Raw genomic sequence first — 130386 nt, 5'->3', positions numbered from 1 at the left:
TGCAAGCAGGATGAAATCTTTGACAATTTCAATCTTTTCTCCATGTATCATGAATAGAGTAGGGGTGGCAGAGAAAAGTATTGTCTCATTGACATAACTTGGAGCTTGGCATGTTGAAATGAAAAGCAGACAAGTTGGGTGTATTCTGTTTTAAGATGTTTGCCCAGCCCTCTTGGTGTCATCATTTGGGGTGGACTGCTCTCGGCTTCAGCTCACTTCCTTGGCATATGAATGCAAGGAATTTCCTTTGAGGAGGCAGCTCTTCCCTAGTGCTATTTTGAGGGCCTTCCAACCTGAGGGACTCATCTTCCGGCACTCTATCAGACAGCGTTCTGCTGTTCCTAAGATTTTCAGTGGCTAGCCCCTCAAATGTGGACTTCTTTCTTCCAGTCTGTTCTTAGTCTGTGAGTTCCGCGGAAACTTGTCCACTGTAGGTGACAACTTGTGTGTTTGTTTTCAATGAAAAACTTGCTCTTGAAACAAGGTCATTCCTTGAGCAACTTGAAAGCAACTTATATTCTATTTTCCACTGAATTCTTATCATTTTTAAGTTACTCCACTGTTAGTCTTTAGTACAACTTAACAACTATAAGCAGGCAATTCACTGAAAATAAGAGCCCCTGCTCGACAATTTTCAGTGGAGCTTACAGACCAAGAAGAGGCTAGGAAGAAGGAAGAAGTGGTCCACTTTTGAAAAATTAACCACTCAAACTTTAAGGTTAGAAGCTAAACATCATCTGATATAGTGCCAGAAAATGAGCTCCTTGGGTTGGAAAGTACGCAAAATACTACATGCTGCCACCTCTAAGTAGAGTCAACCTTGATGATGTACATCAGTGTTTCCCAAGTGGACAACACCACCCCCTGGGGGTGTGCAGGAGCGACCTAGAGGGGCTGCAAAAGCAGATAGTACACGTCGTCATAGATTATGGACTACAAACGTGTTTAATTGCCAAATGGGCACCAGTGCTGCCTAAACTCATCCAAAAGCTAGACATAGAAGGAATGTTATTTATTTAATGAAGCAAACATTAATATCCAAATTAGACAAAGGTACCAAAAGAAATTTACAAATCAATATTTTTTATTAATTTAGATGCAAAAATTCACAACAAATTTATTCCTGGAATACAGAGATAGATCGTTCCTTAATTAGAAAATCAATGCAACACTTGAGGATAAACGGGAAAAAATTACATGATAATCTTGATGGATGCAGAAAAAGCATTTGATAAAATCCCATGCCCTTTCTTGAAAACCACAATGAATATTGGAATAGAAGGCAACATAACTGAATGGAGAAAGCTTTCCCTTTGAAATCAGTCTGGGTTGACTAGAGAAATTCATAGACACATATAAGAAAGAGCTTTCTATAAAAGAGCAATTGTATTTTGAGAAAACATCCCAGTCCTGATCAATTCCATAAGTTTGAGATTAACCCATATGTCTGATACTAGTCCATTGTCTAACACAAGCCCATAAATTCCTCTTTAGACTCATGCAGCACATGAAATTGCACCAAATGCAGAAAGATCTCAGGCGAGTGAGTAGAGGTCTTGTGGATCCAGTGGCAATGAAGCATCTCAATGCTGGCATAGGTCTCCACTTGTCTCCTCTAGCTCTGTCTAAACAGCAGGAAGGGGAAGGCAGAAGTTGGTCTGGCCTCTGGTGAGCTACTCATCAACATCATGACTGCAAATGATGTCATCAAGCTGTGACCTGATTGACAGGCTAGCTTCCACCCCTTCAATCCAAGTTGACAGGAAATTATATAACTGCCAGTCTCTCATCACATCTTTACTATATTGTATTAAAATTCCCATACTGATCACTAGGACAAGAACAAGAAATAACAGGTGCTTGCTTACATTGGAAAAAGCAAAACCATGATCTCTGCTTGTGAAATATGCACACTGAAGCACTGTTGGCATAGTGATTATGCATTAGATTGTGATCCACAAGGTCAGCAGTTCAAAACCACCATCCTCTCCTTTGAACAAAGACAGGGTGTCTACTCCCATAAACAACTACAATCTCAGACACATGTAAGGGCAGTTATACCATGTCCTATAGGGTCACTATGAGTTGGCATACAAGCGATGGCAGTGAGTTTGATTTTTTTGTTACATACAGATGATGTAAGTAAAAGTATCCCAAAAAGTTTACAAGAAAACTTTTGGAACTAAATAGAGGAATTTAACAAAGTTGCAGTGTACAAGATAAACAAAAGCATGGGTTTCTATACACCAAAAATGAGAAATTTGACAAAGAAATTAGAGAAACTATTCTATTTTAAATGATACCTAAAAAATAAAAATAAAATGATACCTAATGCCCCCCCCATTATTACCCAATTCTACCTTACAAATCCTGCTAGACCAGAGATTGTACACTGATACAGATCAGAGTTGGAAACAGGGGATCCAGGACCAATAATGAGAATAGCTATACCAAGAGAGTACGGGGAAGGGGGAACGAATCACATTGATCTACGTATAACCTCCTCCCTGGGGCACAGACAACAGAAAAGTGAGTGAAAGGAGACATTGGACTGTGTAAGACATGGAAAAATAATAATTTACAAATTATCAAGGGTTCGGGAGGGAGGAGAGTGGAGGAAGGAGGGAAAAAATGAGCTGATACCAAGGGCTCAAGTAGAAAATATTTTGAGAATGATGAGGGCAACAAATGTACAAATGTGCTTGACACAATGGAAATATGTATGGATTATGATAACAGTGGTATGAGCCCCCAATAAAATGATTTATAAAAAAACATACCTAAAATATATTAGATACCCTGGGAATAAATATAACCAGGCATGTGAAGAACTCATACAATGAAAACTATAAAATATTGCTGAAAGAGTTTTATTTTTATTTATTTGTTTTTACTCATTTTATTTGGGGCTCATGCAACTCGTAAGATTTGTAAGAATTGGGATAATGATGGTGGGGGCAGGAAGCATTTAGGAACTAGAGGAAAGTTGTGTGTTTCATTGTTGCTACACTGCACCCTAACTGGCTCATCTCTTCCCCGTGAACCTTCCTTAAGGGGATGTCCACTTGCCTACAGATGGGCTTTGGGTCTCTACTCCGCACTCCCCCTCATTCACAATGATATTATTTTTTGTTCTTTGATGCCTAAAAGCTGATCCCTTTGACACCTCGTGATCACACAGGCTGGTGTACTTCATCCATGTGGGCTTTGTTGCTTCTGAGCTAGATGGCCACTTGTTTACCTTAAAGCTTTTATGACCCCAGATGGCTATATCTTTTTATAGCCGGGCAACATCAGCTTTCTTCACCACATTTGCTTATGCACCCATTTGTCTTCAGTGATTGTATTGGGAAGGTGAGCATCATGGAATGCCAGTTTAATATAATCAAATGTTCTTGCATTGAGGGAGTACTTGAGTGGAGGCCCAATGTCCATCTGCTACCCTTAATACTAACCCTATAAATATATGCACATATATCTATTTCCTCATCATAATATATATTTACATACATGCCTATATTTAGGCCTCTATAAATGCCCTTTGCCTCCTAGCTCTTTCCTCTACTTCCTTTCCCTTTCCTCTTGTCTCACTATCATGTTCAGCCTTCATTTGGGTTTCAGTAATTCCTCTCAGTTGCATTACCCTTGGTCACGCCCTACCAGGCCTCCTACACCCTCCTCACCACCGATTTGGATCACTTGTTCCCTTGTCCCTGGGTTTGTTAACACCACTTCTTTCCCCCACACATCCCCCTCTTCTGTGTTCCCCCGCAACCGTCGGCTCCATTGATTTCTCCTCCTTATTTAGACAGACCTGAGGAGATAATAACATGCACAAAAAACAAGACAGCAAAACAAAGCAACACAAGAAAAAACAACACTCCAATAACAAAACAACAACAAAAGAAAAGCTTGTAGTTAGTTCAAGGTCTGTTTTTTGGCCTTTAGGAGTGTTTTCCAGTTGAGTCTCTGGAGTGCCAAGCCATGGCCCCAAAGTCTATTTTTGGTATTCCCTGGGGACTTCCCCTTGCTGTTCTGTTCCACGCTCTTAGTGTTTTGTCTCGGTATGGTGGGATGAGATGGAGCAGAATTCCCACACTGTGTTGTCCCCCGTAGGGCTATTTGTCAGTGAGGGATGTTGTGTCTCATAGTGGTGCCAGCCATATGGTCTTCTCTGTGGATTGACTGCTCTGAGGGGGTATATCATCCTCAAGGCTTAGTGGGCCAGAATGTGCTCCACTCTCTGTTCCTCCTCCTTCAGTTGCTACCATGTGCTCTGATCAGACATGTCCGTCTCCTGGAGCTGCAGATTCAGTGCTGTCCTCTGAAATAAATTCTTCTGGGGGGATGGGCAGGTGTCCACATAGTTGGGATTGGGGCTGGCCCCTCAGACCTCTCCACTGGTTCCTTGCTTCATGCCGGCATGTTGCATTCACATCTTGGGGCACTAGGTTGAAGTCTGGGCCCTCTTTCCCTGCGGAGATATTAACAATACCCTTCCCGGGTGGGTTAGTGCCCTGTTCCCCTGCTACCCATTTCTCTTTTTTTCCCTATCCCCATCCTTTTTAGTTGGCTAACATATGTATTCCTGGATTTGGTCTGGTCCCGGCCATACTACCTGGGCCTCACCCCAGGAATGTTTGTATACAGTAGCTTTTTTCCAATGCCCCTTTTGCATTTTTTTTAAACTTACCTCAGCGGACTCATGTTATACTTGTCTTTTTATCATGTTTTCCTCCAGTTCTTCCCATGCGGCGGTGTGCTTCATAAGTTCATCACTGCTTTTTAGTGATGCGTAGTACTCCATTGTATGTATGTACCATAGTTTTTTAATCTACTCATCCATTGATGGAAATTTGGGTTGTTTCCAACTCCTTGCAATTATGAACTGTGCTGCAATGAACATTGGAGCACAGATGTCTGGCCCTGGTTTGTTCCTTGCCTCTTCTGGGTATATGCCCAGTAGGGGGATTGCTGGGTCATATGGTAATTCAATTTCCATGTGTTTTAGATATCACCAGATCGATTTCCATAGTGGTCGTACATACTTACAGGTCTACCAGCAGTGGATGAGAGTTCCTGTCTCCCCACAGCCCCTCCAACACTTGTTGCTTTCTGATTTTTTTGAATTGGGCTACTTTTGAGGGTGTCAGGTGGTAGGTACCTCATTGTTGTTTTAATTCGCATTTTTTTTCTTTTTTAAACATTTTATTAGGGACTCATACAACTCTTATCACAATCCATACATATACATACATCAATTGTATAAAGCACATCTGTACATTCTTTGCCCTAATCATTTTCAAAGCATTTGCTCTCCACCTAAGCCCTTTGCATCAGGACCTCTTTTTTCCCCTCCCTCCCCACTCTCCCCTCCCTCATGAGCCCTTGATAATTTATAAATTATTATTTTGTCATATCTTGCCCTATCTGGTGTCTCCCTTCATGCCCTTTTCTGTTGTCTGTCCCCCAGGGAGGAGGTCACATGTAGATCCTTGTAATCGGTTCCTTCTTTCCAACCCACTCATCCTCTACCCTCCCAGTATCGCCCTTCACAAGACTTTTTTAAAAATAATTTTAACAATTTATTAGGGGATCATACAATTCTTATCACAGTCCATACATATACATACATCAATTGTATAAAGCACATCTGTACAGTCTTTGCCCTAATCATTTTTTTCTCCTCTTTTCTTTTTTTTACATTTTATTAGGGACTCATACAACTCTTATCACCATCCATACATATACATACATCAATTGTATAAAGCACATCCATACATTCCCTGCCCCAATCATTCTCAAGGCATTTGCTCTCCACTTAAGCCCCTTACATCAGGTCCTCTTTTTTTCCCCCCTCCCTCCCCTTTCCCCCCCTCCCTCATGTGCCCTTGGTAATTTATACATCGTTATTTTGTCATATCTTGCCCTATCCAGAGTCTCCCTTCCCCCCCTTCTCTGCCATCCATCTACCAGGGAGGAGGTCACATGTGGACCCTTGTAATCAGTTCCCCCTTTCCAACCCACTCACCCTCCACTCTCCCAGCATTGCCCCTAACACCCTTGGTCCTGAAGGTATCGTCCACCCTGGATTCCCTGTGCCTCCAGCCCCCATATGCACCAGTGTACAACCTCTGCCCTATCCAGTCCTGCAAGGTAGAATTCGGGTCATGATAGTTGGGAGGAGCAAGCATCCAGGATCTGGGGGAAAGCTGTGTTCTTCATCGGTACTACCTCACACCCTGACTGACCCATCTCCTCTCCTAAACCCCTCTATGAGGGGATCTCCAGTGGCCGACACTTGGGCCTTGGGTCTCCACTCTGCACTTCCCCCTTCATTCAATATGATATATATATATATACATATACACATATATATAATCTTTTTTTTTTTGCATGATGCCTTATACCCTTTGGCACCTCATGATCGCACTGGCCGGTGTGCTTTTTCCATGTGGGCTTTTTTTGCTTCTGAGCTAGATGGCCGCTTGTTCACCTTCAAGCCTTTTAGACCCCAGACACTATCTCTTTTGATAGCCGGGCACCATCAGCTTTCTTCGCCACATTTGCTTATGCACCCGTTTGTCTTCAGCGATCCTATCATGGAGGTGTGCACTAATGATATGATTTTTTTGTTCTTTGATGCCTGATAACTGATCCTTTCAGGACCACTCGATCACACAGGCTGGTGTGTTCTTCCATGTGGGCTTTGTTGCTTCTGAGCTAGATGGCCGCTTGTTTATCTTCAAACCTTTAAGACCCCAGTCACTATCTCTTTTGATAGCCGGGCACCATCAGCTTTCTTCACCACATTTACTTATTCACCCACTTTGGCTTGAGCAGTTGTGTCGGGAGAGTGAGCATCATAGAGTTCCAATTTAATAAAAGAAAGTATTCATGCATTGAGGGAGTGTTTGAGTAGAGGCCCAAGGTCCTTCTGCCACCTTAATACTTAACCTATAAATATAGACACATAGATCTATTTCCCCATCCTCCTATATATATTTGCATGTACATGTCTTTGTCTAGACCTCCATAAATGCCCTTTGACTCCTAGCTCTTTCCTCCATCTCCCTTGACTTTCCTCCTGCTCTACTACCATGCTCAGTCACCACCTGATCTTTTGTATTATTAAAGCTATTATATATTATTTTCATTAGCCAATCATCCCATGACAATGGATTGTGTACAGAAAAATGTTATGAAAATAAAATATAGTGAGGATTTTTTACAGTATGGTTTTACCTCAATTATTCCAGCAGGAATTAAGAAACCATAATGTGTTATTTGTTGTGAAGTTCTATCAGCCAAATCTATGAAGCTGAACAAACTAAATCTCCATGTTGATAGCAAGCATCTGAACTTTGCTGGCAAGGATACCAACTAGCCAGATTCTGTGGCCAGGAGCATGGCCAGCAGCACGGGCAGCTCAGTGAGGGTTACCATGGTGGTGTTGGTGCTGCGGCCGTAACTAGGAGTGCGGCCTCTGGAGCTGTCCCTGCCACCACCACTGCCATATTTCCCAACGACTGATCCTTCCTTTTTGTTTTGCAACTTCTGCATTACAATCAGCAATAATTATCAATGCATCTTGCTTACCTGTTTGATCAATTTCAGACTGAAGACATGGGTAGAGTTCCTCAATTTCTGCATCACTAGCTTCAATGGATGGTGTTTTGGTGGTATAGTGGTTGCACATTGGGCTATTAGCCACAAGGTCAGCAATTCAAACCCACTGCCCCCCCACCCCCCCCACACACATTCACTGTGAGAAAGATGGGGCTTTCTACTCCCATAAAGAGTTCCAGACTTGGAAACTCATAAGGGCAGTTCTACCCTAACCTATAGGGTTGCTTTGCATTGGCATAGACTTGATGGCAATGATTTAAGAGTTTAGCTTCAGTGGTTGATGTGTACATTTCAATAATAATTGTATTGACTGGATTTCCTTGTTCCAAATAGACATTCTCCTATATCAAACAGCATTGCACTTCAAGATACATCTTCAAATGTCCTTTTGATGATGAATGCGATGCCATTCCTCCTGATTTTCATTCCCAGCATAGTAAACCATATGATTTTCAAAATGGCCAACATCAGTTCATTTCAACTCATTAATGCCTAGAATATTGATCGTTATGCATTCATTTCATTTTTTAATGACTTCCAATTTTCCTAGATTCATACATTCAATTCCAATTATTTATTAATGTTTGTAGCTGTTCCTTCTTATTTTGAGTCATATGCTATCAGTAAATGAAGGTCCAACGGCTTTACTCTCACAGGCTTTAGTCCAACCTTGTCATTATAGTTGACTCTACTTTGAGAAGGCAGCTATTCCTCAGTCATATGTTGAGTGCCTTCTGACCCAAAGGGCTCACCTTTGGGCACAATGTCTGACTCTGTCCTGCTTTTCTTCATTAGGTTTTCAGTAAGTGACGATCCTTCATTGCTGTCCTTAGCGTTTTCAGTGGCTAATTCCTCTGAAACAGGCAGCCTATGTCAGAAAACTCTGCTGAAAACTAGTCACTTTGGGTGACCGAATGGCATTTGAAATACCACTGACATAGCCTTTAGCATCACACGAGCATACAAGCCAGCACAGCACAACAAACTGACAAATTATATATATATAAATGTATATATTATAAAGGATATGTAACCTCATCATATATTCTCATATATATGCATATATATGAGAGAGGATCTTTTTATATATGTATTTACCTATGTTGCAAATATTCTATGAACATGATGGAGCATACAAGGGGCAACCTTATGAAAGCTTTTTAGAGAGAAACAAAAATCTTGAGAGAATGACTCAATGGGTCTGGTGTCCTAGAACCAGGTCTCTGAGACATCGTCAATTGGCATACCATAATCCACAAAGATGATGTTCTACATCTTACTTTGGTGCATAGTGATTGGGGGATTAAAAACCTCATTGGTAGCCATCTAAAGTACAACAATTGGTCTCTCCTTGTGTGGAGGAAAGAAGAGTGATGAAAATATTCGACACATGGAAGCAATTGATCCTAAGTATGAATGGACTGCCAATCCTTAGGCTTGGTGACCCTGAGACCAGAGAATGAAATAGTTCCCAGCTAGCACTACCTACTACACTAGACCAGGGGAAAAGGAAGAGTGGGATCAAAATGTGAAACTCAAATCATTTCATTATATGTATTTATCAGGTTTACTGATCAGACAGGAACTGGTAAAAGCTCCCAAGACTTCAGGTCTCAAATTCACCTTTATTTTTCAACTTTTAGCCAAAAACCAGACAAGTCTATAGCAGGAACAATAACACAAGGAAGACACATGCACTCTAGCATGATCAGCCATTTCAGATTAAATAGGCAGCATTTGCCAAAGGATGAAGTTCAGAAGGGTGAGGGAAGAACGGGGAATGGGGAGAGGAAGCCCAGGGAATTAGTGGGATAAGCAATGTTTCATTATGAGGATTGAAACCAGTGAAAAGAATGTGTGTAGGCTGGTGCATATGGGAGCTGGAGGCACAGGGAATCCAGGGTGGATGATACCTTCAGGACCAGGGATGTGAGTGGCGATGCTGGGAGAGTGGAGGGTGAGTGGGTTGGAAAAGGGGAACTGATTAAAAGGATCCACATGTGACCTCCTCCCTGGGAGGTGGACGGCAGAGAAGGGGGGGGGGGAGACTCCAGATAGGGCAAGATATGGCAAAATAATAATCTGTGGTTTATCAAGGCCTCATGAGGGAGGGGGAAAAAAAGAGGACCTGATGCAGAGGGCTTAAGTGGAATGCAAATGCTTTAAGAGTGATTAGGGCAAAGAATGTACGGATGTGCTTTATACAATTGATGTATGTATATGTGTGTATTGTGATAAGAGTTGTATGAGCCCCTAATAAAATGTAAAAAAGAAAAAAAAGAACTTGTGTAGGAATTTGTTCAATGGAAAATTGATGACTCTGAAAATCTTCCCCCAATTCACAACCACATAAAATTTTGAAAAAAAGGAAATGACAAAATAAATAAATAAAATGATGAGGTGTTTTACTGGTTGGATAGAGAGTGGTAGAATCAGCCAATCTTCTGGTCAGTCCTGTTGCCCAATTTTCAGCCAAAAAAACCCAGACAGGACTATGGGGAACAACCGTATGTTTGTCATACTGTTACGTTGCGTGTTGTTGTTATGCTGGAAGCTGTATACCTGGTCTTTCAAATACTAGCAGAGTCACCTCAAGTGAGCAGGTTTTAGCAGAGCTTCCAGATTAAGAACAGACTAAGAAGGAGGAACAAACTGTCCACTTCTGAAGTATTAGCCACTGAAAACCGTATGAGTGGCAGCAGTTCATTGTCAGAGTGCTCGAAGATGAAACCATCTTCCAAGCAGGTTGGAAGGCATTCAGAATATGACTGAGCTATAATCCTCTTGGTCTCTTGATGTATGTACAGATTCCGAAGGAGCGCAATCAGTGTTCTGGAATTCCCATTCTTTTCAGTGTTATCCATAATTTGTTATGAATCACACATTGGCTAGATCTGGACAGTACAATTAAATATATTTCTGATTTTTTTCTGCTTTCAGCCAGGATCCATCTGACATCAGCCATGAGATCCCTTATTCCATCCATGTCCTCTTTTGTATCTGGCTTGAGTTTCTAGCAGTTCCCAATCAGTGTACTGCTACAAGAGTTTGCTTGCATGTGATATTAATAATTGACAGGATAGCAGAGTTTTGGCTTTTGTTAACAGTGAGATAATTATAAAGCAAAAAGAAACAATTATAAAGACAATCTAAGAAAGCGTATGGCAGTGCTTTGGCAGCTATGTCATGATGAAACTTGTAAACTTGTAGTTACATGACTTGGGAGTCATGTAATTACATAGTCATCCTCCAAGTTATGGTATGATGTGGTTATCCTCCCTTTTTCCACATTGATGATTTTTGCATAATGACTTGGTCTTAGAACCTTTTCTAAGCAAGGACTATTCTAGGTGGTTCAAAGTGTGTAACTGACTGCTAATAAAAAAGCTTAGTGTTTGCCGTTCTCCCAGACCTGCCTGGAAAAAAGGACCAATATTCTACATCTGAGAAAACCATTTACTATAAACCCCAAGGTTCACTGTTCTACTCTGACACACATTGGATTGCCACATGTCACCAATTTCACCACAATTGGGTTATTGAAAGTACAAAAGCTGGGGTTAAGGTTTGTAACAGAAATTTAGAAAAGAGAATCCTTGAAGCAAACTTTGAACATTTTTTTACAAGTATTTATTCAATCCATACTGTATGGAGAAAAACTAAAGTTAGCCAGTATTTCCTGGTAGTAACTGACTGAAGAACAAATTCTGTGACATCTTTTTGCTTTAATGAAAATGGTAAATAATTTCAAAAGTTCATGAGAAAGTGGACTTTAAAAATGGGATTTTCCCATGCTCCTTGTATATATAAGATTAGACAGGATTATCTATAGCAGCACTCAAGAAGAGATGATTTTCCCTTGGGGGAATTCTACTCTAAAAATATATGAAAATAGGCACTTAAAATCATTTTATTGGGGCTTATACAACTCTTATCACAATCCATACATACATCAATTGTGTAAAGCACCCTTATTCATTCATTGCCCTCAACATTCTCAAAATTTCGCCTTCTGCTTGGGTTCCTGGAATCAGCTCATTTTCCTTTTTTTCCTCCCCCTCCCTCCCTGTTCCCCCCTCCCTCATGAACCCTTAATAATTTATAAATTATTATTTTATCTTATCTTACACTGCCTGGCAGCTCCCTTCACCCACTTTCCTGTTGCCCATCCACCAGACATGAGGTTGTATATTGATCCCCGAGATTGGTTCCCCCTTTCTACACCCCCTTCCATCCCAGTATCGCCACTCTCACCCTTGGTCCTGAGGGGTTCATCTGTCCTAGATTCCCTGTGTTTCCAGATTCTATTTGTACCGCTGTGCATCCTCTGGTCTAACAAGGTTTGCAAGGTAGAATTGGGGTCATGATCATTGGGGGGAGGAAGCGTTTACGAACTAGAGGAAGGTTGTGAGTTTCATTATTGCTACACTGAATCTTGAGTGACTCATCTCCTCCCCACTACCCCTCTGCAAGGGATGTCCAGTTTTCTACAGATGGGCATTGGGTCCCCATCACGTGCTCCCCTCAATCACAATGATATGATTTCCCCCCCTGCCTTTGGTGCTTGAAACTTGGTCACACATGTTGTTGTGATGCTTCCATGTGGACTTTATTGCTTCTGGGCTAGATGGCCGCTTGTTTACTTTCAAGCTTTTAGTCCCCAGATGCTATATCTTTTGATAGCCGGGCACCATCAGCTTTCTTCACCACGTTTGCTTATGCACCCATCTGTCTTCAGCAATCATGTCGGGAAGGTGGGTATCATGGAATGACCATTTAGCTGAGCAAGGTGCTCTTGTATTGAGGGAATGTGCTTGAGGAGGCCCAATGTCCACCTGCTATCCTACTACTGAACCTATAAATATATGCACATAGGTTTATTTCCCCCATAATCATACATATATTTACATATGACATGTCTGTATTTAGGCTTCTCTATGTGCCCTTTGCCTCCTACTCCTTTCCTCTATTTCCATACGCTTTCCTCCCGTCCCACTACCATGTTCAGTGTTCATTCTGGTTTCAGTAATTCCTCTCAGTTACCTTGCCCTTGGTCACTCCCTACCAGTCCTTCCATCCGGGCTTCTCCACTGGTTTTGAACCACTCCTTATCCCTGTGTTGGCCAGCACCTCCTCCCTTCCCCTACCTCCCACACTCTCATGTCCCTCCGGGCCATTGGCCCCGTTATTTTCCCCTCACATTGCTTGCCCAGCCTGAAAATCGGCACTTTCTGCAGCCTATAAAATAAAACACTATGCTTAAACACTTCAGTCACTTAACGTTTGTGCCCTCCGAAAAGCAATGACAGGTTAACGTACTGACGACCTTCCCCCAAACAGTCCTCCGCCTCTTTTCCCTAAGAAGAACAGGCCCGGCGAAAGTACAGTCCCAATTTTTGACGGGCCACCTATCCAGCGACCCTCCTAAGCCGCGCAGCTCGGACGCCTGCCGCAGTTTCTAGTCGCACGGAGCCCCGCCCACGTGCTCGGATGTTTGGCAACTCGCCCCTCCTCCTGCCCCGTTCCGGGGAAGGTTCTAACGCCCCCCGGAGCCGTCCGGTGACGTCACGAGCGCGATTCCTCGCCCTGGCCAATCAGAGGGCCAGGGTCCGGGATAGCCCGAGGCGGAGTCGGCCGCCGGCGCGCGTGCGCGAGGTCTCCTCGTGGCTATATAAACATGGCTGGCGGAGTCGCGGGCAAGAGCCGGACGGAGCTTCCGTGAGGCGCTCGCGGCTCTTCACTCGTGAAGTTTCTGGCGCGGGAGCTCGAGGGCAGAGTTAGGCTCGGCGGGGGGAGACCAAGGGACGGCCTTCCGGGAGCCGCGCGGGGGCGCCGAGCCGCCGCGCGAGCCGGAGCTGAGGCGCCGGAGCGGAGCCGGCGCACGTGTGAGCTCCCCGGGAACCCGCGAGCGTCCGGGCGGGTGGTGCCTCCCGCGAGTCCGCGCGAGTGCCGAGCCGCGGGCGCTCCGTGAGGAAGCTCCGGCACGCGCGGCCCCGGCGCCTCTCCCTACGATGCTGGGGAGCCGGTCCTGCCCTGGAGTCGGCGGCCGCTTGCCGAGCGTCTCCGCGCCCCTGCTTCCGAGTCGGCAGCCGCCCTGCTGCCGCTGAGGCACCCGTGGGGATGCCCGCGGGCCTCTCGGAGCCGGCCGGCGCCGCTGCCCCAGCTGCTGTGAACGCGGCCGGCGCCGGCACCGGCACCGTGGCCCCTGCCGGGGTTCTGCCGGTGCGCGTGGAGAACGCCCCGGTGGCCCTGGGCGCCGTGACTAAGGCTTCTGTCACCGTCAGCGTGGGGTCCACGGCGTCCCAGCCCCTGCTGCAGGCGGCCCCCGTGGGGACCCTGGGGACCGAAGTTGTCACGGTCAGTGCCGTGCCTAAACTCAGCTGCAGCCCCCGGGTGCCCGCTCCCCAGATGGTCGCCGCCGCCAAAGCCCCGAGCACGACCATCCTGTTGCCTGCTAATTTCCAGCTTCCTCCAGGTACGTAGGTGGAGCCGCCCTGCCAGCCTAGCCCCGGGGTCCGGCTACCTGTGATCCGGGGACAGTGCAACTCTGGATCGCTCATATTGGCTGGTCGCCCCCCCACCCCAACTCAGAAAACCTTGACTGCAGGAACCGTAGGAGAAGTAACCTCTTGGGCGGTGGCTAGGTTTTACAGTTAGAACCGGTATAAATTCTTGCTCTCGCTGTGTATGTGTGTGTGTGCCAAAACTAAACCAAACTCACTGCCGCGGGTGATGCGGACTCCTAGTGGTCCGATAGGAGAGGGTAGGACTGTCCTCGTGCGTCTCCGAGTCTAGCTCTTTACAGCAGTAGAAAGTCCCGTGTTTTTCTCTCATACACGTGTATGTGTGTATGTATATACACATATATATCCCTTACCCAAGCCCCATAAGTTGTTTCTTTTCACCCAAGCGACCCAGTAAAAGCTGGAGCGGTATGCCCAGGAGAGCCTTAGAGATGCTTGTGAAGTTTGTTGGCTTCCAGTAGCAGAAAGACCCGGCTTATATTGTCATACGTTTTGATTATTTTTGTTAAAAAGTTCTACTTTCCCGCCCCAGAAAGGAATGATGGGGTTTTGTGGACAGTCTTCGGATGTTTAATGATGTTTAACTCTCCCTGTTCTCAGGAACAAGTGCGAGTGGACAGGTGGGTACAGGTGGTGTGATTGGATTGTTATAGGTGAAGGAATTGTATTTGACTTGATTGTGACAGTTAACAAACGTCTAATAGACTTTTAAATTCCGTTTTCCATGTAGCACCATGGTTTTACCCCATTTAGAGACTTATTTTCATGTTAATTGTGTGCTCCGGCCATCTGGTGTTTTTTTTTACTTTCCTCACCTGGTTTCTTGGAATTTCAATGGATAGAGGAGTACAGTATTGCCTCCTATTAATTTTTGTTGAGCTGTAGTTGCAACCCGCCTCTGCAAAGCTGTTAAAGAAGTGGAAGTAACGATGTAAAAGATTAGGTATTCCCCTAACTTGGTGACAAGGGCTCTTGTGTTGCAAATGTGTTTGGTCAGGAATAATTATAGGAAGATTATGTTCTTTGTGTTCCCTTTTAGGAGACTTAATTTGTTTTGTACAGAGAGGGTGCATGCATACATAATGTAATATTCTCACTAAGGCTTTGCCCATCACTGGGTGGGTGCATGATTTGCCAGTTCTAAATTGTCATACTGCATATATAAAGTAGTTATAATATGAGTATGTTTGGATAAGATGACCTGCAAATTTCAGAAAATTCCTGTTTAGATCAAACCCATTTAGAATTGACAGTAGTCGAAAACTTATTGATAGTGGTAACTGATCATTTTTTGAGGGCTTATCCTTTTGGACAGTTTTTATGCATTTACATTTCCTTCATTGATTGCCATAGTTAGGAAGCTGTAGGAATGGTGTGGTAGGGAAGGTGTCTGACCTCTCTAGTTTTACATGGTTGAAGGAGAATTAAGATTAGTTCAAGGCTGATTCTTATTGGGGCAGAGGTCACACTTGAGTCCATTCTCAGACTTTTTTTTTTAACCAATTCTGAAATCACAACTGTTCTGTCCGAAGGACAGTTCTCTGTTGAGTGGGATAATGTGTTGCACTGGCCATACTGAGTTGGTTAGTTTTATAAGGAAGTAACAGGTAAATTCTGTCCAGGAATGCTCAGAATGCAGTTCCTCAATCAGGACATCTCAGCAATGTCTTCTTAGGCAGGCCTAAGGTCTCTGGCCCTCAGACCTGGCCTCTGTCTTGCTCTGATATATGTTACAAAGCTCTCCTTGTTCTGCTCAAAAGTGCCCAGAGACCCCGTCATTCTGTTTGCCCAAAGATGCTTGAATCTGTTGCTCTGCTACCTGCTGGCTGGTCTCCTGTTCTGCTGCTGCTATTTTTCTGCCACTCACTGCTTTCTCACAATCTGTTGTGGGCTTCTCAGCACGGAGACCCTGGATCCAGAGAGCACATATTTCTCTCCTGGCTCCTCTCTTTTGGTAATTATGAGGCTCCCCCCTAGTTTGGAATTGGCTCGCTTTTAAATCTAGCAGTATGGCAAAACTGACTAGTTCCTTTGCTAGGGTTTCATGTCCCTGCTGCTACTCCCACTAGGGTGCCAGATTTACATTATTAGCAAGCTATCCGATTTCCTTAGGATGCCAACACTCCTAGTTAGAGGAGCCCTGGTGGCATAGTGGGTTACATGTTGGGCTGCTAACCGAAAGGTCCGCAGTTTGAAGCCAACAACCACCATGGGATTAAGATGAGGTTTTCTCCTGCTGCCTTGGAAACCCCAGGGAGCAGTTCTACTCTTTCCCAAAGGGTTGCTATGAATCATAATTGACTTTATGGCAGTGAGTTTGGTTTAAAAAAGATTTTGCTGGGGTGGGAGGTGGTGGTTAACCAGTGTTAGTTTAGCTCAAAGAGTATGGTGGTGATGGTTCGGTGCCTTCCAATTGGTCCCAGGTCATAGCGATCCTGAGTACAATAGAAAAAGACTGCCCGGTCCTGCACCATCCTCACAATTGCTAGTTTGAGCCCATTGCTAACCCACTGTGTCAGTCTTATCTCCTTGGCAGTCTTTCTCTTTTTTGCTATCACTCGCCTTTCCCAAGCATGATGTCTTTTTCCAGTTCTACTCTGCCCCATAGGGCTGCTATGAGCTGGAATTGAATTGACAGCAGTGAGTTTCATTACTTTTGGTCTCTTGATACATGTCCAAAGTCTCACCACCCTTGTCACTTCTAAGGAACATTCTGACTACTTCTTCCAAGGCAGATTTGTGTGTTCTTCTGGCAGTCCCTGGTACTTTCAATATACTTTGCCAGCACCAAATTCAGAAAGGCTATCTTAAGTAAATCACTGCACCACAGTGGCAAATAAGGTCTTTAAGGGTAAGGAACTTGTTCAGTGCCAGGCAACTCACAGGTATCAGAGGAGATTTGAAGCTATCTCTACTTAATTCCCATCTCAAATCTTAACACTATGTATAGTGTAAGGATTTCTGGTGGTGTTACTGGGTAACTTACTGTTGGATTGCTAACTGCAGGGTTGGCTGTTAAAGTAAGTTGACCAGATTTTAACATTGGTAAAGCGGGACACCATTGATAAAACTCATATCCTGGTGAAATAGCCGCATGGCAGCTGAAAACCGTATATCCTACTTGTCGTGCATTCTTTCCAAAATTCGGGACTTTTTAAAAACACTGTGAGACATGGGAAAAATTGTTCAACATCGGGAAGTCTGGTCACCTTATGTTAAAGCCATTCCTTGAAGAAAGATGAGGCTTTCTGCTCCCTCAAGATTTACCATCTTGAAAACCCTATCTTGGGTCGCTATGAATCAATCAACTTTATGACAGTGGGTGGGTTATGCTTGGTGTATGTTTGTGTCATATACCTCATTGAGTATCATTACTGAAAGGTGATTTAAAAAATTTTAGACTGTAATCTTTCATATGTGAGGAAACCCAAACTCAAATCTTTCTGAGCTAAAAGAGCAGCAAATGAGGCCCACAACCTAAATATGTTCATAACTACTGTCACTGCTGATTCTGATTCAGAGCTTCTGACTCGCTCTGTGATTCTGGTTCAGAGAGAGCCTGTGTAGCTGGCTTCCAAAGCCGTAACTCTGCACAGGAGCAGACCACCTCCTCTTTCTCCCGCAGAGCCGCTTGTGGTTTTGAACTGCTAAGTCTGCTATTAGCAAGAAATGCTTACTTGAACTCTCACCAGGACTCATAGTGCTAAGGTAAATTCTCTGTAGGAATAGTTGTTTATTGAGGAGGTGATGCAATACTTGGAAGAGTTGCTTTTGGGAATTTCTGCTGATGGGTGACAGAGTAGCATATAAAACGTTTGTGCAGTCAGTGGGTGCAGGGCAAGATAGCCCATGTACCTTTGTGGCAATGAAATGGAAGTGCTGATTAAAGTAACTTGAATCATAATGTCCCCTTTCTTTTATGTACTAAAGATTAGCAGTTTATTCAGAGATGCTCAGTGCTTATGTATAAGTCAACTTTGATTTTCCAAGGTAAGGAATAGTTTTATTTCTCCTTCAGAATTTCCCCTATGAGCAGAACTTGTTTTTAAAAATATACATGTATAAATAAAAATAAATAAATATATATGACCTATATTTTAGGGTACAATAGAGACCCCAAGTTTCAAGTATAATTTAAGGAGAATATTGACTAAATCTTAAAGAGGTAAAGACAAAAAAATAAAAAAGGAGGTAAAGACAAAGACACATCATCTGCATGAGGGAGGCCATCACCAGAGGTCAAAATGTTGTTCAACGGTTTGTAGAAAATTGGAGTAAAGTAGGACAAGCATAGTGCTTACGTGTTTGCTGCTAACCACAAGGTCAGCAGTTTGAAACTACCAGCCATTCCCAGAGAGATAGATGAGGTTTTTGATGCCTGTAAACAATTGTAGTCTTAGAAACTGTGGTAGTTCTTTCTACCCTATCTTATAAGGCACAATGAGTCACAGTTAACTCCATGACAGTAAGTAGGGCATGAAGAATGTGGCATCAGGACCAGAGGAAGACTTATTTTATTAACATCCTTAGATCTACCTTTGATATATAACTTTAGTTGCTTAAAACGAGGACTTGAAGCACTTGCTGATGAAGATCAAGGATTGTAGCCTTCAGCATGGATTAAAACTCAATGTAATGAAAATAAAAATCCTCACAAGTGAAGCAGTAGGCAACAGTATGATAAAAGTATAAAATATTTAAGTTGTCAAGGATTTCTTCTTGTTAGGACCCACAATCAGTTTCCATTGAAGCAACCATCAAGAAATCAAATGATATTGAATGATGGATTGTTAAAAGATTTGTAAGAGACCCCAATAAGATGATTAATTAAAAATATACATATTTAAAAAAAATCAAATAGGCATTGTATTGGGTAAATCTCTTGCACAAAAACTCTTTGAAGTGTTGAAAAGCCAGTGTGTCATTTTGAGGACTATTGTGCATTTGTCTCAAGCTATGGTATTTTCAGTTGCCTCATATATAAATCGAAGTTGGACACTGCACAAGGAAGACTGGAGAAGAATCGCTGCATTTGCGTTGTGGTGCTGGAGAAGACCCTGGAAAGGACCATGAACTGCCAAAAGAACAAACAACCCTGCCTTGGAGGAAGTACAGCCCGAGTGCTCCTTGGAAGTGAGGATGGTGAGACTTTAGCTCATGTACTTAGGACACATTATCAGGAGAGATCAGCCCCTCCGGAAAAGGACAGCATGCCTGGCAAAGTGAAAAAGATGCAAAAAAGAGGAAGATCCTCCACAAGATGGATTGACATAGTCTCTGTCGCTGCTACAGTGGGCTGAAGCATAATTGTGAGGAAGACCACACTGGGCAGTGTTTTGTTCTGATTCTGAGTCAGAACTGACTGGATGGCACCTCCCAACAAGAAGAGGGCATGGGAGGACAAAAGAAACTATCAGAGAACCATGACTGGGGGCAGATCAGTACATCAGTGTGGCAGAAATGGAAATGGGGTCTTGATTGGAAAATGCACCGAAGGGATCAGTTATCAGGCATCAAAGAACAAAAAATCATATCATTGGGTGCACACCTCCATGATATGATCACTGAGGACAAATGTGTACATAAGCAAATGTGGCGAAGAAAGCTGATGGTGCTCAGCTATCAAAAGGTATAGCGTCTGGGGTCTTATAGGCTTAAAGGTAAACATGGGGCCATCTAGCTCAGAAGCAACAAAGCCCATATGGAAGAAGCACACCAGCCTGTGCTATCATGAGGTGTCGAAGAGATCAGGTATCAGGCATCATCAGAACAAAATATCTTACCATTGTGAATGAGGCGGGGGGTAAAAGTGGAGACCCAAAGCCCATTTGTAGGCCACTGGAGATCCCCTTGCAGAAGGGTCTCAGGGAGGAGACGAGCCAGTCAAGGTGTGATGTAGCACAGATGAAAAATAAACTTTCCTCTAGTTCCTAAATACTTCTCCCCCACCCCCACTCTCATGATCTGAATTCTACCTTGCAAGTCTGGCTAGACCAGAGGATGTACACTGGTACCGATAGGAAGTCTGGCTAGAGCAGAGGATGTACACTGGTACCGATAGGAACTGGAAACACAGGGACTCCAGGGTGGATGATCCCTTCAGGACCAGTGGTGTGAGTGGTGATTCTAGGAGGGTAGAGGGAGAGTGGATTGGAAAGAGGGAACCAGTTACAAGGATCTACATGTGACCTCCTCCCTGGGGGATGGAAAACAGAAAAGGGGGTGAAGGGAGACCTTGGACAGGGAAAGATATGACAAAATAATAATTTATAAGTTATCATGGGCTCATGGAGTAGGAAGCGGGGAGGGAGGGGAATAAAGAGGACCTGATGCCAAGGGCTTAGGTGGAGAGCAAATGCTTTGAGAATGATGAGGGCAATGAATGTACAGATGTACTTTACACAACTGATGTATGTATGGATTTTGATAAGAGTTGTATGAGCCCCTAATAAAACGATTAAAAAAAAGAAAGAAAGAAAATGTACATTAATTACACTGGCAGAAGCGCTACAATTAGTCTAGGACCTTCTGACCAAGGCAGTCTAGCCATAACACTTGACTGTGTGACCCTAGTGCCCCAGTCTTCATCACTGACACATCCAAGCACTCCTCCCTAAGGGAGACTTTGGGCTGACTGCAGCGTAGTGGTAATCAACTTTTTGATGCTCTCTGAGGGCAGAACCGTTCCCATTCTTGGTTAATGCTCTAAAGGATCTCAAGGTAGGCTTTAATCTACATGGGAAATCTGCAAATGGATTCTGTGCTTTCACTGTTATCTATAGCTCTTCTGCTGCTTTCTGGAATTTAAGCTCACATATGCCCTCATCTTTTTCTAGGTTTGGGGTTGAAAATACAAAGGCTTTAGAAAGCATTGTGAGGAAGTGAGAACGACTACAGGGAAGCTCTGAAAATTATTCTTCTGTGGCATATTTGTCGTAATCTCCTCAGTTATCTGCTGTGTTTTGTTTGTGGTATTTGTCTCTTTTTGTAGGGTGATGATGAGCAAGGACGTGACTACATTTTTGTCATAAACTAACTGTAAGAAAAAAAATAAAAAATAAACTGTAAGAAACTGCTTGGCAGTCTTACTGTACAAAAGTGTGTGAAAGTTTACTTGTGAATTGATCTGTTCTACTAACTCCTCATGATGACACTCGGAAAACCTCACTACTGTTGAGTTATTACTGATTAATAGGCCCAGAGGACAAGTTAGAACTGCTCCTGCAATTTTTCTGAGGCTGTAGCTGTGAACAGGAAGAGAAAGCTGCATCTTTCTCCCGAGGAACACCTCCTAGTGGTTTTGAACTGCAGACCTTGCAGTTGTGTAACCACTGCACCAACAGCGCTCCTCATAAAGAGGAGGGCGAATTCGAGACAACCAACCAATGGCTGATCGTAATTCCCCTAGTTTAGATCGGTGGATGGAGTAGTGATTGTGTGTTGGACTGCTTACCATCAGTTTGTCAGTTTGAAACCACCAGTCACAATCTCGGAAACCCATCGGGGTCAGTTCTGCCCTGTCACAAAGGGTCTCTATGAGTGGGCACCAACTTGATGGTAGTGAGTTTGGTTTCGTAAATTAAGGTCAGTTTTCTTCTAGCCTCCCTGCTAATGATTTGGCACCCACCGGAAGTCGCCTCAGGAGGCTTTTTGAGATTTAAATAAGGTCCTAGATTGGCAGCCAACCTTTTTCTCCAATATCAGATCAGTTTACATTGTTATGGAGTAGTTTCTGGCAGGCTTTTTGCAGTTGGGTTATGACTTGTATGCTTAGCATTTGGTTTCTTGGATTAGAAAAACCTTAAAATCTTAAATCAATTTCCTTACTCAACACAGGCAGATAATTTGCATCTACTTTTTCAAATTCCTAAGTGAGCCCTTGAGTGAATGGTTTTGATTCTGACTTTATCCAAGGGAAACAACTTACACGAACATCATCTTCCATGGTTGTCATGGTGCTGCTGGGCTTTGTGAAATGGAGATTCTCCACTGCTCTACCATATGCATCCACTGTTTGCATTCCAGAGGCTATGGAGCTAGTTAAACTTGATAGTATCAGTGGCATTATTCTTGTTGGGTAGACATCCTGGGGAGGAAGTGCTGTTTTTCAAGGCTAGGTTAGGTATTCTTAATTTCTCCCCATTTTCTTTAGATAAATATATAGTGTTAGAATATCTGAATCAAAGAAGTATGATTGTTTTAAGGATATTGATATTTATTTTTTATTTGCTTAGACATTTCAGTGCTGACAGATGGAGTTACTCTCCTTGGAAGCAAATAGATTTCCAGAGTTTTCAAAGATTACTTTGGGGGAAAAAAAAGAGAAAAAACCCTAAAAATTAAAAAAAAAAGATTACTTTAGACATAAGTTTTTCAACAACTATTGTTGAAAATAAAAGGATAGAAAAATAGGGAAAGTATAAAGAAGAATCTGAAAATCACTTGAGGTCTATTGGGTCTACTTTTAAAATATGAAATTTAAAAGAAGAAGAATACAAACTGTTTTGGCAAATCTGCATTTATGGAGGACGGGCGGAGATGTCCCAACCTGGCTGAGAACCTACCTGGCTATGTAACACTCTTTCATTCACTGGAACCACACAGGAGATGAGGAAAAGGAGAGCTCACCGAATTCAAGCTCAGTAGGAGAAACTTTACTTCACATGAGAACTAGAAGAATTGGGTGCTAGGAACCTGAGGAAGGAAACACTTAGGCTGGGTTAGCTGCCTGCTGTGGATTGAATTGAGGCTCCCCAAAATGTGTATTGAGATCCTAGCCCCTTTACTTGTGGATGTGTTTGGAAATAGGGTTTTTCTCTTTTCATGTTAGTGGAGTCATTCCAGTGGATATTGAATACTAACTATTCACTTGATAGTCATGAAAAAAGCAGAGTAGAAACAGGCACACACTGTGAAGACAGATGCCAAGCAACACCTAAGGTGGTTGGCAGACACTGGAAATGGCAGAGACTGAGGCCATGATTTGGACTTTTAGCCTCCTGTAAGGAATTAAATTTCTGTTCTTTAAACCAGTCCACTCATAATTCTATTATGGCAGCAATAGTAAATCAAGACCTTTAAATATTTAAAAGTTATCTGGTGGAAATGAAAATAAGCTCATCTATGTGGCTATATCTGTGGATATTAATGAGAGGCATATATATATATATATTTTTTTTGTATTAAGGAAGGGCTTTATATTCCTGGCCTACTGGTGAAGGGATGATATGCATACATCTTTCTCTATATATAACCCTGACTTTGGTAGAGACTAGAAGGTGACCAGTTACGCATTTATGCATAGGTATTAAATTACAGTGGGTGGCTCATTTGAGCCCTATCTGACTTACATTTGCATGGATCTGCCATCTTGCCAGTCAATATCTCCCAGTGTTGACAATATGGAGAAATTAAAGAGCATCCATTCATATTAGCTTACCTTCAAGACCCCAGTATAGGAAAGCACCTTGGACCATAGTAGTTTATTGGGCAGAAGAGTAGAGCATATTACATTATGGATAATTCTGTCAACATTTGCTATGTTGTTAGGTGCATATATATTTATAATTGTTATCTTTTTGATGAATTTGTTCTTTTCACTCTTTTTTCATTCTGTTCTTTATACTTGTATGATCTAGTGATGTGTTTTCATAGCCACTGATCTTTACAGGTTACTATGAGTGGCATCAACTCAATGGCAGTGAATTTGGTATGGTTTTGGTTCTTTTGCCAGTTCAACTCATGATTAAGCCTTCTGAATTTATTTGTTGTACTTTTTAAATACAGAAAATCCATAATATGTGTATGTATATATATACATGAAGTCTAGTGGTATTTTCTTTTTGGTGAGACATCATCTTAACACCATCTTTTATTTTTAAAGTGTGGTTTCTTAAACATTTTTAAAACCACTTATATCTCTTGTGCATTTTGAATACATCTCCTTTGATTATAGGTGAATTAAAATCTCCCATTTTTCATGCTACCCTTTTACCTGACAGTATTTTTTACTAAGCATAATTAAAAATTTTTATGTAGCTGCTCTTTGCCTTTATATCCTTAATACTTCTACTCCTGTAAAGAATTAGACTCAGAAACCCACAGGGCCAGTTCTACCCTGTCCTGAAGGGTCACAATGAGTTGGAATTGACTTGATGGCAGAGGTTTTTGGTGTTTTAATATATGATATTGATCTATCTAAATAGCATGGTGGCTTTCAGAAGAAAATGTATCTTTCTCACAGTTTAGGAGACATCTGAATTCAGAGGGCCAGCTATTAAGAGAGAGGAAGGACCTTCTCTCTTTGAACCTCTACCTGCTTCTGGGTGGATCTTCATGATATGTGGCATCTCTTTCCCCCTGTCTCTGCTATGCTGGTTTGTTTAATTTTCTGTAGATTGATTAAAAATACACCCTACACTAATCCTGCCTCATTAATACAACAAAGACCACCCATTCTCAAATGGGATTTTTACTGCAGGCATTTAGGTTAGGATTTATAAGATTTTTGGAGGCGCAATTCAACCAATAACTGGTGTGAACTAGGCAGCCAGTTTTCATCTTTACCATATAGATCATTAGGAGCCCCGATGGCATAGTGGTTATGCCGACTTCAAGGTTAGCAGTTCAAAACCACCAGCTGACTGGAAGCAAGAGAAGACTTTCTACTCCTGTAAAGAGTTACAGCCCTGGAAATTCACAGGGAGCAGTCCTGTTGTGTCCTATAGGGTTGTTATGAGTAGGAATTGACCTGATGGCAGTAAGGGGTAGTTTGTTTTGTATCTGCATAATTAGTTGACTTAGCTCTATTGTTTTCCTTTTCTCACTGATGTGTAGTGTTTCTTGGGAAGATTTGAAATGACATATTTGCATGAATATTTTGGTGTTCTTTGTACTATTGGTAAGTTTGTATAGTATGTCATAGGGGAGAAAAGACCCCCAATTAAACTATGTTTTATTGAGACTCCTTTATTAAGTCTTAAATGGGACCACAACAAAATAAGCATTTGGTTGAAGGACATCAGCATAGGGCCATTATGGTGTGGAAAGATCCTAGTCACAGGCTAAATTGTAAATCATGACAAACAAGCAGGTTCATCCCAAAATCCTGATTGGGAATAGGCCAAATTCTCACAGTTGCAGGTAAGCCTGTGGGAGTGGGAAAGGGATCCAAATTGGGATACACACACTGAAGCAAACGGGAAAAGTTTAAAGGATTGGTTCTGGAGTCCTCTAGTTGTCTTGACTGGAGTATGCCACATAGCATGCGCGTCTGGCTAGACTAGAGAAACGAGATTCATAAACACTCCTATTTTATAAGAGAGTTATATAAAAGGTAATTAGACATTAAGCAGCCCAGCCCAGTCCAAACTCCTAAGTCCGACATTAGCCCTTATGTCCAACATCGACCTACAAAGACCTCCTCAAACTCAAAAAACACATGCAATGATGCTGAATGCAGGGAAAAAGTTGAATCAGTGAGCGTGTAGGCATCTCAGTGCTGGCAGGGTCTCCACGCAGCTTCTGCACCCTGGGCTGCATCAGGGTAGGTCCATGTGGCTTCTCCTCAGGGATGTCTCACCGGAAGTGAGTCTTGCCAGCTGAGGCAGAAAACTAGCTACGGCAGCCGTAACTGGTCCGACCATCAGAGAACGGGAAACCAGAAAGGCAAGACTCGCCAAGCCATTTGTCTCTCTGCCCTTCAGTTAATCCCATGTGTGTTCATTGGCCAGGTTGGCACAGTAAACCTTAACTATCACACCATGTGGCCCTGTATCTCAATTTTTTTGAGAAGCATGCCCAGGCAGCTTGCTGAAGGTAAGATTGCCCCTCTTTAGCAGTATAAGGGCAACGCTTTTTACATTGCTGGTCAATGGTCAGAAAGAACTCAGTGGAGGCTGAATTGATGGGGAGACTCAACCCGTAGTTAGGGCTCCCACTATAAACAGCCTTCTACTGCAAGCCTGGCCCTTAGAATTTAAGCTCTAACACAAGTGCCTTGTTGTTACTATATGTACTATCTTAACTACTGTAAGTTTTTGTTGTTATCAAGGAAGTGTTTTACCTTCTTTTGTAGTAGCTTAGTGATAGCTATTTGCTTAAAGTATTCATATTTTAGTCTTAGCAAAAATAATTTTCCATATTCTGTGCAATAATGAGGAGCCCTGGTGCAATAGTGGTTTATGTTTTTGGCTGTGAACCTGAAGGTCAGCAGTTCTAAGCCACCAGACACTCCTTGGTAAAATGAGGAGGGAGGCTTTTGATTTCCATAAAGAGTTACTTTCAGAAACTCAGAGGGGCAAGTCTACCCTGTCCTGTAGAGTCACTATGAGTCAGAATTGACTTGATGGCAGTTTTTTATAAAAACAGCTTTATTGGGACATAATCCATATACCTACAATTCAATGTAGTTCATATCAAGAAGAGTTATACAGCCACTACCACAATCAAATTGAGAATATTTTCATATTTCTTATACTCCCTTTTACTGCCAACCTCCCGTGCCATAACCCCAAGAAACCATTAACCCAGTTACTGTTTAAAATATGCAAAAAGCAAATGAAAACACTAGCAACAATAACAAAATAAAATAGGGAAAAATGTCAGTTATGTGTTTGCTTTGACTTTTTATACAATAATGCACAAAATTCAAAATGTACTAATCATTTAAAATACTTTCCAGTCTTAAAAAAATTGTAGTAGAACATATGTAGTGGCTATGTGTTATTTATTAGTTCACAGGCTTTTTCCCCCTTTCTTTTGGCTATAGGAACAGTTATGATAAAAAATAACAGTGGTCAATTGATGTTGGTATCTCCTCAGCAAGCTTTAACCAGAGCTGACACTAGTAACATAGCTTCAAGGCCAGCAGTCACAGCGAACACCCACGTGATCAAAACCTGTACAGTACCGGTAACATACCTTAATTTTTTCCCCTATTTACCTTAGTTTTCTCTACAATAATCTTTATATTCGTGTGTATATGCTTGCTAAACAAAAATTATCCAGTGTTAATTCTACTCACCATTTTGAATTAGTTGGCGGTCTTTGAACATGTTAATTTAATCAAGATTTTCATTTTTGTTGGATAATTGTTAAAATAATAAAAATTTAATCTTCATACTGAGGTTTTATAAACTTCATAGGAAGAGCCAAATAATTAGATGCATCTATAGGTGGAAAGAAAATAGATATCCTGTTTTGTGATAAAAATATTAATATGGTAACTTAACAGTATTCATTTTTAACTGTATCTTAAAGGGATTAGCTTTTTAAAAAAAGGAAAAATCTATATTAAGTTGTCATTGAGCTTAATTAAGATACATAGAGATCTTGTGGGTAACTATAGTCAGGTACCAGAGTTTAAAAAAATATTTTTGCATGCATTTTTCCTTTTTCATTGTCCTAGCTTGATTCCTGGTTCTCAACTAGTCATTTCCTCTAGTAATGTATTTATTACTAATGGCTACTCTTTCCCCTTTCTAGTTTGCCTGACTACCTAACTATTGTGGATAAAGAAGATAGGGGAACACATTTTGGTTTAGAACTGTATATACGAGGCAGGGAATCAAAGTTAAAGATTTCAGAACTAGTCTTGTGCAATGTCTGTAGCCAGAACTTTCAGGCATGTGAGGTGTTTATCGAGTCACCTTTCCCATATTGAAAATATTGCATGAAAGTCAACGATCCAGTTTAGGCTCTTAGTGTAGTTTGTATAAAACCTCTAACATTATAGTGTGACAATTATGGTACAGTCTTGCCCCACTAAACTGAGTATTTTAATATTAGTGATATCACTGACTGGTTTAAGTCACCAATTCTGATAGTTGTATGTTGTCTTTGCCTTCAAGAGTTCCAGCTCACAATTAATCAAGAAAGTAGCTGTGGTACCGGCTAAAAAAATGGCCCCAATCGGTACGACTGTGGTATCCAGTGTTCCGAAGCCTTCCTCAGTACAAGTAAGTTGGCACCTGCCTTGTGGTCACATTATTCACTTGTCTTTGTATTTCCCCGGGATTTAGCTATCTGCTGCCAGGTGCGTCAGTTAGTGGCTGTGGGACATTGAAGAGACATTGAATGCTGTGTGGTGGCGCTGAACCAACTGGGGGCTGTTGAGGGCTAGAAAACAAACGATAGGGAACACATTCTTGGACCACCCGTTTTACTTGATTGCATTAGGTTTGTATAAATATATTTGATAGCTGTGTGTTACAGGCATCAGAAACAGGCTAAGAGAAAATTTGGTGCATAAAATATTTATTTATTAGGGATTTTTGCCTTCAAAGGAAAGGGGAAAAGAGTTTGAATTGGATAGAAGCCCAATAAAGTCTCAGCCAGCCTGGGGTGGGAAGTTTTGGAACATGTGTGGAGTTTTGTCCTCTTATGGGCGAGTGTGGTGAGCTGGACCTTAATTCTCCCTCCATGACCAGTCATTGGATGTGCATGCTCCCAGAGATGTTAGACTATGGGTCAGGTGATTTTCTGCAGCCAAGATTAACTGAAGACCTTGCTGAGATAGATTTGACATGTGGCTGTAGCAGTGGGTTCAAAAGTAAGTGTTGTGAAGATGGTGCAGGATCAACCGATGTTTCAATCTGCTGTGTGTGTACAGGCTTGCTGTAAGTCAGCACTGACGTGACGGCACCTAACAGCAGCAGCATCACCAATTTGTGGGAACTGTCATGGAGAGGACTCCTAGCAGCTAGGAGAACACAGAGCTCCCCCTGTGGTGGTTAGCACAGCCTGCCCTTTGCATCTTGGAAACAAAAAGTTGCTAGCGTACTATATGCATTCTGGATATTAAACTCTTCTCAGATATATGGGTCTCCAGAATTCTCCCATTCTGTATACTGTTGATAAAGTCTTATGTTGTATAAACCTTTTTAATCTTGATGAAGTCCAATTTACCTGTTTGGCTTTGAAGCTTGTGCTTTTGATGTCCTATGGAAGAACACATTGTCAAAAACAAAGTTTTGAATTTTTACCCCTACTGGTCTTTTAAGAATTTAGTGGTTTTAGAGTTTATATCTTGATCATGGATCAATGTTGAGTCAGTTTTCTTCTGTGGAGGCAAGGATCCCTGTAGGTGCAGTAGGTGAAGTGTTGGTCTGCTAACCAAATATGAGGCAGTGTGCTCCTGTAAAGATTTATGGCTTTGAAAACCCTATGGAACATTCCTATCCTATAGTATAAGGGTCTCTGTGACTCAGAATTGACTCGGTGGAAATTGGGGGAGAGAGTGTAATGGGTCCAATTTCATCCTTTTGCATGTGGAGATAGTTATCCCAGCACTATTTGTTGAAGAGACTGTTATTTTCCTCTTTAGCAGAGTTGGTATACTCTTGTAGGAAAGAATTTTACCAAAGGTATCTGGGTTTATTTTTGGACTCTTAATACTATGCCATTGGTTTATTTGTCTATTCATCATATACTAGTTTCAGACTGTTTTGATGACTGTAACTTTGTAGTATGTTCTGAAATTGGAAAGTGAGTCCGCCTTTTCAAGATTGTTTTGGCTATTTGGGGCAATTTACAAATCCATGTAATTTTTTCCCCTTAAAGATCATGTTATTGGGGGCTCTTAAAACTCTTATTATAATCCATATATCAGTTGTATCAGGCATATTTGTACATATGTTGCCACCATTCTTTTTTAGACATTTACTTTCTATTGAGCCCTTGGTATGAACTCCTCTTTTTTCCCTCCTTACCCCTGCCTACCCTCATGACTGATAGATTATAAATTATTATTATTTTCGTATCTCACACTTGACTGCTGTCTCCCTTCCCCCATTGTTTCTTTTGTTCTTCCCCCTGGAGGGGTGTGTGTGGTTATATGTCGATCATTGCGATTGGTTCTCCCTTCCTCCAACCTTCTCCCACTGCCCCCTACCCTTCTGGTATTGCTATTCCCATTCCTGTTCCTGGATTCTGTGTGTCATGAGCTCTTATTTCTTATCTATATCTGTGCACGTGCTCTGGTCTAGTCTGACGTGAGATACAGAAATCCATGTAATTTGAGGATTGATTTTTTTCCCCACTTCTTCAAACCAAGCTGTTGGAATTTTAATAGGGTTTGTATTGAATCTATAAATCATTTTGGTAGTACTAATAAAGTTAAAATATTCATTCGCAATCTATGAGCATGGGATGACTCTCCGTTCTTTTAAGTCTCCTTTGATTAATTTCAGCGATATGTTGTAGTTTATAGCGTACACATTTTTTACCTCTTTGGTTTTAGTTATTCCAATGTATTTTGTTGTTCTCAGCTCTTATAAATGGAGTTGCTGCCTTTGTAGATTGTTCATTGTCATTGTCTAGCTCTAGTAACTGACTTGTTGGCTTTCGTAACTTTCTTGTAGAAAATTTTGGATTTAAAGGAACTTTTGTTACAACCCCTGGTAAAAGTAGATTCCCTGTGCATAAATCCTGCAAATGAGGCATTTTAGGAGTGGAAAGCACAATGTCTTCTTCCACTCGTGGAGAGTGTGGTAACTCAGGCTGATCCTGCTCCCATTCTTTTCCCTGTACATAGCCGGTGGGGCGGGCAGTGAGTAAGGATTTTAAACATTGGTTTCCTCCCTAATAATAAAACCAAACCCACAGCATGGAGTCGCTTTCAACTGATAGTGACGCTAAGACACAGAGGAACTTTCCACACTGTAACAATGTAGCATGTGGCATCATCTTCCACAGAGAGGCTGGTAGGATCACACTGCCACTCTTGTTTTGCAGTGGAGTGCATAACCCACTGGCCTACCAGGACTCCTTCCTCTAATAATAATGACCACTTACTGAGCATTTTATGTGCTTGTCACTTTTTAGCAATACTTTACATTCTCTTCCTTCTGTGACTGGTCTGAGGGCATGCCAGCTCCATCTTAACGTATACATTGAAAGTAGGCTGAAAAGACTTGCAAAGAGTCATGGTGACTTCAGGTATAGAATTGCTTTGTGCAGTTTTCTTGGCCGTAATTTTTTTCCCTCCCATTATGTTTGAAATGAACTTTTTATGTCACCAAAGACTCCAGGTCTTATTTCTGGTTTTCGTTTCAGTTTTTTCATTTACTCAGACCAATCTTTAGATTGGAGGGCTAAGGAATCTGGAGGGTTTGCTGTCTGAGGCAGTTTGTTAGGCTGAGTGCCCCTACGTGGATATGAACCACCAATTTTTTTTTTAACCAGTGCATTACCACATCAAACCAAAAAGGAAAACACAAATTCATTGCCATAGGATCGGTTTTGACACACAGTCATCCTATAGGATAGGGTAGAACTGCCCCTGTGGGGCTCCAAGACGGTAAATCTATAAGGAGCAGAAAGCCTCTTCTTTCTCACTGCGGTGTGGCTGGTGGTTTCAAACAACTGATCTTTTGGTTAACAACGCAACACATAACCCCTACGCCACAAGAGCTCCTTGCATTGCTGTACAGGATATGGAAAAGTATTTTTACTCAAAGAATTTATAATTAGTATTTTTTTAAATCATTTTATTGGGGGCTCATACAGCTCTTATTATAATCCATATATATATATCCATTGTGTCAAGGATATTTGTACATTTGTTGCCATCTTCATTTTCAAAACATTTTCTTTCTACTTGAACCCTTGGTAGCAGCTCATTTTTTCTTCTTCCCCACCCACCTTCCCTCCCTCCTGGACCCTTGATAATGTATCAATTGTTATTTTCATGGCTTACACTGACTGATGTCTTCTTCCTTCACCCACTTTTCTGTTGTCTGTACCCCTGGGAGGGAGTTACATGTAGATCATTGTGATTGGTTCTCCTTTATCCTCCTTACCCTGCTGGTATCATTACTCTCAATATTGGTTCTAAGGGGTTTATCTGTCCCAGATTCCCTGTGTTTCCAGCTCTTATCTGTACCCGTGTATATGCTCTGGTCTAGCCAGATTTGTAAGGTAGAATTGGGATCATGATAGTGGGGATGTGCGTGGGATTATAAGAGAAAATCTAAACTGAGTTTTCAGAGACACAGAATATGATTCTGAGATACAGTTTTGTCTCCTATGATTGTATATAATTTATTTTACTAAATATAGACAAAGCCTTATAACTGATTTTTCACAGTGATTTAGTTAATGAATTTTCTAGCCTTTTTTCCTCCGGTCCCTAAAACATGACTAACTAGTGCCAATGTAGTTGGAGTATTGTTTATCATTGGTGAGTCTCTCTGTAGTCTGTGGCAGAGTTACATTTCTGAGGGTGCAAGGAGATTGAACAGATAAGAGTAGACCAGGATTATGTACCTCTGCTCCTTCAGAAGTGAAATTGGCCTACGCAAAGAAGGAGCATGTCTCAGACAAGGTAAGAAAGAGTTGCAAATGCCAAGTTTTGTTGTCCTGGAAAATAGAAATGTACCACGAATGCACCTTTACAGAAAGTAGACATTTGTGTCAACTTACATTTCATTGAGCCTTATTTGACCTAATAGAAAGGGAAAGAAACCGCAATTTCCTATGAAACTTTGCTTCCGTTTCAAAAGTGGTCATACTCAGCACTGCCATTGAGCAGATTCCAAGTCAGTGGCCCCGTAGACAAAATGGTACTCCCTGTGGGTTTGTGACTGTCACTCTTTATAGTAGAGTCCCATCTTTCTCCCGGGAGAGGCTGCTGGTTTCTTGTCTCCTGCCTTTACTTTAGTATTTGCCGTTTTAAGATCAGCGTGGCTTTCTACTTGATTGCTTGCCTCTGTATATGAAACATTTTATCCTGCAGGTGGTGCTGGAATCACACTTCATTTTAAAAGAGGGTGGGAGGAAAAACCCAAATTCTTTCACTGTGAACAAAACGTAGTATCACACAGCTCATTTTCTTTTTTCTTTCTTAAGATCATTAACCCAATCAATTTTAGAACATTTTCTATGCCCCCCCCATGAATCACTTTTAAAATGAGTTGTGTAATCACAATCAGTTCTAGTGCTCCCAAAGGGTTAAGAGAAAACAGCCCAGTTTAAATGGTCTCTGGGGAGCAGAGGATAGAAGTAGGAGGGAGGCTTAATTTTCAACCTAGCTTCTAAGGCTTTGTCTATATTTAGTAAAATTATGTTAGTTGTAATTTAAAATGTTGCCCTTGTCTTTCAACACTTAGCAGTTCGTCATTGGTTCCTTGCTGTTCATATAGCTGAGGGCAGGTTTGGCTGGTGCTCGCTACAGTCTGCCGATAATCAGGTGGCCCAGCCGGTCAGGCTTCAGGAGCTATGGATGCTGCTAACTGGGAAATGAACATTCAAATTCTTTGAAGGACTAATAACCTGACTTTTCTTTTTATATACTTTGGAACATGCACAGTTAAGTGAAAATGATGAGGCAAGAATGAGTTTTCTATTTGAACTACAAATATGCTTTTTCTCCTTCCAAGTCTTGTCTAGTGCACTCTCTCCCCTCCCACATAAATTCTTTGCTCCTCCAACCCCCTCCCTATTTTCTACCCCAACCCTTACCTCTTCTATAAACCCTTGCACCAGTTATTATCTGTATGCATCTACCCATGTGCTTCACGAACTGTAAAACCTAATAGAAATAATAAAAACAGAACCAAAATAAGGTGCTAATAAGGATAAGATAATAATAATAATATAAAAATATAAATAATGAGTAAGAGAAAAACCACCATCAGTACTTGAAAGGCCAAGGAAGAAATTTTTGTCATGGAACATGCAAGAAATACTTGCACGCACATAGGTCATATTTTGTATGCTTACTCTGATAGTCTACATGAAAGCAGCTGATTGAAAAGAAGATAAATATATCTCTGCATTTATATGAATTCAGAAAAACTGTTAGAGGGAAGGAAATTCTTTATTTCATATAAAGACTTGCCATTTCAAATCCATTTTAGAGATAATGATATTTTTTGAGGATGACACTTTCCCCTCATTTTCAACTTTGGTCTGATACGTACCATTACTTTCCTTGATTTCTACAGAAAGAAATCAGAAGGCTAGAGGTTTCGCTCACATACCTGAGATCATTCATTTAGTAGAATAAATGAAACCCAGATCTGTTAGACTCCAAACTTTAATTCATTTAGTTATTTTATGTTTTTATATTTTTAAAAATCATTTTATTGGGGACTCGTACAACCCTTATCACAACCCATCCATCCATCCATTGTGTCGAGCACATTTGTACACTTGTTGCCCTCATCACTCTCAAAACATTTTCTTTCTACTTGAGCCCTTGGTATCAACTCTTCCTTGTTTCCTCTCCCTCCCTCGTGAACCCTTGATAATTTATAAATTATTATTTTTTTTCATGTATTACACTGACCATTGTCTCCCTTCACCCACTTTTCTATTATCTGCCCCCCAGGGAGAGGGTTTATATGTAGATCATTGTGACTGGTTCCCACTTTCTCCCCCCACCTTTCCCTTACCGTCCTGGTATCACTACTCTCATTATTGGTCTTGAGGAGTGTATCTGTCCTGGATTCCCCGTGTTTCCAGCTCTTATCTGTACCTGTATACATGCTTTGGTCTACCTGGATTTGCAAGGTAGAACTGGGATCATGATAGTGGGGGTGGGAGGGGGAGGCAAGAGAAGGGGAAGAGGAAGCATTAAAGAACTAGAGGAAAGTTATAAGTTTCATCGTGCTATATTGTACCCTGACTGGCTTGTCTCCTCCCCGTGACCCTTCTGAAAGGGGATGTCTAGTTGCCTACAAATGGGCTTTGGGTCTCTACTCCACACTCCCCGTCATTCACAATGATGTGATTTTATATTCTGATGATGCCTGATAACTGATTCCTTCAACACATCAAGATCACACTTGCTTCTTCCATGTGGGCTTTGTTGCTTCTGAGCTAGATGGCCGCTTGTTTACCTTCAAGCCTTTAAGATTCCGGACACTAGAGCTTTTGATAGCCAGGCACTATCAGCTTTCTTCACCACATTTGCTTATGCACCCGTTTGTTTTCAGTGATCGTATTGGGAATGTGAACACACAATGATATTATTTTTTGTTCTTTGATGCCTGATCCCTTCAGTACCTCGTGATCACACAGGCTGGTGTGCTTCTTCCTTGTGGGCTTTGTTGCTTCTGAGCTAGATGGCCACTTGTTTATCTTCAAGCCTTTAAGACTCCAGACACTATATCTGGGCACTATCAGCTTTCTTCACCACATTGCTTTTGCACCCACTTTGTTTTCAGCGATTGTGTTGGGTAGGTAAGCATCGTGGAATGCCAATTTAATAGAGCAAAGCATTCTTGCATTGAGGAAGTACTTGAGTTGAGGCCCAATGTCCACCTGCTACCTTAATTCTAAACTTATAAATATATGCACATAATGTATTTCCCCATCATCATGTATAAATATATTTACATATGCACATGCCTGTATTTAGAGCTCTATAAATGCCCTTTGCCTCCTAGTTCTTTTCCTCTATTTCCTTTTATTTTCCTCTTATTCCACTATCATGCTCAGCCTTCTTTTGGGTTTCAGTAATTCCCCTTGGTTATATTACCCTTGATCAAGCCCTACCATGCCTCTTAAACCCTCGTCATCAGGAATTTTGGATCACTTGTTTTTCCCTTGTCCCTGAGTTTGTTAACACCCACTTCCTTTTCCCCACCTGTCTATCTCCCATATGCCCCCCACTGAACAGTTGATCCCATTGTTTTCTTCTCCAGCTTGTTTGTCCCATCTGTCTTATCTATATAGACCTGCAGAGATAATAATATGCACAATAAAACAAGACAGAGAAAAACAAAACAAAACCAGCACTAAAACCAATGACAAAAAGAAAAGCCTGTAAATAGTTCAAGGTCTGTTTGTTGACCATTACGAGTGTTTTCCAGTCGAGTCTGATGGGGTGCCACACCCTGGCCCCAAAGTCTATTTTTGGTATTCCCTGGGTACTTTGTTGCTCTGTTCATTCCTCTTGCTGTTCTGTTGCGTGTCTTTAGTGTTTCACTTCAGTGTGGTGGGGTCAGATCGGGGAAATTCCAGTACCGTGTCTCAAGTTTTGTTCCAGGTAGCACTATGGGTCAGTGAGGGACATTGAGTCTCATAGTGGGGCCAGCCCTATCTGTGGTCCTCTCTGTGCATTGGCTGCTCTGAGCAGGATGAGCCAGGATGTGTTCCATTCTCTCTTCCTCCCCCTTCCTTTGCTCCAGTGTTCACTGATCAGGCATGTCCCTCTCCCTGAGCTGTAGCTTCAGTGCTGTCCTCTGAAGTGAATTCTTCTGCAGGGAGGGGAGATTGTCCACATAGTTGGGATTGGGGCCGGCCCCTCAGACCTCTCTATTGTTTCCCTGTTTCATGCCGGTATGTTGCATTCATGTTCTGGAGCACCGGGTTGACTCCAAACTTTTTTAGCTGTCTCAGTGACTTGGCGTAGGAGAACCTGATGTAAAAGCAAAAATATAAAGATTCTCTTGCAGCTTGTTGAATGTGAAATGACACACCCACTAAGGTTTCACAGTGATATGATGTGAATATATACTCCTTTTCATTTCAGTCTGTGCCTGTGACAACCAGCGTTGTTACAATTACTCCTATGAAACCATTGACTACTGTAACAACACTGAAGCCTTCAAGTTTAGGGGTGTCACCCACCCCCTCCACTGAGTCCAATGCCAAAATAGAGAACTCAGCCGTTGCTCAGACCAGCCTTTCCCCGGTAAGCTCTTACATCTACTACATGTACTTAAATAACTATACTTTCTTTTCATTTCTTCTACAGTTTTATGAGAAGTAGTACAATTTCTTACCTGTGTTCTCAAATTTTTGTTTTCTCGATAACATTTTGATCGACTTTGTTTATACTTATATCTCCATATTTAGGCGATGCTTGAAAATGTGAATAAATGCAAGAATTTCCTTGCGATGTTAATAAAATTAGCATGTAGTGGATCACAGTCCCCAGATATGGGAAAGAATGTGAAGAAATTGGTGGAACACCTTTTGGTAAGTTAGTTCTAAAAAATCTTGCACGCTTTCTTTCTCTATGCCTTCGAGTCAGCGCTAACTCGTAGTGACATTGTAGTATATTGTAGAATTGGCCCTGTGGGTTTCTGAGACTCTTAACTGTTCACGGGAGTTAGAAAGCCCCATCTCTCTCCCAAAAGACTCATAAAAGCCTTCTAAAGACCCATGAAACAAATTTTAAATGGGGAATGTATATGTTTTAATGGAACTATTTTTTTTGGTTTTTGCTTCTTGAAAGCTCTATAATGAATATAAATATCAAACAAGTAAATGTGTTATATGTTACTTTCTGTAGATCCGTCCTGATTCTCTTAATATGTAAAAGCTCTTTGAAGAATGACTGTGGTCACATGTGAAATGAAAAATACATTAACCTAGAAATAATAAACCAATTGTATATTAATAGATACAGAATGTTTATGAGAGATAATTGTAGTTTACAAAACAAAAAGGTATTTAGTGAGAAGAATGAGATTGTTTTACATTTTGCAAAATTAACGTCTACCTTAACAGAAGGCAGCCAGATTCTCAGATCTGTTTTTGTATTTACTCTGTTTTCTGATGTTCTATTTTGGCTGTAGTATATGGAGAAAGTGTAGCTTATACAGTTAGATAAGTTAGTATTTTAAAAGCATTTGTACAGGTCAGTGCATTTTCTTTACATTGAGTTGTTGTTTTAACCTGTGAGTAGTTTTGCAGCATCATGCACTGATCATTTGAAAAATGATGGTTTATTGAGTCCTGCAGCTCCGAATGTTGGCAGAATTGATACTTGAGATAAAAAAATTGTTAGTTAATTTCACCACCAGTTATCAGCAAATGAATTGTAAGCTGAGCTTACAATGGATAGATGTGTAGTTAGTAGGTACTGTATATACTCGAGTATAAGCCGACCCAAATAGCAGCTGAGGCACCTAATTTTACCACAAAAACTGCATTAAAATGTGCTGAAAAACTCAGTTTATACTCAAGTATAGTATATATACATTTTTTGAAATTTGATTTTGACTTGAAAGAGCTAATATTTTAATCATTGCCAACAAATTCTATCAATTGTCTTTCTTACAGGGGCAGGCTTGCTTTGTTTTTGAGAAAATGCACACCCATTAGTCCAACATGAGCATGCATAGTTTGTCATCCTTTCTAGTAAAGATGTAATCTAGGAAAAAGTTCCTAGTGCAGCTAACAACTCAACCACAGAATACTTTTTCTTGAGCATCTTACTTCGGTCTGCAGCAGAAATGTGGATCCAATTTTGTCACAGAATCTTAAAAAAGACATTGGCTAAGACTTGAGATTTTCAGTGAAGCTGACGCATTTTATTTGGAAGGTGGTGGGCTACAAGAAGTGCATATAGATGTGGTACGACGATGGCTCTAACAGTTTGTTACCACTGCCTTTGCGCATCCGTGCAGATGGCAGCACAGTAAAAAGGCAGAAGCACCCTCGGAAGGAGCTTAGACACCACAAACTCCCGTAAGACGTGGAGCGTTCAGTTCTGTAGTATGTCTGTCACTGTGGTCCTGCAATAGTATTATGGAATAATTTTCTTGGCTTGGTTCTTGTAACCCCAAAATATTTTAAAAACAGAAAGAGAACATTCAAGATCCCTAAACCAAATAACTTCTTATTCCTTACCCAAAGAAATTCGAATGTCTATGTCTTTACTTCCTAATTATTCATTAACAGACTGTAGTAATGTAACATGATAGTCAGTTACCCCGCCCTTCTATCACATTGCTTCTTGGGATTTGAAAGTCTTTCTTTTTTTTGTCTCCTTAATAACATTGTTTATATTTACCTATTTTACAGGGGACAGGAAAAAATTGTCCCTCCTTTAATGATGAATTTTTACCAATTGTATCTTGAACAGCAAAACGTGTAATCATGAATTATATACATTGCCTCTCAAAATATTTGTAGACCTGAAAATATATATATATATCTTTTGCTCTCATTCCTTAGGATGCAAAAATTGATGCTGAAGAATTTACTAGGAAATTGTATGTTGAACTCAAGTCTTCACCTCAGCCTCATCTAGTTCCTTTTCTGAAGGTAGAGATATGAGTTACCTGGAAAAAATGGGTCGGTTAGATTAATTTAAAATAATTTAGAATCTGAGTAACTAACACTAGTTTACTGTGAAGATATCAGCGGTGTAGGAGAAACCTCTCAGTTATAAACTGTGGAACATATTCACAATTCATAGCCACTGGATTCTGCTGGGAAAACAGAAGTAATCATTTGTGAACTTAATACTGTTTAACACTTGTAGAGGAATATACTCAAGGGCCTTGGATATTCCTTTGAAAAGGGGACTTATTGGCTTTGTCAGAATGACACATATCCTTTTAGAAATAATAAGCCACATAGTAGTAATTTTGTGGGAAGGCTGCTAACATTCATTGTCAGTAGCATCTTCTCAGATTTATTGAACCAAATACAATTTTGATAGAGAAAATGCTTTTGCTAATGAGTGTGTTTTGGCAGACCCCCCCCCCCAAAAAAAAACCCCAAAACAACAACAACCAAAAAAACCTTCCTTTTGGATACTCAGAAACTGTAAAGGAATCAACTAGAAATTTTAGTAAAGTCGTTAAAATTTTGAGTCTGTTAGTGAACCAAAGACTCACCCCAGAAAGTTTGAGACATTTGAATGAGAAGTTGCTCTTGGAGAACCTGGGGTTAATTGTGTAGAGGAGGTAGACCAGGCTTCATCTGCTTCATAAAAAAGAGTGACCAGGTTGCTTACCAAAACCAACCCCACTACCTTCAACTGATTCTGACGCATGGGGTTTCTGAGGCAAGAGGTAATGCAGGTACATATTTATAGTGTTGTCTCTTTTAAGTCTCACGAGTTAAGCCATTTCTTTCCAATTTTTAAATTCATAATCCCCTTCCCTTTCATTTCTAGTTTAAATGAAAACAAATTCATTTGTGTATTTCCAAAACAGCTTTTTCCTACCATTTTGAAATTTTAGAAAAAGATGATGAGATATTCCCGATTTTTTTCTTATAAAAACCTCATCAATTAAGAATTAATTATTTTAGTCTTTTATAAAGTAGAGGAAGTGAAAAATAGATCTAATTTGCTAATTAAGTACTTTTTTTGTATGTGTGTTTACCTTCATTGCTCATAGTGTGCAGTCTGACAGAAGTGCCAAAATAAGAGTGTCTTCCCAATAGCTCTTGAATTCCCCCAAATAGTATCTACCTAACTTCTGAAACTTTTTGGTCATACTCAACATTAAAAGCCCCATTGGTGACAAGGAAGACTAGTAGCTTAGCTCTTTTAAAGGAGACCTTGTGACTGCTGACCAGCTGCCCCTCAGGAGAAAGACGGGGCTCCCATCGAGACGGATAGCCTTGGAAACCCTACATAGAGTTGCTATGAGTTATAATTGATGTGACCACCGTGGCTTTGGTTTTTACTCTTTTAGAATAGAATGGTAGGTATAGGGTAAAGAACCAGTCAGAAAATATTCTAGCTCTATTAAATAAATTGCTTTTTACTTTACAGTTTGCCTTGTTTCTATTAGATTTATATTAAAGACTTTCTATTTCAAAGTATGCAAGTTATTCAACATAAAGCCTTGTGGTGCAACTTATAGATTGAAGCCAATAATCTATTATGGGGTTTAGATGAATAGAAGTAAGAGTGATGCAGTGTTTGTTTCCTGAATTGATATCGAGGCATATAAAATATAATAATGAGACATGAATTTCTATTAAAAAAATGGAACGCTTTAGGCCTAATGTACTTTTATACTTGTATGCTTGTGGTGGACAGCCTATAAATAATACTGAGTTTCTGTAACAGAATCACTGGGTTTTTAGAAGTTAACTTTGTTAAACAGAGATGAAGTACAAAGTTGTGTTTTAGTAGGAGCACATTTGTTTAGTTAACTGTGTTTATGTGTTGTGCCACCCCCACCCCCGTTTCTAGAAAAGTGTGGCCGCCCTGCGACAAGTGATGCCGAACTCTCAGAGCTTCATTCAGCAGTGTGTTCAGCAGACTCCGAGTGAAGTAGTTGTTGCTACCTGCACTACAACAGTCACTACTTCTCCTGTGGTGACAGCAGCAGCTTCCTCAGCCCCGGCAGAGAAGACCGTTACTGTTTCTGGAGGCACTGTTCCCAGCACTGTGTCAGCACACACTCAGAACCCCCTTGCTGGCCCAGGTGGGGCCACTGCTGGAGTTGTTGCCCTTCACTCGGGGGGCTCTGCTGCTGTACCTGGAGGAACAGCTGGAACTGTCTTCCTTCAGCCTTCCAAACCGCTCGTGACTGCCTTACCAAGTACAGGGACAACAGTCTCACTGCAACCTGGAAAGCCAGCTGTGTCTGGGGCAGCAGTATCACTGGCCCTTCCAACAGTAAATTTTGGAGATGCTTCAGCTACAACTATCTGTCTTCCTTCTGTGAAACCTGTTGTTACTCTTCCCGGGACCACGTTTAACAAGCCTGTCCAAATCAGATTTGCCCAGCCGAGCTCCAGCCTTTCACAGCCGCTTGCTGCTCCACAGGCAGTTAAAGTCAAACAACTAGTGAGTTACAGTTCATTTCTTATACAGTTCTTTCTTTTGAAAATGTCAAATCTGTAGAAAACCACCAAAGAATAATAAAGTGAACCCTCATGTGCCTTTTAAGGGACCTCTGGTGGTGTAGTGGTTATGAGTTGGGCCACTAACCTCAAGATCCAGAGTTCGAAACCGTGGGAGAAAGGGCTTTCTACTGCTGTAAAGCAGTGTAGCCTTAGCAACACAGGGGGCAGTTCTACCCTGTACTAAAGGGCTGGTTACTATGAGTGGACATTGTCTCAAGGGCAAATAGGCTTTAAAAATATATATATACCGTATATACTCATGTATAAGCCGAGTTTTTCAGCACATTTTTAATGCAGTTTTTGTGGTAAAATTAGGTGCCTTGGCTGATACTCGGGTTGGCTTATACTTGAGTATATACAGGTATATACACTTTACCTAGTTTGGCCAGTTGTTTGTATTTTATACATTTACTGTCTCTCTCCCTGTCTCTGTTGTACGCACGCGCACGTACATACGTTTTGTTGAACCACTTAGAGTTAGTTGCAGAGACCCTAACAATTCACACCAAAATACTGTGTCTCCTTAGGAAAAAGGTACACACACACACACCACCACCACCACCACCACCACCACCACCACCACCATCCCCCACCCACCCTCATGTTTTGTTGAACCACTTAGAGTTAGTTGCAGAGACCCTAACAGTTCACACCAAAATACTGTGTCTCCTTAGGAAAAGTGTATACACACACACCACCACCACCACCACCCCCACCACCCTCATGTTTTGTTGAACCACTTAGAGTTAGTTGCAGAGACCCTAACAGTTCACACCAAAATACTATGTGTCTCCTTAGGAAAAGGGTATATACGAGGAGGGTACCCCAAAACTGGCAAAAAGTTCCACTGGGCGGAACTTTCATAGTATCTCAGTGATGACCTTGCCATGGAAGGTTCACTCATCACAGTGAAGAAAGCAGCTTCCCTTGAACCTCATTTTTTGTGACGATGTTAAGAGAACAACATGGGGCTGTGAAATTTTGTTTCCTGCTCAGGAAAAATGCTGCAGAAACTGTTGTGATGTTGAGCACAGCTTACAAGGGCAGGGCTATGGGAACAACTCAAGTAAGTATACAAGCGATTGCCTCGTTTCAAAAAAGGTGAAATGTTGACTGATGACAAACCTCGTTCTGGATGTCTGGCAACTTCCCAAACAGATGAAAATGTCGACTCAGTGCATTTGGAGGTTGTTCCACTAGGTCAGACTGTTAATCAAGCTATCTATTGAAAGGTTCTGAAAAGATAGCTTAACCACGTGTGACTTAAAAGGCCGGGTACTGGTTTTGGCACCATGACAGTGCACCTGCTCATGCAGTCTTCTCAGTGAGCCAGTTATTAGTAAAAAGCAGCAGGCTCTCTTGCTCCACGTACTTGACTCACTTGACCTCGTTCTGTGTGAATTAATATTTGCATAGTACCTTTGCCTTTTATATTTTATATAACCAACATTCAAAGTTGCTACCCAGTTGTCCCTGTAACACCCTTTGTAGCTACTTCTGATGGTTTTCAATTTTTAAAATGCTGATTACACTTAGTTGTCATTTCTTTTTAGATTCTTTGACTTTTCAACAGGTCCCTATCCTGTTGTGTTCATTATATTGCAATTTTTCAATGTCAAGGCTAATTATTTTACAGAATGTCCCATGATTTGTTTTTTTCTGAGATTTTTACCTCATGATTAGATTCTCTTTACATGTGTTTGATGGTACTTTTATATCAGTAATATAATAGTTACAAGTCTTTAAAAATAAAACAAAGTGATGGGAGGAAGGAGACTGAGAGGAGTAGATAAATAAGGGATTTAATATATTATTTTCTAGGCTTTGGTTGAGACATTGTTAGATGAAAAAGGGAGAGTTTAACATTTCATAGGTTAGTTAGTACTCTTAGGGTTTAGAACAGCGGTTCTCAGCCTGTGGGAATGCCACCCCTTTGGGGGTCAAACCACCTCCCACAAGGGCTGCCCAATTCATAACAGTAGCACAATTACAGTTCTGAAGTTGCAATGAACATAATTTTATGGTTGGGGTTGTCACCACAACATGAACTGTATTAAAGGGTCGTGGCATTAGGAAGGTTGAGAACCACTGGTTTAGAATATCCTTCTCTTTACAGGACAAGTTTTTTCAGGAATGCTATTAACCTGTGGGAAGGCGATACATTGTACATAACACATGAACTAAAAATTAAACTTTTCCCTAGTAAAATTCTTGTATGTCTTGTGCCATAACGGAGTTGTTCTTTTGATTAGGTGACGGCCCTTTTCCTCTTTTGTACATCTCAGTGTTAAAGGCTGTATTTTGAATCTTCTTGTTACACAGCAGATTTTGCTTTTTGGAATAGTCAAAGTCCCTGCATTGTTTGTGAGGTCAAGATAAGAAGTTACTATCTTTAAATGGTTGTTTTCAGAAGCAGGAGAGAGCTTTGAAAATTGAATGAAAATTCAGTCAGGCGACAAGAATTAGACAGGAGTCAAGCCCTTGGGTAGGTATGACGGGATGGCCATTATCTGGCTACAACATGATGGCAGGGTCTTTTCATCAGTTTTAAGTGACTTTATCCATTGGCAGTTAGCAAATAAGCTCTGAGACTGGAAAACAGTATGTCATTTTTTCCTTTAGGTTTTATGTCCTGGTAATAACTTGCAGTTTTCTGTTGTGTCCTGAAACAAACAACACCAACAAAAAACTAGGATAATACTATCTTGACCAAGTCTACATTTTTTAGAACAATCTCAAAACCCAAAGAAACCACTGTCATCTAGTCAGTTTGACCCTAGAAAGGGTTTTTGAGATTTTGTAAATATTTAGGAAAGTAGTCAGTCTCATGTTTCTCATGAGGATCAGTTTAAGGTTTCATTTGGTCCTCACAATATTGTGCTTGGTTAAGCTTGGCCCGCAAATGCCTAGAATACAGAAATATGGTCCTAATTAGTGGTTCTGTATATTTCATTAAAAAATTCCTTCTTGTAAATGGTTAATCTTCTTGGCTAGCTATCAGTTCTGGCATAGTAGTTGTTTGTTACATTGTATTATGTACAAAATGAAAGGTTGAGCGTAACATTTTTTTGAAGTAGGAGAAATCTTCAGGAAATGTACAACATACTTTATATGAAATAACAAAGGAAAACCTTCAGTCTGTTAATTGTCTCCGTCTTACGTCAGTACACCATAAAAAAGAATTTTTTTCTAGGTAATGACTGCAGCTTTTAGCATCTTGTGGCCAAGTATGTCTCTTAGAGAAATTGAAATAAAAATTGAAACCAGGGAACAAAACCATCATTCATTTTATTTGCTCAAATAATTGTCCCTCCACTCCTCATTAGACTGGCTGCCATTTTTGTAATCAATCTGTTCATCTCTTTTTTCCCCTTCATCTTAAGAGTGAGATGGAGCACAGTTGGGGTAGTGGCTGCTATTGCATGTTTGGCAGTTCAAAACCACCAGCAACTCCACGGGAGAAAGACGACTTTCTAGTTGTGGTAAACAGTCTTGGAAACCCACTGGGGGTCTCTGTTAGTCAGCATTGACTCGATGGCTGTGAGTGAGGAGAGAGAGGATTCAGATGTCCATTTTATTTTCACTTCTATGAATAGAAGTAATGAAAATTTGGAAGAGAAAGAGGTTGAACCCCAAGTAAGGCCTACCCTTTGATTAACACATGTAGAAAATTCTTCTTGGGTTATAATTTCATCAGTGATTATGAAAGGTTAGTTTTGACATAGAGGTTGATTAACTCTAGTTCATTTAAAGTTATTTGAGGGACTTTCGGGGGAGCATTTTAATTTGGTAAAATTACCATATATACTCGAGTATCATCCCAGTTTTTCACACATTTTTAATGCTGTTTTTGTGGTAAAATTAGGTGCCTTGGCTGATATTTGGGTTGATTTATACTCAAGTACATATGGTATATTAAAATATGGGGAAATATTAGAGTCAGTACTTATAGAATACATATCCTATTTTAGCATTACTATTGAAAATGTTTTCATTATAAAAAGTTTTGACCAGAAAAGCTTAAGTTTATAGTAAACACCCATGTACTAATTATCAGGATTTTACTCTTTAAAACTCCTGTCCTTGTTTGATCTATGTATTCAGCTTTCATCAAAGTTTTTTGATACATTTCAAACACCTCTACATAAATAAACATGAATATCTTTAGGTATTGTTTGTTTCTATGTAAAATTTAGATAGTGTACCATTGGATAAGGGCTGATAGTCATGATATATATCCTTGTGTACCTCAAACCCTCTGTTTGAAGAAACACCACCTTACTATCACTCCAGAGAGCTCCCTATTTCTCCTATACGTCAGTTTTCTGTATCTCAGTCTGAGATGGAATCACACAGTGAGCACATTTAAAATTTTTGTTTACTAAGACAAATTTAAAAGTGTTCAGAAGATTCTCTAATTTAAAAGAACTGTGTGTTCTGAGTTTTAATCTAGATTTAGGAGTTACAAATCCATTTTATTTTTCTGTGGTAGGATTTCACTAGAGCCTTGCATTAAGAGTTTGAGGCTGGATCTGGGTTTAGTTAGAAGTGCTGGAATTTAGTTGTGTACACCTTTGTCCTGGCAGAGGGGGAGTAGTGACGCTCGAATTGTATCCTGTAGTCCTTGAGAAACACATGATGATGTAAATCTGTTTCCTGCCTTTTTTACTATACTTTTGCGCTTAGTTTGGGTTCCTTCCTTTCTCTACAATTAACCATGTATTGAATATAGTATGTAAACTAGAGGTGATATTACCCCCTGATTTCAGTAATATTATGTGTCATACACTACTTGAGGGTTTTAGAGTTTAGTATTTGATTGTCTTGGAAGAGGTACAGCCAGAATGCTCCTTAAAAGTGAGGCTGGCAACACCTTGCCTCACATACTTTGGACATATTACAAGGTGGGAAGAGTCCTTGGAAAGGATGCCATGCTTGGTAGAGAGACAGGTAATGGACTGACACAGTGGCTGCATCACTGGGCCCAAATACAACAACAGTTGTGAGGATAGCACAGGACCCACAGGGCTTCAGTCTGTTGTGTAGCAGGCTGCTGCTGTGTGGCAGAAACAACCCGCTGCAGCATTTCACTGTTGTGTGTTTCCCAAGAGGGGAGTGAGTGAGTGGGACTGAATGACGGGAAAAGTATAAGGGGTGGTCTTTCTCCATGTTTAATCTGTACTTACGTGTCTTTGCTTCCTTTATGGAGTTTAGAAGAAGTTCTTTGTCGGATATCTTGGGTCATGTTTTAATACATATAAAAAATAAAATGCAAAACACAAATTGCTAAGTATATGGTTAAAAGGTTAAATCCCAAATAAGACATCACAACTTGAAACATCAAAAGAAAATTATTTTTCTTTCTTTCTTCACTTATAGAGGTTCTTTAGAAAACAGCTTTTAAAAAAATACCATCACAGTTCATTCTTTTACGTGCCGAGTAAGAGTACTTGTGGTTCAATTTCTCTGTAGAACAGCCTCTCTGAAGTGCAGTGAGTAGTACCGTAGTTTTAAATGGCACTGGCCTCGAACGAACACCAAGGATTTCTCCTCTACCTCTCACACATTATATTTTATTTTACTTGGCAGGTGTGTTGGAGGATGGTACCCATATTTTTTCAGATTAAAACATGTTGCTGCAAGAGTTCTGGTCATTAAGTTGAGGAGTGGTGGATCCTGGATTGTTAGATTTCCCCTCTAAGCTTTGTGCTGTTTTTTGCATAGGCATCTGGCAAACAATTTTCTAATGACATTCTGTTACCTTTAAAAAAATTTTTTTAAATGAAAGTGTTGTAAAGAACACCTAATAGAGGATATCAAGGAGGAAAATAAAAACAGAGAGATGAGCTAAAATTGTTAGGAGTGTTTTTTTTATATTTATGCCATCCAATGCATAAATGGGGTCTGAATGTTTATTACTGTATAAGTGCTAACTTGATTTACTGGAATTGACTCATGAGTGATAGAGGTGGAATTAGTATTAAAGTTTTTCTTCATTTATTCCTCACCCATAGTGTCTATATAGTTATGAAATTCTGTTACCTAGGAGCCCAAGGGGGTACAACCCAAAAACAACTGGATTTTTTCCCCCCGAAGCTATGTATTTAATTTTTTTTTTACAAAACAACCTATCACCTTCAAAGGTACTCTACATTACACAATGCATTTGTCAAATCTGTAATTATATTCTTGGCAACATTTTTCAAACTCATCTGTTTGGATGGCTGACAGCACCTCCTTTTTTTTTCTTCACCTCTTCTACATAATCTAATCTCTGTAATTTCATGTCCTTCTTCCATGTGGAAACAAAAAGAAGTCACACAGAGTGAGCACAGGTGAGTCAGATGCGTGGGGCAAGAGAGCATGCTCTTTTTGCCAAAAACTGGCACACTGAGATGGCTTTGTGATCAGGTGCATTGTCATGGTGGCAAAATCATTCCCCATCTGCCATAAATCAGACCTTTTTTGTCACACACTGCTAAGCTATTTTTTCAGAGTCTCTAAATAAAAAGCTTGATTAACAGTCTGACCTGGTGGAACAAACTCCAAATGCACCACGAGCCCACTGTTTGGGAAGTTGCCGGACATCCAGAATGAGGTATGTCATCAATTGATATTTCACCTTTATTGAAATGAGAAAAGTACTTGTACACTTGAGTTTTTCTCACAGTGTGGTCCTTGTAAGATGTGTTCAACATCACAACAGTTTCTGCAGCAAGTAGGAAACACAATTTTGTAGTTATATGCTGTTTTCTTAAATTTGCCATCACAAAAAAAGGAGATTTGAGTGAAATTGCTTTTCAAAAAAATTTATTGTGTCCAGAGAGAACCTTCCCATGTTATGCCACTGGGTGCACTAACTTGGAGCGACTTACTGGATGCTTGCTTAGTTGTGGGGGGAGGAGGTGGTGGTGTAGCGTACTACGAAAGCTCCGCCTAGTGGAACTTTTTACTGTTTTATTTTTTATTAGGAGGTGGGTAGTACCTCCTCGTTTGTCATTAGCATTGTTAGTTTTCAAATGAAATGTTGAAGAAGAAACTTTAAAAACAGCACCTAAAATCTCCTCTTTGAAAGATATATTTTGAAATGATTGTGGATAAAAAGGGGATTTGCTTTAAAATAATTGAGAATGGTGGGGAGGTAGACAGGGGTAGAATTGAAACAAGATTGACCAGGAATTAATCATTGCTGAAGCAGGAGAATGGTCTAGGGGGTTTCATTTTTTTTGTGTGTCTCTACTCTGGTGTATGTGTACAATTTCCCAGGATAAGTTAAGAGGTGAAATAAGATCTTAAGTTTAGCGGTGCTTTGCTAACAGGTTTCCCCATAGTTTAGGAGCCTGGAAGCCTACATTTAGGGGACCAGCTCTAGGGGAAAGCTTTTTCTCTCTCCTAGTCCTTGTGTCTTCACTGTCTGTTTCTTGGGTCCTTGGACATCTCATTTGGTGTGTCGCCTATCTTCCATTAGCAGTGCGTGTGCATTGTTGCTTGCTTCATCTATTTATTTTATATCTGAGAAGAAATTAACTTAACCAACACTGTACTAATTTTTCTATTTAACATGTCAGCAAAAATAGATTACCAGCTGGGGTTATGACCACAGACATACTGTATTTACTTGTATATAAGCCAAGTTTTTCAGCACATTTTTTTCTTTTTAAAATCATTTTATTGGGGGCTTGTACAACTCTTATCACAATCCATACATACATGCATTGTGTCAAGCACATTTGTACATATGTTGCCATCATCATTTTCAAAACATTTTCTTTTTTATCATTTTATTAGGGGTTCATACAACTCTTCTCACTATCCACACATACATCAGTTGTGTAAAGCACATTTGTACATTCATTGCCCTCATCATTCTCAAAATATCTGCTCTCTCCCTAAGCCCGTGGCATCTACTCCTCATCTTTTCCCTTCCCTTCCTGCTGCTACCTCCCTCATGAACCCTTGATAATTTATAAATTTTTATTTTGTCATATCTTGCCCTGTCCAACGTCTCCCCTCACCCACTTTTCTGTTGTCCGTCCCCCAGGGAGGAGGTCATATGTAGATCCTTGTAATCGGTTCCCCCTTTCCAACCTACCTCTCTCTCCCCTCCCATTATTGCAACTCACACCGCTGGTCCTGAAGGTATCATCCACCCTGGATTCCCTGTGTTTCCAGTTCCTATCTGTACCAGTATACACCCTCTGGTCTAGCCAGATTTGTAAGGTAGAATTGGGATCATGAAAGTTAGGAACTAGAGGAAAGCTGTATATTTCATCATTGCTATGTTGCTCCCTGACTGGCTCACCTCCTCCCCAAGACCCTTCTGTAAGGGGATGTCCAGTGACCTGTAAATGGGCTTTGGATCTCCACTCTGCACTCCCCCCCTCATTCTCTATGATGTGTTTTTTTGTTCTGATGATGCCCAATACCTGATACCTTCAACACCGAGTGATCGCACAGGCTGGAGTGCTTCCATGTAGGCTTTGTTGCGTCTGAGCTAGTTGGCTGCTTGTTTACCTTCAAGCCTTTAAGACCCCAGATGCTGTATCTTTTGATAACCAGGAACTATCAGCTTTCTTCACTATATTTGCTTATGCACCCGTTTGTCTTCAGCGATCATAGCAGGGAGGTGAGCACACAATGATATGATTTTTTGTTCTTTGATGCCTGATACCTGATCCCTTCGGCACCTCCTGCTCATACAGGCTGGTGTACTTCTTCCATGTGGGCTTTGTTGCTTTTGAGCTAGATGGCCGCTTGTTTAGCTTCATGTTTTTAGGACCCCAAACGCTTTATCTTTTGATAGCCGGGCACCATAAGCTTTCTTCACCACATTTGCTTTCACCCGCTTTATCAACGGTTGTGTCGGAAAGGTGAGCATCATTGAATGCCAATTTAATAGAAAAAAGTATTCTTGCATTGAGGGAGTACTTGAGTGGAGTCCCAATGTCCATCTGCTACCTTAATACTAACCTATAAATATATGTACATAGATCTATTTCTCCATTCTCATGTGTAAATACATTTGCATATGTATATACCTTTATTTAGACCTCTATAAATGCCCTTTGCCTCCTAGCTCGTTCCTCTTATTTCCTTTGATTTCCTTTTCCTGCTATCATTCTTAGTCTTTATTTGGGTTTCAATAATTCTTCTTGGTTACATTACCCTTGATCATGCCCTACCAGGCCTCCTACACCCACCTCACCACCGATTTGGATCACTTGTTGTTCCCTTGTCCCTAGGTTTGTTAACACCACTACCTTTCCCCCCACCTCTCCCTCTCCCATGTGTCCCCAGAACTGTCGGTCCTGTTATTTTCTCACCCAGATTGTTCATCCAGCCTATCTTATTTAGACAGACCTGTGGAGATAATAACAAGCACAAAAACAAGACAGCAAAAACACACAACAATATATAAAACAACAACAACAAACCAGCTACACAAAACAAAACACAAAAAGAAAGAAAAGCTTATAGTTAGTTCAAGGACTGACTGTTTGTTGGCCTTTAGGTGTGTTTCCAGTCCAGTCTGTTGGAGCACCATGCCCTGGCCCCAAAGTCCACCTTCAGCATTGCCTGGAGACCTCGCTACTCCGTTCCCTTGCTGTTCTGTTGCACCCCCTTAATGTTTTGCCTCGGTGTGGCTGAATCAGATCAGTTGCTATTCCCACACTGTGTCTCCAGTGTTTTCCTCTGTAGGGCTTTGGGTCAGTGAGGGACGTCATGTCTCATAGTGGGGCCAGCCATGTGGTCCTCTGGACTGGCTGCTCTAATCAGGAACATCGTACTCAAGGCCTGGTGGGCCAGGATGTGCTACACTCACTCCTCCCCCTTCATCAGCACCCGTGTGCGCTGATCAGATATATCCCTCTCCTGGAGCTGAAGATTTAATGCCGTCGTTTGAAATAAATTCTTCTGGGGGGACAGGCAGCCATCCATGTTGTAGTTGGGATTGGCGCCGACCCCTCAGACCTCTCCACTGGTTCCCTACTCCACGCCGGCATGTTGCATTCACATCTTGGAGCACTGGGTTGAAGTCTGGTCCCTTTTCCCCTGGGGAGATATAAACAATACCCTCCCCTAGGGTGGGTTAGTGCCCCATGGCCCCCTGCTACCTACCCATTTCTGTTCTTTTTTATTTTCCTTTCTCCCCTCCTTTTTAGTTGGCTAACATATCTATTCCTGGATTTGGTCTGGTCCCTGCCATACTACCTGTTCCTCACCCCAGGAATGTTTATAATACAGTAGCTTTTTCCTTATGCCCCCTTTGCATTTTTTTTTAAAGCTTATCCCAGCAGACTCATGTTGTACTTGTTCTTTTGTGCTTGGATTACTTCGCTTAACATGATTTCCTTCAGTTCTTCCCATGCAGCGGTGTGCTTCGTAAGTTCATCACTGCTTTTTAGTGATGCGTAATACTCCATTGTATGTATATACAGAGTTTTTTAATCCAATGGTCAGTTGATGGAAGTTTGGGTTGCTTCCAACTCCTTGAGATTGTTAACTGTGCCGCAATAAACATTGGAGCACAGATAACTGGCCTTGGTTTGTTTCTTGCCTCTTCTGGGTATATGCCCAGTGGGGGGATTGCTGGGTCGTATGGTAACTCGGTTTCGCTCTGTTTTAGATATCACTAGATCGATTTCTATGGTGGCTGTGCATACCTACACGTCTACCAGCAGTGGATGAGAGTTCCTGTCTCCCCACAGCCCCTCCTACACTTGTTGTTTTCTGATTTTTTGAATTGGGCTATCCTTGAGGGTGTCAGGTGGTACCTCATTGTTGTTTTAATTTGCATCTCTTATGGCTAAAGATCAGGAACATTTTCTCATATGTTTGTTGACCATTCGGATTTCTGCCCCTGTGAAACTTCTTTTCAGGTCCATTGCCCACCTCCTCAGTGGTAATTTTTTTCTTTTTGGAAGCTAGAAGAGTGTGATAGATTTTAGTAATAAGGCCTTTGTCTGATGTGTCATTGCTAAAGTTGTTTTCCCCGTCCATGGTCTCTCTTATTACTCTCTTGGTGAATTTTTTTGATGTACATAGATGTTTTATCTTTAGTATATCACATTTGTCAATTTGTCTCTCCTCTGTGTTTGTGTCCTTCCCTATTTCTGATTTCCTATGTATTCCTCGTTCAGCACATTTTTAATGCACTTTTTTATGGTAAAACTGGGTGCCTCAGTTGATATTTGGGTTGATACTTGTACTCAAGTATATACGGTATACAGAATGTATAATACATTTGGGGGGATGCAATTCAACCTATAACAAGATCCAAAGTTAAATTGAGTAAAGTAGAAATTTGAATCTCCCCCTCACCCCCAAAAATAACATAGTCTATAAGAATGCCATGGTTTTTATGTTTGGACAATATAATTTTGCTATGTGCAATTTTAAAATCAAGTAGGCTTTCTTGTTATCCTAAACTAAAAATATGATTATGTAGTTGTGTTAGCATATCTGTTGATAATACTGGAAATTTCTCTTTCCTTAACAGATTTAGTTGAATGATTGCTTTGATGGGTCTCGTTGCTTTAGGTAGTCCAGCCGTCTTCAGGGGGCAACTCAAAACAAGTGACGGCACTTGCCCACTCCGCAGCATTGACTGTTCAGAAATCCGAACAAAAGAAGATGCCTGTGGGTGCTGTCATATCGACCAATCAGATTTCTCCAGGTAGACTATGTCCTGTCCCTGACCCACCACACTGGGTTTGGAACACGGTGGGGGTCTTTGTCCTCCATTTTTTTGTTGTATTAGAGAAGAGGGATGGGGTGGTTTGTGTTGGCAGCAATGCAGGAAGACCGAAAGATAATAAACACCCATTATTACACTCTGTGCTTACATAGCCACCGCGCAGGAGTGCCTTGTTATAGGATGACAGCGGCAACTGCTCGGTACTCTGTAATCAGATAAAGGAACCTACTAGTAAATCAGTACTTTTTAATTAATAAAAGTTGTTGTAGCCTCTTTTATTTTTATATGTGGTTCTTTAAAATCATGTAAAAGTCCTAACTTACATATATAAGACTGATCACCAAACTTTAAGAATTATAAGAATAACATTTATATACTGGTATATGTTTCAGCCACCTTCTGTGCATGATAGTTTTATGACACTGGCAATTCTATAGACGTTTTAAAGATCCTATAGAAGTAAATGGAGAGATTTTTATTTCATAGAAATGATCTCTTAGGCAGAGGATAAATTCGTTGCCATGTTTGAATTTAAACATAATCCCAGGGCAGGTTGAAGTTTTCTTTGATTATTCTGTATTTTAAGCTACCGTCTTAAAATTTTCATGATGTGGCATTGTCTTTTTTTGTACTCTACTTTTTATTTTTTCTTTATAGCTTCCATTCTAAAGCAAATTGCCCTGCCAGGAAATAAGATTCTGTCACTCCAAGCATCTTCTATTCAGAAAAATAAAATAAAAGAGAATGGAACAACATCCTTCAGGTAATATTAGCAGTTAAAACTTAATCTGATTTTAGATGGTAATACTTAAATTTAAAAACTACCTAAATGAAATAAATATATTAATGCCTTAAAAATCTAAACAGTTCCATATTGAGTGGGATATATAAGCAGTAAAGTACACAAATCTGAAACAATGGTTAAATGAATTTTGACAGATGTATATAGCTACTTAATGAAAATTCATCAATACCCTTAGATATCTTTAACATGAATTACCTCCATATTCTTCCCCCATCAGATACTGTTCGTAGGCCCGTCATCATGTACTATATATACTTGAGTATAACCTGACCCGAGTACCAGCTGAGGCACCTAATTTTACCACAAAAACAATTAAAAATGTGCTGAAAAAACTCGGCTTATACTTGAGTATGTACGGTATCTTGTTTTATCTGCTCTTGGACTTCTACAAATGGAATATTACATTATATACAGCACTTTGATTTTCATCCACATTGTTTTGAATATTAGAAAAATGTTCGTTTCTATTACTCAGAAATATTCTGTTGTACAAATTTAACTCTATTCTTTGTCCTATTGGTGAACATTTGGATAGTTTCCAGTTTTGACCATTTATAGCAAGTGACAATAAACAGAATAGATCCCCTTAGTTTAATCAGGAGTTGGATGAGTTCCAGGCTAGGCTATCATCTTTGTAAGAATCCACTTAACTTTTTTTGGTCACCAGCTATGGGATAGAAGTACTCAGATTCCAATTTAAGATTTAAGATGCCTGTTTTTGTTCATCTCTGAACCCGTTTTCTCTCTTCACTATTGTGGGTGCTTTAAAACTTTCCCAAAGCTTTACATATGGCTTCTTTTTATACTTATGCAGAACATCAGTGGTAAATGGCGTGAGAGGACTTCTCTGTGCCTCAGTCGTTTATCGCACCATGGCCCATTTCTTTGTGGATCACAGACCAACACGTAACCTCTACACGAGCCCGTGTTTTACGTTTTTCAAACTTGGAATCCTTGAACTTTTCATCTCTATCCTATTGACATTACTCAACACTCTGCTATCTTTTAAATAACTTTCCTACTTCTTTAACAGCTGTTTTCAAGAATAAACATAGGCCCATGAGAAAGTCCTCAACTCTAATTAAAAATTTAAAAATACCTAAAGTACTGGCAGTGTTTTCTTCTGTTGTATTTAAGGTTGCTGTGAGTCAGAGCCACCTTGACAGCACCGAACAAGAACAACAGCCAAAGCTAGGATGCCCCATTCATTTCCAAACACTCGGTAGCACAGCGGTTCTCAACCTTCCCCATGCCGAGACCCTTTCATACAGTTCCTCATGTTGTGGTGACCCCATCCATAAAATTATTTTCGTTGCTACTTCATAACTGTCATTTTGCTATTGTTATGAATCGTAATTAAAATATCTGATATGCAGGATGTAGTCTCATTGTCACCAATTGAATATAATTAAAGCATAGTGATTAATCACAAAACAGTATGTCATTATCGTGAAATACTGATTTCTAATTTAAAATCAATGAAATTTTGTCTTGAAGCATGGTGTAGCATGGGTAATAGTCTTCACGCTGGGTACTCGTATGTGGGTGTATCTGCATGTGGGCGGACCCGCCTGGAGATGGATAGAGGAGCAGTGTCTCGGTTCCTAAGACCATTGGAAATATGTGCTTTCCGACAGTCTCTGGCGACCGACCCACAGGTTGAGAACCGCTGCTCTAGTAATTCAAGTCAGAGGTGGTTTACGGCATATGTTGTCAAAGTAATCTCTTTGTTTTATCTGAGATTCTTCTTAAATACTTTATCAGTATAGCTTTAGTTATTATGAAAATAAAGCTTTGCTGTTGATTTTGTTAAATAAGATTATACGTGTTTAACATTAGATCTTGTCTTGATGAATCAAATGAGGTTATAGAGTGATGGCTTTTTCAAAATCATATTAAAATTTTTTAATATTAAAAAGTTTTTATTTCTGACTTCCTAATTAAAAAAAGTTATTTTCTCTTCAGCTTGTTGACATACATGGGGTGTGCATGGGAAGCTGTAGTTAAACACCAGAGGGAGCCAGAGATTCATGTTTATTCCTCATTTTAGAATCTAGAGTTATAAATCCTATCACAACTTTGCATGCTTGTATAGACAGCCCTGTTTATATTGACTGGGTACATAATGGTAAGGAATTGTCAACTTTTTTTCATATGTAATAATACTTGGTAATTCTTTTTAGAAGTGGTCTTATATTTTAGAGAAATAATAAAAGATTATGGATAAATATAAGGAAATATATTATTCCTAATAGTGAAGGAGTTTTATTATTGGCTTTGAAGAAAAGTAGTTTTCTTGCAATAATCCAATTTTTGAAAATAATATAGAACAAATGTTGTTTGCATAATGTATTTTACCAATTTCAGTGTCTTTTCATATTTTAAGAATCACACAAAAAGGAATCAGATTCTCTAGTGTTAAATATATTAAACAGGTCTTACCTCTCAGTACATATTGTTTTGTCCTTATGTGTTTAAACATCAGTGAAGTATTCGGGGGCTTCAAAATAATGGAAAAATGAAATTATAAAATAATAGAATTTTTCCGTGAACTTTTTGAAGCCTCCTCTTATAGGACTGATAGTTCCTGATTGGGGTCTTTTTAAAGAAAAATCCTCTGATAAAAACTTCTCATGGTAGACAAGAAAGATCAGGAAGAAAGCTCTTTGTGGACGGTTCTCACATTAGAGCACAGGGACAATTGGCTGGTACCAGATCTTCATGGAAATCGAGTTCTTAGGCACTCCAGATTAGGGGATTGCATGGGTGAAGAGTTAGAGAATATGAAGTCTTCCTATGTTTTTAGGCAGTATTTGCCATAACAGAATATCACTTAGGACAAATGATTTGGGGGCTTACATATAGAAGTAAGCCATGACCCAAAGGTTATATGGGCAGGAGATAGGACTGTAAGTGTAGGATATAGTGTATCTCAAAATGTGGTCTGCAGGAAATAGCTACAAAAACACTCTGAGAAAGCTCCGAGGTTACAGTCATTGTCACCGTCACCATCGCCCTCTCCACTGATTGAAGCCGTGTGGTGAGTGAGCAAAGCACGAAGCCGGTTTACAGTTACGGACGTAGATGAATGAAAAGGTGAAAAAGCTTGTCTGAGGCCACGCTATTAATAATGATCATATCAAGAACTGAACATTTGGTCTCTAACTCGATAGTTGAGCCTCTTAATTTTTATAGCTCAGCATTTTTCCATGTCTGGTCCTGGGGATTTTATCACAGTTGTTTCAGTGTTTTTGTTTGTTTTTTAATACAAGTTCTAGTCCTTACTGTAGATTCATGGAAAGAAAAAAGCCTGGGTGCTGTGTGGGAGTGTATGTAAGTGTGTACCTGCATTTCTTTATTTCCTAGGTGGGTTCTAAGCACACGCACCTACTGCAATTTGGATGCAAATTAGCCCTATAGAGTTTCCAAGGCTATAAATTCTTAGGGTAGCTTATAGCCTCTTTTCTATTATGGAGTAGTTGTTGGGTTTGAACAGCCAACCGTGAGGTTAGCAGCCCAACACTTAATCCCAGAGCACTCTGGGTTCTGTTAAAGGTTAATCAATGTGCTTTTCAAATAGATAATGGGTGACTTAGTCAAGATTCCAAGTCAAGGTAAGCAATTTGTCAGGGGCCTTCATTTTGTTTAAAGTTGTACTGCTTCTCAGTTCATTCTAATAGGCAGCACAAGGTTTTGAGCACATATCAATTTCTCAGTTATTTAAATAGCATTTACTGGTAGTTCTAGGAATAGCAGATGATGACGAAAATTAAATTAGTTGTAATTTAAGGCAAATACATTGGTAAAAGGGGGAGTAAAGTTTATCAAACAGACAAAAATCATGTGTTCAGAAAGTAAAAAGTTGTAGCAACTGTATAAACACTTTTAAATTGCATGGTAAAAGCATTGCCACTTGATCTCCCCTCTGATAACACCTTGGCTATCTGGTTTTAAATATTTTCTCTTTTTTCCCATACTGGGGCTTGTCGCTGATGTGTTTTGTCATTGTGGGTACTCTTGAATCTTTGTCACCTGTTTTACTTTTTTTCAGTAGATGAAACTCAGGATTGATAAACCTATAGAGACAACAGTTAGAACGAGGGTCCTTGGGGAGAGGGGGGTGTACAGTGGGGGAGCTAGGGGAAAGGTAAAGGGGAGCGGATATCAAGAGTTTAAGGAGAAAATAAATGTTTTGAAACTAGTGACAATTATACAATACTGCTAGATGTTTTTGAACTATGGAATGGTATGATGTCGGGATTAGTTCCTAATAAAATGGAGTGGGAAGGCTTGAGGGAGCCAATGAAATCAGCACTTCTAGAGGAAATGTCTGAACTGGGCTTAGGCAACACATAGCACCTTGACAACTGGAAGATAGGAAGCCAGGGCCGTTGAGGGCTAGAACAGGTAAGGTCAGCCTTAGCAGAAACCAGAATCAGCAGGAGCTATTTAATAGACAGGAGGCAGGCAAGTGCAAAGTTGGGATCTTACGAGGAAAGCCTTGAATATTAAGGTGAGTTCACGAGAATGCCGTGTGTTTGAGCAGCAATTGGTGACGCTACTGCCCTTTTATTTCAGCAGAATCAATCTGATATCATTAATGACCTTAGAAGAGAGGAAGAAGACAGGTATGAGCAGTGGTTTAATTTTTAACCGAGAATTAGGCTAGATGCAAGACATAAAATCCGAAGAATTGGAAGGTTTTCTTTTTTTTATTTCCCATAGCAGCACTCTAAAGTGCCACGCAATTAAAGTAGAAGCTGTCTTTCAGAGCACCTCATCCAAAAGCATTAAACCAGAAGGCCTAAAGACGTGGCTGGATCTTTCTAACCTTTCTTTTAAAATGAAAACCAAATTGAGATGATGTGCATCCCTAATCATCAAACCTTTATTTCTACATGGGCCTGTTGGTAATACTGCTACCAGGCTGTATCATCCTCGCTTTCCTTCATTTTGCCTCCTTCATCTGAGAGCGTCGTAAGTGGCTTGGTGGCTGCTTATTTTGGCACCCTTACCTCTTTCCTCAGTAGGGGTCCGTGTGTGTTGTTGCTGTCATTTGTAACCATGGCAATTGACAGCATACTGCTGGGAGCTATGTTCAACGTGGGGACAGATAAGAGGGGAGGGAGGCAAGAATAAATCCTTTTAGACAATTCTCTGACGATTTGTAGAGAATGACTACAAGAACACTGAAACATGTGGAAGTACATTTTCATTGAATTCTGTTCATTTCTAGAGCTGAGTACGAGTAAGAAGTGGACCTGCTATTGGTCTCCAGCCTGGGGGTGAGGTTTCAAAGGACCTGCTCTGGCACCTTCTTCTAGAAGCCAGGTTTACAGGACCCCTGGTGGCTTCATAGTGTTACGCATTGGGCTTCCAACTGCTAGGTTGCAGTTCAAAACCACCAGCTGGAGAAAGTGAGGCTTTCTACTTCTGTAACTAGTTACAGTATTGGAACCCATGGGGTGATTCTACTCGTCCTGTAGGGTTACTGTGAGTCGGAATTGACTCAATGGCAGCGAGTTGGTTGTTGGTTGTTTATGACCTGGCATTTATCAAGGTAAATAAAAAAGTATTGCTTTAAAATCACAGACACTATTGTAAACAAAAATACCCAGTTTTGAAGCTATTTTTTCTTGGCATGCCCTATATCAGACACATAAACTTCTGAAGGTATGTTTACATCTCCTTAACCCTTCTCCCAAAGAATATCACACTTTTCAATTTCCACCCCATCAAAATGATCAGTTTTAGTATCCTCTGTAGATTCAGTCATTTTCTTGAGTTTCAGGAACTGAGAGAAGTCTAGAGACAAAATCAGGACTGGGGGGTGGGGGTATGGAATAAGGTTTCCCAATGAAACTCATCAGGCAGCACAAGCCATCCTTGAAAAAAGGTTAGATGTGTATCATCATAATGGAAAAACATTCCTGGTGTAACTTTCCAGGCTCTTTCCTCACCAGTGCAGTTTTCAGTGTTTTTAAAATATCTTCATATCAACCCTGTAGCCTCCCTCTGATCTTCTGAAAATTATAGCAAGATTACCTCTTTGGAATTCTAAAGTACCTTTGGAATTCGTACCTTCTCTGCCTTAATTTAAGTGACTCAGCAGATCTCCAAAGCCACTGTTCTGATAGACCTAAATGAAAGTGAGACTAAGGCAAGTGTGCATTACTGACAGAATTTGTATGCAGCTGTCCACTGATCTTAGAAGTATGTTTGAGCACGCTTGTGTGGAATAAACTCATGCATGTGTGAATTGGCACCCTCAGAGCAAAAGCAAAACCTTTTGACTTATCCGTATGTACAGCCTGTTCTATACCTTTTTTTGTCGTGTCACAGTATAACTTGACTATTTCCACCCAAATAGAGCAGCCTCGCTCTTTTAGTAAAAATTCATTTTATTGGGGGTTCTTACAGCTCTTATAACAGTCCTTACATCAGTTATTTAAAACACGTGTACATGTGTTGCCATCATCATTTTCAGAACATTTTCTTTCTACTAGAGCCCTTGGTATCAGCTCCTTTTCTCCCCCTCTTCTTTCCTCCCCCCTCTCTCCCTCATGAACCCTTGATAAATTATTATTTTCATATCTTACACCATCTGCTTTCTCCCTTCACCCACATTTCTGTTGTTCATCTTCATGGCAGTGGGGGTTATACGTTTATTGTAGTCAGTTCCCATTTCTTACCCTTCACCCCCCACCTTTCCCTTATCCTCATGATATCGCTACTCCCATTATGGTACCTGATGGGTTTATCTGCCCTGGATTCCCTGTGTGTAGAGCTCTTACCTGTACCTGTGTACATGCTGCAGTCTAGCTGGATTTGTAAGGACTGGGGTCATGATAGTGGGGGGATAGGGAGCATTGAAGAACTAGAGAAATGCTGTGTGTCCGTTGGTGCTGTGCTGCACCCTGGCTGACCCGTTCTTTCCTTGTGACCTCTGTGAGGGAATGGCCAATTGTGTACAGATGGGCTTTGGGTCTTCACTCCAAGCCCCCACATCTGCATCTATTTATTTGTTTGTTTTGGGTCTTCTGATATATGATCCCGTCGACCCCTTGTGATCACAGAGGCTGGTGTGCTTCTTCCATATGGGCTTTGCTGCTTCCTTGCTAGATGCAGTTCACTCTTTCAATGGCTGAGAAGGACCCTAGACAATAGCTAATCTCAGTTATTTTTCAGAGAAAGTTTAAGTTTCTCTTAACATCATAGATGTTAAATAAGTGGGTAAGACTGTTGACGATTGATGTAGACTTGGCATTTTAGGTATTTTTTGTTTTTTAAGAATATATATATATATATATATATATATTGTTTGTTTTTTAAGAATATTTTTAAGAATATTTTTTTACTCAGACTTTAAGAATATTTTTTTACTCAGACTTTCATCTACTTTTAGGCTTATGGTTTCTACCATTCTTATATCTTAGATGTTTAAATACCTTATTATGTACTTAAAAATATTCTCTGGCCTTTGGTAAGATAGAGTCTGACCATTTTCATATCATGTCCTTATATGAATACACTGTTTCTTTCATTTTGTGGTTTGAGGTTTGGTTTTGTTTCTTTTTAACTCCCCTCTCCGTTACAAGGAAGCATCTTCTCATTTTGGGATCTTAATGTACTTTTTAGTCGATCAGGCCACTGTCCTTTTTCTTCACTTTCAGATGCTATCTCTAGCACTTGACTTAAATTTATTTCATGTACATTGCTTACATATGTGTGAGCTTTGGGCCTTTCCCTCATCCTTAATGTGTTGTAAAGTCAAACACCAGAGGCTTTCATTTCTAGTGCTTGACAGTTATAATTTACATTTCCTCTCAATGCACAAATGTGCTACCACAGGGACGTTCATAATTTAAGTGTATTGACATGAGACTGCATGATATACCAGTTGGTCCACACAGTAAAGACATAGCACCTTATTTATGTACCTAATCATGTTTTGCAGGTTATGTTATACTTTAGTGTGTGAGTTATGATTAGTAATGTGCTTGTTACTATATATGCACATCAGAATGCTGTGGGGGAAATTTTTTATTGCTTTTCTTACTCTTCTCTATCCACTAAACATACATTCATGGGAAAATGGGAGAAAGAGGCTAATGGAGTATTTTCAACTTTTTGAAGCTACTGCCTGTGGATGCTAGGACTGTAGTCTTATATAGCTGTTGCTGGATGAAAATATCTTATATGTGTTATCCTAGCTATGTGCTTCCCCGTGTGTACACATCTTCCCGTAGATAAGATTTACCATGCCTTTTTTTTTTTTTCAGCCAGGTGCTGGATGATGTGCTTTAGCAAGTTCAATTGGTAGACTTAGAGCACACTAAGAGTCTAAAGCAGAGAAACAAAATTAGTGTTAACAGCTTAGTTTCACAATAGCTAGTCAGCGAAGCTTCTCAAGATTATGGATTTTTCAGGACCTGGAGATTTTTGCTGCCCATTAACGGAATGGTGAACTTTGATTAAGTGTTGTAGTGGAGAAAATATAAGGTGTTTACTCTTATTTCCTTGTTTGTCATTCCAGGGGATATGTATGAATGAGTGTAATTCCCAAGTCCCTCTTGGTGAGCAAAAGATGAGCATTAGAACACAACACTGCTTCTAAATTATTCTTTCAACCTGGAATGTGTACCAGTAGTAGGAGGAATCCCTGTGGCATTCATGGTGAAATAATCAACTATTAGCCAAAAGATAGTTGATCTGAATTCCTAGAGGTGTTTTGTAACAATGTCATTCACACTTAGACACACACACACAGAGCTATAACCTTTTTTGTTGTTGTTAGGGATGTAGACGACATCAATGATGTGACTTCCATGGCAGGAGTCAACCTCAGTGAAGAACATGCCAGCATCTTAGCAACGAACTCTGAATTGGTTGGCACCCTTGTTCGGTCATGTAAAGGTGAACCATTTCTTTTCACTGGAGCTCTACAAAAGAGAATTTTGGACATTGGTAAGTGCAAAGTTATGATTCTTGACCTAGTAGGATCATCAGTCTGAGAGAAAATGTTATCAAACTAGACTGCCAAGGTTTGTTGTCTTAGAATTCTGTTCCAGAAGGAAGCACTTCATTTTAGAAATTAATTCACATAACAAATTATATAATGTGGTTTCTGGTTTAGACACTAGAACAATTTATTCATATTTAATTAATGAGAAAAATTGTGTGTGTGCTGATAGCATGTAAACATGACATAATGTGCTTTTTCTGCACCAGTTTTACATGGGAAGGGTGACCAGGGTTCTCTCTCTGTTCAGTCGTGGTGGTTAGACGGCAGTTCTTAGTACTTGTCGGATGCTGTATTGCATTGAAGAAAGCATACCAATATTGTGCAGTACAAATGCTTTTCAATTTAATTACAAACTTGCAGTAACACGAATGACTTTAGTCTCCTCAAATTAATACAAAGAGAGAGAGAGTGACTGGTTAGGTACTGTGTGTGCATTATACCATTTCTGTGCCTTGACCCTGAGACTGACAAAGACCAGCTGGCCTTCTTTACTCATGTCAAGTGTAGGGGGAAGGGGTGGGGGGAAGGGCAGTATTCCAGTGCTTGACTTGGCAACTGGAGATGAATTGTTTTGTTAAAAATTAATGGACTGTATTTTGAAAGGTGAGCTTAAAGGTAATTTTACATTATTTCACTATCAGATTTGCTACAGATTACATTTTGAATTAAAATTTAATATTATATAATGTCAAAGAATGCAAGTACATTGATTAAAGCATGTTATTGCTCTTGTTTTCCACCTTCAGATGAGAGTATGAGAATATTTCGGATAAGTCAGTGAGAAGTCAAGCAGTAATTAAAAACAATTTTCTGTTTATGGCTATATATTCAAAACAAATACATAGCATTCTTAGAAGCCCATTTCAATTAGATTACATAATTGCCTGTCTCTTTAGATTTCACAATGCCCTTGAAATACTATTTAAATGCTTAGAGAGTTCATTTATTAAAATGGGCTTCTACTTTTGGGTCTGTTCAAATGATTTTCTTTAAAATTTTGTCTAGTGAAGGGAGGAAAGATGTTTATGGAAAGGAAATATAGTGAAAGAGAAGCTAAACTCACAAATTATATGGTGAGGATTTAAACCTATTTCAGCTTATAAATTGAGCACATCAGTTTATCATCATTTATCAGCACAATTTATACAAAATAAGCATGAATGATAATGGATAAAATACAATAAAATACAAACTTATTTTGTAGACCAGTCATTAACAGACTCACAATCTGAATAAATGCCGTAAATTGTTAACAGTGTCAAAGAAGGCGGGATGTAATTTTCTATTTTTTTAATTACTAAAATTAACAGAATATGGTGCTAATTTTTGCAGCTAACATTTTCCTCCCTGAACGCTAGACTTGATTTGTGTTCTTATTAACTTTGTCCTATAAATGACCTTGCAAAGAGAATGATTCTAGAGGCTAAGTGAAACAATGTCTATATTTTCTGAGGCTTCAGGCTAGGTTTTATTAATGTAATGTCTAAGATCTTTGAAGTTGTGACTTTACCAGGAAAATCATAATCTCCAAACCTTTATTCATAATGGGTATGACTTCCAGGGGGAACAGAATACCTGCTGTGCTAATTATTTCAATTATCAGCCACTACTAAAACATGTAATGGATTTTTTCTGCTTCCACAGGTAAAAAGCATGACATTACGGAACTTGACTCTGATGCTGTGAACTTGATTTCCTACGCAACACAGGAGCGATTACGAGGCCTTCTAGAAAAACTGACGGCCATCGCTCACCATCGAATGACAACTTATAAGGTAAAGGAAGTCATTGAAGAGCTACAAACTTCTGTCTCTCTCTCTTTGTAATATCATGTTTGGCATGAGCTTGTATTCTAAATATATTTTGCAAGAAAATGGTTGAGACTTGAAATATTTCATATTGGTAGAAAATTCAAATCTCCATTCTCATTTGCTATATTTTGATTTACTAAGCATGACAAGTGAAATTATTAACCAGAGTTGAAGACGATATCCAAAGCCTCTGTCAGTGTCCATGGAAATAAGCGTTTATTTTGCCTCAGGCTTCTCTTCCTTAAGCTTTTGATTGGGAAACAGTATCTATTAGAACAGAGTACTAGTTACTTGTATTCTCCTCAGTGAACTGCACTCGACCAAGTACCTGATTACATGGAGAGTTAGTTATACAGCAGTCTTAGGATTCTGTTGGCTGTTTTTAATTTTGAAAAATGAAATGCAAGAATTGTCCACCACTTTTCTAGTATTGTTAACCAAATTGTATTTCACTGTGAAGATAAGGGGACTTGATGTGTTTGAGTTATAGTTTTGGAAAAGGACAAATGATTGGATGATGAAGGATAGAAGGGGGAAAATATAGCCATTTTCCCCTGTGAAAAGAAATATTGACTGCTAGATTTTGAGCACGATGGCATGTGGATAACGTAGGAGCTTTTAAGTTTGTAAGAATGGTCAAAAAGAAAGAAGAGTGGTCAGTGTCCTGGTGCCCACGCTGTAGGCTAAAAGGAAACAATGAAATGTAAACTGCATGCCACTGGCAATTTCCCTGTAGCAATCTTTCTGGTTTTCTTCTCATTTTTCCTACTTTATTTAGAAATGCAGATGAACTTTATTTAATTTCTGAACCTCACTTGCATAAATTGTGTGAGAATTTGCTGGTGTAAAAGCTATGGACATTTTATTTAGCCATATCAACTAATTCATTGGCTATATATAAACATTCTCTTTTTTCTTCTCTGAGGTTGACAGCATCACTTTCAGTTCTGATTTTAGTTTTTAGTATCTTGACTGTCTCTTTAACTGCCATTCAATCTAAAGTTTCCCAGTATTTGTTGATCTTTGCAAAGAATCACTTTTGGTCTGAATTGATTTTTCTCTTCTGTCTTGTTTATCTCCACTCTCATCTTTCTGGGTTTATTATTATTTCCTCCCTCCTGTTAACTTTGGATTTAGTGTTCGCTTCTTTTTCTAGTTCCTTAAGGCATGGTTTAGGTGATTTCAGATTTTTCTTCTTTTATAAATATTTAGTGCTATACATTTCCCTGGAATGCCACTTGTGCCATGTCTCATAAATTTTGGTGTGTTTTTGTTTTCATGCATCTCTAAAAAAAAGTTTAAAGTTTCTCTGAGATTTCTTTTTTTGACCCAGGATCTTTAATGAATTTGTTATTTAATTTCTATACATTTGTAATACAATTTTCATGCCATTGCTGATTCGAGCTTCCTTTCAAAAGAAGATACCTTGTATGATTTTAGCCTTTGTAAATTAGTTGACCCTTGATCTTAGGTTGTATATGCCCCTGAGAGTGTACCAGGTATTGTTGTATGGTGGCAATGTCTAAATCAGGGCTTCTTGAACTTTACCCACTTCTGATGCCTGTGTGATCAAGAGATCGGGAACGTGGGCACATGCTGCCGGAAACATCTCAGTTTCATTATACGACTGATGTTGAGTTAATGATTGGTTGTGCATCCAGCAACCTTATACTGTTTGTTACCAGATTTTTCAAGCTCCTGTGGTTTAAGAAACTTTATTCTAGGTGTGCCTATTGGTCTATAGTGTCATTCAAACCTTCTGTTTACTTATTCATCTTCTTATCTAGTTTTTCTGGCCTTCATTAAAAGTGGGATGCCATGCAATTATATATTTCTCTCCAATTCTTTCATTGTTAGCCTTACGTGTTTGGGGACTGCATTCCTGCTCTTGTATGCCATCAAGTCAATCCAGACTAGGACAGAGCTAGATAACAAATGGTGCTGGTTTGCAGATAAAATAAAACAGGATCCAGATCTCATCATATACAAAACCAATTCAAGAATTGCTTCTAAAACCTAAAACAATAAAGATCATAAAAGGAAAGATAGGGGAAACAATGCTTAGCATAAATATACTATTAAACATCTGAAAACACAAAGAGAACCAACAGACTGGGAAAATCTTTTGGCAACAATGTATTGACAAAGGACTAATTGCAAAAATTGATGGAAAACAAATTCCTCAGTAACAAAAAGGCAATCCACTTTTAAAATGGGCAGAGAGCATGAATAGACATTTCACCAAAGAAGACCTACAGGCATCCAGAAAAGATGAAGAAATAATTGCAATCAGCCATTCAAAACAGTGATATTTTATTTAATGCCAAATAGAGTTTTCCAGATAATGTTTAGTATTCTGAGTGCCATTCAAAGTGCTACAACCATCAGATGGGTTTCTTCTATTTGTCAGGAGCACACCCTCCAAGGATTTTACTTGCCCTAAGCAAAACGGGGAGGAGCTATCTCACTTAGAAGACCCCGGTACTTTAGCTTAAAGCTAGCCACTGCCTCTCTAGCCTTCTGCTGCTTCCTCTTAATCTCCCTCCATACCAGCACACATACTCATTCTTTTTTTGTTTTCGTCTTCACTTTTTAATTAAATTTGGTGTAATAAGCTGCCAAGCACATTAATATCAATGCGATACTTCATTCTTAAAGCTTTTGTCACGGTCTGGATTTGCACATATAGAAAGGTATCATTATTGTTATCCTTTAAACAAAGAAGTATTCTTTTATATTTGGATACAGTTTAAAAACGCACATATTGTATAGATTTGGTATTATGAGTTTTGAGTTACAGAGCTAGCCATGTCCTTGTCTTCCAGTCCATCTCCTATGAAGTATAGTGGGTTCTGCACTACTGAATGTCTCAAAAGCAGGTCGTTGCTATTACAGCAAAAGCTTACCATCAGTTTACTCTGGATGTCCATTTTCTTTTGGTATTATTTTACCTGGATAGATATAATTCTGCTAATTAATCACAGTCCATAAACTAAAAAGCAAGTAAGTAAGTTGCAAACACACATGTGGTGTAGCTTTTTTGATCTTGCTGCCTGTTAGGTTTTTTTTGTTGTTTTGTTTTTAAATGAAGACATAGTTCTTTAAGTACTACTGACCATAGAGAAGCTCAAACTTTTTCCAATTGAAAGCTACTATAATATTCCCTTTAGAGAGAATTCACTTGATGATTGATATTGATATCTAAGTTCTTAAATTTTTATTTTTATCATTAGGCCATTTCAGACATTGTGGGACACTAACACTGAGGGAAATATAACCATAGGACTATATTCCCTAACTTATAACAGAAGGACTCTGCAAAGCTAAATTAAAAATAAAGTCCAAGCACATTATTCTGCTTTCAATGTCATTCCCGTAGATTCTCACCTAACAGCTATGCTGCCTTAAAGTGAGCACATGGTTGATTCTGTCTCCCTGTAGAAGCAGACATTCTTTGATTATCTCCTCCAGGGGAGGCACCCATCCCCCTCCTTTCTTCCCCCAATGCAGATATTAGGTTTCCTCACCTGTGAACTAAGGAACTTTACTGTGATTACCACCCACCTTGTGACATATGTAACTTCTGAATCTGCATCACTAATAAAAGCCCCAAAACAGTACAGATGCTCCGTCTCTTTCTCTCCTCTCGTTTCCCATTGCCATGTGGACCACCAAGAGGGACTGAGGTGAGCATGCTACTACGAAATGTGTCTGACTCTGTTATTTTACAGTCTCTTATTTCTTTTATTCTCTATGACTTTACTATAATATTTATATATTACCACTGTACAGTTGCACCTACAGACCTGTGATATTATCAGGGGCTGGCTACCCTGACAAGCTCTAGTGGCCTTGGCACTACCAAATCCTAATCTGTTGGTGCCTGAATGCTTCAGACCAGCTGAACAGACAGGAAGGGAGAAGATAAGACTGGAGTCACTGTTGTTATGCCAGAACATGGCAGGATACAAGGTTAACATATAAAAATCTATTGGATTCCTGTATACCAATGAAGAGAGTCCTGAAAAAGAAAGCAATACTATTTACAGTAGCCACCCCCAAAAGAATATACTTAGGAATAAATCTAACCAGAGTAACAAAAGTCTTGTACAAAGAAAACGATAGGACACTACTATAAGAAACCAAAAGAGTCCTACATAAGTGGAAAAACATTCCATGTTCATGGATAGGAAGGCTTAACATTGTGAAAATGTAAGTACTTCCCAAAGCAATCTACAAATACAATGTAATTCTAGTACAGAGCCTAACTGCATTTTTAACAGAAACTAATTACTAACTATATAGAGAGGGAAGAGACTGTGTTAGGCTCAATTGACTAGAGAAACAAACCCAGTGATGCTCATATGTGTAAGGAAGAGTTTTATATCAAGAAGTAAAAACATCTCAGCTCAGTCCAACCTAAGTCCATATGTTCACTATTAGTTCATAAGTCCCTCTTCAGACTCACGAAACCACATGCAATGATGCAGAATGCAGGAGCATCACAGGCTAGTGGGTGCAAAGTCTCATGGAGCCAATGGCAGTGGACACATCTCCTGGGCTCCCACAGGTCTCAGTGTGGCTTGTTAACAGGAAGGTGAAGGTAGAGAGAGAGGGGGGAGGTTCCCAACCCTCCTCAGGAGCCAGCAGTCTGTGTGACCTGATTGACAGGCCAGACTGCACCCCTACACTTTTATATCTTTAAATTGACACAAAATTATGTAACTACCACAGAGACGAGACCCAGGTTAAGCAAAGACGTCCATAAAAAGAATAACATAGAAAGCCTCTCACTCCTGACTCCAAACCACAGTAGTCAAAACAATCTGGTATTGATACAGTGATAGATACATGGACCAATGGAACAGAATAGAAAACTCAGAAATATTTCCATCAAACTACAGGTGACTGATCTTCAATAAAGGGCCCAAACAAATGAAATGGGAACAAGAGAGTCTCTTTAAAAACTAGTGCCGGCACACTTGGATGGATCTTCATCTGCAGAAGAATGAAACAGGACTCGTTCCTCACCCATGCACAAAATAAACTCAAGTTGGATCAAAACTTAAATGTAAATCCCAGAGCTGTAAAGATCATCAATGAGAAAATAGGACAAACTAAAAATGTGGAGCTGATTCCAGGGGCTTAAGTGGATAGCAAATATTTTGAGAATGACGAGGGCAACGAATGTACAAATGTGCTTTTTACACTATTGATGTATGTATGCATTGTGATAAGAGTTGTATGACCCCCCCAAAAAATGATAAAAAGAAAATAGAGACAAACTTGACCCTATTGTAGGCAAAGGTACCATATATATTCAAATATGTACTGAATATCAGCTGAGGCACCTAACTTTACCACAAAAACTACATTAAAAAATGCTGGGAAAACTTGGCTTATTCATGAGTATATACGGTATACTATCAAATATAAGGAAGGCCTTAGTCTTTTAGCTCCAGGGAAACTTGTCAGTCAGTATAGCTTTTAGCATCAGAAAATCGCACATTACAACAAAAGCAAAGGTGGTGTGGTGGTGGTGGATTGGGATGAGTAGGTGGCAGGTCTTAGATGTTGATTGAGATGGACCCCCACCCCAGCCCAAGCATGAACATACTCACGTGTATGTTAATATAACAAATCAAACCCTTGCGTTTGAGTTGACTCCCATGGTGATCCATATATTACAGAGCAGAATTTCTCCCCAGGGTTTTCTTGGCTGTCACTTTTACAGAAGCGGAGTGTCAGGCCTCTTTGGTGATGCAGCTGGTTAGGTTCAAACTACCAACCTTTGTGTGTTAGCATCCAGTCACAAACCATTTGTGCTCCAGTATAGAAATAAGTGATCATGTCAGATGAAAAGTTAGGGAAAATATTTTGATTTGGAAACACTGGTTTTATATTTTGGAGTATCAGAGTAAATGGAAGAATTTTAACTTTGCTGTCCGTATTGCTGGAGTCATTTAAGACAAAGAATTATACTTCTTTATAATGGCTGAAATTTATAAATTGTGTTCTTGGCTTCTTTGAGTACAGTTTCTGTATAAATTAGCCACCTACAGAATTAATCAAAACAGGGTTTCATGATTTTAGTATTTGCCATATGATCTTTTGTTTTTGACAGTAGTTGTATGGACTTGTTAAGGTTTGGTCATTAGAACATTGGAAAGCAGGGTGATAATTTTCTTCTTTGTTAATCTTTTTAAGTGTTTTTAGCAGTTTTCAGCTTTTGTCTTTTACAGGTCTAATTACTATTACAGTCTGCTGATAATGGACAGTGATTTAAATACAGATAATTAGATCATAGGTTGATAGTACATTATCCTGCTTTCTATTTCCTAATGGCAGGTCTGAGCTCAAAACTTGATGCCATCAAGTCAATTATGACTCATGGTTTACTCCATCATTTTTTACCTTTGTTTTATGTTTAAACTCATATTTATTAGTTATTAAAGCTCTTTGAAACAAGTGCTTACTCATCTCAAATTTAAAGATGACAAAATTTTTTCTTAAGTTAAATGTTAAAATATTACCTCTTGAAAATTTAGCTTGCTCTCACTGGTGTTATTGTCTTTAACCAATTTACAATATTACCTAATGTAGAATGTTCTTACCCACACTCGTCATAGCCTTTTTTTTTTCTTCCCCCAGACAAGCGAAAATTACATCCTGTCTACTGATACCAGGTCTCAACTCAAATTTCTTGAAAAACTGGATCAACTGGAGAAGCACAGAAAAGATTTAGAAGAGAGAGAAATATTATTTAAAGCAGCCAAGGTAAGGGTCTATGTGATTTATGAGTGAGCATAGCCTCACGATTAGGTCAGAAATAGTTTTATTGTTGGTTGACCTTCTTGGGCTTATTAGGACTAAAGATTTCTCAGGAGGATTTTTGAAATGAAATTGCTAATAGAATCTCCCACAGCCAGGGTAGCATAACACAGTGGCTTTCAGTTACTTTTGTTTAATGAGCTGTAAGCTGTTGTCTTCTGCTCTCATTTCCTGTGTTCCTCTTCATACCTACTACCTCCCAGGTAGAATACGTGCTTTGTAAAAGTTTCAAGATCTTTTTGGGAAAATGATTTGATATGTGTCTGAATGGGTTGAAAGAAAATCTTGGGAAATGGGCCAGGTAAATTGGAAAAATTAGGAGTATATGAAACAAAATATGAGATGGGCAGAAATGGGTTAGAAAGTTAAAAGAATAATAGGTGAGTTTATTATTTATTACCCATCTCCTTTGACTATTAGTGCTAGGTTGAGTTAAAGCTAATTTCATTTCAGTTTCTACTTTGTCGCACACTTCTTCATAAGCTGTGGGTTGTCACGAGAAGTCGTAAAGCCTTAACGTTGTTTTTAAACAACTTAAATCTAACTTCTTTTATTTTAGCAGATTCTCCTTTTAAAGCATTTGGTCTTCATCACACACCAGTCATGCTCTTTAACCAATACATTTGGAAATAATTTTAAACTTACAGTAAAGTAGCCAAAATTGTGCAAAGAACACTCACTCTGTGTGAGTCCTAGTAGACTAGAGAAACAAATTCATAGATACTCGTAAGAAAGACTTTTACCTAAAAGAGCATTTGTATATTGAGAAACCATTCCAATCCTGTCCAGATCAGGTCCATAAGTCTGCTATTAGTCCATATGTCCAGTACCAGTCTATACATTACTCTTCAGACTCGCACAACACATGCAATGACACCAAATGCAGGAAGCTCACAGGACAGTGGGTGTAAAGTCTGTGGATCAAGTGGCAGTTGAAGCATCTCAGTGCTGGCGTGGTCCTCCACATGGCTCCTTCAGCTCCAGGGCTCTGGCACCATCAGTGTAGCTTCGTGTGGCTTGTCAACAGAATGTCTCACAGGGAGAGAGCATATCTAGCTTCCAGTTAGCTATTTATCTCCGTTGCACCTTCAAATGAGGTCATCAAGCTTCAACATGATTGATAGGCTACCAGGGGTCCTCAAACTACGGCCCTCGGGCCACATGCTGCCCGCCGAGGATATTTATCCAGGCCGCTGGGTGTTTTTGCCCCGTTTTGTTTTTTACTTTGAAATAAGATACGTGCAGTGTGCATAGGAATTTGTTCATAGTTTTTTTTTTAACTCTAGTCCGACCCTCCAATGGGTCTGCAGGACAGTGAACTGGCCCCCTGTTTTAAAAGTTTGAGGACCCCTGCTAGACTCTACCCTTTGCAATTTGGCAGATTTTGTAACTGCCACACTCTCTTAGTCTACCTAAGCAACGTAGTTTAAAATGATACTGCATTTGTTCCCTCCCCATACTACACACACACACACACACACTCTCTCTCTCTCTCTCTCTTTTCCCACACACTTTCTAATTAGTCTTTTCTCCCCTCTCTTTACATGTCAAAGACTTTTAGTCTGTGCACCCATTTCCACTCATCAGTCTTTTTCTGAACCATATTAGGATAAGCTTAAGACAAATGTCCCATCACTTCTACATATTTGCAAAAATAAGGGCACAGTGCTTATAAAATGAAAAGCTAAAACCAAAGTCACCTCTATCAATTCAATTCCGACTCATAGTGGCCCTATGATCTCGAAACCTTTTATAGGATTTCTGAGGTTGTAAATTTTAATGGGGCCAGACAGCTCTATCATCCTCTTTCTCCTACATCTGGTCTTTGGAAGAACTTTCTGTTCTCATTTGTTTATATTATTATCTTAGTATATCTCGAATTTCTATTTGATTCAATAAGTTGTAACTTATTCATGTTTTTATCTAGTTGTTTCAAATTGCTCTTGAGTAAGAAGTCCTGCAAGCTGGCACTTCTGTTCTGTAGACGTGTTTCCATCACTCACTGAACATACCTTTACTGTATGGCATAAGATATTCCAGGCTCAGCATTCACTTTTCCTGCCTTTGCCCTAGAGTTAGCGATTTCTCCAAGAAGCTTTGATCATCTTCAGTTCAAGATGATAATTTAAAACTAATGTAAAGCATAGAGTATGCTCATTGCTACTAGGATGACATTGCTTGAGGGCCCTCTTCAGTGTACATATCTTGGCAATGTGTGTTTGTGTATATGTGCACATACCTATATGTATACGCAGACATACATGTGGCACTGCTACTGTAGCACTGTGTATCCCATAACACTAGGAGTTCATATTAAAAACCCCAACACTTCAGGGTTATTTGTATTTTTAAGGGTTATTTGTACCCCTAACTTTTCCAAATCTGTAAATACTTTTTCCAGTAGTCATTAACTTGTTCTTCTCTTTTATCCACTTACCTCTTCAATTAGTGCACTTATTTTACTCAATGTCACTTACCTTTCAGCACACTTGAATTTTCTGTCTTCTATTTGCCACCTCCCCCCCACAAACCCTTTTCATTGTCTATGTCATTAGGTACTGTGCCCTCTGGTCTGTACCTTTGCAAATAATTATGCTTTATACCCCTTACTACCTTGTATTTTCAAAACGGCCTCTGCCTTTGTGTGACCCAGCCCTCCTACAAGGATGTGGGGTGCCACATATTCTTAACTCTGGGCCCAGCAGGACATTCCCTCTGTAGGTGTCTCCATCCCCAGGTTTGTGCAGCTTCCCATTGTTCCACAGGGTTACCCTTCACGCTCGCCCTCCTTGGCACTGGAAAGAGGGATGTGGGACTGGAAGGGTCTCCTCTTTGAAGCCTCAGGCAAGCATACAGCCATTGTAATGAAGTGGCTTAGTGGTATTTTATTTGGTAAACTATTAAATATTCAGTGATTATTGATTGTATTGTACATGTCTTCATTCTTTTTAGGTATTTTTCCTTTTATCAGGTTTCTAAATGTTGGGGTTTTTCCAAGTTTCCATCCCAGATCGCCTTCGCTGTCTCTGCATTTTCTCATGTTTTTCACCTCAGTCTCATTTTGGAGCTCTGTACTTACTCATGGCTAACTGCCTACTGTATACACTCATGCATAAGCCGAGTTTTTCAGCACATTTTTAATGCAGTTTTTGTAGTAAAATTAGGTGCCTTGGCTGATATTCGGGGTGGCTTATACTCAAGTATATAGGGTACTTGATATCTTCACCGAGTGGACTGATAGGTATCTCAGATTTAATGTGTCCAAAGGGCTTCTGGTTTTCTTTTTTCCATCAAAATTCCTTTTATTTTTAAGTAAATGACACAATCTCTCCACAATTATGTAACATCTTTATTGTCACCATTGTCCTCACTTTACATGACTACTCTCACCATTTTAGTGTACAGCTCATCTTTCACCTGGGCTACTGTAATGTCTTCTACCTAATATTGCCCTTCCACAATCCATTCTTCTTCATATTATAGTCAGCAATGTTTTCGTAACAAATTTTGTGTATTGCCATTACTGTAAAATCCTTCAGTCTGGGAGCCCTCAAGGTATAGTAGTTATATGCTGTTGTGCTATGGTCAGCAGTTCAAAGCCACCAGAAGCTCCTCGGGAGAGAAAGATGGGGCTTTCTATACCTGGAAAGGGTTTACACTGTTGGAAGCTCACAGGGGAAGTTCCAACTTGCCCATTAGGATCACTATGAGTCAAAATTGACCCAATGAAAATGAGTGAGAAAATCCTTCAGTATTTTCCTAGTACACTTAAAATCTGAACTCCTTTCCAGTTTTAGAAGGCCTCACATGATTTGACCCCCCCTATTTTCTGCACTGGTCCAGTCTCACGTCCTCCTTCACTCACTCGCTCTAGTCATTCTTAACCTGTGGGTCGTGTGGCCCCTTTGGGGGTTGAACAACCCTTTCACAGGGGTTGCCTAAGACCACTGGAAAACAACTATTTCATCATATATAATTACATATTATGTGATTAATCACTGTGATTTAATTATGTTTAATTTGTTAACAGTGAAAGTTTATCCTGCAATTTAGATATTTACATAGTGATTCATAAAAGTAAAATTACAGTTATGAAGCAGCAACAAGGATAATTTTATGGTCGGGGTCACCACAACATGAACTGTATTCAAGGGTCGCGGCAAGAGGAAGGCTGAGAACCACTGCTCTAACCCTTCTGTTCTTTCAGCGTGCAAGGCTTGTGTCCCACTTCAGGATCTTAGACTTCTAGCCGCGTGTCCGACGCTGACCTTTGAGTTCCTTTTCCCTAGACAGACTCATCTTAGGTCTTTACCATTTCAGCAAGTTAAACTCCCCATCCTCTCTGCTGCTTAGGCTCGAACCCTTTAAGTCATTCATGACTCCTGTCTTTGCTTCTTATCGGAGATCCAGTCTATCAATACATCTTACCAGTAAGATACATGTTGAATATAGCCGTTTATCATCACCATCTCTGCTGTGACTTGAGTACAGGACGTCTTCATCCCTTACCCACAGCCCAATTAGCTTCATTTTAAGGCGATGGCCATTTCCGTATCTCTGCTTGAACTCTCTTCCCTCACACCTGCATGACTATGTCCTGGTCATTCAGGTTTCTACTCAGTTGTTACGTCTCTGGGATGCCTTCCCTACCATCCTAGTAAAATAGTTCCTCATGCCTCCTTCTCTGGACCTCTCTGTCACATCATCCCATTTTGTTTTCTTGGGAGCTCTTCATAGCAATAGCAATTCATATTTAATTTTAACCCATCATAAATGTTTAACATGTCAAGTGGGTACTTGATTTTTATAAAATTGTCTTGTTTAATTATTTTTATTCCTTGAATTGAAAGTTTCACGAAAGCAGGGACTTGGTCTTGCTAGTTAATGTTTAGATCACAAAGACCAGCGGTTCTCCACCTGTGGGTCCGGACTCCTCTGAGGGGTCGAACAACCCTTTCACACAGGTCGCCCAATTCATAACAGTAGCAAAATTACAGTTGTGAAGTGGTAACGAAAATGTTATGGTTGGCAGGTCAGCCACACATGAAGAACTGTACTAAAGGGTCGTGGCATTCGGAAGGTTGAGAACCGCTGGCTAAGACCTCAAACAGTGGCTTACAGAATAGAACTTCACTGTGGCTGTTCAACTGTCACTGCTCCACACTGACAAAGGCTTGATAGCTCAAAGTGATGAAACCCCTCTACGGACATAGACACAAACACACACACCTGTCTACTCATAAAATAATGCAAACACAGACTCATTTTTAATTAATATAATAGATGAAATAACAATTACGATATTGTCTTTCAGCTAAAATGAAGTTTTAGTAGATTCGGGGTTAATTAAAATATTGTCTTTCTTTCAGCTAAAATGAAGTTTTAGTAGTTTCGGGGTTAAATTTCTGAACATTGCCTGTGTTGAGTAGAGTTATATGCTGGTACATCATTAAAGTTTAAAATTAGAAGGGTTGCTAACATTTAAACAGTTCTCTTAGGATCCGTATCAAGGATACTGATAAGTACGTAACATTTCTGGTAAAATAGAAATGACTTGTGGCCTTTTAATTTTGTTCATCATCTTTATTTTGGCTAATATTAAATTTTCTAGATGTGCTTTTTAGTTTGTAAGGTGCTAGATAACTTTGTTAACGATAAGAAAAAGAAGGTACCTACTGCAGTTCTAGTGGCCAGAGAGAATGCCCTTCCTTGTGCTCCATCACAGCATTCCATTTAGAAAGCAGATCTCTCCTTCCCTGAGTCCTCCAAGACTGTTCATGACCATAGTGTTAACCTGAACCAGTATGGATAGTGACATGCAAGAAACACTTAAGCGAAATGTACTGTACACAGACTACAATTAAGTGCTATAGAGGACATTCTAGTGAAAACACTGGGACATACTTCCTACATATATTAAAATTAAATGTGCTTTTAAAGAGAGTTTTGGTTCAGGGTTCTTCAGGCTTTATTCTTCATTTTATTAGTCCTGGAAATTCGGTATGTTTCCCCAACATACTCTCTCTGAAGATCAACCAGCATTGATTGTTTTCAATTGGAGTCAGTTGTGCCAACAATTACCCCTCTTTTCTTTCATCTGTTCTAGTGTTTCCTTTCATCCGTTTCTAGTGTGTAGTGTTCCAACGAGAACAACGCCAGCCTCGACTGGACCTGACTGACATTGTTAGCATCATTCTTAGTGTACGCTTCCTCCGGGCGACCACCACAGCAGCTGACCCAGATGATGGGGGGTGGGGTGTGGGGCTGTGCAGCGAGTCTGGATCGAGGCATTTTCCCCTGGAGCTAAGATTTTCAATCACAAGAGAAAATTGTCATTTATTAAATATTTAACGGTGGCTATGGTGTTTAGATGGTAGTAATTTCTATTAAAATTTTCTTTTCCTTTGATAGAGTCGTTCCAATAAAGAAGATCCAGAGCAGCTGAGATTAAAGCAGAAAGCCAAAGAGGTAGGACTTTCAAGTTACCCTGCTTGTCTTTGTGTTTGGGGGCAGGTTGGCAGCTCTCCCCCGGCAATTAGGCCGGTTCATTTTGCTGTTGCATGCCATTTGCAGAAGCCTTAGGGAAGGACAGGAACTGCTCCAGGCAAGGGCAGGACTTCAAATGAGGTCAATGAGTTATGTGCTCTCTTTTAAAAATTTATTTTCAAGGCTTAGGCCTGTCTAGAAATGGCTCTTTGTAAACTACAGCAGTGTACTTGGTAGGGGTATAATGTGGGATTATAAAAAAAAAAAAAAGAAGAAGAGGAAGAAAGAAAGAAACTTTTGAGATTTAGCATCTGGGACTGTACAATAGGCTACATTTTTTCAGGGTAATTGTTCGTTTTGTAAATCTGATACTACTTATAATTCTTTGGCTGGGAGGCGGTACTGGGATTTAGTTTTAAATGGAAAACGCCTCTGGCTTTTAATTTTCTGGGCCCAGCAGTTTTCTGTTCTGGAATGGAGCCCTTGTTTCACACAGTTCATGTTTAGCTGCAGGGTTTTTAGTTTATAGCTTAGACTGGTTAAGCTTTTACTCCCAGAGGCCTCTGCATAGCAACTGTAGAAATCAACAAATAAGTTCATTTATGTCTGCAGCCTCCTCTCAGTAGCTGACTTTTTACATTTCCCAATATCCATTTCCTGACTTTTCTAGCCCTAGAGAAAAAAGCTCCACTAATTGGAGCTTATTTTAATTGAGCCTTAATATTGGATCTCACTGGAGTCGCCCCCCGAGCTGCTGGGAACAGAATGAAATGAAAGTACCTAAGGTTGAAGATGTGCCATGTGTATGGGCGTGTGTGAAATTTTTCACTTGACCTACCGATTCTTTTCCCTGCTGAATAAATCATCAAGCCTGTTCACATTTCTGATTAAGGATCTGACAGCAGACGATAGTAAAGACAATTGAGGTGTGAGACGTGTGATATGAGCTGAAGAGATTGGTTTCTATAGTTACTTGACTGATTTCATGTAATTTTTAAGGATTTTTGTGCTAAATAAGAGCAATTTCCCGAGCAACCTTTTTTCTTAACTGTGCTTCCTGAACTATGAAATTCGTTGTTGCTTAACACTGCTGCACTTGGCTCCTAGGTGCCAGCAGCAGCAGGTTATTTATGAATGTTTTAAAGACCCTTAGTGTTTGGATTAATGTAGGAGCTGAGGCAAAACAAATGGAAAGCTAGTCAGATTCTTAGGATCAGTGGATATTTTTGCTAAACTAGAGAAGGAGCACACGTGAACTCTGGGTGCAGGGGTTTCTGGACTGGAATGAGGAAATACCCAAAAGTGGGAGCATGAAAAATGATTGGAAGCAGAAATTCCTTATTTTCAACAAGAACCCTTCCCTTACCCAGTAGAAACATGGATCTGGAAATATTAAGATGGGAAGTGTGTCTGAGTTGATTAGTGTTTCTTTGGAGATGGACAACCCCTTGTTGCCTTGATTCATGGGTGTCTCGTAATTTAAAAATGGACTAGATGCTTGTTTTTACTTTTATATAGAGAGAAAATATGCAGATAGCTAAGGTGTCTGACTTCCTCTAATTTCACCTAAGGAGAAGAAAATCATTATCAAAATCAGCCCAAAACGAATTGCTTCTGAGGCACAGGCAGACACACCTCCTCTCTCCGATCTTTTCACCAAGTCTGTCACAAACTGATCCTCCTGTGGTACCCTCTACTCTGCCGCCCACACAGAACTCACAGTCTGTATTCAGTTAGGGAGTCGATGAGGGAAGTAACCGGCTACAATTCAGGATAAGAAAGGACTCAGGATACAGTTCTTTGATCAGAAAACCTCTTCTTAGCTGTGCCTATAGATGGGTCTCTCACTGGCCCATGATCCTTTGGCTTGGCTTTGATCCTTGACCCCTTGGCCTGGCTTCTGCCTGACATGGGTAAGTATTATAAAGCTCCCAAGCTCTGCCATGAAGTGCTCATGGACACCAGTTAGCCTTGACCTGAAGGCACTGAGTTCTCTTGCTCCGTAGGCCAGCTTACCCACTGTAACTGCTTTGTTCTGTGGACCTGGAAACCCACGGCACCATGTCAAGCCAGTCTCCCGTTTCTGCTGCGGCCGTTCCTTTGCTACTGCTCTGACTGTCTTATGCCATTTCCAGCATTACAGCTTTCTGTCTCCTGGGTCTAAGAGGTTCTTTGTACAGGGAGCCTGGGTCCAAAGGACACACTTAACTCTTGTCTCTTTATTTCGGTGGTAATGATCTGTACTGCCCAACTCTGGAATGTTTCCTTTTAAACTCAGATGGATAGCGACAGTGAAAACTGACCAATTCCCTCACTATGGTTTCATGTTCCATGTTTGCATGGCCCCATCCCCACAAGTGTGCCTTGAAACTTAATTGCATTAGCAGCAAGCTGTCCAATCCCATGGGAGGCAACAGACTTCTTTTTGCAGTCCCACACAATCTTTTGTGGAATTGAAAACTACCAGAAAGGCCATGCAAACATTCTTCTAAGAGAAAAATCTATAAACACGAGCTTATCTATTGTTCTTAAAGGTCTTGCCTGTCCCTCTTTCTTAGTCTGGATGTTAGATTATTTTCCCTTCAGATGTGTATAAGATGGTTATGTTTGTTTTATTTTAATAGTGTATTTGCTTCCTCGAGGATAAAGAGGTGGACAGCAGTTTTCAAAGTTATAAGAGCAGATGTGTGAAACTGTCTATCTGACTAGAACAGGTAGCAGTAAAGACACGCGGCTCTTTCTCTCCCTTTATACTTCCATCTATTTATTTTTCCAAGCAACACTAAAAGAATTCAAACTTTTTAACAGGTAGTTTTGAAGTTTTTTGTTGTTGTTGTTGTTATATCCTATCCTAAATCCTCTTTGATTAAGACAGGGCTAAAGTAGATTAGCTCTGTTCCAAGAACAGACTACTCTGAATTAATTGCAAATGTTTCATGAGAGTGAAATGTTTCCCTTGTTCGCATCTCCCTGTCTCCTAGAGAGGAGCCCCGGTGGTCTAGTTACCATCTTGGACTACTCAACTACGAGGTCAGCAGAGACTTTCTATTCCCATAAAGAGTCTCAGTCTCGGAAAACCCCAAGGGCCAGTTCTGCTGCGCCCTTTAGGGTAACCATGAGTCAGAACAGACTCAGTGACAGTGAGTTTGGTTTTTTGGTTTTGTCTCCTAGAGCTCTTAATAACTTACATTCTGAGGGCTCTCATTCAGAAACAAACAGAGGGATGCTGTAGTTGTGTGATTGCAAGAATCATTGGGTTGCACTGTTTTTTCCTGTGTGATAATATCTAACGGTGGCATTAGGAATGTGTTAATCAGTTTCACACAGATATGAACTATAAAGCTTGAGCTTGTGGTTTCTGGAGGTTTTCACTTGTGAAAATCAGCACAGACTCCTCACAGTTGACTTAGAGCTGCTTTGTTTTCCCTTCCCAAGTAGATCAAGGAAATAGCTAAATAACAGCTCCACAGAATAATTTCAGAGATGTTGCAGGCTTTGTATATGCTGGGGAATGTTTGGAATATAAATGTTAAATGATAATCTGAACCCTCTGTTGATAATCTCATAATCCATGTTTGCTTTTTAACTGTTAACAACTAGACCATTGTCCCTGTGTTTCTCCTTTATCTCTACTGCAATTTGAGAGCTGATCCATTTCATTTCAACCTTTGGATACAAAGGCAAATTGTGTTATACTCTTACATTAGACAGGATTTTACACAGGTGTGTGATACTTTTTCATCTGTCATAGTGACTTCTTCCAAATTTGTCATTCTCAATTGGCACTTTAAAAAAAATAAAAAGGCTGCCTTTGGATTTGCCTCCAGCCTGGTCACAGTCCATTGCAGTAGCTAGCTCCTGCTGCATACTGTTTCGATCAACCTGACAGGTTAGCTAGCCTTTCAAGTCTTCCTGTTTGTCTCTGTGTATCTCATGGATTCAAGCATCTCATGTTCAACTTCTGGCTCTTTCCCTCTCACCTATCTCCCCACGCTCCCACCCCAAAATGTTTTAAGTAGCGTTTCTTACTCTAACTTTATATTTCTATTTTAAATAGTTTCACTGACTGTCATGTGCTAACAAGCAGGCACATCTTTGTCCTTTAGTGCAGCTGTGGGTTGTGCGAGGTGTCTGTCGTGCACCCCTCAGTGTGTCCCAGGTTTCACTGCATTGTCCAGAATTTTGCAGAGCAGGCCGTCTGATCTTGGCATGCAGGCCTCCTGGTCCTGATTCCTTCAATGTTACTGTAGAAGGTGGCCTTTATTTCTTTTATATTTTCTATCTTTCTCCCTTGGGGAAATGTGTGTTTAGGGCGTCTGGGCGTAGTGAGACAAAGAATTCTTTTTAGTAATTCCCAGCTTTTCCACTTCAAGTGATAGCAGACAGTAGAGGGATGAACAAGTGAAATTGTGTGCTCAGGAATGCGCGGGATGTGCCGGCTGGTACATTAGCTTTGCAGTGCACCCGGTGTGTACCAGCCAAAGAAATAAGTATTCACTGATTAAAATCTATAGAAGAGTAGGAATTTTTAACTTGAAGTATTTAGAACTTCTGTTTGCAGAAAGTATAGGACATAGAGTTACAAGTGGAGATAGCCCTTGACAGAGTTTTATCCCAACAATCCCTTCATCAGGCAAGTTTGTCATACCTTTTATTATCAATATTTTTGTTTAATTCTAAGCTCTATTTGTTTTGGAGTTGGAAACATTACATGTAAATTTACAGAGTTTAATACTTACATGTATGCATGCTATGAATTAAATTATATCTAAATTAAAGCGCACACCACCCTTCTACCCCAAAATATATGCCTTGACTCCTAACCTTTAAACCTGGGGTTATAATCCTTTGGAGATTGGATTGCCTTTGTTATTAGGCGGTAGCCCTGTAGGATGTATCTTAAGTCTCTTGTAAGATATCAAAGAGATGAGCTGAAACAAATGAGCAGAGAAGCCATTGGTATCACTTTAACCACTGTACCACCAGAGCATCGTAAATTATAGCCCTAGCTTAAAACTGGATGGTAGTTTTGAATGGGCCTTGTGTACATCGTAGAGAAACTGAGATGCAAATGTCTACTGACATATTATTTAGGACAGTATTTTCCAAACTAGGATGTGTGAGAATTATCTGTAGGGCTTACTGAGGTACAGACTGCTGGGTCCAACCCTAGAGTTCGTGATTGTGTTGAGTCAGGTGAGAAGTGAGATTTTGTTGTATCCAGCAATTCCCGAAGAGATTTTGCTATTGCTGTCCTGTCTCTGGGATCACATCTAGAATCAGTGTTCTTGGAGAAGAAAGAAAGAAAGGGATCTTAACTTACTTAGCCCTGTTACTTTCTCATTAGTTAAGTGCTCAAAGAAGGAGGCGTGAAATGCTGTGTATGATTTGGGGGTCAGTGATTTGGCATGTTGGCCTAGCTAATCGGCTTCCTCAGGGAACCAGAAAAGCTATACTCAGTTTCTTCATGAATATTTTCACAGAGACCTTCTGGGCTTCATTTCTTGATTGATGTACCTTGCATGGAAAAGATAATGTTTTATTGAAAACTTCATTAGATGGTTGCAGGAATACTTAATTTTATAGACTGATGTGTATTATAAAAGAAACAATATTGAACTAGAAGTCGAAGAAGGCTTGGGTCTACTATCTCACCAGTTATTTTCCTTCTCTGTGCTCAGCTCAAGATTCATGTTTAAAAACGAATGTACTACTACCTCCTCTGTTTATGTCAGAAGGCTCTGATGAAGTTGGAGAGTAGAGGAAAAGCCAGAGCTCAAAAGCATTAGCTGTAGAAATACCGTCAATATCTTTTAAGTTCAGTTGGGGATTGATGAGTATAATTGTAATTTTATTTTGTAGAGGGCCTGAAGAAAGTAGAAATTTGGGGAATGGGGTCCGCAGGAGACAGGTAACAGGGAAAACAAGAGGAGTGTCTTTCTTGTGAATACAGAATAAATTTTCTTTAAAAAAACCAAAACGCCAAAGTATTATGTTTAAGATAAAGAGTGAAAGTATCATAAGAAATGGCGTGGTGGAACACGTTTGACTTCCTGTGGCTTCACGAGGTGGGAAAGGATCCAACCCCAGGATGAGGTCAGACATGCCGTAACCCTCCATCCCCCTTCCTCCTTTTCTGGCACCAACCGCCCCTCCCACCACACTCTTCTCGCCTGGGATCAATATTCCATTGTAATGACCACACAGTGCGCATAGACGATATGATTATGGGGCTCATTGGGGATGCTAACAGGTTATAAGTCAAGATCAGCCTACTGTTTATTTTTCAGAGATCTCCAGTGGCTGTTCATGCATTCTCCGTAGGTTTTCTAGTTGTATTGAGTGCATGAGAGAATGTTGCAAATGTTTATTCCCTCTTGCCCTTACCCTTTAAAAGCTAGTTTAACCAGAATTCTGAGAACAGGTTTCTGTTTTGCATTCCAATTTGTCCTAGTTTCATAAAACTTCAATGTGTTTGCTCATTAACACCATCAACACAGACTTTGGCCTAAAGTCTGGTACCAACCAGGCTATGCAGGTTCTTTTAAGCAATATCTTCCCTCCTTCCTTTATGGCTAATGAAGAGGTTGAACCCGTCATTTCTCTTATTACGGCCTCTAAAACCAGGCCAAACAAACAACAAACTCAGTGCCAGCAAGTCAACGCCAATTGATAACAACCTTATAGAACAGGGTAGAACTGTCCCAGTAAATTTCCAACACTCTTTATGGGAGCAGCTGGTGGTTTCGAACTGCTCACCTTGTGGTTAACAGCCCAATATGTAACCATTATGCCACCAGCGCGCCTCTAAGATCAGGCTGCTTTCTTGAAATTCAGGTTAAGTGTTACAAAGAGCAAAAGACCTACAGTCATGTCAGATTCATTGTCATTGGTGGCTTATACTTGCCTCTTTTTGAAAGTACAAATCAAAATACCTCTAAACTTGAAAGAAGACCCAAAACACTTGACTAGATTACCTCGGTGATTACTGAGGTGGTCAAGAGAGGCCATGCTAAGCAAATAATTTATAGAAAACTAGACACTGAAAAGGCACAGAAGACCATGGGATTGGCATGTGTAATAAATGATGCAAAAATATGAAGTGGTGTCATCTTCAGTCCAATGTTGCTATAAACTTTTGGAAGCAAAGTAAGATAGAAAACAACCAGTAATCTCAGAAACCAAAGGGCAGAGGAAAAACTGAGTGGTAAATTCATGGTTCTCAAAAGGTTATGTGTGCCACCCACCCAACAGGAACTCTGTTAGAAGAAATGAAAATAGCTAATGTGATCACTAAGGCTGTTTGAATCTAAGAGAAATAAAGTACATGACAGCTTTAGAATCTATCATATTTTCAAATAATAATGCCAGAGGTACAAAAATAACAGTAAAAACCCTCAACACAACAGACACTTAAAAGAGGAAAAAATTTTCCCATTGATTTGCTGCTATTGTCTGTCAGTGATGTGAGCAGTTATACGCATGGAATAGGATAGATGAGACCCTTGCAAATTGAGATGAAACCATTTTCTCTCTTCTGCGCGGTCTGGACATTGGAAAAAAAGAGGAAAAAATTAAGTAGAATTCTCGAAATGATCTGGAAAAATTAATTGCCCAAACTTTAAAATTCACAAAGCTTATAATCACTTAAAATACTGCAAAAATTACCAAGTTCACTGGAAAAAGCAAGTTTAAATCCTATGTACTACCAAAACTACAAAAGAAAACAGCACATACATACACATGTTGTCTTAATAGTGCAATCTTAAATCAAAAGACGCAAAATAGTTACAACGAATAAAAAGAAAGAAAGAAAATCACCCCCCGGCCTTCCACCTGAAGTCAGGGAATTATTGTTAGGCGCCCTGTGTCACTTTGACTCAGAGCAACCCTACCCACGACGACAACACTGCCGGGTTCCATGTCGTCCTCCTGAAGGGGCTGCGCGCTCAGCAAGAACATCGCTGCTCTCCAAAGGGTGTAGCCAAGGCCTTTCATGTGCCTTGATATTTAAACTGTCTCGGATAAAACCCCAAATCACTTGGAATCTGAAGAACCAGGATACTCTCAACTTGCACAGGAAAAAAATAATCGACAGATGACAATCCCAATATCACAGATGTTGGAATTTGCTGATTAAAAAAAAAACCCAAAACACCAGTAAAGTATGTAGTACATTTCGTCCCCAAGATGCTGTCACCAGGTTGAATAATCATTTTGAAGTGATTAGGAAAATAAAAAATCTCTAATTTGAGTTACACTTTTTAAATTGTAAAGCTTAGAAGGGAAAATGATATCTAATCCACCGTAATGGAGTCATTTCCTGGTTTAACACCAACTCTGGAAAGGGTTTTTGAAGCTGTAAATCTTTGCTGGAGCAGAAAGCAGTTAGCCGGTCTCATCTCATCGCTTACTGGAAATGCCACCAGAGGGTGCTAGCAAATCAGAACATCGGTCAGTTACCGTCCCACTCCTGGAATGGCTGTGACTTCGGTGAGTGTGCGGAGAAACTGGAAGTCACCCACTGCTGGGGGACATGGGAAACTGCACAGCCTCTGTGGGAAACAGCCTAGTAATTTCTCTTCAACAAGTCAAACATCAAATAACCCAGCTATCCCAGTCCTCAGTCTGTACTCCCCAAACTTGAAAGCAGAAGTGCAAACAAGCCTGTTAGAGTAGTCATTGCAGAATTCTTCCCAATAGTGGAAAAGCCCACCTAGCCAGAATGTGGCACATTCACACGAAGGGACACTGCTTGGCTAGAAAAGAAAGGAAGCCCGGAAACATGGTACAACATGGAAGAACCTTGAGAGCACTGTGTTGAATGAAATGTGTATGACCTCACATATGAACTGGGCCAAATGTACAGAGACCAGCACTTAGTGGTTAGCCAGTGGTGGCTAGGAGGGGAGCAAGACGGTCCGGGCCACTGTTTCGGGCACAATGAGTTCCTGTTTGGTGGCATAATTTGAGAAACATGATGAGCTTAGCAATGTCCCTGGGTGGTGCATGGAAAAATGGTGGAATTGGCAAAGATTTTGGAATATATACTATCTTACCCCACTTTAAAAAGAAAAGCCTCTGGGTCTGGCATTTGTTTTATCAACGTCCCAGAAAGAGAAGAGAGAGTGTACTAAGATGCAAATAGTCTTTGAAAAGTAATTGCTAAAAATACCCCTAATTAGGAGAAAAGCATAAGCCCATAAGTCAGGTAGCTCAGTAAACCCTCAAACAGGACAAACCTCAAGAAATCCAGATTTTGTCTTTATCATAATTCATCTCTGACAGCTATAAATTTAGCCAGTGGAGAAGGCATAGTCCAATAATTAAAAGCCAAACCCCTTACCACTGAACTGATTCTGACTGCTAACGACCCTACAGGTAGAGTAGAACTGCCCTTTCGAGATTTCAAGGGATGTCTTTAAGGGAGCAGACTACCCCATGTTCCCCTGTGAGGTGACTGGCAGCTTCAGTCAGCTGAACACCTAACCACCGACACAACTAGGGCTTCCTATGTCCCATAGCGTATCGATAATTCAAATAACTGGACTTTTCATCCAATTATAGGGAGACCCAAAAAAGGGGACAAAGCATTTTTTCAAGTACTGGGAGAAAAGAGCAGTCATCCAACTTGGAATTCTATATCCAGTTAAATATTCTTCAGGATTAAAGTGAAATAAAGAATTGTTTCCAACAGGCTTGTAAAAGAAGAGCCTAAGGAAGTTCTGCAGATTGAAGTTAAACGACACTAAAAAGAAGCATTGCCCATTAGGATGAAGGGAGAGCAACAGAACTGATAAATATAATAGACTATTGTTTTACTTTCTATTTACTTAAAATGTTTGGTTGAAAAAAATTCATGGATTTCACGGTATTTGTATATAATATATAAAACAGCTGTAACAAAAGGGATGTACATACGGATAAGGTTAGGTCTCTACTGTTCAATTGAACCAGTAAAATAGTGATTGCAGGGAAACTAAAACATGTATGTTTATTGAATCTGAAGGCTAATATAAAAATTATATAAAGAGATGATAAAAGTAGGCATCTTAAAATGGAATATTAATGTTCAAACCTGAAGCAAATAGTAATAGGACACAGAATTTCTGTTAACAGGGATCACACACACAAAGCAAATAATTGAAGTGATGTTACTAAATCTAACCACTAATTACTATATTTGGTAGTAGTCTAAATATACTTATTAAATGGCAGGTATTGTAAGAATGAATTAAAAAGTTGCAACAGCTATATGAGAGACTCAGTTCAAGTGTAATGATAAAGCTAAGTGTACCAGAGCATGTACATGGGTACAGATAAGACCTCACAACACAGGGAATCCAGGACACATAAACCCCTCAGGACCAATAATGAAAGTGATAATATTGCAGTGGACGTGGTTTAAGTGACCTAAGAATAAACTATTTTACAAAATCTGATCAAAAGTAAAGCGATACCAGGGGGGTAGGGGGAAGGTGGGTGGAGAAAGGGGAAACTGATCTCAATAATCTATGTATAACACCTCCAGCTGCCTCCAGGAGAATGAACGACAGAAAAGTGGGTGAAGGGAGAACCCCACTTTTTATAAATTATCAAGGATTCATGAAGGAAGGGGAGAGGGGAAATGGGCTGGATACCAAGGGCTCAAGTAGAAAGAAAATGTTTTGAAAAGGATGATGGTAACATATATTCAATGTGCTTGACAAAATGGATGGATTCTGGTAAGAGGCTTGAATCAAATGTTTTGGGTTTTTTTTTTTTAAAAGCTAAGTTAAAGTAAAAGGACCAGAAAAGAGAAATGAAAACACATAACAGAGACTACATTAGTATCACACAAAGTAGACTTCAGAGCAAAGGAAATAGCAGAGATGGAGACATTACATGATGATAAAAGGACTAATTCACCAAGAAGATATGATGATCCTAAATATGTGTCCACCTAAGAACAGAAGTAAAAATAGAACTGAAAGGAGAAAGAGATAAATCCATAATTACAGTTGGAGTTTTCAATGCTCCTCTCAGGAATAAACAGAACTGTAGGTAGAAAATGGGCAAGATTATAGGGCTAAACATAGACAACTGTATCCAGTTGGCTTTTAGGAAATTCTCCATGTAACAACAGGATGTACATTTTATTCATGAGCACATGGAGCAGTAGGTCATATCTTGGTTCATGAAACAACCCTTAACAAATGCAAAAGAGTTGTACCCACACAGATAATAGTTTTTAGGAGTAATGGGATTAAACAAGAATTCCATTACAGACCATAACAGCAACATCTAAAAAAATTTATGGGTTAGCAAAGAAACCTTGAAATTTTTCTTTATACTACACAAAAATGAAAATGTTAAAACCTGTGCAGTATAGCTAAAGCAGTTAGTGGAGGGAAATTGATGTCAGCATTATATGAGAAAAAAAGCAAGTTCTTAAATCACTAAGCTTTCACCTTAAGAAATCAGAAAAGGAGCAATACACACCCAAAAGAAGAAAAAAAGGGCTGTAAGAATGGTAAGAAAAGAAAAAGCTGCAAAATTAATATATTTCTAAAAAGAATCAATGAATGAATGAATGATAAATCTCGTAGTAGCAGGAATAAGAGATGAGCTATCACTACAGGTTCTGTGGATGTCAAAAATATAATTCAGGGAAGAACTCTATGGCAGACTCTGACAATTTAAAATTTAAACAACCAATTTCTTGAAAAGTATAAGCTTCCAAAACTAGCCAAAATAAAGTAGATAACTTCAGTTGGCATATAATTATTAAGTAAAATTAATTTGACGTTAAAGCCTTCCAATAAAGAAATCTCCAGGCACAAACTTTTAGCTCAATAACTCTTAACAAGCAGACCCAAAAGAATTAGCACCACTTCTGTATAAGCACTTCCAGAAAATAGAAGGTATAAAAATATTTCCAAATTAATTTATAAGCCCGTATACCAAAATTAGGGACATTACACATCAAGAAAAATACATACCAGTATCTCTTTTGTATCATGATTAGATACAAAAATTCTCAGCAAAATATTAGCAAGTTACAGTAGGAATATGTTGAAAATAATAATCCACCGTGACTAAATGGGTTAGCTTTGGAACTGCAATTGTGGTGTTAGATATTTGAAAATAAGTCAATATAATCCTCTATTTTAGCATTCTACAAGAGAAAAGCCACATGATGATATCAATTGATATAGAAAAAGTATTTCCCAAAATTCAGCATTCATTAATGATTTTTAAAAACGTTTTTTTGCTTGCTTATTTGTTTTTTAGCCTTAGCACTCTAGGAATAGAAGGAACTTCCTCAGTGTGATGAAGGGCAGGTATAAAAAACTCCCCGCTAATATATATATATAATGTTCTTACTGACAATAGACTTTATTTCAGAGATTATGAAGAGCACTAGAATGGCTGCTTCCACTACTAGTCACTGTGTTCATAATAATAATCTATAAGTCTTAGCCAGTACAATAAAGCAAAAAAAAAAAAAAAGAAGAAGAAGGAAAGGCTATACCTTTTTGGAGAATGGAGAAGATAAAAAGCTGCCCCTTATTTGCAAATTATGGAGTCACCGATAGTGTTAAAAGTGAACAAACTTTGCTGCTAATTGAGAAATTGGAGGTTTGAGTTCACCCAGGATTCCTTGGGAGACAACCTGGCGATCTGCTTCTGGAGAGGCCAAGCATGGAAAACAGCCCTGACACACCTGGGGCCACTGTCAATCAAGATCAACGGTGGCAGCTAATGGTTTGCTGTCATTTATAGATAGCATGATTAAATACATTCCTCTACCCCCTCAAAAATATACCAACTTCTATTGAGGCTGTACATTAAAAAAAATATTTTATTAGGGGCTCATACAACTCTTATCACAATCCATACATATACATACATCAATTGTGTAAAGCACATCTGTACATTCTTTGCCCTAATCATTTTCTTTTTACATTTTATTAGGGATTCATACAACTCTTATCACAATCCACACATATACATACATCAATTGTGTAAAGCACATCCATACATTCTTTGCCCTAATCATTTTCAAAGCATTTGCTCTCCACTTAAGCCCTTTGCATCAGGTCCTCTTTTTTTCCCCTCCCTTCCCACTCCCCCCTCCCTCATGAGCCCTTGATAATTTATAGATTGTTATTTTGTCATATCTTTCCCTATCCGGAGTCTCCCTTCCCCCCCTTCTCTGCCATCCCTCTCCCAGGGAGGAGGTCACATGTGGATCCTTGTAATCAGTTCCCCCTTTCCGACCCACTCACCCTCCACTCTCCCAGCATCGCCCCTCACACCCCTGGTCCTGAAGGTATCGTCCACCCTGGATTTGCCTCCAGCTCCCATATGCACCAGTGTACAATCTCTGCCCTATCCAGTCCTGCAAGGTAGAATTCGGATCATGGTAGTTGGGGGGAGGAAGCATCCAGGATCTGGGGGAAAGCTGTGTTCTTCATCGGTACTACATCGCACCCTGACTGACCCATTTCCTCTCCTAAACCCCTCTATGAGGGGATCTCCAGTGGCCAACAAATGGGCTTTGGGCCTCCACTCTGCACTTTCCCCTTCATTCACTATGGTATATATATATATGTGTATATATTCTTTTTTTTGCATGATGCCTTATACCTGGTCCCTTTGGCACCTCGTGATTGCACAGGCTGGTGTGCTTCTTCCATGTGGGCTTTATTGCTTCTGAACTAGATGGCCACTTGTTCACCTTCAAGCCTTTAAGACCCCAGACACTATCTCTTTTGATAGCCGGGCACCATCAGCTTTCTTCGCCACATTTGCTTATGCACCCATTTGTCTTCAGCGATCGTATCATGGAGGTGTGCAGCCAATGATATGATTTTTTGTTCTTTGGTGCCTGATAACTGATCCCTTCGGAACCACGCGATCACACAGGCTGGTGTGTTCTTCCATGTGGGCTTTGTTGCTTCTGAGCTAGATGGCCGCTTGTTTATGTTCAAGAGGCTGTACATTTTTACAGAAGCAGGCTGCCTCATCTTTCTATTGAAGACCAGTTAGTGGGTTTGAACCACCGACCTTTCAGTTAAGAGTTCACAGCTTACCCATTATTGCACCACCAAGGCTCCTTAAATAGTGTATCCATATAGAAAATGGCAGTTTTTTAAAGAGTTAAGAATGTAAGGTCAATACTTAGTCATATTTCTAAGTGCCATTAAAGTATAATTGGAAGCTGAAATTTTAATAATGTCATTTGCAATAGCCCCTCTGAAATGGAAATGTGGTTAGGTGCTGTTAAGTTGGTTCTTTGTCTTGGCGATCCTGTGTATGACAGTACAAAATGCTCCTTGCCTGTACACCATCCTTGCAATCCTTTCTGTTGGAGCCCCTTTTTGCAGTCACTAAACCTATCTCCCGAAGCCCTTTTTCTGATCTTCTACACTACCCAATGTGATATTCTTCTTCAAGGACACGTGCCCTTAGGATAGCTCGTCCAGAGTAAGTAAGATGTATGACGTCCCACCGCCTTTACTGTCCTTCTTCAAGACAGATTTCTTCTTCTTCTGATACTGCATGATATCTCCAACACTCATCACCGACACCACAATTGAAAATGCATCCTTTCTTTTTCAGTCTTCTCACTTGGCCAGCTTCCAACTGTATGGCACATACCTTGGCATGAGTTAAAATGAAATACTTGGACAGGTTTTTTAATTCAAAGATCATTTTATTGGGGGCTCTTACAACTCTTACTACAATCCATACATCAATTTTATCCAGTATATTTTTACATATGTTGCCATCATTTGTTTCTAGACATTTACTTTCTGTTGAGCCCGTGGTATCAGCTCCTCTTCCCTTCCCCACCATCCTCATAACCCCTTGATAGATTATAAATTATTTTCATATCATACCAACTGCTGTCTCCCTTGCCCCATGGTTTCTGTTATTTCCCCCTGGAGGGGGGTGTGTGGTTATGTGTGTCGATTATTGCAATCCGTTTCCCCTTCCTCCCCTCTCCCCGCCTTCCTCCTACCCTTCTGGTATCAGTGTTCCCATTCCATTTCCTGGATTCCGTGTGTCGTGAGATTTTATCTTATCTATACCTGTGTGCATGCTCTGGTCTAGTCCAAAATGGGAGGTCACACTGGGGTCGTGATAGTGGGGGGTGAGTTAGCCTCAAGGAACCCCAGGAATATTATGTGTTTCATCGGTGCCCTGGTTGACTCCTCCCTTTCCTGTGACTCTATGGGCGTATGTTCCACTGTCTACAGATGGGCTTTGGGTCTCTGCTCCAACCCGCTCGTTCTCAAGCTTAGTTTTTTTTTCAACAGATGATATTGAATGACACTCATGTGTTAAAAAAATGAACCTTAACCTAAATTTCAGGTCTTTTAAAATGTTAAATGATAAACGTAGGGGAAGAAAAAAAATGGAGAAAAACTTTGTGATTTGGGATTTAGCAATGAGTTCTTTGACATGACCCGCAAAGCATGAGTTATAAAAGAAAAATGGTGAGTAAAATTGACTTTAAAAAAATTTGAAACAAAAATAAAAATTACCTTATGCTCTGTGAATGATATGGCTGAGAGAACTGAAGAACAAGCCGGTACATGATATTTGCAAAGTAGCACTTACCTGACAGAATATGTAAAGAACTCTAGAACTCAACATGAAGAAAACCTAACTGGAAAATGAGCAACAGATTTAAAGACACTTGACCAATTAGGGTATATTTTTGGCAAGTAAGCACATGAAAAATTAAATTTACCATCATCGTTCATGGACCTGGCAGTGAAAACCCCACTCCTTACCTCTCAGTCCCCTCAGACATTGATGACAGTGAACAAAGGTACCGCCACCTGGAAAACTAGTTTGGTAGTTTCCTGTAAAGCCTGGCAATTTCCATGTGACCTAGCAATCTTTCTCTGAGGTATTTACTATAGGAAATAATAAAGTTTAATTTCCCACAGAACATGCAAATGTTCTCTTAAAGCAGTTTTATACTTAATTGCCCATAATTAGAAGTGGCCTACAACAAAACAAATAAGCAAACTGTTGTCCTTCCTTTCAATGAAATAGCACTATCAATCAAATGAGTGAACTGTTACAACATGACCGAACCTCAGGTGCATTCTGTGGAGTGAAGGGAGCTGGCAAGTCTCAGACGGTTACATAGCATATGGTTTCATTATATGCCAATCTCTAAAGGACAACGACGAGCCTGGTGGCACATTCATTACACACTTGGCTGTGAACGAAATGGTCGATTGTTCAAACCCACTAGTCTATCCATGTGAAAAAGATGTGACAGTTTGCTTTCCTTGAGATCGCAGCCCCGGGTGCACAGCAGCTCTGTAGAGTTTGTCACTGAGATGGATTCGACTCGATGGCAATGGGGTTTATTTTGATTTTCTCTGAAAGAAAAGACTATGGCGATGGAGAAATCCAGTGGTTTTTAGGCCTTTGAGGTGGTGGATCAGGGATTTGACTATAAATAACACAAGAGGGTTTCTTGGGAGTAATGGAACTGCTCTGTATCCTGACTACTGATGATATAATCCATAGATGTATTTAAATTTCTCGGTTTCTATCCTTGAAATAAATCAGTGTTACTGCTCGATAATTGTATAAATTCTGAATTAACCTTCAGATATTGAGCGAATCTTGAGAACTCCCCATTAGTTTGACATTAGGAATCCAAAGGAGTTGAAGGCCCAAATGATGGGCAACTGAAATCCTACTTCCACAGAAGGCTTGATGGCTAACTGCTCTTACTGAAGCAAGCGTGCTTGTCTCCATCCACTGTGTGCGCCTTCCCTGCATCAGTGCCCAGAACTTCCAGTTAGAAGTGATTTCTTTTTCTCTGTTGTGCGGGTCAGGCTGCAGGCTTTTTAAGAAACTTTGTTGTAAATTCAGAGCCAAATAAAACTATGGTTTCCATTTCTGTTGAGCGTTTTGTAAGAATTTCTAGAACACTGTATATGAAAATATAGGAAACCAAAGTGTAGTTTGTGAGGTAGGAGACAATACTTTATTTTATAGGAAAAGGGAACACTAGAGAGTAACCAGTTTCTAAAAGCCTTTCATTTTTGTGACTATCCTGCCGCCACCATTTCCTTGCAGAGGAGGACTTAGAAACCCAGCTTGCTGTCTGATAGGTGCTGCGAGGTGGATTAACTAAAGCCCATCTGTCACCTAGGAGCCCTGTTGGCCTAGTGGTTACACGGTGGGTTACAGGACGGGCTGCTAGCCACAAGGCCTTCAGTTTGAAGCCACCAGTCGCCCCTCGGGAGAAAGACTGGACTTTCTACTCCCATAAAGAGTTAGTCTTGGAAACTCACAGAGGCATTTCTACCCTGCCCTTTAAGTTCTCTCTGAGTTGGCCTTAACTCAGTGGCAATGAGTTCTTGGTTTATTCTATCACTTATAAAGTTCTGGATTGTGACAACCTCAGACTCTTAAGCTGTAAGATTGTTTAAAAGGTTAACACAAGCAAAAAGACATTCTGTAATCTCTGAAATACTCTTCTAACATTTTATAAGTAAAACCTAATTTACTGCCTTCAAGTTAATTCTGACTCAAAGAGCAGAGTAGAATGACCAAGGCTGTTAGTCTTTTACAGGAGCAGAAAGCCTCATCTTTCTCTCACAGAGCAGTTGATGGGGTTGAACTACCAACCTTGTGGTTAGCAGCCACCAGGGCTTCATGTATAAGTAAATTCAGTTTAAAAGGAGAATGTTTGCTCTGTAACTTGTAGAGCAAATGGAAAAGTGATTATTAGTTCACTTTCTTCAGTTAGCTTCTTTTTGCTTTACTGCAAATTCTATTATTTATGCTATGGCTTATCCTTGATCTTAAAGTATGATTAGTTTGTATCTCCTTGAATGATTTCACCATGACCTGTTTCCTTTTTTCATTGTGCTTATGCTAAACATGTGGTTAGTGTTTCTTTTTAAGAGAATATTCTTACATTAAGTCTCTATAACCTAACAGGTTTCTCGTGGTTTAACTTCTTTAAAGTATGATCTTATTTGAATATTAGACTATCCAAGCACCTTGTGTTGATAAAAATCAAGCATTCTTTTCTTCTAGAAAATCTTAGAAGCATTTTTTTTGAAGACCGCCACTTGACAACCTGTCAAGCCTTGATGAAATGATACTTCTGTCATGAATTTGTTTTCTAGCTTTCCTGTTCTATCCATATGCCTTTTAATAAGTCATAAAGACTACTCCTGGGCATTTTTGCCCAAGAACTTGGTTATTAGCTAAAAGAATATAGTTCTAGGGCATTCTGTATTAAGTATGACCAAAGTTGTGTACCAAAATCACTACAGCTTGCTATGAAGATAAACACAGAGTATGCTTTTTTAATTTGAAAATGACTGAGAGGAATTCCTGAAACCAGAATGAAGGCTGAACCATGGTAGTGGGACAGGAGGAAAGTGTAAGGAAATAGAGGAAAGGAGTAGGAGACAAAGGGCATACAGAGAAGCCTAAATACAGACATGTACATATGTAAATATATTTATGATTATGGGGGAAATAGACCTATGTGCATATATTTATAGGTTCAGTAGTAGGGTAGCAGGTGGACATTGGGCGTCCTCATGCACACTTCCTCAGTACAATAGCACCTTGCTCAGCTAAACTGCAATTCCATGATACCCACCTTCCCGACACGATTGCTGAAGACAAACATGTGCATAAGCAAATGTGGTGAAGAAAGCTGATGGTGCCCGGCTATCAAAAGTATAGCGTCTGGGGTCTTAAAGGCTTGAAGGCAAACAAGCGGCCATCTAGCTCGGAAGCAACAAAGCCCACAGAGAAGAAGCACACAGCCTAAGTGAATACAAGGTGTTGAACAGATCAGGTAGCAGACACCAAGGAACAAAAATCATCATTGTATGATCACCTTCCTCACATAAATGCTCAAGATGAATGTGTGCATAAGCAAGTGTGGTGAAGAAGGCTGATGGTGCCCGGCTATTGAGAGATACAGCGTCTGGGGACTTAAAGGCTTGAAAGTAAACAAGCGGCCATCTAGCCTAGAAGCAACAAAGCCCACACGGAAGCATCACACTAACATGTGTGATCGTGAAGGGCAGAGGGGACCAGGTCTCAAACAGCAAAGGCGGCGGTGGTGGGGGGGGAATCATATCACCGTGAATGAGGGGGAGTGCGTGATGGGGACCCAATGCCCATCGGTAGACGGTTGGACATCCCTTGCAGAGGGGTAGTAGAGAGGAGATGAGTCACTCAAGGTTCAGTGTAGCAACAATGAAACTCAAAATCTGCCTCTAGTTCTTAAATGCTTCCTCCCTTCCCAATTATCATGATCCCATTTCTACCTTATGGACCTGGTTATACCAGAGGATGCACAGCGGTGCAGTAGGGATCTGGAAACACAGGGAATCTAGGACGGATGAACCCCTCAACACCAGCGGTGAGAGTGGCGACACCAGGAGGGAAGGGGATGTAGAAAGGGAGAACCGATCTTGGAGATCTATGTGTAACCTCTTCTCTGGGAGATGGGCAATGGGAAGGTGGGTGAGGGGAGACGCCGGGCAGTGTAAGATAAGATAAAATAATTATTTATAAACTATTAAGAGGGAAGGGGGGAGAGGGTAGTGAGCGGGAGGGGAAAAAAAGGAAAACGAGCTGATTCCAGGAACCCAAGTGGAAGGCTAATTTTGAGAATGACGAGGGCAATGAATGTATAAGGGTGCTTTACTCAATTGATGTATGTATGGATTGTGATGAGTTGTATGAGCCCCAATAAAAAGATTTATTAAATTTAAAAAAAGAAAGAAAATGACAAAGTGTGACATGATGAAAAAAATTAAAGGACACCTGACTCTGGATTCATTTGTACCATAAACTATTGGAATGCCTTTTATGGTGATTTCTTAATTGCTTTGCACCTCACTATCTCCAGAAAAAGGGGCTATATTCAGGTTTTTCATGTTATTATATAATTTATATATATTTCAATGTGATTATGAGAGGTAAAATTGATATGTCAATTGATTTGATATACAAACATTTTTCTCTTAAGATATTTTTTTTTTCATCTGAAAAGGTTGACTGTGATTTTGTTATCTCTTCAGCCTCTTGTTCGACTTACTCTTCAGGCATTTCTGACCTGTGTTCAACCTGGGGAGAGATAAGCTGTAGATATCTTTTACTCCCTTTTCCACCCTGTACTTCCTCCTTCCTTGAATTCTGCTTACACCCTTAAGATACTGGGGCCTAGCAGGGTGGTTGGTGGAGGGAAGTCCAGCAATGTGCTGTTGGCTGATAGAGGAATCTAGTACATGTTCTACACTGTAACTTTGTTTGTGAAAGAATCCAGAAGGAGCCTTAGTGATCAATTTAATTCTCCCTCTGAACATGGCTGTGTGTAAACATTGATATATTTTTTCTCCCTTTTTCCGTCCCTCTTCCAGTTACAGCAGTTGGAGCTCGCACAGATACAGCACAGAGATGCCAACCTCACAGCTCTCGCAGCTATTGGACCAAGGAAAAAGAGACCATTTGAAGCTGGAAATGAGGTATTTAATTGTTTATTATTTCATTTTTCATGTCAAGAATGCAAGCCAAATATGAAGCAAATACACGGAAATAGTTTAGGCTGTCTTGCACAATCTTGCTTCATAAAACTCTTACCAAATTTTTGTTTGGCTTTAAGAAGTACGTTACCTTGAGCCTAATCGTAACTTTTTCCTGTATTCCACACTCCATCCTGTCCTGTTTTCTTCTATCATAATTGATTTCCCATCATCTCAGTTTTTAAAAAAATTTCTGTGCATTTTTCCTATCAAATCCAACTTATCTGTTAATACTGATTCATTTGTCCTATTTTGTCCATGAGTTCTGATGACAAGAGTAAGCCAGAAAGTACGCAAGAAAATTATAGGCACCTTTATTAAACAAAACTATCCATATGTGAAGCTGTTTTTTCTCAACATCTCCTCCTTGTACGTCTTTCACATTTCTGAGGGGAGTGTGCCTATCTCTCTATCCCTTCTCAGAGAATTTTCTGCTCCTTGATTTTTATCCTCAGGGAACACAAATCAATGCTCTTTTGAGCCTGAGGAACAAAGAAGCCTGAGGGGGCACAATAAGGGCTACAGTGTGAAGGGGTAGGTTACGAACGAAAGACCCATAGGGCCGCCCTGGATAGCCTCAAAGAATGAGCAGGTGCATTGTGATGAAAAAGTTTCTGAGCTCAGCTTTCCTGACTTTCTTCCCACATTGCAGTCTTCAGTTTTCTTAACTTCGTAATAAGCCCGGTGATCGTCTTTGAGAAGTCCGAACGTACTAGCCGTTCCCTGGGGAGCAAGGAGGATAAATGCTCCCGTAAAGATTTGCCATCCCCGAAGCCCTCAGGAGCAGCTCTGCGCTGTCCTGTACAGTCGCTAAGCATTGCTTCATTTCAGTTTGCTAGCCCAGAGAGATAGACTGTAATTCCAGAGGGGAGTAAGAGTGGAAACTGTTACTTTGAAAATGATTTCTTTAGTAAAAATTCAGTTTTCCTCTCTTAAAGCAGCGAGCATTCAGTGTCAAAGATTAAGTAGCATGATGGTTTTTAAAAAGGAAAGTACAATTTTTAAAATCAACCTTAGTAACTAACATCCAGCGATTTCCATTTTTGTTGTTAGATTGGAGAAATTATTTTTAGGTCCTTGTCCTTTATTTTTTTCTGTTATAATAAACCAAAACTGTTGCTATCCTTATAAACAACTGATAATGTTCAGTGTACATATTAATTGGCCTCATGTAGATTTACCCTTGAATTTTCTCAGCATTCTCAGTATGTGAGAGTAAATAGTACTAACTACTGTCACCTGTGGCCCTGGCAAAGCACAGTAGATACCACCGACTATTGTTTGGTTGTAAGAAGAATCTGAGTCTATACGGATAAATATACATAAAACCAAGCTTAGCTTGTAAAAACGGTCAACCTTGAACTTTATGCTCTTTGAGTAATTGTCTATATGGGACCAAATTAGTAACAGCAACTTGAAAGATTTGGCGGATTCATATTAATGACTCAGAACAGAAGGATATGACTGCATAGACTCAAAGATTGTCATCAATGTCATTTTTAATGAAAACTCTGTGACTTACGATACCACATCAGCTACACGGTGATTACCGTATTGGCAGGCCTAGTACATTTTTTATAAATTGTTCATTTGCCAACTGAAATGAAGAAATGATCATGTCGATGAAAGTGAGGGGGCTTCAGAATATGTGTGGACACATTCCATTCTTTTTTTAAAGAGAAGAAAACATTTATTTAGCCAGCGAGACAACAAGGCTGTTTAGTGACTGCTCATGTTATCCCCAATCCTAAGTGATACTTTTACTAATTTCTCCTAACAGTATTGATCCTGTATTATGCGAAAGTCAACTATGAGTCTCCTTCCTCCCCCAATAGTTGTTTAATATAAAATGCTCACAAATACTTCCATAGTTAGTCACTCTCCGCCCACCCTTATTTTTTACTTACTCCCCATTCCCACTAGGTGCCCCCACCTGGTAAGTTATTACATCAGTTATTGTCTCTATGCATCTTTGATTTCTGTGCTTCATAAACTGGGAAACCCAGCAAACAATAAAAACAAACAGGGAGGTAAAAACAAAAAGGAAGAAAGAAATACTAAAATAAACCAGAGAGAAAATTTCTGTCTTGAAACAAGCGAGAAATATTTAAATGTAGAGCAAATTCAGGATGTGTCAAGATGATCAACTGACCAGGTATCATATTAATATTATAGTTCCAGCCACTGTAATCAAGTTTAGAGCCTTCTCTGCTTGATAGTAAGCGTGTCCGTGGCTCTTGATTGTAGTAGCTAGAGGGGATCTGCCAGAGGCCTTGATCCTGATAGGTGCCCTGCAGAGGGATTTTGGCCTCCATTGGCCTCCACAGCCTTTTATGTATTGGAGGTTTACAATTTAAACTCTGATGTCTTTCCTGTTATCATATTTGAATTCTGTTATTTGTCATCTTTGGATCAATCACGCAGCGTGGTGTGTTTCTTTCATGTGGACTTGGTTGACACCTCACGTAGTTGATTGACTACAGCCTTTAAAACCCCAGACACTATTCCAATTGATAGCCTGGCACCATCTGCTTTCTTCACCACACTTACTGTAGCACCAGTGATCACGATAGTGCTCCAGTGATCACTTCATGAAGGCAAGTATCAAGTAGGACCATGACATAAGAACTAACTCTTCTTGGATTGGGGCTAGAATGAAGTGGGAGCCCAGAATCCATCTGCTTGTCCTTGGGTTATGTACCCTCTGGTATACTTTGGTGGTCTTATTATCATTTTATGATTAAAAAAATAAAAAACAAACATTATCAATCATTCCCCCTGGGGTATAACGCGATTCCACTGATAGCATCAATATTTTATCCAAGGGCATAAAATAGGTTGGGAAAAGGAGGCTGTGCAAGTATCGTCCAGCTGTTAACTGCAATCCATGAGTTGCTTGGTATCAATTGAGCTCTGTTTACATTGACTCTGGGGATTGGTGTTAGGGAAAATTTTCCTGTAACAGTTTTTACAAGGACAGATTCTTGCCCATCAGATTAATACGTATCATATTAGTGCAAGGAGGACATAAATAAAATAGTATGTATATGGGGACACATTTCCATTTTTGAAATTCCTTGAATATATCTAGAATCAGATTAAAGTCTTAGCTTTTTAATTCTGATTCTTGAACATAAAAGTAAACAATGCTTTTTGAAACTCCTTAGCAGTGCATTTAGAAAATTAAAATTTATAAAAATAATTATTGTTTTTGAGGCCAGTATATCCCTCTTCCATTTTATTTATTATACTTCAGAGAGGAATGTCAAGTATTGGTAACAGTTTTTCTGTCTCTCTTCACAACTAAGAAATACATTCATAAAATACAATTCCTCAGCCTTAAAAATAGACATTTATTTTTAGATCTTCTGATAATCACTTTGAAACACTCAATCTATAAATATTAATAAGAAAACAGGTACCAGAAGCTTTTAGTGACCTTTAATTGCTAATGACAAGATATGTCTGATTGTTGTTAAGCTTCATCAAGGCCAAAGCAGGAATCCAAATAGTCCAAGCCAGGGGTCCTCAAACTGTGGCCCGCGGGCCACATGTAACCTGTCTTAGATATTTATCCAGGCCACCAGGTGTTTTTGCCCCATTTTGTTTTTTAACTTCAAAATAAAATATGTGCAGTGTGCATAAGAATTTGTTACTAGTTTTTGTTTTTTTAAAGTATAGTCCGGCCCTCCAACGGGTCTGAGGGACAGTGAACTGGCCCCCTGTTTAAAAAGTTTGAGGACCCTTGGTCCAAGCTATAGAGATCTTTAGCATTGGCTAGTTAATTGTGGTAGCTCAAATGAAATAGACGGTTAAGCTATTAAAATGTTCTTGCTCTGTATAAATAGAAGAACTCTAAGTCTGTTGACCAAGAATATGACTGAGACCACCATAGCCAGGTCCACAGACCCAAAGATCTTTGAAGGAAGGAAGGGTAAGTAAGATCTCTTTAAGGAAGAACGACTGTGGTATACAGTCAGTATTTGTACTGTGAAACTCCTAGCCTCCTCCAAACAACCTGTAGCCATTTATCAGGGTGAGTGTGCATTGGGGAAGAGGACTAATTTGGGGGAATTGTTGAACACAGGCTTTGAATTCCAGAAGATCCAAAACATCACTGCAGTCCATCAGTTGGTAGAGTTTTAGCTAGGTCACTGGGGGCCCTGAACTTAATCTATGGCTATTTCTACATTTCTGAAATGTATAATAGAGTAGACCTGCTCAACAACTGGCAACATTCCCACATGGATTCTCTGATCCAAAAAAGAAGGAAAGTTGAGTAGAAACCACTACAATAGCCTCTTAACTGTTTAGTGAACCATTTCCTGGAGGGATTGCAGAAGCCATAATCAAGGACTTGAAAGATTTAGTTAGGAGTGTTGCCTACCACACACCTGTTTGGCTCACCTATCCAGCCTGCAGAGGAGACAGATGGGTTTTGGAGTTTGATAATCTTGTCTTAGATGCCGTCAAGTTGGTTCCAGCCTATAGCGACCTAATGCGCAGCAGCACGGAACACTGCCAGGGCTTGCATCATCCTCACAGTTGTTTCTGTACTTGCGCCCATTGTTACAGTCTCTGGGTCAGTCCATTCTATTAAGGGCCTTCCTCTTTTTCATTGCCCCTCTACTCTACCATGCATGGTGCCCTTTTCCAGGGACTGGTCTCTCAAGACCACATGTCCCGATTACATGAGACAAAGTCTCACCTCCTTACCTGTAAGGAGCACTGGAGTACTTCTTCCAAGACAGATGTTTGTCCTTTTGTCAGTCCATGGTGCTTGTAATGTTTTTCATCAGCACCACCTTCAAAGACATCAATTCTTCTCTGGTCTTCCTTATTCACAGCCCAACTTCCACATGCAATAAATTGAGAATAGATTATCATGGTTAGTGGAATGGTGACTTTGATCGCGTTGTTCCTGCTGTGGTTTTGTTGCTGGAGCAAGTCATTGCAACCTTTGGCATTTCGTGTGCAGCTACTGATCTAGCATGTTAGGGTGTATGTGGGTTACCCCCACTCCCTGCTGCGACCCCTCCCATCTGTTAGTAAAGTCCATTTAGAATCCTTTTATTTTTGGTTGAGTCGGCAGTATAGCTTCACTGAAACCCACCTCAACAGCACCACCTTTTTTCTTCAGGACACTATATTGATCCATGAAATTGATGTCTTGCTGATTGGATTTGGTAAGAAGTTGCAACTCCATGGTTGCTACTTTTGGTGAGGTTATCTGTATGCCAGAGATTTTGTTACTAATAATTCTGAGAAATGTAGGCCTTGCCATCTTAGCGAACTTTTCAGCAATTTAGTAGTGGCTTGGAACATGTTGAGTTTTCCTGTCCAGGATAAAAGCTTGGTGTATGTGGCCTCTCTCAGTACAAAAGAGAGACCAACCTTTGGATTTTAAAGGTAACATGTACCTCATTGGATTAGAAATGAAGATTGCGCCCCTTTCAGGGGCCCTTGGCTGTGCTCTCTGTTGCCCTCATGGGGAAGGAGTTTTATGCCCATCCCTTTCTCCAAGCTACTGTCTGCAGTCTGTTTTCTTTCACTTAGAATTTTATTTCACTCTCAACTCTTCCCAGCTCACTGGTGATTTCTTTAAGCTTCCTGCCTCTTTCTCTATAATGAATGCGTTCATTGTAAAAACCATAGTCAAGGAAAAGCATTGGAGTGCTAACCATAAAAGCGTTGTGCTGCTTGCTAACCCACTGCTGGGGAAAGAAGAGGCTATCTCCCGTAAACACTCACAGCCTTAGAACGCCCACGGGCAGCATTATTCTCTCCTAATGCGTCGCTGTGAGTAGAAATCTACTCAACAGCCAAGGGTCCACCTGGACACTCACGGACCATCTTACCTGTTAAATGCTACTCTGCACCTTACATGGACTTGCTTTAATTTCGCCCATCTCCATAGACCAAGGAGCCTGGTGGTGCCATGGTTAAATGCTCAGCTGCTAACCTAAAGGTCAGCACTTCCTCAGGAGAAAGAACTCCAGTCTGGTGTGGTAAGAGCTGAAAAACCAAACTCGCTGCCATTGAATCAGTCCTGACTCACAGCAACATCCTGCGGGTTTCCGAGAGTCGTTGTTGAAGACAGTAGAAAGCCCGGTCTTTCCCTGAGGAGCTGCTGTGGATCACAGCCCAATGCATAACCACTTCAGCACCAGGGCTCCTTGGCAAAGCCTAAAGCCTAGGAAAAACTATGGGACCCTTTCCTTTGTCCTTCTTGGAGGCTGTGAGTCAGAATCCACTCATAGCACACAGCAGCATACATAACATTGTTACTCTTTGTTACCAAGTTATCTGAGCCTATTTGAAATTTTATATTAGTTAGCAATTCCTGTCTACCAAAATCAGATGTTTTGCATTCCTCCCAGCAGTGTATCACTGTTTATTAGCATCTCATCAATACTGGACATTATTTTTTTAACATCTTATGCCTTCTGTTTTCTCTTGGTCTTTTGAATTGTTCCTCTATTTTCCATCCACATTAGGAGTCAGTGTACTTGTTGAGATGGTTCTTACATTCATTTACTCACCCATCTGTGCTACACATAATGGCAAAAAATAGAGCTAGCTTTTAGCCTGCTTATAATTTGTAGTCCAATAGAGTATTCTTTGCCGCTACAGTGCTGGGTTTATACTGATCTGGCCTATTTTGCTTTATAACTAAGCATGTGTTCGCACAGCACATGGTGCCGATGAAGGATGTACCCGAGGCATGCGATACATGAAGAAGATGAGGACCTTTCAAGCATAGTGGACCTTAACAGATGCCTGTAGATCTCTGTGGCTCCCTGGAAATTAGCCTGCCAAATAAAATACTGAATTATCTTTGGTGAGCTGTCTATAACAACTTTGAAGGTGCTTATGGTTTATCCCTTCAGTGTTTTTATTTTTACATTCCATTTCCCTATTTGAAATTTTTATCACTATTTCCTCCAGGGAAGAATTGAGTGTTATATGTAATATTGAAATCATATGATTTGGGGGGTTGGGGGGGCTTCAACATTCATTTTTAGTTAGCATAATGATGAATCAATGGTAAGAAAGTTTTTTTTAAAGGTATCTAACTTTGTTAAAATTAGTCATTTTAGTTTTTAGGCTGTATTGGAAGCAGTTTTTAAATTGTGTCTATGTATATGTTTCTTCTGTAAGTTAGACTAGTATTACATTTTTAGATTGTTAAAAATATTTTTACATGGGCAGTTATGCTGTTAGGAATATTCCCAGATGTGTCAGTAGCAATTTGTGCTAGCTTCACATACAACTGTTTGATGTACATCTTAGTTCCTATAAAAAGCCTACATTATCTGGGTTATATAGGTTACTTATAATTATATCACTAGGTCATGATGGTTTTTTCAGAGTGATGAATGAATGCTAAATGACAACAAAAATGTTTTTGAAGACAGTGTTTGCTAAGCATACTACTAAGTATGTTTGCTTGTGTAAAACTTTATCGCCTTGGAAACACTGTGGGGTAGTAGTTCTCTGTACTGTTGGGTTGCTGAGAGGCAGAGAGATGCTGTGATTCAATGTCAGTGAGTTTTGTTTAAGAATCTTACTGAACTCGTGCCAGTTCCGGTGGTGGTGGTGTGGGGGGGGGGGGGAGAGAGAGAGATAGGGTTTTCTATGTTCATGATCTTGTCAGCTGTAAAGAGAGGACATTTTTTTTCCTAGTCAGTTGAGGGGGGAGGGGTGTCAACATGGTCAGGATTAGGGCCGGCCCCACAGACCTCTCTATTGGTTCCCTGGTACATGAAGTTATGTTGTATTCACATCTTGATGCATCAGGTTGAAACCTGGTCTCTCTCCCTCTCCTGTGGAGATTTAAATGATACCTTCCCCTTGAGTGGATTAATGCCCTGTTCCCCCAGCAGCCATGTCATTTTTTTCTTTCTCTTTCTTACCCCCTTATTTAGTTGGTTGCCGTATGTATCCCTGGATTGGGTTTGGCCCTTGCCATTGTTGCTGGACGTCACCCTCAGGGATGTATGTATATAGTAACTTTTCTCCTATGTCCTGTTTTTTGTTGTTGTTTTTAAGCTTACCTCAGTGGACTCATGTTGTACTTGTCCTTTTGTGCTTGGCTTACTTCACTTAGCATGATTTCCTCCAGTTCTTCCCATGTGGCATGTGCTTCATGCATTCATCACTGCAATTTAGGCATGCATAGCACTCCATTGATCCATGTTCCACAGTTTTTTGTTCCATTCATCTGTTGATGGAAATTTGGGTTGTTCCCAACTCCTTGCAATTGTGAACTGTGCCACGATGAATACTGGAACACAGATGTTTGGCCATGGTTTGTTTCTTGCCTCTTCTGGGTATATGCTCAGTAGGGGGATTGTTGGGTCGATTTCCATAGTGGCTATACGTACCTACAGGTCCACCAGCAGTGGATGAGAGTTCCTATTTCCCCACAATCCCTCCAACACTTGTTAACTTTCTGACTTTTTGAATTGGTCTATCTTTGAGCACAATTAAGTGTTCTGGAATTCCCACTGTTTCAAAGATCCATAGTTTTATCTGATCCACACAGTCTACTGCCCCGGCATAGTCAATAAAACACAAGTAAACATTTTTCTGGTATTCTCTTCTTTCAGCCAAGATCCATGTGACATCAGCAATGATTTTCCTTACTCCACATCTGTTTCTGATTTCAACCTGAACCTCTTGGTAGCTCCCTGTCAACGTACTGCGACAACCATCGTTGGAAAATGGTTCCTTCAGCAAAATTTTACTGGCATGTGATCTCAGTGATAGTGTTCTGTAGTTTGAGCATTCTGTTGGGTCCATTTCTTTGAATTGGGTGACTGGTCACATTCCAGTCAATTGGCCAAGTACCTGCCTGACAAATTTCTTGGCATAGACAGATGAGTGTTCCCAGTGCTTCTTCAGCTTGTTGAAACATTTCAGCTGGCATTCCATTAATTCCTGGAGCCTTGCTTATGGCTAATGGTTTCTGTGCAGCTTGAACTGCTCTTAGGCTACCTCCTGACATGTCAGCTGGTTGTTTTGGGTACAGCGACTCTACGTATAGGTTCCATCTTTTGATGCTTCCTGTATAATATTTCAACATTGCAACTCGAGGCTTGAGATTTTTCTTCAGTTCTTTCAGATGCTGGGTGTGCTCTTTCCTTTCTAATTCTAGGCCTCTGCACATGTCATGGTAAGATTTGGCTTTGTCTTCTCAATCTGCCCATTGACATTTTCTGTGCAGCGCTTCGACTTCATCGTTTCGTCCATTTGCGTTAGCTCCTCTCTGATTAACAGCACGTCTCAGTCTCTTCTGGCATCCACTTTGAGCTTTCTTTCCTGTCTTTAATGACTGGGATTCCTTCAAGACTGATGTTCTTGAAGTCTTTTTATATCTCATCAGATCTTCTGTCACTGGTGTTCATTGCATCAAATCTGTTCTTGAGATGTTCTTGAAATTTGGGTGTGATCTACTTAAGGTTGTATCTTGGTGCTTGTGGGTTTTTTTGGTTGTTGTTTTTTAATGTTCTTCAGCTGTATCCTGATCTTATATGTGAGCAATTGATGGTCTCGCTCCATAGTGAGCCCTGGCCTGGAGGTAGCTGCTGATACTGAGTTTCTTCTCCATTGTCTCCTCCCACGTTTGATTTCTGTGTATTCCTTCTGGAGAAGTCCATGTGTACAATCACCTTTTATGTTGTGGAAAAGCTATTTGCTATGAAGAAGTTGGTTTTTCAAAATTCTGTCATGTGAGCTCCAGCTTTGTTTGTATCATCAAGTCCATATTTCCCAACCACTATTCCTTTCTCTTGCCGACATTTGCAGTTCAGTCACCAATAATTGTCGGTGCATCTTGACTGCATATTTGATGAGTATCTGACTGAAGTTTGCTATTCTTGGTGCTTCATCACTAACTTTTGTGGTTGGTGTGTGGAGTTGAATAATAATTATATTGATTGGATTTGATTGTATATGGTAGCTCATTGTTTTTGACTGCTTTTCTCAGGTGTTTTTCATTACTCAGATTAGCATTTCAGTGAAATTATTCTTCATTCTCCCAGGTCAATCTTGTATATAAGTAGGTCCCCTGTCCCAAACGAGGTTAGTTCCTGAGTCTTACACACTTTGTAAGCAAATCAGAATAAATGCACAGTTCTTTTTTTAAAATTGTGCTTAACTGATGATGTTTTAACTGTTCAAGTCAGATTTATGCCTTTGATCTTCTATACCAGTGGTTCTCAACCTTCCTCGTGCCACAACCCTTTCATACAGTTCCTCATGTTGTGGTGACCCCTAACCGTACACCATTTTCATTCCTACTTCATAACTGTAATTTTGCTACTGTTATGAATCATATCATATGTAAATATCTGATATCCAGGATATATTTTCAGTGTTACAATTGAGCATAATTAAACATAATTAAAGCATAGTGATTAATCACAAAACAATATGCAATTACATATTGTGAAATATTTATGTGTTTTCCAGTGGTCCTAGGTGACCCCTGTGACAAGGTTGTTCAACTCCCAAAGGGGTTGGGACCCACAGGTTGAGAACCGCTTGTTCGATACTCATCTCTCCAACGCACTGTTTAGTAACCACTTTTCTCCCATCCCTTCATTGTAGATAAGGGGAGTTCACCCGAGGCTTACTTCCTGTGTAGTTCCCACAAATAAATCTTGGGCTCCCACTGCAAACCGGATTCCCACAATTCTGGCTCTCATACTAATCCCACTTTTTGACTTTGGAATTTTATGATTTAAAATCCGTTGGTGACTGACGATGGTGTGCTGCTTCTTCCATGTGGATTTAGTTTACATCTCAAAAGACTGTGAAACCCCAGACACTATTTTATCTGACAGTTGGGCACCATCCAAATTCTTGGTCACATTGTGCTATAGCACCTGTATCTTCTGTGTTCCCTTCCTGAGGGCGAGTATCGAGCAGGGCCATGATGTAACCACAGGTTGTTCTTAAGTTGGAGCTAGGATTTAGTGCACACAGTTCATATTCAGCAGAGAGTTGGTGACGTGGTGGTATGAGTTGGGCTGCTTACTACAAGGCCCACAGTTTGAAATTGCCAACTCTTCCTCAGGAGAAAGAAAGGACTTTCTACTCCCATAAAGACGTATTATCGGGGACACACGGGCAATTCACCCTGGTCTATAGGGTCACTATGAGTCAGCACTGCCTCCATGGCAGTGGTTTTTGCGTGTGTTTTAGTGCAAGAAAAGGCCCAAAGCTCTGTCAGTAATTTAAAAGGTGCAGGTGCAGCAAGTGAAGGTGATTGTGATGAAGAATCTGTTGGGACTAGAGGTACAGTCATTTCCAAGTGAGGGCAAATTTATATCATATTGGGGCAAGTAAGAGTTGTCTGTAACAGATGTTTGTGACCCATCGATGCCCGTGCATAGTCATCAGTTAAATCATCAGGTTGAAAAATAACAGTATAGTGAATACTAAGCTATGAATATTAGGTGTGTTTTTCCCCTGCTGCTTATGTATGCTTTGGCTATTAGCTTTCAGAGCAGTTTTTCAGAGCTAGCTTTCGAAATGTATAGGGTGGTGCTGCTATGCCACTTGACTACGAGTGAAGGGGCTGCTGTGGGGGTTTGGTGCCTGGGGACCGGTGATACATTGTGTGAAATGAGAGGGCAGGCCCACCAAGTGACGCTTACCTAGGTTTCAATACCAATTCCATAGAAAAACACTGATAGAAGTCTCTCAAGCATTTTTAAAAAATCATTTTATTGGCGGCTCATACAACTTTTATCATAGTGTATACATATATCAATTGTATCAAGCACATTTGTACATATGTATGTTGCCATTATCAGTTTCAAAGCATTTTCTTTCTACTTGAGCCCTTGGTGTCAGCTCCTTATTTTTTCCCTCCCTACATTTTTATAATACTTATATTCTCTTGCATTGATCATAATCTAGACCTTCTACAAAACTTTTATTTATAATGAACTTCCATGTAAATATTGGATTCAGCTTTTCTCTACATTCCACATAACTTTCTTAATCCTTGGCGAATCTTAGCAGTGGATATATATTATATACATCACAGTGCTTCTTACACATTTATACATTTATATGCAATTACACAAAACAAAGAAGAGAAACCATGCCCCTAGAGCAGTTGTTCTCAAGCTTCCTAAACCTATGACCCTTTAATACAGTTCCTCATTTTGTGGTGATGCCCAACCATAAAATTATTTTCGTTACTGCTTCATAACTGTAATTTTGCTACTGTTATGAATAGTAATGTAAATATCGGATATGCAGGATGTATTTTCCTTGTTATTGAACATAATTAAATTGAACATAATTAAAGCATAGTGATTAATAACAAAAGCAATATGTAATTATATATTGTGAAATATTTTTTCTTTTTTTACATTTTATTAGGGGCTCATACAACTCTTATCACAATCCATACATATACATACATCAATTGTATAAAGCACATCCATACATTCCCTGCCCCAATCATTCTCAAAGCATTTGCTCTCCACTTAAGCCCTTTGCATCAGGTCCTCTTTTTTTTTTCCCCTCCCCCCTCCCTCATGTGCCCTTGGTAATTTATACATCGTTATTTTGTCATATCTTGCCCTATCCGGAGTCTCCCTTCCCCCCTTCTCTGCCGTCCCTCTCCCAGAGAGGAGGTCACATGTGGATCCTTGTAATCAGTTCCCCCTTTCCAACCCACTCACCCTCCACTCTCCCAGCATCGCCCCTCACACCCTTGGTCCTGAAGGTATCATCCACCCTGGATTCCCTGTGCCTCCAGCCCTGCAAGGTAGAATTCGGATCATGGTAGTTGGGGGGAGGAAGCATGCAGGATCTGGGTGAAAGCTGTGTTCTTCATCGGTACTACCTCGCACCCTAATTAACCCATCTCCTCTCCTAAACCCCTCTGTGAGGGGATCTCCATTGGCTGACACTTGGGCGTGGGGTCTCCACTCTGCACTTCCCCCTTCATTCAATATGGTATATATACACACACATATACACACATATATACACATACATACACACATATATACATGTACACACATATATCTTTTCTTTCTTTCTTTTTTTTTTTTTTTGCATGATGCCTTATACCTGGTCCCTTTGTCACCTCATGATCGCACTGGCCGGTGTGCTTCTTCCATGTGGGCTTTTTTGCTTCTGAGCTAGATGGCCGCTTGTTCACCTTCAAGCCTTTAAGACCCCAGACATTATCTCTTTTGATAGCCGGGCACCATCAGCTTTCTTAACCACATTTGCTTATGCACCCATTTGTCTTCAGCGATCCTATCATGGAGGTGTGCAGTCAATGATATGATTTTTTGTTCTTTAATGACAAATCAATCAATGAAATTTTGTCTTAAAGCATGGTGTAGCATGGGTAACAGTCTTCATGCTGGTACTCTTATGTGGGTGTATCTGCATGTGGGTGGTCCCGCCTGGAGATGGATAGAGGCACTGTGTCTCAGTTCCTAAGACCACCAGAAATATGTGTATTCGGATGCTCTTAGGTGACCGTGACCCCTGTGAAAGGGTAATTCGACCCCCAAAGGGGTTGTGACCCATAGGTTGAGAACTGCTGTCCTAGAGGGAAGGGCTCATAGAACCATGCCTCTGAAATCTCAATTTTAAGCTTAAAATTCAAGTGAATTTTGTATTTGATTTTTAGATTGGGACATACTATATATAAAATAAACATTTGGTTTTAACTATAAATACTAACTCCAGTCAAGATATGAAACATTGCTGACCTCAGAAAAATCTCATCATGGCTTTTTTGGTCAAGACTGCATATACACCCTTCTGCAATTGCTGATATAACTTCTATTATTGCAGCTTAGTCTTGCCTGTCGTAGAAGTTTGCTTAATTGTGAATTATGTAATAGCTCTTTGTTTGGTAATTCTTCCACCCCTGTAGTGTTTTACAGGTGTATTCACATTGCGCATGTCAGTTGCACCTTCCTTTTAGTGCTGTTTCTGCACTGTACGAATGAATGCACCAGAATTGTTACACCTTTTCTGGTTGTCGGACACTTACGCTACTTCCAGGTTTTTGTCTGTAGAAGCACTACTGTTGAATCATAGGATGTAGGCATATGCTTTGTTTTATGAGGGACTGCTTCAATATTTTTGAAATGATTAGCAATGTACTCAATGGCGTGGTTGGGGTTTAGTTATGTACCTTTCCTTAGTTTCATGATTTTTCAAGATAGCTTTTAATTTTTATGAAGTCCAGTTTCTCAATTCTCCCTTTTATTGTTAGTACTTTCTGTATTCTAATATCTTTGCTTCGTGGTTGTCAATATTTTTTCCTTTTTTTTCTTTCTAGAAGCTGTATGGTTTTAGGTTTTGTCTATTGTGATTTAATAATGTGTATAGATTGTGGGGTAGAGGTTTATTTTTTTCTCAAATCTCCTGTTATCTCACAGTACTGCTTTCCATTTTCCATGGAATTCCTGTATAGCCTAAGTTTATATGTGGAGACATAAATATAAGTTTTACTCTTGTGATTTAAGCCAGTACAATAATTTTCTGTACCTAAGCCAAGATGACAATTTCTTGATAACTGGAATAGTTTTGAAATCAGAAAACATAAGTCCTCAAACTTTGTTCTCCTCAAAGTTATTTCAGGCTATTCTAAGTACTCTGCATTTTCAGAGGAATTTTAGAAGCAGCTTGCCATTCCTACAAAAGTGACCAGACATTTTTATTAAGATGGCATTAAATCTGTAGGCTAATTTGCTAGGGATTGACATTTTAATCATATTGAAGTTTTCCCTCCATCATCATCTACTCATGGTGGAAGCAAATCTCCATTTGCTTCTATCATCTTTAGTTTCTTCCTGCAGTGCTTTAGCTCTGCTGTGGATGGGGTATGTGTATACAACTCGGGAGATTATGCATATTATAAAATGCTCAGATGAATATCACTTGGTGGGGGGACTAGATCAGTTGTTAAAAGCATGGGTAATGCTTAGGAATAAGCCATCAAGGGACCTGACCTTTGCATCTTCCCCCAGATTGATTTGGCTTATTGATAAGAGTGGCAGTGGGATCTTGGGCTAATCCACTTCAATCCAGTCAACTCCCAACTCATCGTGGCACCCTGCTTAGGATGTCTGAGCTCTGAGTGTTTCAGAGGAGATGGCCGCCTCTTTTCCCAAGGAGCAGCTAGTGGGTTTGACCAGTCAACCTGTGGTTTGCAGTAAAGCACCAGGAGACCTTGAAGTAGAAGGCACAGCTCCTAGAACGTTCACTCCCGTAAGTGCTATTTGGTAACATTAAACACTTGTCTGCCTCCTGCCTCAAAGATTCATGAAGTTTCTTAGCTTTGATTTTGACATTATTCAGCATTTATATTTTCAAAGTTTTACAATAATCATCACAAAGAAAATGATATAAGCTCCATGCCACTGAGAAACTAACAAGCTTATCTTTATAGCTCTCATAATTGCAGAACTAAAATTGTAATACAAAACATATAATTTCGGAGAGAAATTACTGAAACCCAGATGAAGGTCGAACATGATAGTGGAATAAGAGGAAAGTAAAAGGAAACAGGAAAGAACTAGGAGGCAAAGGACATTTATAGAGGTCTAAATATAGACATGTACACATGTAAATATATTTATAACTATAGGGAAATAGATCTATGTACCGCAGACATTGTGCCTCCACTCAAATACTTCCCCAAGGCAAGAACACTTTGTTCTAATAAACCGGCATTCCATAATGCTCACCTTCCCAACATGATCTCTGTGGACAAAATGGGTGCATGAGCAAATGTGGCAAAGAAAGCTGATGGTGCCTTGTTATCAAAAGATAAAGTGTCTCGGGTCTTAAAGGCTTGAAGATAAGCAAGTGGCCATCTAGCTGGGAAACAACAAAGCCCACATGGAAGAAGCACACCAGCCTGTGTGATCATGATGTATCGATGGAATCCGGTATCAGGCATAAAATACTCAGAACAAAAAATCCTGTCAATTTGAATGAGGAGTGCAGAGTGGAAACCCAGAGCCCATCTATAGGCAACTGGACATCCCTTCAGAGAAGGGTTACAAGGAAGAGACAAACCAGTCAGGGTACAGTGTGGTACCAATGAAACATAGAACATTCCTCTAGTTCTTTTATGCTCTCCGCCACCCCACCCCCATCATGACCCCAGTTATACCTTACAAATCCGGCTTCACCAGAGCATGTACACGCGTACAGATAAGAGCTGGAAACACAGGGAATCCAGGACAGATCAACCCCTCAGGATCAATACGGAGAATTGTGATACCAGGAGGGTAAGGGGGAGGTGGGGGGAGAAAGGCGAACTGATCACAATGATTTACATATAACCCCTTCCCAGGGGTCAGACAACAGAAAAGTGGGTCAAGGGAAACATCAGTGCGAGTAAGACATGAAAAACAATTTATAAATTATCAAGGGTTCATGAGGGAGGGGGGAATGAGCTGATATCAAGGGCTCAAGTAGAAAGAAAATGTTTTGAAAATGATGATGGCAGCATGTACAAATGTGCTCGACACAATGGATATATGTATGGATTGTGATAAGAGCTGTCTGAGCCCCCAATAAAATGATTTTTTAAAGAAAAAAACCTATAGTTTCAAAATCACATCAGTCTACTTTTGGCATATTACGTCTATAAAAAAACTGTTGAAACAGAGACTTCAGAGTGACAAAATTCTAGGGTAGATGTTACGTGTCAGTATTCTGAAAGGATGCTGGAGGAGAAAGGTCTGCAGCCTCAAAAGCTCTGCTGGTTGACCAGCAGAGGGCACTCAGCCTTGAGGCTCAGTGCTTTTCCTGCTTGTGCTCTGTTAGGCCTAGCCGCTCAAGAGGTCTTTTCAATGTAGATTTTCAGGGTTCTTGTTCTATACTGGGTCCAGCATTTGGTGCACTTTTACTTATCCTTGCTCTCAAGACTTGGAAGGTATTTAATATTTGTGTGGGAGCCAGCTCTTCACTCTACCCTCGGTAGCCCATGTGTGTCTAGTCCTTGCTTTCTCTGTAAAATGTAAAGTAACTTGACGTGCACAGATAAAGCTTGTGACTGGACACTGTTTACACAAACAATGCGGGTTAGTGACAGAGCCAAACTTTCCATAACACTCATTCACAAAGGCAGCACCATGCCTGTCAGCCTAATGCAAGTCATAAGGAAGCAAGGAGGTTATTAAAATAGTAAATGTATGGTAGTCCTGGGCCACCATTCATTGATCGCCCTCAAAGCAAGAGACACAAACCAAAGTCTAAGGACAGTCAGTTCCATAGCCTTGGGATAGCAGTCGTCTTGGTCTTCTCACACTAGGGTGTTCCTTCCTTAAATCCAAGGGTCCTTAAATCTATTACAGGTAGGTTTGAGGAAAGCCAGGGTACGTGGCGAAGCTTGCGTTGACTCTCCTGCTGTGGCCTCTGAAGGATGTGTGTGCCTCGAAAGGCAGAGTCTACAGTCCCAGTGTCTGTAGCACATGGCCTGGGCGCTGAGGGTGTCCACTTAGGAACATAGCACCAGGCATTTGCTTCACTTGGGTTCTCAAGCATTTTTTCTTCCTGATGAGAGATTTCTCCACCCAGTTTACCTACCAATAAAAATGTACTTGCCCTCTCTCAGACATGCCTGCCCCTCCCATTGTGAGTCTCCAGCAAGTTGATGTGGGGTGGCCTTTGCACCCTGCTGTGTGGCAGCGACTGAATGGCCTTCTCCTCTCGCCCCATTTTGAAAACTGACTCTAAATAAGATGAAGTCTCCTCTCTGAGAGTGGTTTTAGAAATGTACATAAGTGGTTCACGGGCACGAGGCAGGCTTTCTCCCTTGTGTTGGAAAACCAGAAGATGAGAAGATTGCATGACTTGATGGCAGCCTTAGGCCGGTCTATATTTATATCATTTTATTTTCTCAGCATGGTTTAGAGTTCTATGCCATTGGCTCAATGAATGACACTACCTTATGTCTCAAGGACATTATTTATATATTCTGTATCATAATATGATCATGGTGTCCCTAAAGTGAGACAGATATACAGGAGTGGATTTGGGGTCTGTGTTAGGTCGGGTTGACTAGAGAAACAAATCTAGTGACACTCGTGTATATATAAGAGAGAGCTATATCTCAAGAAGTTATTATATATCATGCAAACACCTCAGCCCAGTCCAGATCAAGTCTGATACTAGTCCATAAATCCCTTTTCAGACTCACACAGCCACATGCAATGAAAGTCTTATGGGTCCGATGGTGGTGGAAGCTTCACAGGGCTCTCACAGGGCTCCATGTGGTGTGGCTTTTCAACAGGAAATTGAAGGCAGAGACAGGAGTGGCCTGCCTCCAGAGAGCCAGTTATCTCAGTGGCACCTTTAAATGAGGACATCAAGCTGCAACCTGATTGACAGGCTAAATTCTACCCATACTTTACAGGTGTCGTGTTGACACAAAAGAGCCTGACAGGTTCTCACTTAATTGCAGCCCTAATCTAAGAACAGATGATATATATTTAATCATTTTATTGGGGCTCTTACAACTCATCACAGTCTATACATACGTCAGTTGTGTAAGGCACATGCATACATTTGTTGCTCTCATCATTCCCAAAACACTTTCTGCTTGGGCTCCTGGAATCAGCTCCTCATTTTCCCCCCTCCCTCCCCTCTCCCCCTTCCCTCATGAACCCTTGATAATTTATTATTATTTTATCATATCTTACACTGTCCGACATCTCCCTTCACCCACTTTTCTGTTCGTCCCCCAGGGATGAGGTTATATGTAGATCCTTGTAATCGGTTCCCTCTTTCTACCTCCCCTTCCCTCCACCCTCATGGTGTCACCACTCTCACCCCTGGTCCTGAGGGATTCATCTGTCCTGGATTCCCTGTGTTTCCAGTTCCTATCTGCACCACAGTGCATCCTCTGGACTAACCAGGGTTGTAAGGTAGAATTGGGATCATGATAGTGGTGGGGGAGAAAGCGTTTAAGAACTAGAGGAAAGTTGTGTGTTTCATCAGTGCTACACTGCACCCTGAGTGACTCATCTCCTCTCCACTACCTACTACTAGAGATAGCCAGTTGTCTACAGATGGGCTTTGGGTCCCCATCCCGCACTCCCCTTCATTGATATGATGATAAGATTCTCTGTTCTTTGGTGCTTGATACTTGGTCCCTTTGATCCCTCATGATCACACGTGCAGGTGTGCTTCTTCTATGTGGGCTTTGTTGCTTCTGGTCTAGATGCCCGCTTGTTTACCTTCAAGCCTTTAAGACCCCAGGCACTATATCTCTCGTTAGCTGGGCACCATCAGCCTTTTTCACCACACTTAACTATGCACACATTTATCTTCAGCATTTATATGGGGCAGGTGAGCACACAATGATGGTTTTTGCTCTTTGGTGTCTGCTACCCTATCCCTTCAACACCTCGTGATCATGCAGGCTGGTGTGCTTCTTCCACTGGACTTTGTTGCTTCTGGGCTAGATGGCCGCTTGTTTACCTTCAAGCCTTTAAGACCCCAGGCGCTATATCTTTTGATAGCTTGGACACCATCAACTTTTTTCACCACGTTTGTCTTCAGCAATCGTGTCGGGAAGGTGGGTATAATGGAATGACTGTTCAGTTGAGCAAAGTGTTTTTGTATTGAGGGAGTAAGTGAGTGGAGGCCCAATGTCCATCTACTACCCTACTAAACCTATAAATATATGCACATAGGTCTATTTCCCCCATAATCATAAATATATTTACATATGTATATGCCTGTATTTAGGCCTCTATGTATGCCCTCTGCCTCCTACTTCTTTCCTCTATTTCCTTTTGCTTTCTTCTTGTCCCACTACCATGCTCAGCCTTCATTTGGGTTTCAGTAATTCCACTCGGTTACCTTGCCCTTGATCACTCCCTACCAGTCCTCCCACCCCCTCCCTGCCACTGGTTTTGAACCACTTGTTGTTCCCTTGTCCCTGGGTTGGCCAACACCTCTTCCCTTCCCCCACCTCCCACTCTTCCATGCCCACCCCCCACTGTCAGCCCTGCAGAGATAATAATATGTGCATACAATTGCGGTTGGCCTCCACAGCACCAAACAAAGTGGCACATAAAAACAAGGCGATGATAGCAACACCAGTAAACTAACAAACAAAAAAGTCACTGAAATACAAAATCTAAAAGAAGAAAGAAAAGCCTGTTAATCATTCAAAGTCTGTTTGTTGACTTTTAGGAGTGTTCTCCAGACGAGTCTGATGGGGTACCATACCCTGGCCCCAAAGTCCATCCTTGATACTCCCTCTGCACCTCCTTGCTCTGCTCCCCTCCACTGCTCTGTTGCCCGCCCCCAGTGTTTTGCCTCCGTGTGGTGGGGCCAGCTTGGTCACACATCCCACACTGTGTCTCCCGTGCTGTCCCATGTAGGGCCATGGGTCATTGCAGGATGTTGCATCTCACAGTGGGGCTGGCCATATGTGAATTGGCTGCTCTGAGCAGGGCTATTGTCCTCTGAGCTTGGTGGGCCATGGTGCGTTCCACTCCCTTCCTCCCCCTTAATTTGCTTCAGCTTCCTTCTGGGTATGGTAGGTCGGTTCCTCTTCCTCACCAGATGATCTATTTTCATTTTCTGTGGCACTCCCTTCCATGGTGGGGGTCAGGCTGATTCTGGTTGGGGCCGGGCATATAGTCCAATCTTTTTATGGATTCCTCTGCGTGTTACGTTGCCCTCCTGGTTTGGTGAATCATGGTGGGGTCTTTATGCACATTCCAGTTCTGTGGGGACAACCAATACTCTCCCCCTGAGTTGATTAAGGCCCCATTCCCCCCATGTCATCATCTAAGTTTCTCCGAACCCCGATTCTCCCTCCTCCATCCCCCTTACCCCTTCTTTATGTTGGACTCTCATGTACCTCCGTGGGTGTGGTCTGCCCTCCCCCCAACTAACTATGCTTCCACCCGTTTATTGCTAGATAAGTGTCTATTCTTCTATTCCTGCCGTACTGATTGTCCTTTTGAGATTGGCTTACCTCACTTAACATGATTTCTTCCAACTCTTCCCATGAAATGACATGTTTCACGTGATCGTCCAAAGAACAGATATATTGACATGAATCTGCTCAGTGCTCGCCCTCATGAAGATATGGGTGCTATAACAACATGTGGTGAAGAAACCAGATGGTGCCTGGCTATAAGAAAGAATAGTGCCTGAGGTCTCACAGGCTTGCTTTCAAGTAAACAACCATCTAAGTCAGTGGTTCCCAACCTTCCTAATGCTGTGACCCTTTCATATAGTTCCTCCTGTGGTGGTGAACCCCAACTGTAAGATTATTTTCGTTGGTACTTCATAACTGTAATTTTGCTACTGTTATGAATTGGGCGACTCCTGTGAAAGGGTCGTTCAACCCCCAAAGGGGTCGTGACCCACAGGTGGAGAACCGCTGCTCTAAGTGAAATGAAGTGAAGCATCGGCTAAGTCAATAAGGAAGAAGCACCAGCCTGTTTGACTCAGGGGTTGTAAATAATTCACTCCAAATCTGAAGGGTGTGATTGACAGCGTAAATCTATTTACCTATTTTCAGCAAACACCCCCACCCCCACCCCTCAATCCTCCATGGATTAAGCCTCTGGTGAGTCCCTTCTGACCAAAGTCTAGGGATGTGACTAGCCTTGTGAAGTCGATTAAGGGAGATGTAGTCAGGTTGCAATGTAATACCTTATCATTCCATCTCCTTTTTGACCCACTTTTAAATTGTTTCCAGTTTTAATGTTTTCTGCTTTGTTTTTGATTGAGGCTTTTCTATGTTTTGTCTAGTCATTGTTGTTGGCTTTTTGTTTGTTGGTTTGCTTCCTGTTTGTGTTGTATGATTTTCTATACATGAAATCCATGATAGGTAGAGCTGTAGACACAGGAACTGGATTGATAATTGCCTAGGGGCACGGGAGGGGAGGGTGGGAGGGGATGGGGAACTAACCACAAGTTCAAGAAGAAAATATCCCGGAATTATGGTGATTGCTCCAATCTTATTAGATTGTTTCATGTGTGAAGTATATACCAATGAATCTTTCTTACTTTCTTTTTTTAAACTGTAAAAGACCTTAGTCATCTATCTGACCTACTGTGAGACAGCACAAGGTTAGAATTTAGTAACGATCTTGTAGAGAGTATGGAAACTGTACTGTATGTTTGCTTCTCAGTTCTTCTCTTCACTTAAAATGTCCTAGCTTTGGAGCTTGGTTAAACTATAAAGATTAAGATAGACGTTTGGATTTTCATTGTCCTATGATTCTGGGAATGAAGTTTACTTTAGCATTTAGTTAGAGGCTTGGTTAGTTAGGGTTAGTTAGGCTTGGTTAGTTTACTTTAGCATTTAGTTAGAGGCTTGGTTAGTTAGGGTTAGTTGGTTAGTTAGGTTAGTCGGTTAGTTAGGCTTGGTTAGTTTACTTTAGCATTTAGTTAGAGGCTTGGTTAGTTAGGGTTAGTTAGGCTTGGTTAGTTTACTTTAGCATTTAGTTAGAGGCTTGGTTGATTCTGAAAACAGGAGGCTCCTCCACACTTTGATTTGCGTTCTGGGGAAAAGCGTCACCATCAGCCATCAGTCTGAGGTGCCCCTTAGTCTTCCTTTTCATAGGAGGCACTTGCGGCTCTACGAAAACTCAGAAATGCTCCTAGGAGGGACAAGGTAATGAGGCAGCGCAAAGTATTTCTCTAAGTTAGTAGCAACAACTTGACAGTAAAAGAGACATGGGCAGTGAGGTGGAACTCGTTCTTACCAGAGGACAGGAAGGAAGGCCTGGAACAAGGATTCCACTGTTTGCACCAGCTCGTGGAGACAATGACTAGGTCCATTGCCCTTTTGCAGATCAGGGAACTGAGCTGCAGAGACCTTAAGTCATTTGCCTAAGTTGCTAATGTACCAAACAACCAGTGTTTACTGCTGCTCAGTTCTCCTGTATGTTTGTCTCCTCCAAGATAGATGCCACCTAGCCTAGACCCATGACCGGGTGGATTGACAGAATGGCTGTCAATCCAAACATAGGAGCAATTGTGACCCAAACATAGGAGCAGTTGTGAGGCTGGCCCAGGACTGAGTGGTGTTTTATTCTGTTGTTCAGAACATGGCTATGAGTTGGATATGATTCACCACCGAGCCAATAGCGTAGCCCAGATAAACTTTCAAATTGAATCAGAACATGGACTATCATGAAGCTCTGTTCCCCTGGGTGGTGACTTTGGATATGGCCCGTGAAGTAAGTCACTGAGAACCTGAGAATTCACGAAGTCACTGGGGCATGAAGACTCTTCTGCTTTTAACTTAGTCTAACAATCATCTAATTTACCAAAAAATGTGGAAGATAGGTAAAAACGCTTTTTAAACTTTTCCTTCTTAGTCATTGTTTTTTGAGGGGATAAACATTTAGAAGGCTGGTTCTTTTTAGTTACTTAGTAACATTCCTCAAATGGCATTATTGTTGAAATTGATAACTCAACAATATCTGCTTATCCTAATAAAGCCAGCGAGTGTTTCCAAAGTTTTATTATGAAAACATAAAACTGTGTTTAGTGGTACACTGTACAATGTGGACTAAATTGATCTACTTGTGAGTATTGTATTTAGATTTGATTAGGCTTCCTGGCCCTTGAGCACCTTAATTGTTTCTTGCATCTTAGATGATTTTACTTTGCCTCTGCTTATGTAAGTGAAGAATTGAGCTTAAAGACTTGTTGTTAGGTGCCACTGAGTCAATTATGACCCGTCCGACCCTCCGCACGCAGAAGGAGACACTGCCTAGGCCTGCGCCATCCTCACGGTTGCTCCTGTGCTTGAGCCAGTGTTGCAGCCACTGTGTCAGTCCTCGTTGAGGGCCTTCCTCGATTTAGCTGCCCCTCTACTTGACTAAGCATGATGCCCTTTTCCAACGTGTCCAAACTATGTAAGACTTTCTATGTATGCACGTATGTATGTACACATGTATGTGTGCAGTCTCGCCATCCTTGCCCCTGCAGAGTACTCAGGCTTTACTGTAGTGGCATGTGTGTTGCTGTGATGCTGGAAGTTGTGCCACTGTGTATTTCCAGTGCCAGCAGGAGTCACCCACAGTGAATAGGTTTCATTGCCGCTGCCAGACTAAGACTGGAAGAAGGAATCAGCTACCCACCTCAAAAGAAGTAGCCACCAAAAGCCTTTTACATAGCTTAAGGGATGACCTGATCGATTTCAGAAGCAGTCTTTTGCCTCTGAAGCCTCCTTTTCTTTCTGCACCTGCCCTGGGTACTTAGCTGCATTTGTGCTCTTGGGCATGGGCACTGTACGGTTGTTTTTAAGCCAGTTTTATCAACTTCAGTGAAAGCTCTTGGTGGGAGGCAGAAGCTTACAGCAGAGAGTAAAAGGTAGATTTGGGTTTTTTATGGCTGCCAGCCATCCGTGCACTCTTCGCCTCGTTACCATGGATAACTGAGAGGTAGCGGATTATTCTCGGCAGGTCACTATGAAATAGATGAGTGGATAGTTGGGGGCTTACTTGAATTACAAGCATGGGAATAAGAATGCTCTGTATTTTTACCCAGGATCAGGACAGTTTGACTTTCTGAGTCAGTCACCATTTGGGAAAGAAATGTTCTCACCTTGGTAGAGTTGTGAATTATGAAAGGCATTTCTGTTGGGTTACTGGAGATCCCTCGGGGCTGGTTTCGTTTATAACATTGCCTCTGGCCCTCTGCAGCATCCTGTTGAAATGACCTCCTTTTCAACCCTGTGCTGGCAGCTGTACCATGACTGTTTCCCCTGGATCCTTCAGGCTTGTCACATGACAAACATGAACTGTGACCTCTTTGTCCCTTACCCAGATGACTAGCTCGTTTTCTTCTTATGTGTTGAACAACTTTGCTTTATTTTCTCTCCTTTTCCCCCCTTGTTTCTCCCCCATCTTTTAGTTTCTCCCCAGACAAGAGTTCTCTCTTGTGGCAGTTTTCATTGCATTTATATTCTGGAGCACCGATGCAGAGACCCACACAGGCCTTTCGCACCTTCACAGCTTGTGTAGGTTAAACAGTGCTCGGAGCACATCACTCGGACCTCCAACAACTTCCCCTCTCTCCCCCAGTCACCGTGTCTCTCCCCCAGAGGAAATCTCTGTCTTCACTTCCACTGCTGTGTCTGACTGAGAACTTTGATACAAATGGAACCATGCAGCACACACTCCTTTGTGTCTGGGCCCTTTCATTTGAAACTGCGTTTGTTTTGAAACTGCTGCTAGTCATGTTACACAGCTCACTTTTGATTGGTAGTGTTCCAGTTTGTGAATGCTTCACTGTTCATTCCACTCTTCCCCGCCTCCCTTTTTTTAACTTTGCATGGATTTGAGTGGAAGTTTCCAGAGTAAATTAGTTTTCCATTCAATACTTCACACACATTTTGTTTTGTGACTTCGGGTGCCCATCTCCTTGGGGGTGTCATTCATCCTATGGGCCTGTCTGACTGAAAGTTGTGCCATTGGAGTAAGCTCAGTTCCAGACTTGAAGAGTGGGTGACTAAAGGCCACAGTGTTAAGGGTTCCACCAGTGTCTTTTCAGACCAATAAGCCTGGACATTTTTATGATTTTGAATTTTGTTCCACATTTTTCTCCTCCTTTATTCAAGATCTTCTGTTGCAGTGGTTCTCAACCTGTGGGTCACAATCCCTTTGGGGGTTGAATGACCCTTTCATGGGGGTCCCCTAAGACCATCAGAAAGCACGTATTTCTGATGGACTTAGGAACTGAGACCACACTTGTGTCCCTCTCCAGGTGGGTCTGGCCACATGCAGATACGCCCATATATGAGTACTCGGCGTGAAGACTGTTACCCAGGCTGCACCATGCTGCAAGACAACATGTCATTGATTTGTCGTTAGAAAGAACCATTTCAAAAAAAAGAAAAGAAAAATATTTCACACTATATAATTACATGTTGTTTTTGTGATTAATCTCTATGCTTTAATTATGTTCAGTTTATAACATTGAAAGTACATCCCACATATTATCTATTTACATGACGATTTATAACAGTAGCAAAATTACAGTTTTGAATAAGCAACGAAAATAATTTTATGGTTGGGGTCACCACAGCATGAGGAATTATAAAGGGTAGTGGCATTAGAAAGATTGAGAATCACTGTTCTATTGTGATCCTTTTCAGATCCCTGTTGGTGGTGGTAGCGGGCACCATCTAGTTCTGTTGGTCTCAGAGGCGAGAAGCCTGAGGTTTGTGGGGTCCATTAGTTCTTTGGAGTATTTGTTTCTCCTCTTGATGGGCATTTGGATGGGTTCCAGGTAGCACTGTTACGGGTGGTGGTGCTTGTAACAGTCTTGTAAATGTCTCTTTTTTTTAATGAACATTTATGGCTCCTTAAATAGAAGTGGAATTGTAGAGACATTTAATTTTTGTAGAGATATTTAATTTTTAAAGTCTTATAAGAAACCAAACAATTTTATTTTAGGTAAACTTTTGGAAGGACACTTTATAAACACATAAGGATTCAGCTTTAGAATACTAAATCTAATTTGTGGCTAAGGAAGGTGCCTTCAATCAAATGATCTATGTAGATCAAGACATAACTATGTATATTCAAAAACTTGCCATTCCCTGCCAATGACAAGTTATTCTAACTTTCTTCTCACTGGTTTTATCCAGTTTTCCAGAGCCCATTCTACAACAATTCTTTTTGTTGTTGTTTTTTGTCTGTAAAAACTTTATGGACATATTTTGATGGTAATATTTTACAGTATTTAGTGTCTGAGTGATGATGGTCGCAGGAACAATGATGTTGTGGTTTGAAAACCATCTAAGCTAATGTTACAGAGGCTGGGCTCTGGCAGTTACACGCACATATTACACGCATTACCAAGAACTGCTCAGGCGATGAGACTGGCTCTGTTTAAAGCCAGGCCTCTGTGGTGACTGGAATCATCTCTCCTCCCCTCTCCCTTCTAAAATGTTAACTTTTCAAAAGGTGTCCCATAGCTACATGGGAAGAAGCTTTACCTAATCTAAGTATTGAAATATGTTTGTGGTATCTATCGTACACCTAAAAAACTGGGTCCATTAGGTAAAGTGGCCCCACTCCTCCTGTTAACAGGCATAGAATTACCGTATATACTTGAGTATAGGCTGATTTTTTTCAGCACATTTTTAATGCCATTTTTGTGGTCAAATTAAGTGCCTCAGCTGATATTTGGGTTAGCTTATACTCGAGTATATACGGTCAGCAGGACCATCCATGTTTTGGAGATTGCCTCTTTCCAAACAAAACGCACAGCCCAGAAAGGCAAAGAGAAACGAAAATCTGGTAGTTGTAAAGGGTAGAGAGATAGAGAACACTGGAAGCTTTGCGTCTGTATGAAGCAAACACCTTTTCTTATGTCTGGCTTTTGGATGAAGGAAAGAGAGCTGTCTGTCCTATTACAGCAGTTTTGAAACAAAGTACAGTGAAAAAGAGAGTCAAAAGATTGCACTGTGACAAATTTATCCTTTGAGAATTCTGTGGATTTTTTTTAATCTACCAATTTTATTTTATATTTTAAGCAAGTGTTTGTAGACAGCAAAACATAGAAACTGTTTTAATAGAGGACTATTGTGTTTCTTGCCTTTTATAATATTTAGAACTAATTGGTTCTGTTTTCAATTAATTCATTAAATTCAGGTGGTCTTAGGGATAAGCTGTGTGTGTGTGTGTGTGTGTGTCGGGGTGGGGGGGCTGCTGTGCACTGAGCCTAAACCCTGGAGGCCATGGAAGTGGTAGTCCTTGTCCTTAGCAAGCAGATGGTCCAGGGAGGGGCATATACAGACTAGTTTGATACGGTGTGAAAGTGAGGCCCATAGTGAGAATTCCTTGGGGAGCTGGAGAGGGAGCATGGAAAGCAGGTCTTCCTGGATGAGTAGAATGACATCTGTCTGTTGGTAGAGGAGCACTGTGGCTAGGGTTATAAGATGCTTTGTGAGGAGTAATGCAAACTCAGTCTGGGGAAAGCCACGGTGGCGAGTTCATACCGGGTTTGGTAAGAAGATTAGACCATCCTGATGGTTTGGTGGGTTACACGTTGGGCTGCTAACCACAGGGTCAGCAGTTCAAAACCACAAGCTATTCTGCGGGAGAATGAGGTTTTCTACTCCTCTGAAGTGTTGCAGTCTTGGAAACCCACAGGGGCAGTTCGAGCATGTCCCATGGGGCCACTGTATGTTGGAGTTGACTTGATGGCACTGAGTTTGGTTTTTGAGATTTTTTTTTTAATTTGTGGTGACAACACAGCATAGTGACCAAGAGCACTCTCTAGATCACTGGGACCTTGCACGATGGCATAGCCTATCGGAACCATATTTCTCTCTTGATAAATGTGGACCGCACATGCCCGACTAGCTGCAAGGTGGTGATAATATGTGGATGTCAATATGCTAATCTGATTGTAATATATTAATATGATATATTAGTAAAATGGTAAGATGTGAACAGTACTCAATGTACATCTCAATGCCTAGTACAATTTCAGGTAGTTGCTATGGACAGAGGGAACCATTAGAGACTTCTGAAGCAGGATGTGGTGGCCATTTGCTGCCATACCCCACTACAACACCAAACTCACTATGACAGTCAGTGCTGACGCCTAGCCGTCTCCTGTGGGCTTCCGAGACTGTAACTGTGGGAGTGGAAAGCTCAGTCTCTCTTGAGGATCCTGCTGCCTTCCCTGAGGGCTACTGGAGGGCAGCATCGAGTCAAATCCAGCCCCTTACCCAGCGACGGGGTCATTCCCCGATAAAGGATTCCTTTTTGTAAACAATCTCCCCTTTATTTTCTCCAGGGTCTCAATGACAACGTTGCTGCTTCTGGGACACCCAGCCTGACAGCCACCAAACAGTTGCTTCGTCCAAGAATCACGAGAGTTTGCCTCAGGGACTTGATATTCTGCATGGAGCAGGAGAGGGAGCTGAAGTACTCACAGACTCTGTACCTGGCCCTTCTGAAGTGACACTCCGCTCTCCGTGCAGAGCCTCCATGCTGTTTACTGCCAAAGACATGGAAAAGAGCACTGTTGCACTCTCGTGAAACGCCCATTTCTGGGAAATAATCCCCTCTATGGGAGGCCATTGTTTACAGTTTCAAATTTACTAATCTTATGCCATTACCTCCTGGGGTTCCTGATGACCAGGATTCAGCTTTGCCTTGTCAAAATCTACCATGCTGACCTGCTTCATTTGCTGTAAGGTGGTATAGCCTGTGAGGTTTCTAATTCCAAGTTTCATTGGGGAAAGAAAAAAGAGTCACAACTTCCTAAGAAAAGTATATTTAAGTCCCTACACTCACTCTGTCTCCTGGGCTACGTTAGGTGGTCTGGCTTGGGAACAAAGTCGCTTAGCTAACTATGGCATCGCTTCAAGTTGTAGGTAGTGAGTTACCAGGCAAGGCCCACGACAGGTTGCTAACCGAGCCCTGTGGTGTCGGAATGGAGACATGGAGATCATTTGTGCCTGAGGTTGATTCTCTGGTTCATCTCACCATGGTACCAAGTAAGGGGCCATCCTTGTCAGGGCAGCCTTAAAATTGAAGCTGCTGAAATAACATGATGAGAAACTGAAATGGTGGGAGAATGGGAAGGAAGTGTGGGGCATTAAGTTCAAAGTGATGCAGGGAGATGAAAGCAGAGATATAACACAATCTGCTGTGTATGCCCAGGAGCCGCCTGGGGAGAGTGGGAAAGACAAGGCATCCTGTCTCTCTCTTCTCTTCTCTTCTCTCTCTCTCTCTCTCTCTCTCTCTCTCTCTCTCTCTCTCTCTCTCTCTCTCTCTCTCTGTGTGTGTGTGTGTGTGTGTGTGTGTTGCTATTGAAGAAACGGGAAAAATACAAAGGAAAATGAATCAAACCCTTTCAAATACTATATTTTAAAAGGAAGAAATTATATTTTATTTGTATTCTTTAAATTCTAAGAAGGATAAGGTTTTGTAAGTTACCTTTTGTTCTTCCTTTTCTCATAAAATTTTACTCTATGTTTAAAACATCTCGGTGCATTAAAAGTGACCAACTTGATTAGAAATCTTTGGAATGAGGATTCTATTTTGGAGTCTGTACTTAAAAGTGAAACGTCAGCGTTTCACCTTGGGGGACCATGGAAAGATAGATGTACTGTAAGAATGTGTTCTATATTCATATGAAGAGGAAGCTGCTATTTGCAAACCCTCATTTTTCTTTTAAAAAATCCCACTTGAATAAAAAAAATAGCTGTAGGTAGAATATAAACATGCAGGGTAAGTAAATCCTCTAAAAAGTTTTAAAATGGGGAAGCTATGCTTGTTAGACATAGATTCAGAGTGGCGCACAAAGCCTGACGTATGTATTATGCTTTAATCTCTCCTCCCCAACGGGACTGTTATGGCTGTATTCTATATTACTCTTAAGTTCTGCATCAGCCCAAAGTTTTGTTTTAGCAAGTTATTACATACAATGCTGTAAATTATGTGTGAAGAGTATTTTGAAAAGAGATTATATACTTTGTTGGGTTTTATATATTTAAATGCTTAGCTTTATTTTTTGTAAACTGCAGCATATCCTCATATTTGTGTATAATCTTATTGATGAGATGTTTAAAATTATTTCAAATACTTCATTAAAATAATTATTTTATTATAAGAATAACTTTGGTCATTTGCTAACTTTGAGGGCAGTGTCATTGGTCCTGAAATGCTCATATCTGCTGGGCACTGGCTCTCCCAGCTCAGACTTTCTTTGAGATGGTGGCACGAGAGTTGCTGAGCCTCACTTGTGATCTGAGTGGGCTGCATCACTTGCTCTGGATGGGGTTGCATGCTATCTGACTCCCGAGGAAGCTATGTATATTCATTATATCATATATACTCATGTACAAGCCACGTTTTTTTTTCAGCACGTTTTTTTGTTGTTGCAGTTTTTGTGGTAAAATTTGGTGCCTCGGCTGATATTTGGGTCAGCTTATACTCAAGTATATACGGTAAATTTTTTCTTGACCCATTAGCATTTTCTCACTAAAGTATTCCTTTTCAAAAGTTACCTTTAGCATATTTTAAAACTATGTGTTGTGAATACAAAGAACCAATACAGTATTTCCAAGGCATTTTTCCTCTCAATTTACAAAAAGAAAGACATTAGGATCTGCTTCATCCTACAGATCTACTCGTACAGTATTGGCAGTGTTTTACCATTTAGCTCACAAAAATCTGTACTTCTTAAACAATGAGAAGATCTGGAGTCACTGGGTGTACTCTGTGCACCCTTTGTCTGGCAAACATCTGTTAGCGTCAACCACTTTTATAGCAGGGGATATATCTTCTTCCCTTTTCTGACCCTCTACCTTTATGACTCTGCACCTTCAGAATTTATCATGTCAGAAATATTCTATTTACCTTTTCAAAAATAATTTTGTTGACATATTTTGCTTTATCATAAAAATCCATT

At 40.4% G+C, this 130386-nt stretch overlaps 1 protein-coding gene and 1 non-coding gene across 2 annotated transcripts; both read left to right on the top strand.

The window, feature by feature from the left end:
* The first annotated feature begins 13311 nt into the window (after positions 1–13311).
* Positions 13312–129530, top strand: TAF4B (TATA-box binding protein associated factor 4b). Its single transcript, XM_075532850.1, has 15 exons — positions 13312–14104; positions 26923–27065; positions 28004–28111; positions 36634–36795; positions 36960–37082; positions 39069–39158; positions 41050–41649; positions 53250–53385; positions 54064–54169; positions 63009–63178; positions 64881–65011; positions 71699–71824; positions 78290–78346; positions 98788–98892; positions 127762–129530. Exons 1-15 carry the CDS (start codon positions 13750–13752, stop codon positions 127927–127929), a joined length of 2580 nt encoding a protein of 859 aa, XP_075388965.1. The 5' UTR covers positions 13312–13749; the 3' UTR covers positions 127930–129530.
* LOC142428410 (small nucleolar RNA SNORA20) lies at positions 85795–85920 on the top strand. Its single transcript, XR_012780315.1, has one exon. It is a non-coding gene; the product is annotated as a small nucleolar RNA SNORA20 (small nucleolar RNA).
* Positions 129531–130386: the final 856 nt, after the last annotated feature.

This window comes from Tenrec ecaudatus, chromosome 15 (genome assembly GCF_050624435.1).
Source record: "Tenrec ecaudatus isolate mTenEca1 chromosome 15, mTenEca1.hap1, whole genome shotgun sequence".
In the NCBI taxonomy this organism is placed as follows: domain Eukaryota; kingdom Metazoa; phylum Chordata; class Mammalia; order Afrosoricida; family Tenrecidae; genus Tenrec; species Tenrec ecaudatus.
The sequence above is the reverse complement of the archived record's forward strand: the minus strand, read 5'-3'. Positions and strand labels throughout refer to the sequence as shown.

What these genes read in the sequence shown, in the direction of transcription:
- TAF4B (XM_075532850.1), top strand. Translation starts at nt 13,750, where the DNA reads ATGCCCGCGGGCCTCTCGGAGCCGGCCGGCGCCGCTGCCCCAGCTGCT. An exon ending in CTCAGACCAGCCTTTCCCCG is followed by an intron (nt 36,796 to 36,959) that starts GTAAGCTCTTAC and finishes CTCCATATTTAG; the next exon opens with GCGATGCTTGAAAATGTGAA. An exon ending in ATCGAATGACAACTTATAAG is followed by an intron (nt 65,012 to 71,698) that starts GTAAAGGAAGTC and finishes TTCTTCCCCCAG; the next exon opens with ACAAGCGAAAATTACATCCT.